At 39.3% G+C, this 144,179-nt stretch overlaps 5 protein-coding genes across 7 annotated transcripts in view; 3 read left to right on the plus strand and 2 right to left on the minus strand.

Moving 5' to 3' along the window:
• Nucleotides 1–5,801, plus strand: part of psme3ip1 (proteasome activator subunit 3 interacting protein 1) — an 11,770-nt gene extending 5,969 nt beyond the window's left edge. Inside the window, exons 5-8 of the mRNA XM_074632085.1 lie at nt 1,705–1,844; nt 3,335–3,420; nt 4,585–4,791; nt 5,359–5,801. Coding sequence (XP_074488186.1) covers nt 1,705–1,844; nt 3,335–3,420; nt 4,585–4,791; nt 5,359–5,363 — 438 coding nt within the window. The 3' untranslated portion in view covers nt 5,364–5,801. The remainder of the gene's footprint in view (nt 1–1,704; nt 1,845–3,334; nt 3,421–4,584; nt 4,792–5,358) is intronic.
• A 5,282-nt stretch (nt 5,802–11,083) lies between these two features.
• On the minus strand, nt 11,084–68,995 carry cpne2 (copine II). The gene is made up of 16 exons (XM_074632086.1): nt 68,710–68,995; nt 63,738–63,938; nt 53,697–53,876; nt 53,261–53,335; nt 52,882–52,953; nt 51,649–51,732; nt 51,350–51,439; nt 50,904–51,002; nt 47,910–47,996; nt 44,879–44,938; nt 33,398–33,531; nt 31,007–31,061; nt 30,470–30,521; nt 25,607–25,740; nt 16,847–17,083; nt 11,084–12,503 (listed from the first exon to the last, which is right to left on the minus strand). The coding sequence occupies exons 2-16, from the start codon at nt 63,912–63,914 to the stop codon at nt 12,396–12,398; spliced, it is 1,644 nt and encodes a 547-aa protein (XP_074488187.1). The 5' UTR covers nt 63,915–63,938; nt 68,710–68,995; the 3' UTR covers nt 11,084–12,395.
• Nucleotides 68,996–71,998: 3,003 nt separating this feature from the next.
• nlrc5 (NLR family, CARD domain containing 5) lies at nt 71,999–116,716 on the minus strand. 3 transcript variants are annotated; one of them, XM_074632088.1, is made up of 55 exons: nt 116,519–116,713; nt 114,904–115,259; nt 112,802–112,888; nt 109,786–109,971; nt 109,351–109,505; nt 107,099–107,230; nt 104,870–105,185; nt 102,600–103,071; nt 101,932–102,094; nt 99,746–99,876; nt 98,092–98,323; nt 97,751–97,992; nt 96,025–96,108; nt 95,735–95,818; nt 95,532–95,615; nt 94,969–95,058; nt 94,668–94,718; nt 94,526–94,555; nt 94,163–94,246; nt 93,664–93,747; nt 93,315–93,404; nt 92,947–93,018; nt 91,892–91,975; nt 90,848–90,931; nt 90,374–90,463; nt 90,064–90,111; nt 89,935–89,964; nt 89,734–89,817; nt 89,560–89,643; nt 89,214–89,303; nt 89,000–89,059; nt 88,180–88,263; nt 87,977–88,060; nt 87,612–87,701; nt 87,386–87,451; nt 86,333–86,416; nt 85,813–85,896; nt 85,413–85,502; nt 84,573–84,632; nt 84,180–84,227; nt 83,578–83,661; nt 83,399–83,482; nt 83,228–83,311; nt 82,986–83,060; nt 81,559–81,642; nt 81,311–81,394; nt 80,518–80,613; nt 80,341–80,424; nt 77,583–77,666; nt 77,188–77,271; nt 76,998–77,081; nt 76,799–76,876; nt 75,116–75,199; nt 74,698–74,781; nt 71,999–73,904 (listed from the first exon to the last, which is right to left on the minus strand). In XM_074632088.1, the coding sequence occupies exons 2-55, from the start codon at nt 115,241–115,243 to the stop codon at nt 73,823–73,825; spliced, it is 5,808 nt and encodes a 1,935-aa protein (XP_074488189.1). In that variant the 5' UTR covers nt 115,244–115,259; nt 116,519–116,713; the 3' UTR covers nt 71,999–73,822. The 3 variants fall into 3 exon arrangements, with proteins under 3 accessions (XP_074488189.1, XP_074488188.1, XP_074488190.1); XM_074632087.1 differs by having other exon boundaries at nt 102,600–103,074; XM_074632089.1 differs by lacking the exons at nt 71,999–73,904; nt 74,698–74,781; nt 75,116–75,199; ... (1 more) ...; nt 76,998–77,081; nt 77,188–77,271 and having other exon boundaries at nt 77,579–77,666; nt 102,600–103,074; nt 116,519–116,716.
• A 4,999-nt stretch (nt 116,717–121,715) lies between these two features.
• On the plus strand, nt 121,716–132,239 carry LOC141765846 (myosin heavy chain, fast skeletal muscle-like). Its single transcript, XM_074632096.1, has 39 exons — nt 121,716–121,937; nt 122,025–122,168; nt 122,265–122,421; nt 122,513–122,540; nt 122,629–122,728; nt 122,834–122,926; nt 123,015–123,078; nt 123,160–123,258; nt 123,351–123,454; nt 123,566–123,704; nt 123,817–123,935; nt 124,216–124,365; nt 124,465–124,635; nt 124,724–125,024; nt 125,158–125,222; nt 125,323–125,410; nt 125,523–125,640; nt 125,725–125,848; nt 126,467–126,603; nt 126,694–126,949; nt 127,034–127,276; nt 127,361–127,537; nt 127,619–127,764; nt 127,855–127,945; nt 128,045–128,434; nt 128,527–128,653; nt 128,743–128,861; nt 128,947–129,143; nt 129,444–129,627; nt 129,735–129,900; nt 130,022–130,146; nt 130,258–130,566; nt 130,660–130,863; nt 130,969–131,094; nt 131,183–131,353; nt 131,441–131,545; nt 131,644–131,739; nt 131,860–131,991; nt 132,204–132,239. The coding sequence occupies exons 1-39, from the start codon at nt 121,731–121,733 to the stop codon at nt 132,222–132,224; spliced, it is 5,793 nt and encodes a 1,930-aa protein (XP_074488197.1). The 5' UTR covers nt 121,716–121,730; the 3' UTR covers nt 132,225–132,239.
• A 4,459-nt stretch (nt 132,240–136,698) lies between these two features.
• LOC141765844 (myosin heavy chain, fast skeletal muscle-like) overlaps nt 136,699–144,179 on the plus strand; it is an 11,146-nt gene continuing 3,665 nt past the window's right edge. Inside the window, exons 1-26 of the mRNA XM_074632094.1 lie at nt 136,699–136,920; nt 137,008–137,151; nt 137,248–137,404; nt 137,496–137,523; nt 137,609–137,708; nt 137,814–137,906; nt 137,995–138,058; nt 138,140–138,238; nt 138,330–138,433; nt 138,545–138,683; nt 138,796–138,914; nt 139,202–139,351; nt 139,451–139,621; nt 139,710–140,010; nt 140,144–140,208; nt 140,289–140,376; nt 140,489–140,606; nt 140,690–140,813; nt 141,993–142,129; nt 142,213–142,468; nt 142,553–142,795; nt 142,880–143,056; nt 143,138–143,283; nt 143,374–143,464; nt 143,564–143,953; nt 144,046–144,172. Of these exons, the coding sequence (XP_074488195.1) occupies nt 136,714–136,920; nt 137,008–137,151; nt 137,248–137,404; nt 137,496–137,523; nt 137,609–137,708; nt 137,814–137,906; nt 137,995–138,058; nt 138,140–138,238; nt 138,330–138,433; nt 138,545–138,683; nt 138,796–138,914; nt 139,202–139,351; nt 139,451–139,621; nt 139,710–140,010; nt 140,144–140,208; nt 140,289–140,376; nt 140,489–140,606; nt 140,690–140,813; nt 141,993–142,129; nt 142,213–142,468; nt 142,553–142,795; nt 142,880–143,056; nt 143,138–143,283; nt 143,374–143,464; nt 143,564–143,953; nt 144,046–144,172 (3,838 nt within the window). The 5' untranslated portion in view covers nt 136,699–136,713. The remainder of the gene's footprint in view (nt 136,921–137,007; nt 137,152–137,247; nt 137,405–137,495; nt 137,524–137,608; nt 137,709–137,813; nt 137,907–137,994; nt 138,059–138,139; nt 138,239–138,329; nt 138,434–138,544; nt 138,684–138,795; nt 138,915–139,201; nt 139,352–139,450; nt 139,622–139,709; nt 140,011–140,143; nt 140,209–140,288; nt 140,377–140,488; nt 140,607–140,689; nt 140,814–141,992; nt 142,130–142,212; nt 142,469–142,552; nt 142,796–142,879; nt 143,057–143,137; nt 143,284–143,373; nt 143,465–143,563; nt 143,954–144,045; nt 144,173–144,179) is intronic.

Consider the following 144,179-nt stretch of genomic DNA (forward strand, 5'->3'; position numbering starts at 1 on the left):
AGGACATTTAACAGTTAAAATATACACTGTGTCTAAATGACAAATCTAGTGTGGCATTTATGTACTGATATTTCTTGTTAATTGATATCTGCAAATAAGCCAATACCGACCAATATATCGGCCTGGCCGATTTATCGGTCTAGCTGTACTAGCTAGCTATGTAGGACGATGGCATCCTGCTCACTAGGGATGCACGATTCCGATACTGGATCGGATATCGGGCCGATACTGACTCAAGTAGCTGGATCGGGTATCGGTGACAATGGGGCCTATCTACTAAATTAAATTCTATGTTTATATACTATATACATTAAACACTGGAATTTTAATTCCTGTTTAAGTTTTGACTAATTTGTTGCTGCATTAAACTGGTTTACACCTGAATTGTAATTCCTGTTAATTTTGAAGATTTTTTTGCAGTTGTTGGTGTACGATTTATTATTTTAATAATAAACAACAATGTAGTCAATTTTATATCTATGTAAACTGTTACATTTTGTTTTACAAAGTTAGAAAAGCGATGTTTAAGTCACGCCTGATGTTGCCTTACACATAAAAGAATGATCCACTTCCGCACAGTGAGGCATACAGCTTATTAATTAATCACTGGTATCAAATCTGTACTCGGTAACGGCCAATACTCAAAGCCCAGGTATCGCTATCGGGACTGAAAAAGTCGGATCGATGCATCCCTACTGCCTACTGAGCTTTGATTGGCTGACAGTTTCTCCAAAACTGGAGAAAGCAGCTATGAGTGGGCACAGTCGCTGAACAAATCTTAGATGTGGGCAGCGGGTCAGAGGTCTGAAACCAGCCTATTTTGTTTGCCAAATATCATCTGCATCATATCGCTGCATTACATAACCTCAAATTTTAGCCCGTGAAAGAAGCTTAAGAATATTGTATGTATTTCGGACAGACCACCTAATTCATAAACAGAAGTCCTGTAATCTGTGCCTTACATCCCAGTGTAAATACTACACCATATGAAATTCCTGCACATTTTAATACAAGTCCAGTAGTTTTGCTTGTTGGTTGTTGGTTGTTGCTCTCTGTGCTTTTCTTCTGTTCCTCTCTGTCACTCTGTCTTTGTCTTTGCGGACAGACAGTTTTCTGACAGACAGGTTTGTCTGCAGATGAAGAAGAGAATGGGTTGTCGTGGAAACTGTATCATAGGCTGGTAACTACGGTGACCATTTAAAGCAGTTGCTGTGAACACAAAGTACACGCACACACACAGATGCAGACCTTAGTTAATGCAGTGAAAACTCACGACTGCTTGTATGTACCTCACGTATACCTAATGCCTGATGTTTCCAATCCATCTGTCCCTTTTGTTTTCCACTTTGTTTGCTTTGTCTTTGTGTGTTTCTCAGTCTATTTTCCTCCATCTCTGCATCTCGACCTGATTCCATGTCTCCTGAGCTCCGTCCATCTCCTGGTCTTCTTTTAGGCTTTATATCTGTGTCACCTCTCTCTGCTTCTCTGCAGGAGTGCTTTTCTTAGCCTCTCAAAACTGTGTCACTTTTTCCAGCACACTGATGGAGAGATGTAATGGCTCCTCCTGAAGGGAGGACAGAACGTAACCTGTTGAATGGACTGCTGCTAAATGGGTGGTGTCTTTCTACTTGCCCCTGAGCCCCACTCTTTGTTCCCCCTCCAAGGCTCCATTATGGTTTATTCACCTTAACTCTGTGTTGTCACAGCGCTGTAGTGAAGCAAGCGTCCACTGAAAGCCGCAGAGAGCCTGAAAAGAAGGTGGCCCCTAAACATTCGGGGGTGGAGCAAAGGACCAGCCATCTGTCTCAGGCCCATTTATTGGCTGGAGCCGTCAAGAGACGCAGGTAGGCACACAGATACACATCCATTACGCCTCCAATAGCTGATTTTGTTTTGACTTTGGGACAGCAAACAAGCAGATGGGCTGGATTGAAATGCATGTTTTCATTTTTAAAAATCATCAAATTTACACCATGTATCATAGTCCGCAACTGTAAAATCTGAAATTACCGTCGGATTTTCAAATTTCCGACGACCTTTGAACAAATCATGTGACGAACACTTCCTTCAGGAAAAATAATATAGCTTAAAATAGTATTTCATCAAAATCACTTTATTGGACACGTCTCATTTAAAATGTCACCAAAAATAAACCGTTTGCACGAACCAGATCCTGTAAAAAACATAAGTCGGCGCTCCTCAGCGCAGCTGGAAAGCCATGAATGACTCGAATAAATAATAATACATAAATAAATAAATACATACATTTAAGAATAAATATAAAATAAATTAAAAATACATGCAAAAATTAATAAAAACATTTAAAAATTAATAAAAATAAATGTAAAATTTAACAGAACAGTAACTAAATAAGAAAATAAAGAAGGGAATTAAAACAGAAATATCAATTTGTTACATTTTATCAATAAAAATAATAGCTGCAATTATTTTTAATTTTTTTATTTAATGACATGTTTATTTATTTATTGAGTCATTTATTTATTTTTGATTTTGGCAGGTTCCATCCTCCATAACGGGCACTTGGAAAAATTTTGTATATATAGATTTAATTTTTTCCAATTTTTTGTTTTTTTAAATAAATTATCAAAGAAATCAAACTTGCTTTTCACTTTTTTATGATTTATGACATTGTAACTGTGTTATAATGCACAAAAGACATTTTTGAGTTCTCTCTACTTATGGCCATGATTGTGCTGTTTCCAATTTCCATAGAGGTGCAGGACTTATATATTGCAGTGAAAAACGAGGCCACAGTGAGTAAAATGTGACTGACTAATAAATGCCCTTTCACTCGTCTTTAGTTCTGTTTTAATCTTCACCGACTCCTGAGGGAAACATATTTCTCTGTAGCTGCTAAATGCTCCACTTACTGTTCGGTAGTCGCTAATTTGGGGTTTGGGAAGGTAGCTTGCTTTATCAGAGCTTTTTTCACAAGAAACTGCTGCCTGTTGCAGCCAAAAACGTCGCTGGTGAGATTGAATTGGGTGATAAAACTTGTAAACTCAAAGTTCACTTACTTAAGTATTCCCGAAGCTTTGAACCATAACCACCCTGGTCCACCTGCTGAAAGCTTGAGGAATAGCTAAGTAAGTGAACCTTGAGCTTACAATTTTTCTCACTTGAATGTGAATGTGTCAAGACTGGACCTCCAAGTTAAGTTGTGCGTTACAAAACCAAAACAATGAGCTGAAAGACGCTAAAACGCTCCGTAGAGCTGAGGGGAACTGCACTCAGTCCTTTGACCCATTGTTGGCATGAAAATCTTGATTAGAGCAGCTATAAATCTTCAAAACCTCTTTGCTCTCTTCCCCAGTTCCTCCCAGTCGTCAGACAGCAGTAAGAAACAGAAGACGGAAATCACAACAACAGCAACGACAGGAAATGGAGACAGACACACAGGTGGGCTGCAGCCTGAGGCCTACAAAGAGGAATGTCTGTTTGAAGTGGACAAAAATTGAGTTGTGCACCTCTTTGGCAATTCCTGGAATTGCTAAATGATAGAACGACAGTATTAGACCAGAAATACACAAACTTGTATACAGCTCACTGCTTGTGATTTAATGATGCAGTGTGCATTTTCCTTCTACATGCAGAGATGAAATTACTTTACTATTATTAATAATTGGACAGAACGACTGACCATTTTTGCAAAGTGGAAGTAGTCTGCCTCATAACAGAAATCTAAGAAACTCGCACGAAGGCCACCCTAAACCTTAAAACTTTAAACCTTTAAAGCAGCATTTATTGACTTTTTTTCTGCCATTTGGGAGCAGCAGAGCAATTTGAAAATACATTAACATATTATTACCTTTATGAAGTTGATATGGCATATTGGTAAACATTTGCCTATATCATGTAGACATGGTGCAACATTAACATTCATTTGGCCAATTTTCTCCTTTTAGCTAATTTTTCCCAACTATCTGGCTTTTCAGTTGCTAAATGCTAGCAAGATAACTTTTTGTGACAAATGATCCGCAGAGCTGAGGGGAACTCCAGAGTCGCATGAACATTCTCTGTGGGATTGTCACTAACAGCGACACCTTTCACATTAGACCAAATTATTTGATCCATTATTAATATAGAAATATTGATTAGTGGAGCCTTAAACTAACAGGTCTACTAGTTTATGTATGTCTCTAATTAGGCTTTTGAAGTCAGTGTAATTGCTCACCAACAGCTGATTTTCTCCCCTTACAACTAATTAATTGCATTCATCTTGTATCTTATGTCTAAACTGTCTGCAAGATGGTTTTGGGAAACCTGGTTATATAGTCAGTTTGTCTTATTTCCAGTGTACTGGCGCTTCTCTACTTATAACCAGCAGGCAAATGTTTTTACAAAAAAAAAAATTGAATTCTTCGGGACAAATTATACAGACTAAAGCATTGAAAATAGCCTATTAACACAGGGAAAACATGTATGCCTCATATTTCATTTTTCTTTGTCTTTGGTTACATAGTTACTCCTCCAAATTTTCATCTCTGACCTTTTTAAAAAGAGTCATATATGGGGAGTCTGCATGTACAAGTTCTGAATCTGACAGTATGTTGTGCTGTTCAGAACAGGAGGATGGAGCGGGAGGAGGAGCAGGGGGAGCTGAAGATCAACAAACAGTCCCCGGCTTGACGGCGAAGACCCCCTCGGCTCCCCTGAGCTCCGGTCAAGGCGTGCTACACCTGCCGTCGGCAGCCGTGTGCGTTGGCGTTTTACCAGGACTCTGGGTTTATTCCGGCAGCAGCGACTCTGACAGCAGCTCGGACAGCGAAGGTAGCGTGGACGCAATTATGTTGCCGTACCCCCGGCACAGCAGGGCGTACAGATAGACACACAACAGCATCCACAATACACACAGGCACACACACACGCACACACAAGTGAAGTAAGTTTGTATGCCTTCAGAATGGCTAGCAAACAGTCAGAAAAGGTATCCTCACCCAGGATATGAACACAGAGACAGATTTAAAGGTCATACACTGATATAGAGGTACACACACACACACACACACACACAAGAGAGCCTGCAGTATACAGGCAGGCCACACAAGTTCATATCACGTTAGAGTCATACACTGGCAACACACACACACACACACACACTGAGCAAACATTTTCAGTATTCCTGTTGTTTTCACAGCTGTGAGTTGAACTGTTGCTCTTTGTCATCAGACAAAGTTCAGCCGAGTAATACAGTATAATCCTAATAAACGGTAACATTAAGAACCAATTTAAACTCTACTCTGAACTAAATCTGTGTATCTATTTGTGGTTTTTGCTATTGTGGCACTCAAACGTGATACCTCCTACCCTTCCTTCCCTCAATCACATCTCACGCAGTTTAAGCCGAGCAACCAATCCCGCACTGCCTACCCCGACGACATCCTGCCCCCCCCCTACACCCAACCCTACTCCCAACCCAAGCCACAGCGACTGCAAGCTGTGCTGTTGACTGAGGGAACAGTGATTGACAGCTGTGGAGCACGGAAGAGACTGCTTTAGACTGAGTCAAATGACTCGCACCTTTTAGCTATCAGCAGCAGAGGAGAGAGAGAGCCGGGGCAGGACACTTCGCTCTCTGTTCGGGTTAAATGCAAAGTCTGAGTGGTTTGACAAATTTATGTTTTTATTTGTGTGATGTAATGTGTTTTCTCATCAGTAGTTTGTTTTAAAGCTGCATTGTGCTGGAAAGATGCTGGACTGTTTGCTGCGGTCTCAAGCGTTGGCGCTTTGTTTTGTTGGTCGAAGTATGAGGTGAAATAAATAAACAGCTTTCCCTTGTACTGTGTGTGTGTGTGTGTGTGTGTGTGTGTGTGTGTGTGTGACAGAGAGGCAAAGAGCTAGTATAAACTAGTGAAACTTCTTTTTTTCTATCAGGGACCAATTATGGATTGGAAATAGTATATACTGCATTAATTCAGCCTTTTTTGGGTTCTAGTACTCACTAGGCACCACTACCTTAGGTCAGTGGTTCTCAACAGTTATTTTTCACCACTCATCACAGGTATGGCGTGTGGACATGCATTATGAATAATTAGTACCAAAGAATGACTCTTCCTTTTCAAGTTGTTTCATTTTCAAGGAACGAAAGCCTGAAGAGGTAAAAGTGTGCAGTATTTCACAAGAAAAAAGCAAAATTTATATAATGGTCATAAAATCTTTATTGCAATCATATTACGGTCCTTCCAATTTAAAATATGGTAATGTATAATTATTATTTTTTTTTTAAATACTTGACTGATTTAGCATTACACTCCTGTTACATTGTCAGACTCATGATTGACAGTTAATTTGATGCAGCAAAACCAGAGACATATATACAAAGACATGCATTCTTCCTTTTCAAAACCAGGCACCTACATTACCCACAATGCAACCCGACAGCCGACATTTCAGGTGTATTATGCCAGTAACCGCTGGCCTCAAGCAGAGATGACCCCCATGGCTACAGAGGTCTGGTCAACACACTTCTCTCTAACTCCACACCTCCAGATTTTTTTCATTTTCAAATTTGTAGTTTTCAGCCCCAATTTCTCAGATTTCATGTATCTTCCACTGGAGTCACATAAGACAATTGTTTTAACAAATGCAGTTGTGTAAAATTGTTAGAGTTCCCTTGCTCCCAAGGTTTAGTGTGTTAGCATGGTCAGAAAAACACAGTACTGGACACATTAAAAAATGTACCTGATGAGGACAGTAAATGAAAGGTCAGAGGATCACCAAAGTTATTACAATTCATCCTGAAAAAAAGACAAAATTAGAATTACCGCCTCACAGCTGTATGCCTCCGCCAACCAATCAAATTGCAGTTTACATCCATGTCTGTCAAAAATGTCATCCTTCATCATTTTATCCTATTAGACTTGTGTAAAATTGTCATAATTTGCATATGAATTCTTGAGCTATTGCCAAAAACATGTTTTGTGAGGTGACCTTTGACCACCAAATTCTAATCAGTTCATCCTTAAGTCCAGGTGGATGTTTGAGCCAGATGTAAAACAATTCCCTCCAGGCGTTCCTGAGATATCGCTTTCATAAGAGTGGGATGGGCGTGAGGTAACAGTGACCTTAACCTTTGAACACACCAATAAAAAAAAAATTCACTCTAGGCATTACTGAGATATCATGTTCACAAAAATGGGACGATTGTACGGATAGACAGATGCACGGACAGGCACACAACCTGAAAACATAATGCCTCTGGCAGTCGCTGTCGCCAGGGCATAGGCAAGAAGTCATAGTATAATATTTCATAAAACAGTCATAGTATACTGCACATAAAAAGTCATAATACAGTATCATAAAAAAGACAGTATAGTATGTCATAAAAAGGAAAAAATCCATATAAAATCTGTATAGTATAAAAAAAACTCAGTATAACATAACAAAAATGGGAAAAAAAATCATAGCAATATGTCATAAATAGTCATAGCATAGTATGTCATAAAAAAAAATAAAAAATCATAGTATAGTGTGTCATAAAAAAGGAAAAGAAAATCAATATAGTATATCATGAAAAGTAAAAAAAACAAAACAAGTTGGTATGTTATGTGAAAAAAAGTCCTATTATAAAGTATAGTCATGGTATAGTATGCCATAAAAAATTCATAGCATGGTATGTCATAAACAATTCTAAAAAGTCATAGTATGCATGTTATAAAAAGTCATAGTACAGTATGTAATAAAAAAGTCATAGTATAGTATGTTGTGAAAAATTAAAAAAAATAATAGTATACATGTTATAAAAAGTCATATTACAATATGTCAAAAAATGCCATAGTATAGTATGTTGAAAAAAGTCATAGTATGGGATGTCGAAAGAAGACATAGTATAGTATGTCATACATTTTTTTTAAAAAGTCATAGTATGCATGTTATAAAAAGTGATAGTATAGTATGTCATAAACAGTCATAGTGTAGTATGTCATAAAAAAAATAAAAAATCCATAGTATAGTGTCAAAAAAAAGTCATAGTATAGTATGCCGAAAAAAAGTTATATTATAGAATGTCGAAAAGTAAAAAAAAAGTTACAGTGTCGTATGTCAAAAAAAGTCGGAGTATAATATGTCGGAAAAAAATAAATAATTAAAAAAGTCATAGTATAGTATGTCGAAAAATGAAAAACTCATGATAAAGTATGTCGAAAAAAAGCCATAGTATAGTATGTCGAAAAATGTCATGAATAAAAGTAATATTATAGCATGTTGAAACATTTTATGAAAAAAAGTCATAGTATTGTATGTCGAAAAAAGTCATAGTATGGTATTTCAAAACGTAAAAAAGTCATAGTATAGTATGTTGAAAAAAGTCATAGTATACTATGTCGAAGAATTAAAAAAAGTGATTGTATAGTATGTCGAAAAATAAAAAAGTCATAGTATAGTATTTCTAAAAAATGTCATAGTATAGTATGTTGAAAAAAAATCATAGTATAGTATGTTGAAAAAAAATGAGGGTCATTGTTGTGAAATAATCCCCTTCAGGGCGATGAGGTGCAGCATCCCCCTGTCAGGGATTCTTTCACAACAATGACCGGCTCGCTGTACATCATCCCTTACATACTCACCCGGCTCCAGTGTTCAACCGGAAGTACTTATAACTTTGGATGCGGAAAAGTCCTTTGACAGGGTTGAGTGGGATTACCTCTTCTCAGCCTTGTCAAAGTTTGGATTTGGTTTCTCCCTGAGAGCATCAACATTATACAGTTGTATTGTTAGAGCAGACTACGAGCATAAAGTCTCGTTAAACGTGGATGATTTATTATTATATATTTCAAACCCCTCCAAGTCTATTCCAGTGATAATGAATACTTTAAGTAGGTTTGGAAGAATATCAGGTTATAAACTTAACATTAATAAAAGTATCCTGTTCCTCTGGGGGATAAGCAATCTCTTAACTGCTTCCCATTCAAAGTCTCAGATCAATTTAAATATTTGGAAGTTAATATTACAAAAGATTTTGCCAGTCTTTATAATCAAAATTGTTTTGAAATTGTTGGAGCCAATGACAAAGGATTATGAAAATAAAAAAAAACGGTCATAGTAATACGTCATAAAAAGTCATAGTACAGACCTGGATGGGTCTGCCAGGTTGTTGGGGGTTAAAAGATCTGAGATGTGGTTCAGAGCCAGACCTACATGGGCCATAAAATGAATGTGTAAAATTGGACTAGATCAAAACTAATTTAGGTAATTGGATTCTGGGATGTGTATTCAGTCCTCATTAAAACCTTGGCAGGAGAATATTTCATCTGAAGCTGAGCTCAGTAACTGATTGAGATAGAAAACCAGGGTGGTAGTCAAGGTGAGATGATATCAATATATACTGAAGTCTGTCAGTGTCATTAAACAACCTAAGCAGTGCAATTTTTGAAATCCTCTTTAGTGGAGAAAATGTCTGTTGCTCAAGGTATGAGAGTGACTCCAAGTCTTTGTAAACAGAGTGATGATGAGACTGGAAGATAATGTTAAATCTTCGGCCAGTAACAAGCATTTCAGTTTGCCTTCGGACAGTTCACTGACATCATTAAACTAGCAGTGTGTTTCTCGGTTTAACCGACAGATGAAGCTCAGTATCACTGGTGTAACTGTGAAAGGAGTTGCTATGACAACAAATAATATAACAAACATACATAAAGAAAATATGAGTTCAGGATTTAAGGCGTACCAAACAAAAGCATTTTAGATGAAAATCTTTCCACAACCACATTTTATTTCAATCTGGCAATTATTACAGTATGTTCAAGGTGGTTTGTGCCAAAGACGGGGCACTAAGAACTCAACAAACTGGCCAACAAGTTGAGGGATGTAAGTATTACGAGGCTGAAATCTGGACTGAATTTTTCTCTTTGAAACTTTTAAGAGTTTCTTTGATGCCACGTTTTGTGTAAGCTGAATTCACTCTGTTCAGTGTGTTCAACTGGTAGCAGCAGGTTGAAATTCATTATCGCAGTCCAAGCAAAAATGACAGTGTGGAGTTAAACGTAGATCTGATTCAACTGAGTTTTGTCACAGCCTTTCATTCTCTTATAACCCTTTATAAGAGGGGGTGGGGGTCATAATTTTAGGAAGGCAAATTTGTTAAATAAGTCAAAATGTGTTTGTGTGTGACTCAAATTTAAGGTTTGGTTCTTCAAAAGACTAACGATACACACAAATATCTACTGCCATTGCAGTGAGCAGGGCTACTCTAGCAACATCTGTGGGCTTATAAAAGTAAATGCTGTTACGATATTTGACAACGTTATATTGTGTTTTTACTCTTTTATCAGAGTTAGACTTTTGCCGTTCAGCAGCAGGACTAGCGTATGCTGTCCTGATGATCATTGTGGCCTGGGTTACAAGACCAACTGCCTGAGACCTACAATAGACCCGGTTTTGTCTTTTTTAGGGAGGTACAGGGGGTCTTTTAGGGGGGAGATAGCAGGTCAACAGTATATGTCACATAGAAGTGGTGTACATCACCTGAAAGCTGGGAACCTGAAGATTAATTTGAGATGCAGTTCAGCACTGTGTGTCAAGTTGTTCTAGTCATAAATCAGAACTAAACATGAATGAATGAATTATTTAAAATGAATGGTAAATTGTATAAGGGTTTAGAACATTATGATAGAAGTGTGTGATGGACATCCCCGTGCTCTATTATGTCTCTTAAGTTGTTCCAGCAATTTTTGGGTTGATACCATTTGTTAAACAGATTTGGTGTTAAGTTTAACAATTTTTTACCACTCAAGAATTGATCAAAATGATTAATAATCCCTCCAAATACCACATTAAGACACCAAGATCTCGAGGAACACCACAGAAAAATCTATGCTTTGATTTTGTATCAACAACTTTTGACATTTGAGGATTTCTGCAAGAATGTCTCAGGGGGTCATGATAAACAAGCTGTGAAGGAATCAGTACTCTGCACTTGCACTTTTTTTTGCATCTGTGTGAGCCACGTCAAAGATAAATTTCCATTGCTCTGCAACAGACAATAAAGTTTTTCTGATTCTCTTTGTGGTTTTGTTGCGTATCTTTGTGGTGTGCTGCTCTTATATCCACAGAGACGAAGAGAACGTGACATTTCCTTCAGTTTATTAACCTGAGACATAGACACAACTTAAAAAAATTAATAGCAACACATTTAGTACAAAGATGCACAGCAATACACATAGTAGTAGTTTAAGTACACAATTCAGCACTGCATAAAAAGTACATTAAAAACATGTCAGAAACATTGGCTTATCAGAACAAGAACAGCGTCATATAAATATACATTCGATATATATGCATATCAGAAACTCCTCCTCTGCTTCCAATCATTAAAACTCTGACGGTAACAGCCTTCTCTGACACACTTCCTTCCCTTTCAACAGCATCTCATTAAATTATTTACAAAATCTGATAAATACATCATTGGAAAAATGACAAACATGCATCTGTGATCATCAGTTTGTAAACAGTGAGTAGATATTGGCAACATGCAGGATGAACTGAAGTCATAAGAAATACAAGGATTTTGCAAAAGCTAGCAAAATGGCCCCATATTTAACAGCCTAATGAGTTCACACAGTATCCCACATCTATCCTGTGTTAGTGCTACAGCTGCCACTACGGCCTCGTCCTCCTCTGATTCTGTCCTCTTGAATCAAATAAGCAGCGGAGCATTAAAACCTGCCTCTCGGACGACTGGGGTGATCAGAACTTCTAAATTACTGTAAATCCTCCCCCCTGACGACGGAGCAGGGGTGAAGAAATAGTGCTCTGTTCAGGTTCAGTTTGTGAGTCTGCCACACGTGAGCACAAAAGCAAACAGCCTCCATCTGATCCGCGACCGGAAAAAGAGCCTTACGACAACAGGAGGGGATTCAACCGCTGATATATTTCAGCTTAGAAGGGACTCTACACCAAGGAGTTGTATGTATCACATGGTATCAATCACAAGACACACACATGCAAAAAGCAAAAAAAATACATCCTGATAAATCAAGATATTTTTAATTTCTCGAAAAAAAAAGAAAGAAAAAAAGGCCAGTGTTTTGCCTGCATATTCATAAATATCCATATAATTTGGAGACACCTGCCATCACTGTAGACATGCAAGGTCCTTTAGACATTATCACCATGGTTCTGTGTGCTGGGAAGCTTTAAGAAACAGATAATATCACTTCTGATTCACACTGGATACTGACCAAACATTCGTTAACCAGTAACAACTTTGCAAATAAAATGGCAAGGATGTCTTCTATGTTTGATTTTTTTTTTTTGTCCACAACTCATTTTGTTCACAGCTGATATACGCACTCTCATTCTGTATTGTTTGCCATTAACGAGAAGAGAGGTTTTGTTGAGCTATTGTACAGCGTTTGGGCTTCTGTGTTTGGGGTGTCTCACTTCGGTGCTGTGTTGGCGGGCGGTAGATTCCGTTGCTTAAAGTACTGGGTGACCTGTTGAGGCAGCTCGGCTAGGACCGACTTGGCGAGGGTCTCCTTGGGTGCCTAAGAGAGAAAACGAGCAAGAGAGCACATTAATTTCTACAGAAACACAGAGTAAAATGAAGGCTGAAAAAAAGGTTAGAGTACTGGTGATTGTGGTCTGTTTTGGCTCTGACTTTTTCAGACTAGCCCTTATATTTACACGTCCAGTGCTTGCTGATGGTTGTGTGACGTCTTCTGTAGTAGTGTTGTTTATAGACATTCTTTTCCGCATATGCTTGTGTACTGTCGGCCCCTTACTGTATATCCAATTAAAGGAATACATAAAGATAGTTTCCACCAACTTGCACAAGTTTTTTAGTCTTTGACAGTCAGGAAGGAGTATGAACTTTACTACTGAGTAGTCAGGTAGTCGGGAGAACAGTCTCCTTCTGGGAGTCAAATCAGCAAACTCTGTTGAATGTTTTAAATCTTATTTAACCTCTTGTATTTAACCTCCTTAAGGGCGCCAGCGCCCTTGGCCGACTTTACTTTTTTTTAAAAGGCTGTAGCAGGGTCGGTTTTAGAGCTAGAGTGAATGTATCATATGAAACTAGAAAACCTAAGGAATCCATTGGTACCAACCACGTCATGTTAGCTTTCTTGGGAAGAACGGTAAATAACTCACAAAACTATGCTAAATTTTGGCAAAGGGAAAACTGGCATGGCAATATTCAATGGGGTCCCTTGACCTCTGACCTCAAGATATGTGAATGAAAAGGGATTCTTTGGGTACCCACGAGTCTCCCCTTTACAGACATGCCCACTTTATGATAAGCCCATACAGTTTGGGGCAAAATGCGGTACAAATGTGTTATTTTTGCCGATTCTAAAAATGGTGTATTTGAATATTTCTGCATACTGGGGTCCCTAAACAGTCTTTGAATTACATAAATTGGGTATCACTGTAAAGCTGAGACTCTAATAGATGCAATGAGCCCGATTGTACTCATCAGTGATGATGTTAGTCCCCATAGTAGCCATTTCAAAAAGTGAGACCATTTCTTGAAACTTGACATCACTGTATAGAAGGACCTGTTGTGACCTCTAGGATAATCACAGCCTCATGAAACTTTACAACTAAAAACTAGAGACCTAGGACATTAAGAGGATGGATGGCTTTCCCAGCTATATTGACAATAAGGGGGTTTCTAAGCAGTTTCAAGAACAGAAGCACTCGTCATCCAATTGCCGAAAAGTTTTTGATACCAAATCACAGCATGGCTTTTTCTATGGTGTTCCTCAAGGTCTTGGTGTCTTAATGTGGTATTCTGGAGGGATTATTGATCATTTTTATCAATTCTTGAGTGGTAAAAAATTGTTAAATTTAGCACCAAATCTGTGTAACAAATGGTATCAACCCAAAAATTGCTGCAACAACTTATGACACATAATAGAGCATGGGAATGGCCATCATACACTTCTATCATAATGTTCTTAGCCCTTATACACGTAAACAATTTATTTTAATGTTTTATTATTATTTTAATTATTTCTGATTTATGACTAGAACAACTTGACACACAGTCCTGAGCTGCATCTCAAATTAATCTTCTGGAAATTAATCTGGATAGGGTTAAACCTATTCATTCTCAGATTTATTTTATTGATCCCACCTAGTAGTGATTTGTGCTAATACATTCTATTAAAACAATAGCTACTAACTTTTGAAGTATCTAATCACCACCAACTTTATAAAGACAATAATTTATAGTAAAAGCGAGCTCATCATTTCAGGTCACTCTCATTATTACGTTTCCTCTCTGTCTCAGCTTCATTTCTCCCTCTTCCTCTCCATTATGTCTGCTGCTGTCTCTCACCCTCCCACCGATAAACTGGAACGAAGCCAACAAACACTGTGTTCCTCCCACTACAGAGGAAGTCAGCTCGCCCACCACAAGCCCACACACACACACACAAACACAAACAAAAAATATACAAAAATGAACAAAAATGAACTAAGTGAATCCTCCGGTGCACAGCATATAAATGTGCACACACACTAATGACTCGTGCTAATCTACAGCACACACGTATGGACACTCACACACATCAAACCTTTTTACATGTGTTGTATGTATGCTCATCAACACACAGGCTCACAGTGTCTCTGTCGGGTCTGAGAAAACCAAGCAGCTCTCCTCATCTAGCAGACCCTGTGTGTGTGTGTGTAGTGTGTGTGAGCAGCTACAATCTGAGTAGCAACAGGCTGCCATTCGGTAACACATTCACAGTCAGACAGCATGACATCGTGCCATTAGGTAAAGTCGCTACCGCAGAACTAAGATGGAGTCAAAGTGACACTGCAAATCACATCGGCAAGTCGAAACATTAGCTGAAGTGGCATCTCAGCAAATGGTGACTGAAAGACGTCAAACTTCACTGAGAACTGTTCGGTTGTCAAACTTTGTGGATGATTCACCAGAAACTCTCTATGTAAAGAGACGATTGTGTATTATATTCTAAATATCCGTGTTTCAACACCGTTCCACTGAGGACACTCAACTGCTGTAAAGTAACAAAGTTTATTTAGTCAAGTATTTTACTACAGTAAAAAAAATGAGGTACTCATACTTGAGTATTTTATCTGATTGTTGTAGCTGTTTTTAGGTATAAAAAATATAATGTGCGAAACTGTCCAATGAGCATACTAAAGCGCTGTTAAAATTAATCTTTAAACATAAACCTGCAATAACAGATTTTTTGGCCACTTGGGGGAAGCAGAAACACGCGGTAAACACAGCGTTGACATATTTTAACATTTTAAGTTGATATGGTGAACGTGTTAATAAACTGTTGCCTATTTACACATCAAGCCGATATGGAGCAACATTAGCATTTATTTGGAGATGTGTTTATTGCCACCTGATGAATTTGTAAATACAATAGCCAATCTTCTTTTAGCTCTGTTTTTGGTCTCTACCAACTCCTGAGGGAAATATCTGGCTCTTTAGCTGCTAAATGTTCACCATCTTGTTGCTAACTTTGTCCGTTTTGTAGTTTTATGCTTGTAAGTACATCGGGTAACACTTTATAATACCATCATTTATAAATGGTAAATTGATAGTTAATTAAACTTAGTTAATAGTTATTTTACTGTTAACAAGCAATGAAATGATAATTAATAATGTTTAATAAGTATTAGTAATGCTATAATTTATGTTATTTTAACAGTTTATTGTTGCACATATTATAACATTTTATATACTATATATTAGGGGTGTAATGATTCATCTACTACATCGATGTATCGATTTATATTCCTACGATCCAGCTACATTGATAGGTACTCGGCAAGTTGTCCTTCACGGGAGACGTATATCGATATAAAATCGATTTGAAATGCAAAAATCGATTGTATCGATACTAAGGATTTGCACCTTGTATTTAAGGCCGACAAACGTCATATGAAAGTGTTTTTTAGCACTTTTATTAGGAAAGAAATATTAAACGTTACTCCGGTTCACTCTCCAGACATGTGCCAGCTTGCCAGCTCTGCCCTCTGCAGCACGAGAACGCATCCATGGCGTGCATGCAACGAACGGAGCACTGGAACAGTAACTAACTATCAAGTTACAATTTATAAGTGATGGTTATTATAAAGCTTTACCGTACATTGTACTGCCAATATTGTGTATTGAAATACTTTCAATTGTGGCACTGATATTTACTTAAGAAAAGGATACAGCAATGATTTCACCTCTGGGATTTCTCAATCAACGTACTATCCTACATGAACACAAAATTGTCCAACAAAGTTATGTGAGTTTTGTTTGTTTCACATCAGAGATTTCTGTCTGTGCTGTTTTGTCTCAGCTCTTCTCACTGGTTTGCAGCAGACGGGACTAGAAAAGAGATCATGCCATTTACTTGCATTTACCAATAACTATTTAGGAACACTTGAATCAGAATCTGGTAACACTTATGTGGTTGTTTGCTTAAGTTGCCAGGCTACTGTCAATCAAATCTGATCAAGTCATCAGTATTTAAATTTATGAAGAAATACTGAACCAAGTTTTAAGGGGTTTTAGCCCCATTCATTTCAATGAAAGAATGGTTACAGAGCACTGATATGCAATTGAAACTTTCAAAGCAATGGAGGTCAGGTCACCCATCAAACTGCAAAAGAACCTGTACCTATACTTTACCGCATATGTGCATGTATATACATAGCACAGTGCCATAAGTCTTAAAACATTTATATTTAAATACAGCATTTGGAAGTCAATGACTTAACCTACTTGACAGCAATCTAAATCCTTAATCGTCTTGTTATAGTAAACATCAACCACAACGTGAAGCAGTTCTATTTCTGTTTTTTTTGAGTGTATGCAAGTTCCCCCTGGTTTTCTGAGACTAATACTCACATTTCGGAAATCCCTGAAAGGAACGAACTGCACAATGTCCCGAACAGCCTCCTCTCCAGTGTTGGACTTTAAAACGCTGGCGTCTCCATCTAAGAACTCCATGGCAACAAAGTCTGCGTTGCCGACACCAATGATGATGATGGACATGGGTAACTTAGACGCCTGTACGATGGCGTCACGCGTCTCGTCCATATCGCTGATGACACCGTCGGTTATAATGAGGAGATTGAAGTACTGCTGCAGAGGGGAAGAGGGATGGTGGAAGGGGAGAAATGAGGGAAAGAAGACACAAAGAGAAATGAGAAATCCTCTTAAACCTGCAGTAGGCAGAAGGTTTTTGGCATCATTGGGCAAAAATTCCTTAATAACCTTTCAGCATATCGTAATTCAAGTGTTCTGAGAGAAAACTAGACTTCTGCACCTCCTCATAGCTGTTTTCAGGCTTTAGAAAATCTAGCCCGTAATGGGAGACTTTGACCAATCACAGGTCATTTCAGAGAGAGAGCGTTCCTATTGGCTGTTCATTCAACGGAGGCAGCTGTCAACCACTCGCAAACTCAGATCAAACGGTCAATCTCTCTACTTGCTCCGGCTGGTGGGCGTTGCTTGGTATTTTCTCACCTGATCTCAACATGGCTGCCGAGTCACAAACTTTCTTATTTTACAGCTAAACAGTACACTACAAGATGTTTCTGAAAACATTTTATGCGAGAAATAGGCATTACAGTAACAGAATATTGATTCATATTTGATCAGCGCCGCCTAGTTTGACCGTTTGATCGAAGTCCACGAGTGATTGACAGCTGCTCAGAGACAGCAGGCTCCAGCTCAGCTCTGATTGGTTGTTTTCCTCCAGTCTGTGAAATCTTGCAGATGCCATTAGGAGCACTGGAGGACACAGAGGCACATGATTTTTTCAGATTACCTGTCTCATGCACTACTGTCACAATATAGTGACCGTTTTATAAAAATAACTTTTTTTATTATATTTGCTCCAATCCTACCTACTGCTGCTTTAATGTGATGTCACTTCTAAATCCTGAATTTTCTAAGATCACTTGAAGAGAAATCTGCATCAAGAATAAAGACTGGGACAATCAGTTACAATCATTATGATTATGCTGTCAATAGTGGTAAGCAGAGAGACGTAGAGTTGTGGAGGCGGAAAAAGGAAGGCTAGGACAAAGGCCAAGACATGGGAGAAACAGAAAAAAAGCAATAAAGGACATTTCAGAGAGTGTTAGGAGTGACAGTGAAGAGGAGACAGGAAATGATACAAGAAGAAGAGAGAGCTGGACGACACTGCACGAGGGAGAGAAAAATAGAAACCAGAATGAAAGCTTTTCTGCATTCCAGCACGTTGGGCTCCATTCATATAACGGAGCACACCATCTGGTCCTGAAAAAAAAAAAATGATGGAAAGAAAAAAAATTAATCGACAGATGAACGAGAGATGAGCAGAGATGAGAAAAGAAAGGATGAACAAATAGTGAATAAGTTGCAGTGAATCAGAAGGGAAAGGGGTCAGGCTTCGGCATGAGACTGAAATAACTTGTAACATGTTGTAATCCATACGTGTTGAAGTTTCTTGTTGGATTTTTTTCTGTAAATCTAACCACAACTTAATGGACAAATCTGAATAAATGAGTGGAATATAATGTATGCATAAAGGGCACACAGAAATTTGTGTCTGTAAAAACTGGAAAACATGTTTCATGGCCAAGTCTGGAGATGGACTGTGCACACAGATGGCACTCATCCTGTCTCTTAGTATTCTTATTTACGAAAAACAAGTGATAAATAAAACACTTTCAGGAGACCATGTCCAGTCTATAAAATATATTTACATAAATGCTAGCATGAGAGAGAGATAAAATGCTATTTTAGGAAGGTACTATCATTATTTTTATTTCAGTCTGACATGAATGAAGAAACTATCCGGTGGGCGGTGCTTGCTTTTGCCTCGACTGTTTTCAACATTTTACAGCTGAACAGTACACTAAAATATGTGTCTGAACACCTGATTTATGAGTAAACTGTACATTGTTCGCACGGCATATTTACCAAAATCATTCAAACATCTACAGAAACTTCTCAAAGTACAGCTGCTGTGGAGGACAACTGTGATCACTGGACATGAAAGATTTTCAGTGAGGTTACATGTTTACAAGCTACTCAGAATCGGCCATTCAGACGTGCAAATACAACAAAGCTGTGAAATATAGTTGTAATGCTTATCATACAGTTTTCTTTACCATCTTACTGCACGTACACACAGAAATAAAAACACACACAGACAGAACAAGGATACAATGTGTGTCTAATGTGGACAGAGACATCAGACAGATGGTAGGAGGAACATCATGATTACACGCCTGTCATTTATTACCGGTATCAAACATGACACACAATGCATCGCTCTCTCTTCTTCAAATCAGGTTTTTACAATAAAGTGATAAAAGGGAAGTGAGTGGTGAAGCAAGAGAGAGAGAGAGAGCTGCAGCAAGTGTGTGAGAAAACAAGGAAGCAGCGGAGCGGAAGAAAGTTTGAGAATATTCCTGTGTCCTCTGTTTCCTGTTTCTTGTTTCCCGGCGGCTGAGTGAGTGTTTGTTAAGCTAACATTAGTGCCAAGCATGTGAAACATATAGTGCTATTGTGTTTTTTGCCAACATGATGCCTGCCGATCACGTTCAGTCTCGTGTGTGTCGGTAGTGCGAGCACAAGCGCGAGCAACAGGACGCTGACTGTCGTTGACTTAACAGACAAGTTTGGGTTTAAAACAAGGCTTTCAACAGACAGAGAGACACACTATTAAAGTTCCCATCCAATTTCAATGTTAATTTTAAACAAATTTCCAGAAAACCAGCAAAATAAAAATGCAGATTAATGCATGTTTCCATCCACTACTGTTATGCAAATGACTATTTATAGCAAATGGTTATTCAGTTAGATTTGTCGGAAAAGGCTCTGCTGTTTGAGAGAGCGCTCAAAAAGCCAGACGTTGTTGAACTTGCTTTGCGGTCGTGGTCTCATATAAGTCAGACGATAGGTGGGCACGCACGCACACACACACACACACACACACACACACACACACACACACACAAATAACATGCATCAGCTCTGCGTACTAGAATGCAAACGGTTATCCTATGATAAGAACAGACAACGTGAAGACACACACTGACTTTAATCGGGACAAAATCACACTTTTATGTTATGTTACACACACACACGCACGCACACACACACACACACACACACACACACACACACACACACACACACACACACACACACACACACAGGGAGGGCTCTGAAGTCTGTCTCTTTAATGTGCTAACAGCAGCGCTCATTAGAGAATCATTATCACACAGACAGACAGGGTCGCTCACACACTGGGACACGCACAAACTGCGCTGGCCTGCAGCCTGTGTGTGTGTGTGAGTGTGTGTGTCACAAACGGGAGTGTGTTCGCACATAGTGACACAGTCTGCAGTCGCAGGTTCTCTCATTATCTGAGGAACAGGAAGACTGAGGCAGAGCAGCAGCCGATTTGTGCAGCCTACCTACCCACCCACTTACCCCAACGCACACACACACTCACACACCAGTCTAACCACTACCCCAGTATGTGGTCCACACACACACACTTCTGCTGCGGCTGTCACATCTCATTGTCTGTCACTCGTTCCTATGTTCCACCCCTGTTTGAACTCACTGTAATATAAAACAAGAAAAGGGCCTGCAATCATTTCCTTACAGAAACAAAAGGATTCTGGCACACAACACACAGACGAGTACAATCCTTTGTGTGTTTTGCTCATGTATTTGTTCTCCACGGGGTGACAGGATACAATTAGGGACAAAAAGCACCGTGGGAGCATAATGATACCCAGCTACTGCACTCTCTTCAGATTTAGGCAGGAGACGTGCACTGGATACATACAAGAAGGGGACATGTACCGCTTGTTGAAAGTTCATAGATCCGAAGCTCCTGCGAGTGTCACACATCTGTACATTATTTTTTTGTGAATGACCCCAGTGGGAACATCATGTTGAGCTTCACAGGTAATGTATCCAGAGTCTTGCTGCCTTACAGACGTCAGCAACATGTGCGAGACCTCTTGTTTGTGCCCAAACTCGTCTTGTTTAAGCTGCAGTGTAGTCACGCAGTCCAAAACATGAAAATAAATTGAAACTGACCGAGCCATGGATGAGGACAAGCTTCATCCAGCTGCACAGCCTGCTATTTATTTAGAGCATTGATTCTTTTTGTTACAGAATGACTACTTCTGTTTCTTTTGCATTGCTAGCTCTGAATTAGAAACATGTACTTGGATATTAGAATAAGTTTGACCCTGAAGTGACCATGCTCCTTTTATTTTATTTATTTTTTTGCGTTTTCCTCAAGTTAAAGGCTTTTAAAAGCACCCTTAAAAATATAAAGAGGGAAAAAACAGGTCTGTGGTCTTCTGACATCTGATCTAATCAGTTTGAACACACCATGGCAATCATCAAGAGTCATAAAATCAGTTTCCTGCAAAATTCAGGAAAATGTAGTGCCTATTTGGTGGCCATTTTGAAAAATGGCTGCCATTGCCCTCAGGGACCAAAGTTACAACGCCCCAATAGCAATATCTTTTCGTAACATATAAACTTACATCTGTGCCAAATGTGTTACTCTTTTCGCAAAATGCACAATTATGAATATGTCAACCTAACTGCCCCACTAAAATAAATAAACTGGCATGACGTGATTGTGCTGCGGCACCAGTGGACCTTACTGGAGTAGGAACCACGGACCTTTGACAATGCTAACCACTGCTGCCTCACAGGGAACAAGTCTGTGGCTCAAAGACAAATACTTCTCTTATTTGGCTCCCCAAGTGACAGATTTAGAAGCTGTGCTAGAGCAGCAGCAGTGATTACACACATTTAGTTGTGGTTTGAATAGTCTCTAAGCAGCAGAGCCAAATATTGCTCATTTGAGACTTCAATGAGACCACTGCATAGGCACAGTAAAGCTGCTGTGCAGAGGGCTCTGGTGTAAAAAAAAAAAAAAAAAAAAAAAAAAAAAAAAAAAGTGGGGTTATCAGGCAATGAATTTGATCCTGGGTTAACATGTGAATCAGTACAGTCCAATGTCACTTTGCCAGGTCAATCAAATATATGAGAGTGCACATTCTTGATAAATTACATAGTAACATGTTGACATAAACATTTATGTTTGATCTTCAAGTGACCTAAAAGTAAGTTCCTATGAGACCTACCGGAATGAGAAATACTACCAAAATAGAAAACCTTCTTGGGTGTGAGACAGAGCCTTAGGCTTGTTCTTAATTTGGATTTTATGTGTTACTGCCTCAGATACATTATCCAATGGCCCACCAGATGGAAGCACATTATTGTCACATCCTGATATTGGTGCACATTATTGTTGTATAGTTTTATTTTGAAACACAAACCTCTCTTGTCATTTCAGTTCCTGTCCCTGTGAGTTTCCCCAGTGTTTAGTTTTTTTGGTATTTGGACCTTTTGCTTCGTCTCCCGTTATTTGGATCACTGTCTACTCCTTACCTGGTATTGTTGCTGCATGGACTGATTACCTGTGTATCACCAACCTGATTCTGAGTAAAGACCTTGTTTTTTGAACTTACCTTGTGTCATGAGTATTTCTGTGCATCTGAGTCTCTGTCACCTCCAGCATTGTTACAGTTGTGCAGTGTTTTTTTTACTAAAACTACACTCAGATCAAACAAGCTGTGCTGTGATTTGCTCTTCTAGGAGAGATGACGACAGATGTGCCACTAATCTTAAATTGCTCCCGGAGGCATAGCCATCGGTGTGTGAATGAGTATTTAGATTAAATCCTGATGGGCAAAGTTGGCACCTTAGTAGCCTCTGCCATCAGTGTATGAATGTGTGTGTGAATGGGTGAATACTGACATGTAGTGTAAAGCGCTTTGAGTGGTCGGAAGACTAGAAAAGCGCTATATAAGTCTAAGTCCATTTACCATTAATCTTATTTGTGACATATAAAGCTGAATAGAGTACACATTTTTTAATCACACCAATGTGAAAGGACCACTGTATAGAGTGCTACAGGAATGACTCCTAAAACCCAGAAATGAGTTAGCATTTTAGCACTTCCGGTTCCCTCGTCTGTTAAGTCAGTGTGTTTTTTTTTAATGGGAATTTAGTTAGATGCCTGAAATAAGGTCTGGCTCTCGTGAATTTTGAAGCTTTTATGTGTCTTAAAAAAGGCGGTTGCTAACAAGTGGCTAAATGAGACTACTAAACGTCATCACGCCTTTACAGCCTTTTTGTGTATACTCGCGCTCATGCGACTGGTGCAGTTCGTTTATAGCCGTTATATGTATAAAACTTTTGCTTTTTACATGTGACGATTCCATTCCCGCTTCAAATATCATAAAAGTCATGTTAATTTGAGGACACGATCTTGCTGAACAAAACGTGTAAGTATCATAAATGTGTGTTTGCCACAGAGCTTATTTTCTGCAATAATCCAAAACCCAATGGAAAAATCCCAGTGGCTTTTTGTTGAGGGAAACCAGGGCGATGCTAACTTCCTGGTTGGCTTACAAAAATACGTCATCCCTGGAGCACTCCATAATGGATGGCTACAAAAGTGAAAGTATATGTGAAAAGTAGCTACAGGTTGCCTTTTAAGAAACCAACAATAAGCACAATATTGGTAGAATCAAACGAGTCTTATTTAGTCATAACTGCCGGTCATCTACAAAGAAGAATAAGAGTCTACAGCCATGCTAGTGGCTCAGTGAGGCTGTATTTAGGCAAAAAAATTGCTTTGAGCTAAATGCTAATATCAGCATGCTAACAGTCTCACAATGACAATGTTAGCATGCTAATGTAGGTATAATATTTAGCATGTTCTCCATCTTAGTTTATCACGTTAACATGCTAACATTTTCATTGCAATCCATCCAGTAGTTGTTGATAGAGTTGGGAAGGTGTCAAAATGTTCAAACTGGTTTGATATTAAGCCACAACAGCGGACCAGACCGGTATACCGAATGTTACCACTACTACTGTAGGTGTCGCACTTGACTCAGCAGCCCCTCCACCAAAACGCGGAGGAGCAGCTTGTCACTAAAATGAGAATAGCTGGTCCACCCTGACAGCCCACCTTAAGTGAACCTGGGCTGGCATTGACGCTAACTTTGAGGCTAACCCCCTTCACTTTAATCAGCAGGTGGAGAGCAAGACACACAGCTGTAGCATTTATTCACCAACAGCCTAAACTGTACACACACACACTGCAATGTTCACAGCTACATCGATCCTAGTTGTTGACATATATGTGATAAAGTGGTGAACAGACCAACCAACATTGCCACAGAGCCACGCCACTAGCATTAAAGAGTCAACTACGTAGAAAATGAGATGGAGGGTGCTTCCCTATCATGCTAATTAGCCCGGAAATGTGTGAAATGCCTGGTCAGTGTCTCAGCTGAAAAGAGGTGTGATATGGAAGAAGATTAGGACAAAAGTTGTCACTCCAGTCTGTCACCCTCCACCCTGGCACTCTGGTCACCATGACAGGACTCAGTGCCAACAGATGCACACACTTGTTTGTCTAGTCAGCCATCAGAGTGGATAAATTAAGAGTACAAACTTACTCGACAGGCACTCACTACTGACTGCTCTGGTGAGTAAGTCATATTATTTAGTGGTATGTGTTTTCTTGGTGTAATTTGCCCTATAGAATGATAATGATAACCAATATAGTTGAATCTTTGCTTGTATGGGAATGCGAGGGATTGACAGTGAAGGATTACAGAGACACAGGACGTCTACAAAGGCAAAGAAGAAGAGAGGGTGGTGTCTCCATGCCTCAGAGGTAAAAATATGAATGGACAGTAGCTCATAGTTCATGGGAAAATATCACTGGACAGAATCCTCAAGGGAAATGCTTAGGGTGCCAGAGAGAATACACGATGGGAATCTCCAAATACTGATTTAAAAAAATGGCACCAGACAGGCAAAAGGTACAACTGAGAACAAAGTAAGTAAGATATCAGAAGATTAAAGAGAGGATGTCAGGGAAAGGACCGAGTAAACGTAGTTGTTTGACAGCACTGAGAAGGGTGGAGAATCTTGTGAGTAGATGAAATGAAAGAGGGAAGTGGAGCATTATACAATCTGTTAGCTGTCAAATCGTTGTTCACCAAAGAGAGGAGCAGTAGTCTTTGAGCAACAAGAGCAGGAAGTATAATATAACTTTGAAAACACAAAGAAGCCAGGAGTTTGAGATACTGTTGTAAAGAATTTGGGGAATCCTATTATTTTTCCACAAATCCGAAGTCAGACAAACTTGTAAATGTCATTTCTTGTACTGTATATTTGTAGGTAACTATGGGTAATATCACAGATGCTACATACCTTTTTCTATGTCTAGAACATGGGCATGTGGACCGTTATGGGCAGGTGTGTCAGAACACCCTCTTCTGTTGACACACCTGCCCATAACGGTCCACAGGTGTGTCGACAGAAGACGGTGTTCTGACAGATTGCGATAAATTGCTGGTTGTGTTTGAGTATGGAATTTTAGTGGTTACTGGTTGTAGTGGAAACTGGAGTGCAACCAGCAAATTTGCAGATGTTTTACTTAGTGTATTGTCCCCTTGTGTCTCATCATTTGTGTTTGCATTATACAGGTTCAACTGAAGAATAATTAAAAGACGAAAAAGGCAGAAAAATAAGTAAGTCACCTACCGCTGCTTTCTCTTGTTGAAGTGCCTGGGCAGCAAAACGTGCTACATGGCTGATGATTGGAGAAAAGTTTGTTGGGCCGTAGAAACGAATGTGAGGGAGACAGGCAGAGTAGGCCTGGGCAATACCCTCCACACCTACATAGAGAGAAAGACAGAAAGACTTTACATTTCAACAAAACTTTATTTTAAAGATGAGTGAGAAAAGTGTCTTTTTTTTACGCCTATCTCCCAACTCAAGTGAGACATTTTCAACTGAGGGTAGTAGCTCAGCAAAATGATTGTTTCTCATCAGCAGGTCTATTTTAGACTCCAATCAGCTTAAACGAACCAGACAATTGAATGTGTGAATGGGTTCATTTGCTGAACATTTGCCTCCTGATTCAGTCACCTGCATGTATTATTATTTTTTTTTAAGGGAACTGGGAAGTCAACACTGCAGTCTAAACACAGTTTCCAGGTTCATGTTTATTTCTTGGTATAAAAGTTGTGTTCTCTTCTTTCACATCTAAATGTAATAAAAATATAGACCTTTTTAAAAACGCTTAAAACCCCGGCAGGCCCGGCCACTATTCTGTATGTCAGAGGTTGTAGCAGGCTCAGTTTTTAAGCTAGAGGGAAGATCCTGATATCAAATGAAACTACAAAAACATAAGGAAGCCATGCCATGTTAGCTTGTTGGGAAGAACGCTAAATAACGCTACGAAGTTTCGCTAAATTTTGGCGAGGAAAAACTGGCATGGCCATTTTCAAAGGGGTCCCTTGACCTCTGACCTCAAGATATGTGAATGAAAATGGGTTCTATGGGTACCCACGAGTCTCCCCTTTACAGACATGCTTTATGATAATCACATGTAATTTTTTGCATGCAATACAAATGTGTTATTTTCCCCTATTCTAAAAATTGTGTATTTTAATATTTCTGCATACTGGGGTCCCTAAACAGCCTTGGAATTACATAAATTGGGTATGACTGGAAAGCTGAGATTCTTGTGGATCCAATGAGCCCAACTGTATTCATGTGTGATGATGTTAATCCCCATTTCATTATAGTGAGACCATTTTTTTAAACTTGACTTTGCTGTATAAAATGACTGTGGTGACCTCTGGGATAATCACAGCCTCATGAAACTTTACAGCCACAAACTAGAGACCTAGAGCATTCAGAGGATGGATGGCTTTCTTAGCTAGATTGACAATAAGGGGGTTTTTGAGCAGTTTCCAGAACAGAAGTGCTCGCCATCCAATCGCCGAAAAATGCAATTCTTGCAGAAATCTCCAGATTTTTTTATACCAAATTACAGCATGGCTTTTTCTATAATGTTCCTCAGGTCTTGGTGTCCTAATGTGGTATTTTGGAGGGATTTTTGATAATTTTGTATCAATTCTCGAGTGGTAATTTTTTTTAACATTTAGCAAATTTAGCACCAAATCTGTGTAACGAATGGTATCAACCCCCAAATTGCAACAAATTATGAGACATAATAGAGCATGGGAATTCCCATCATATACTTCTATTATAATGTGCTAAGCCCTTATACACTTTCACAATTTATTCTAATAATTATTTAATTTATGAATTATTTTTTATTTCTGATTTATGACTAGAACAACTTGACACAGTGCTGAGCTGCATTCAAATTAATCTTGAGGTTCAGATGATGTACACCACTTCTATGTGACAGATACTGCTGACTTGCTATCTCCCCCTAAAGACCCCCTGTAACCCCTTAAAAAAAGGGGTGGAATGGTAAGGAATTAAAACATGCTACACAAATGCTAATCCCTTGTTAGGTATGGTAACATATAAAACTTTGGTTTTATATGGCAGTTATAGCAGTACTGTGACTGCAGTCCTCCAAATCAGGCTTTATTGTTTTGCCTGGAACTTTTCATTTTAGAGTGCACTGGAGGCTGAATTGGCCTTTCCAAGAAAAGATGAGCTGTAATGCTCTCTTACGTAGTTTGTAGAGGAGCAGTTCACCAGCTAACCTTAAAAAGAAAGGGCGTTTGTGGAGGCACATGTTTTAATAATGCCAAGCTGTACATCTATTTCGAAGAAGCACACAGAACTTGATGTTTCCACATGTTCATATTTAACATAACCTCCTGCCTCTGTCAGGCTAAAATATGTGTTGCACAATTTCCCTTCTGGGTCTCACAGTCGGTACTCAAGTCGTTTGCATTTGTCAATTAACACATTTGCACATTTCAAATGCTAATGTTGCGTAAACGAATGCACCATATTAAAAAAAGGTATGCTTACTTTGTGGTTCTTTAAAACAAAAACGCAAGATACTGATGATTTATAAATCTGTTAAAATTGAATTAGATATGATGACGGTAAGGAAATTAGTTAGTTACAGTGTGTATTTAGCCCCTCCCTCTTTTCCAGCGCTCGCAAAGTGTGCCCTGCCGGGAACAAGGATATTTTTGTGCATACAGGATTGACATAGCCTCTTAACCTGCTTATAGCTACCATATTGACCTTGATTGTGAGACAAATTTTTTTTTAAAATTCTGAGCAGGATGCATCAGTAACAGTAAGACAACAAGGTAAGCTGATATATATCTTTTAAATGAAATTGTCTTGGGTGATAGGCCAAAAATTAAACTGCAGCCTATGGGTAGGCCTATTTCTAACATAATTTAAACATCTAAAAGTGAAAAATAGAACCATAGGTTATATTTTGACTGGACTATGTCTCTGTCATTCGTCACCACTGACTGTCTCTGTCATACTTTTAACCCTCTGAAAACAATGGTGGATCATCGAACTGGCATTAACATTACTGTCATTTGAAGGCTGTTTCGGGTTTCAGTCTTTAAGATAGTGGACATCCAGTGGTATCATCGTGAATCTTGAGATTGCGATTAATCTGTTGATACCAAACATGTCATGCTAGTTTACCGGGAAAGGGGCTGAATATCGCTCCAAAGTTGAGCTGTCTTTACCGCGAGGTCCGCGACACCTCAGTGGCAACCGGCACTGTTTTGGCCAGACTGTTTGTGCCCCACGCACAGCCCATGATGCGCTTGTGCCTAGCGGCGACGCTGCCACAAAGTCACAATGGCATTGCAGCCTTATGTCTGAATGTTTATAGAGAAAATGGGACTATATTCTACTGTCCTTTTATTGCAATTTAACTTTCAATCTTGCAAACAGTGGTGGCAACCTTTTTACTGTTGCAACACTAGTGTAGTCATATTTTAATAAGGGCCTGGCAGGATATTTGTAGACAAATAGAACAATGTTTTACATCTTCATAGGGAAAGAAACAGCTTAGTAACTCCTATCTATTAATGCAGCTGTCTGGCAGAAGATGTGGATCCGGGCCACAAAGAAGCCAACAACCTGTAAGCATAGATAAGCGACAGTGTTTTCAGCTTGTGTTATTATAAATGGAGTCGAGTTGTAAACAGAAAACAAGTCAGTATGTTAGTGAGGCATCGAGAGGAGGCAAAGGTTGAGATGGTTGAAAAGTCAAGGATGGAACTAAAGTCAAGTTTGTTTGAAACAATATATCATAAAATGTTGCAATGGGCTTTACTCCCTCAGCCCAAGTTTCTATAAGACAGATAATAGAGTGCTCCAGGGATGATGTATTTTTGTAGGCCAACCAGGAAGTTAGCATCGCCCTGGGTTTCCTTGACAAAAAGTCAATGGGATTGTTCCATTGGGTTTTGGATTATTGCAGAAAATAAGCTCTGTTTCAAACAAACGTTTATGATACTTACACGTTTTGTTCAGCAAGATAATCTTGATAATCAAATGAACACCACTTCTACGATTTTTGATGCGTAAATGCAAACGCCAGAAAATTCACGAGTGGGATATTTACTGACGTATTTTATATCGTAGAACAAAACGCTAAATCTCTAAAGCTTGTAAACCACAGACCTTATTTCAGGCATCTAACTAAAAACCCATTGACTTCCAGACGAGGGAAGTCTAAAGTGCTAAAATGTGAACTCATTTGTGGGTTTTAGGACTCATTCCTGTTGCAATATTACCTTTTTGGTATCTGCATTTACAGTATATTGGCCAATAAGTAAAAAGATACTGCAGTCCAGAAATGCCAAATATATGTTTGAGGTATTTAAGATCAGTGAAAACACTATATATGTACTACATACAGTATATGTACACAACAAACTACAGTTTATTTCAACTGTAAATGTCCAGCGCACTACATCATTTTGGTCATATACGTTTAATAAAATAAAACTTTAATTATTATATATAATAAAACATTTTGGGGATTTTTATAAGATTTTTTTGTCTAAAATATCAACTAGGACTGTCAAAGTTAATGCGATAAGTTGTTAACGCAAATTAGTTTTAACGCCACAAATTTCTTTAACGCATTAATGCAACTTGTGATTTTTAGGTTGTAGCTTGTCAGGAAGGCGGCTAAATAACGCTCCCAAACTAATGCTAAATTTTGGCAAGGAAAATCTGTCATGGCCATTTTCAAAGGGGTCCCTTGACCTCTGACCTCAAGATATGTGAATGAAAATGGGTTCTATGGGTACCCACGAGTCTCCCTTTTACCGACATGCCCACTTTATGATAATCATATGCAGTTTGGGGCAAATCATAGTCAAGTCAGCACACTGACACACTGACAGCTGTTGTTGCCTGTTGGGCTGCAGTTTGCCATGTTATGATTTCAGCATATTTTTTATGCTAAATGCAGTACCTGTGAGGGTTTCTGGATGATATCTATCATTGTTTTGTGTTGTTAATTGATTTCCAATAATAAATATATACATACATTTGCATAAAGCAAGCATATTTGCCCACTCCCATATTGATAAAAGTATTTTACTTGAAAAATCTCCCTTCTACTACACAGTAACTCACCTGAACAGAAGGGGTTAGTGGGGTTGAAGTTGATGGCAAATTCATGTGACACCTGAGGAGACAAGAAACACAGACAACAAACTTGATATCCTTCCTTCACCGCACTGTAAAATATTGTTGAGAAATACTATCCATTTCTCCAACACTTTCTCCCTCCCACCCTTTCTCTCGCTCTCTCTCTCTCTCTCTCTCTGTACCGCTCTCTCTCCTTTGTCCTTTTCATCAGCTCAGTGCCATGGCAACACAGATGGGTTGACAGTTGCGTAATCTTGTGAATATGCATGTATAATGCTTACAGTTTTATCTGTGCGTATGTGTGTGTGTGTGTGTGTGTGTGTGTGTATTTGGGTGTGTAAAATGCACGTATGATATAGGTTAGCTATAACTGTAAGTTTGCATATGACAACCTCCCCTCCTGTCTGTCACACACACACTATACAAACATATATCACACATACAATATCTGTGTCTAGTACACATCCATACACACAAGTACAACAATAATAACAACAACAACACAGACAAACACACACATACCTTCCAGTCTGGTGGGAGTTGGGCTCCAAATCCCAGAGCAGGAAACATTTTGTCGCTGAGGAGGAAACCATGACAACAGATTGGAACGTTAGTTAAACCTTTTTTTTTTTCATCCAAATTCAACAAGCTGGATTTAGACAGCAGAGGAAATCCTGTTACCTTTTCCACAAAGAAACACATTCAAAAACACTTACAGAGAAACTAGTAGAGAGCTGGCAGAAAAATGAAGCAATGTTGTAAAATGGCTTCTCACTAAGAGAAGCACCTTTTTTTCTGAAGGGCAGGATACACAACAAATCTGACGTATTGTCTTTTTTTTTTTTACCTACAGTGATTTTCATCACACTTCAAAGAAACTGATTCATTTTATATTATCCTACAAATGCCATATAAATGAATTTTTGGTCAGTATGTTTTCAGCAGGCTGGTCTCATACACCGTTCGTAGCTATACCTAGAAAAAGTAATGCAAGTGAATTGTATATATCCCACAAAATCAATTTGTGTGTAATTAACGGAATTGTGAACCAGGAAATATAAATAGCAGCGAATGCTGCGTAGGAAGGAGGTCAGGTTGGATGGGTGGGTCAAAAAATACCGGACTTTTTTCTGTCCTTCCGGAGTTATTTTAAGCCAAACTAGAATCGTTTCCTACACCTAACTTAGTAGTTTTGTTGCCTAATCCTAACCAAGTCGATCTTTTCCTAAGCCTAACCAAATAGTTTTGTTGCCTAAACCTAAGGAAGTTATTTCCTGTGAAGACTGAAGTATATTTTGAAAAGACTGTATGCGTGTAACGACCGGAAATTGACATGTGTTGCTGGACATTTGTAGGAAAACGCACAAAAATATAGAATATGTTGGTTTTCAGTGACACAGCTTGGGACTTCACTCTGAAAATCTTAATAACAGTAAAAACAGATGGTTATGTGCAGGAGGAGATTGTTAATTTGTAGTCTCGCGATACCAGACAAGACTGGCTACCAAAGTCTGGGGATTTGTAAATGCAAAGTTGTTGCTAGAACGGCAGCTGGAACAGTTGCTAACAAACCTTTGCTCCTTACATGTACTGGATTCGAAAAAGGCCAATCACAACCGTTTATCTAAATGCTTGGGGACGTATGGGGGTGATACGAAAGGATAACTCGCTGTTAGTGGTCGACTCAGCAGCCGGACACACGGCTCCGGGGGAGAGAGCCGAGAGGGAGCTCCAGAGATTTTTTTTAACTAACAGCAGCAACAATGAGTGAACCATATGTGTGTCTGTTAGCAGAGCAGCTGTAGCAACACTGTTCTGTGCATGTGTTTCTATTACGATACAGCACTCAACTCTTCAGCCTCAATATGAATTGCTGCCCTAAAGACTTTGGATTGTTTTTATAATTGTTCCCACCCAATTTTAGTAAAGAAACCAGGGAGTATGTCTTCAGTCTCTAGTTGAGCGAAGCGTTTTGAGACTGACTTGTGACTCTCCCTCCACCCCCAGCTATATAGTTTAGAGAATATAATACATCCAAGACAAAACTGACAGGAGGGCTGGACTCAGAGATAAAGTCACAATTACAAATCTGTCTGCTACTTCAGCACCACGGATGCAACGATTCATCAATACACAGCACAGTTGGTGTGGTCGTGGCCATAGATTCTAACTTGCACAAACATCAGTCTGATAAAGGATCAATAAGACTAGACTAACATATTAAACTAAACAACTCCTCTGCCCCCTGCACTTTCTCTGCTACTAGGAGATGGAGTGGGGGGATGGCAGGTTAACAAGGGTCATGCATTTTGATCATTTTGCTAGCAAGGGGGATGGCATCCCCACTCAAATCGCTTACTGGTTATGTGTGTTGGCGTGCACCACTGACACGCAGTCTAAAGCTTAGTACAGTGGTTCTTGGGTTTGATAGGATTAGGATGGATATTAGGGAACTGATAAACCAGTTTAATTTTTACTGCAGAGCCCACAGTGACGTACATGGAAATTAAACCATTTCTTTGTCACTGTTAACTTTGCAAAATTCTGTCACTTTGGTGTTTGAAGAGACACGTTTTATCATTGAAGTGAAGTGAAAGGTGCTGAACTCCAAATTCAGAGCATTAACATAGCAGCAAACAACTATTTGCTATGTAAAGATATAGTGGAGTGATGGCGTCCTGTCTAACGGTGTCCTCATGGAAGCAAAGAGCCCATCCTCCGGTTCCCCCACCAGGTTAACACTGTTAGCTCCGTTGTTTGCACTGTTTGTGCTGTTAGCACCGTTACCTGCTAGCTGCCGACATGTTGAGAGTCATGTGGAGGTAATCCCTCAATCATAGATATGCTCTGAATTTGGAATTCAGCACCCTTAAGATAACTGTAGTCCTAACTGATTAAAAAGACGATACTCACGTATCATAGTCCTGTATGATTTGTCCCACAGCTAAAATGGCAGCGAGATACTCGTTGCTGCCCAAAGGGTTAATGTAGTGGAGGGAGGATGGCTCTCGAGGGTTCCCATTAGATGCTGTGAAGTCTATACCGACCTATGGAAACACAGAGAAGTGACAGATTAGAGGTCATCTTAGAAACCTGCAGTGTTTTTACATTAGTGATTTTAATGAGGCCATTTTCAGAGGTGTCCCTTGACCTCTGACCTCAAGATATGTGAATGAAAATGGGTTCTATGATTACCCACGAGTCTCCCCTTTACAGACATGCCCACTTTATGATAATCACATGCAGTTTTGGGCAAGTCATAGTCAAGTCAGCACACTGACACACTGACAGCTGTTGTTGCCTGTTGGGCTGCAGTTTGTCATGTTATGATTTGAGCATTTTTTTAATGCTAAATGCAGTACCTGTGAGGCTTGTTAATTTATTTCCAATAATAAATATATACATACATTTGAATAAAGCAAGCATATTTGCCCACTCCCATGTTGTTAAGAGTATTAAATACTTGACAAATCTCCCTTTAAGGTACATTTTGAATGGTTAAAAAATGTGCGATTAATTTGTGATTAATTGCGATTAACTACGGACAATCATGCGATTAATCACGAATAAATATTTGAATCAACTGACAGCCCTAGTATGAAATAGTACAATATTCACACACATGCTATTTTTAACAAACCGACAGTAGTGTTGTCAAAAATATCTATCGCTACACAGGTACCAGCTGAGCTTTCTGCTCTCTCTTCTCTTCTCTTCTCTCCAACAGCGAGTTGACTCACCCACCCACCCACACACACACACACACACACACACACACACACACACACACACACACACACACACACACACACACACACACACACACACACACACACACACACACTGCTATTTATCTTTTAATAAAAATCGAATTTTATGCCCTCAATGTTGTAAATTGTTCCTGGTGGTTTCTGAAATAATATCGAATATTGATATTTTTCAAAGTATTGTATCGAAGTTAGAAATCCAAGTATCGTGACAACACTAACTGACAGTATTTATTCCTGCCATTCAGTGGCACTATATAACGTGAAGTGAACGTCTGAAGGGAAAAAAAACAGAGTAACCAGAGTTGCTGTTAAGTTTTGATAACAGTGTCTGAGCTGCAACATCTTGTTATCTTGGAGTTAGAGAACAGCGAGGCACCACTCACATACCTTGTTTGAGAGCCAATGGTTTGATTTAGTTGATATTGTGATTCCCTTTTAAACTCCACAATGAAAGTTCTTGCTTTTTTGTATCACAAAATAGTGTCCCATGATATATCATTACAGCCTTTATATCTGACAAACCCTGTGACTGCAATTTTGACCATTAAAAACGGTCCTTTGTCCGCTCAATAATTTTCCTAATTCATCAAACATATTAATAACATTGTAATTTCAAAACTTCAAGGTCACCAGGCAAGGAATTAATACGTTTTACTTCATCCTTGAAAATACAACATTTTTATTGGGGACAGATTAAAAAAAATACTGTAGCGCAGCTGTGTCTAAAAAAAGACAGAATGTCCCTGAAACCACACAGAGGCGTATTTTTTAACACGGATGACCACAGGGTGACACTGCGATGACATACAGTAGGCCTATAAACAAATGTGAACACACAGACGCTTTGAACACATGTACCCAAAGTACAAAGGCACAAACACACACACACACACACACACACACACACACACACACACACACAGTCACACAGCCTAACATAATATAAGATTAAGAGTGACAAGCTTTTCCTCAGGCGGTGAATAACGGTTTGTGTGCTGACAAGAACCCAACCCAGAAACTCCGCCTCCGTCCTATCAGCTTAAAGATAGTCTAAAGCATCTCCTTCTTTCTCTTCTTGTTTGTCGGGTTATAAAACAACAATGTTCTGGTTCAACGACCGAGGAAAGAGAAAATGGAGAAGCAGGAAGAGAGAGCAAAGGTGGTAGATGTGTGAGTACAAGAGAGGAAATTGGTCAAATGAGGCAAAGAATGGGAGGAGAGACAGAGCATAAAGAGCAGCAGGAGTGACGGACACAGAGATGCAGGGTGACAGAAATAGGGTGCTGTTGCGTATTTTGTACAGCATGTGTGATCGTCCTGGAACGAAATATGTGTGAAAAAAAGACCCATACATACAGCATATACTACTCTTGGTTCAGGGTGCCAAGCGAACAAGTAATTTTGCCTGTAATCACAGCTAGTTTCTGGAACTGAAACAGCATAATAGCTTAAAGGGATGCTGAGTATTTTGTCAATTTATCAAACTCTACGGCAAACCGTGGAATTGCAATAACATACTGATAAGTATAGCTTACAGTAGAAATCTCAAAGTCAAACAGAGCTGCAAGGATAGTCGATTACAGTTGTTTTTTCAATTGCTAACACACTGAAATGACACATAAAGCACAATTATGGAAATTGACACTCAGACAGCAAAAACCCCTGCTCAAGTCTCCAAAAACTCTAAACACATTTTCTGCTTTGCACCCAATTTGCAGCTCAATATAGCAACACACTGCACACTGTGCTCTGCATAAAACTCAGGAATCTAACATAAAGTCACTTGTTTTCTATTGGACCACCTGGCCAAACACTTAAGTGCTTGATTGTCCTCATCAATCAGGATATAAGAACTATAAAAAGACCACAGGTGAGTATCTGTTTACAACAGCAATGGAAGCTTGTGAATGCCAATCTCTCATGTGACCTGACAGTCAACACCAGTAAGACCCCAGAAGTCTCCCAGTAGGACTACAAGGGGCAAAGCCTTCTTCAGCACCCGACCCACCTTCTCCTAGAAGACTCCAAACTGTCACAATGTGTCTGAGTTTTCTTCCTTCCCATCTAGATGCTTAGCACCAAACAGTAGCTGCTCCCTCTGAAGCTCTTGCACCAAACCGTGGCTCTTTTTACCCAGAGACAGGTCATGTTGAATGAGACCCAGAATGCATTTTCAGAGTTTCTTTAGTCACCCAGCCAACAGCCTCGAGCAGCACTCCCAGGCCTGGAATTACATTCTTACATTTCTGTCCCATAAATGCACACAGGTGGCAGGCATGTTGAAAATAGTCTATGAAAGGAAATAAAATGTAAGTCCAACCCATTAAGACTCAAGTAAACGGTGGCTCTAAAATGGCCATATATAATATCTCCATTTGAATTACCAAATGAACCACTAAACGTTTTTTTTTTTTGGCAAAGACATTTTTGTCCCAAACCCCTTGATCCATAACAATGAACTCTGGGCATGCCTGCACATGTGCTGGTTTACATGCATGAATGTGTACACTGCTAAGGAGGGAAGGAGAGTATTTTTCATATATTCCTGTTGTTTATATCAGTGATGTCCATTTTACAGCCCTGGTATCTATTTATTTTGTCTTACTATGAACCTGAAAATATGTACGCCCAAACTGACAGTTGATGGCACCCAAAACGATTACGGCATTTTTCCTCCAGTGCCCTCTCCGGTGACAGACATAGTTAGTTTGATGGTTGTGAATTTGATGACAGCGGGAGATGACACCATTCTGTTTCCAACTTATTCCTCGCCCCAAGCTATTAGTAATTGCTAACACACAAGTAGACTAAACACAATATGACAAACACACAGTTTCAACAAGCAAGTGCACCGAATCAAAATGAACAGGGGGCGACAGAGCAGCATCTCATTATTGTATATTTCAGAGCAGCAATGTGGCAGAAAACGTCTGTGACTGAAATAAATTAGGGGGATTCCACTACTGCCAAATTACTGTCAAATAATTGACATACTGACATTCACATTAGAGTTTTCTCAGCTGTGCCTTGTCGAGTATCAGCCAATTCTCACGCCAGGACCTCTCAGACTCATTTGCAGTTACACAGCCACAGATATGGATGGAGGGGAATTTGGATGGATGAGTGTGTTGGAGCCTGTGTGAACGTCTTCTGGAGTTACTCTAAGGTGTTCCCAGTGACAACTAGGAGCTGCTGTCCACCGCCATACTTTTACTGTGGGAAAGTCTATTTATAGTGTAATGACATTTGTTCTTTTGTATTTTGGGGTATTGTGTCCTTCATGACAAGTTTTGTGTGACACATAACAGCCACTACATGTTTTTAAAACAATAAAGTATAGTATAGTTCAGTACAGTATAGCTCCAAGCATACATTGGTGAATGGCTCACAGCAGATGTAGGGATGTGTCATATGCAGTGATATGAGGTATAACAATGATCATTTTGTATTGTGGTTGGATATTTTACAGCCTTCAATGATATATCGTACATTCTCAAAAAGAGGCCTATAGGTACCTTAATTGTATATAGAAACAGGGTGATATTGGATAACAGCCTTTATTCCTAATTAAAATGTATTTGATTCAAAAGTTCAAAGTTCAAAGATCACAATTAACGCGATCAAAACGCCACTAATTTCTTTAACGCATTAACTTGAGATTTTAAGGTTGTAGCCGGCGAAGATACTGGCATGGTGAAAATAAGATATTCCTTTATTAGTCCCACAGTGGGGAATTTTGGCATTTCCTCACATCATGCTGGCATCATATGAAACTAGAAAACCTAAGGAATCCATTGGTACCAACCATGTCATGCTAGCTTGTTGTGAAATAACACTCCAAACTTGCACTATATTTTGGCGAGGAAAAACTAGCATGGCCATTTTCAAAGGGGTCCCTTGACCTCTGACCTCAAGATATGTGAATGAAAATGGGTTCTATGGGTACCCACGAGTCTCCCCTTTACAGACATGCCCACTTTATGATAATCACATGCAGTTTGGGGAAAGTCATAGTCAAGTCAGCACATTGACACACTGACAGCTGTTGTCATGTCATGTTATTTTTTTAAATTATTATTTATGCTAAATGCAGTACCTCTGTCTCTTGCCGTTGACTATCGTACATATTTATTCCGAAATAAGGTCCCATGGGGTCCACCAGAAGGGGTGGGACTTCACCTCTCTATTAGACCCTCCTGTCCTCTAAATACCCGGATCTTTTACCTCCAGTTTGTAATGTAATAGTAACAGAAATTCCATCAGATACTGTCAGGCTTTGGGAATTTAGAAAAACATATCACAATCTAATATTTTGCCAATGTCGTATGGCCCCACTTCACTGGATAAAATGATAAGGCCCTGAGATCTGTTGTGAGAATGACATATGATATCTATATCTAAAGAGTATGTATCTTAACTGATATCTTCTGTCAACAGACTTGCCTGTGCTCTCATTCATGAAACGTTTGTTTTCTCCATGAATCCACAGGGACAGGAGCACTACGCTCAACACAGCTCTGAATGATATCAAACATAAGATATGAATAATAGCGTAATTCTGTTGAAATGAGTCTTTCACAAACAGCCCATCAGCAGTAGCAGGCTGTCTCTTTGTGTTGGAGTGTGTAACACAGAAACGTTGCTCTCTCCTCCAGCTCCCACAGCCCCGAGGAGAGACTTTCCCTTCCTGGAGATTAGGATTAGAGACATACTAAGTCTGATTGAACACCGCAAAACAGCTCTTTCTGCATGTGTGTGTGTGTGTGTGTGCGGGTGTGTTTTTTGTACGCGGCTGCTCCTCACTGTATGTGTGTGGTGTGTGTGTAGAATTTGTGCATATAAGTGGCAGTGTGTACGAGAGGAGAAGATGTCATCGGTGACTGAGCGTCTTCTTGAGATTATGTGTGCTTGTGCATGTCTAAATCAGTCAGTGTGTGTAAGCGGGGAAGGTGCACGTTTGACGATATTGTATATGTGTGCGCACACCTACAGTATAAGTCTCTTGTACAGAGTGCAGAGGTACGTGTGATAAAATGTCTGTGTGAGGAAGATACTGTGTGTGGATTTGTGTGTGTGTGGCGCGTGTGCCAAAGTCATGGTTTGGGAGTTTGCATGCAAATCGGTCGTAGTGTGAAAGCAGGAGTGTGACGAGGACATTATATGTTTGTGCTCACACGTGTGCATGTATGTGTATATAAATGAGTTTGTAAGGAGAGAGGAAGTATCTGTGTTAAGACAGAATTAGGAGGTATGTGTGTGTGTGTGTGTGTGTATCAGTGAAAGAGCTGCAGGTCTGTGACAAAAGGCAAAAGATTAGGAGGGAGCAGCGAGGATTTAAGAGTTCCCATTCCGCCTTAAATTTGCTCATCTCACCACCACTAGAACAGGAAAATGTTCCAATTGCATTGAAATGATGCTCATTACAAACAAGCAAGGTCCTGAGTGAGGAAATTATTAAAAGACTTACATCAGTCTGTCAATAACTCCCAGCACCCATTTGCAAATTCTACAAAATTGTGATATTTCTATTTTAACACAGTATGGTGCCTTTTTGGCAACGTCCCGATTCCCACAGAGCGGTGAAATATGTCCACGGCTGAGAGCTGCGGTCCAACCTTTTACTGAGGCACTTGACCGCTGGCTGATGACAGAGGGAAGTGTTTCTCCAGTGTCATCCAACAGAGAGCAGGCTGGATGTAGAAGCGTCCTAACGTCCGTAAACTTCAAAGCACATCTCTCGAAGTCAAAAACTCCCCACTCTGTTTTTAACTGGTCATCAAGAGCTGACCAGAGGAATTACTGCTACATCAGATATTCAGCAATTAAGTGGGATCAGTTGACATTTGGCTGCAATTAACCATTCGCTAAACCCTGCCTCATTTGGTTACTGTTGCTACGCTTGTCAAGCTTTCCGTTTGCATATGGCAGATATGCAGTTTACAATAATAACAGGGCAGATTAACCACTCAAAATTTCATCAAATCATCAAGTTATGCTAAAACGCTTTGTATATAGAGCAGGTCTAGACCGTACTCTATAATTTAGAGACCCAACAAGAGATCCTCCGTGAGCATGCACTTGATGCGACAGTGGCAAGAAAAACATTTCCTTTAAAGGGTAGAGACTGGGCAGGACCAGGCTCTGGGTGGGCGACCATCTGCCTCGACCAGTTGGGTCGAGAACCCAACTGAGGTCGACAAAAGCAGCTTCTCATTTCTAGCCTGCGACCAACAATTTTGCTGGCTGAAATAGCTTTCTTATTTTATTTTATCAGCTTTAGCTAACTAGCTAACCAAGCTAATGTTAGCTCCAATTGTTTGTTGAAAATACTACTTCGGGTGACTTGTTAATGTTTAGCAGCTTTAACGTTACAGGAGGAAAAGCTTTCAGGATGAGAACTATCTGATGAGTTTGGTAAATGTAATGCTAAACCAGGTCACATTGGCTTGGGTTTGTGGGGTGTAAATGTTACTCTGAACTCTGAGTGCATCCAGAATCGGCTTCCATACAGTGGGGAAACTACACAGTGGATAGTCGTGAACAGGGCTGTTTGTTTTTATTTTACGTAAGCTGTAGCTTTAAGGGGAACTACAACCATTTTCAGAATTCATACATGTTATTCCTATGGTCTAAGATAGTTCAAAAAATATTAGTAAACATGAACAACTCTCCCAAATCCCAAAACTAGAGTGCTAAAACTCAAAATGTGTGATGTCATTGGGTATAAAGTGTGGAACTGCTCCATAGACAATGAATGGGGAGAGATGTTCTAGATGACACTGAGAACGCCGAATGATCTGAGTATATGGGAATGTTTTCTGTTTCACAACTGAGAACACTACAGTAGAATAAAGCTCATTTTGGTATAAAAAAAGAAAACAAACATTCTGTGGGTCCACAAAATCTGTCTCCCATTCATTGTCCATGGAGCAGCTCCAGACTTTATACCCTATGATAAACACAAGTTTGGCGCTCTAGTTTTTGGATTTGGGAGAGAGTCGTTCTTGTTTGCTAATATTTTTTGGACTGTCTTAGACCATAGGAATAACATGTATGAGTTTTGAAAATGGGACCCTTTAATTATTGGCTCCCTGGCCTTGTAACACTCGGATTGCAGCTTGCATTAGAGCAGATAAACACAAGGTTCCATTCATACATTTTTGCTCTGGTGTTTTTGGTTTTGGAACAGCTACAAAAAAAGACACCAACCTCCAAACTTCTTTAAATGCTGCCTATCGCTCTTACTACAACACCATGAACACTGATTCAACATGTGGAGAAATTCAAAGCTTGACTGACCTGCCAGTTGCTAGGCTGTAAACTGACAATCACTGTTTAATTGGTCAAATTGTTTGTTTTTTTGTCACAAATTTGAATAACAAAAAAATAACTTTTAAAATAGTAATTTCAAATAGGAAATAAAAGTTCATTCGTTTTAAATGTTTTGTCTATGCGGAGCTGAATTTTACTCAAATTAAACCTACTTTGGACTCTGAATGCATAATGAGGATAAAATTAATACATTCCTACATACAGAGAAACATACATTATACCATTAATGCCCTTTTTCACGCCGTTGAACATATTTTCCTCAATGACTTATTCGTCATGGTGCAAACATTATGATCAACAGCACAAAGCGTCACTATGGCAACAGCCCTATGCTCTTTGCTTTAAAGCCTCATTTCCAACAATAAGATAAGGTGAAAATAACAGGCTGTCAGTGACGCTTGTCATTGTCTATATTTGCATACGTGTGTTTGCTCCTTAACAATGCCCTGAATTAAGAGAGGATTTAGCTGCTTTCTGCACCCCGGTGTAACAGAACACATCCTCTGACACTGACGGCATGTCTGCAGTCACCTCCGCACAACAACCCTCTTGTACTTGACCAAGACATTGAGCCAGAAAAATAATCCTTACATCACAGCATTATCTTCTATAAGATCAAGAGGTGTAATGTACAAGATATGCAATGGTCTGAAATAATACATGTCCATTCTACATTCAAGGTTGAACTTATTAGTTCAATGTGTTGAATAAATTTAGCAATTAAAGAAAAATATTTAAAATCATTATCGGTCAGTTCAGCAAATAGGGTGCATACCATTTTTTTTTCTCCTACTTTGTTTTTCAATTTACAGTTACAATTTACAGTGGGAATAAAAGTTTTATTACAATTTCACATTGTTACGTTTCACTGACATAATGGTCTAGAGTCAGCGCTCTTCAGTATTATGCAACAGAGCAAAGCTCAAATTATACTTTCTGCACCCACATAGTTATGAGGGGCCACACAGTAATTCACTGTCCGGTAACACTTTATAATAACCATCATTAATAAATGGTAAATTGATAGTTAATTAAACTTGAATTAATAATTATTTTACTGATATCAAACAATGAAATGATAATTAATAATGGTTTACTAATAATTAGTAATGTTATAATTTATGTTATTTTAAAAGCTTTTTGTTATACACATTATAACATTATATATTCTATATTAAGTATTTGTTAATGATTACCAAATGATTTGTAAACCTTTAAAAAACACTTGTAAATGATCCATAAACATAACATTAACAATTTGTTAATGGTTAATAATTGATTTTTAAAGCATCTATAAACAACATTTAGACAGATAGTTAAGACTTTGTCATTGATTAATAATTTGTTTCTGATCCATTTATCTATGTAATGTTTATAGATGTTTTACAAATGATTTCTTAAAGGTTTACAAATCATTTAGTAATTAAAAAATACGTAATATAGTATAACAAATGTTAATGTGTGTAATAACAGTAAACTGTTATTAATACTTTACTAATATAATCAGAATGTAAATGTTATTGTCTCCTATCAGCTATGATACAATATATAATTTATAAACTAATTATCTCATATTACACAAACTATTAATAAAATAACATAAATGATGTCATTACTAATATTTTTTAATAACATTATTAATTATCATTTCATTGTTATCAGTAAAATAACTATTAACTAAAGTTTAATTAATTATCACTTTACCATTTATTATTGATGGTTATTATAAAGTGTTACCTTATGTTCTCCTAAATACACAGAATACATGCCTCAATTTATAATATTAACCGTCTCAAAATGGAATTAAATGAATGGGCTGAAACATGCAAAACAATCTGTACAGTACAGTTCTTTTAAATGATGCCTTGGGATATACTATAATTGCTCCATCGTTAGAGAAATTGCTTTGTACAATCACGTACCAACATAACACCAAAGACGTGTAAATGCAGGACCACATTTAAGCGCGCTTGTTTTTGTGAACATCTCATTTCAAGAGAACCCCACAAAAAAAGAAAAAAATATTAAAATACAAGGAGGTGCACAGGTGTCTAATCCCGGAACACACTTAAAGGAAAATGCCACAAACTCAAGCGTGTAACAAACTACATTATCTGTACCCTGCTGCATCTGGAGTCTGGTTCTAGCTCACAAAGCTGGGAAATTGTTGTAGAGATAGAGAAGAGGAAAAAAAGGGACACTGTGTATGTGCATATGTAGCCTATAGCTGGCATTGTGTGTTCTCTCATGTTGTTGTATGTTTTCGGTTCGGTTTGTCTGTCAGCAGCATTATGGAAAAAGTACAGGATCGATTTTGATGAAACTGGGTGAAAGGTGTAGCATGGGCCAAGGAAGAACTCAAGCGCAACCATATTTTGAAATAATTCTAATAGTTTTGGAAATATATTCACACATATACAGTGGTTGCGCTTGCAGATTTGCATATCAAGGAAGACTGGACTATTGTCCTTGGCCGAGGTCTGCTCTCTCCGAGTGCCCTTCTTGTTGTATATGTGCTGTAAGTGTGCATTTTTCTAAGTGTGCATGTTGTTTCAGAATTTGTGGACATTTGTGTGAGTGAGAGTGTGATACAGTAACAGTGAGACAGTCTGAATAGTCCTGAGATTTATCAGCAGGGCCGTTGTATTTGTTCGGACAAATGCACCGAGGATATTAATATAACAACACAATGTGTGTTTATATGTTGTGTTTGTGTTTGTGTGTGTGTGTGTGTGATTGGCTATTACAAAACAGGCCTCTTTCTCACTCACTCAGTTACACACAAAGGTGTGACATCACCAGGGACACACAGGAGTTTCTCCTAACAAGAGACCAAAATACACTATGACGATTCTCCGTCCCTCTCCCTCCGCCTGGTGAAATACCCATCTCCCTATCGCTTTCTTTACCTCTTTCTCTTTCTATCCCCATATCTTAATCTCACGCTAACTTATTCATCATTTCAAAATAAACATTTCCTGTAATCGCCTGTTTTTCTCCTGTTGCCTTTCTGCCCTCCTGTTTTCACAATTCAAGAGAAGTGCCCACCACATTTCAATGTTTCACAAAATCCCATTACACTTCTCTTCTCTACTCCCCTCATTTTTTCTGTCCCTCACACTTTTCCTCTCTGTATGTAAATGATCGTGATCCAACTGTAACCCCGGGAGATGAAAATAGAAAATCGGAATGTTTTCCATCTGTTTTTCGAGAGCAAGGCATGCGGAAACATGTATCTCATTACCACATCATTGCAGAAGCAGAAAAACAGGCGTGCTGATATTAAACTCACCGTAAACATGAGCTGGCATCCTCCCAGTATGTAATCCAGAAAAGTGTAGTCTCTTGTAATCTAGAGAGACGAGAGTCACATGGCAAAGTAAGAAAACAGTTTAGGAAAATAAATATAACCAGTAAGAGAGGAGGAGAGTATTGATTTATTGAGAAAAGGAAAGTAGGATTGTTAAGCATTGTCTCTGATCAAATAAATTAAATCATTAGACTGTTGTGAATCTCACCAGCATCATACACTGTTAACTCTGCTATAAATAAGAACACAGACTATTGTTATTCTTTTACTTAAAGGGATAGTTACATTATTTTGAAGTGGGGTTGTATGAGGTACTTATCCATAGTCAGTGTATTACCTAAAGCAGATGGCGGTCAGCACGCCCCCAGTTTGGAGAAACAGACTTGAGTACCAGCACTGAGCAAAGCAATGTACTGCTGTGAACGGGGCCAGCAGCAAAACCTATTTTAGCCACCTAAAAAAAAATCAATATCACTTTAGGTGTATGCTATATTTAGAATATTTTCACCAATTTACCTTGCTGTCAGACAGCCTTTCTGATGGGGAACTGAAGCCGTTATCAATGCTCTCTTCAAAGCCACCAGACTCCATTGACAAAAACAGTAATTATACCTTGGAGAACACGGGAGCTTCTGGTCTACCGCTGCCTCGATCGGTTAGTTTGTTTGTGTTATTGTGTGACTTTGGTGAATCCAAACTAACCCTTTAAAACACTTTGAAGAGAGCATTGATAACGGCTTAAGTTCCCCGTCAGAAAGGGCTGTCAGACGGTAAGGTAAAGCCGAGAAAATATTCTACAATGTACACTTAAACTGATAATGATTTTTTTTAGGTGGCAAAAATACATTTTGCTGCCGGCCTTGTCCACAGCAGTACATTGCTTTGCTCCTGTGCAGGTACTTCTGTATGTTTCTCCAAATTGGAGGGCGTGCTGACCGCTATCTACTGTAGGTAATGCATTTACTATGGATAAGTACTTCATATAACCTGATTCAAAAAATCTGAACTATGTCTTTAAGGTACAGTGTCTGACTAATTACTTGTCTACTTATTCTAACACCATGTAGTTAACAACCTAACTAAACAGACACAATATATAAATACATTAACACTTTTCATAAGCACAATTGTTTTCCAATGACAAAACAGCCCATGTTTTCTGATTCAAGGTACCGCCAATGGAGCACCAATTACTATCATGTTTGAACAAAATTTCCACTCCAATTACAATGAATATTTAGCATGGATTTTATTGTCATTAGTCTAATCCCTGCCGGCAGCCAACAAATATAATTACTGTATTAGCCGTTTTGTGCATGTGCTGGATGTGTAAATGTCCGTACAAAGGCTTGTTCATGGTTGTGCGCATGAAAAGAGGAAGAAGGAAAAGAATCAATTATGAAAGCTTGTCATCATATGCACGCAGCTTTAATGTCATTCCAATGGGCATCTAAAGACTCAGTGTTCCAGCTTAATGTGTCCTCTGTGGGGCTCGAAGCTACCGCACTAATTAGTTATTAAGAGGGAGTTATGGACACCCAGTAAGGAGTGTGTCAGCTGATCAAAACCACGATGGTTTAATCAAATGTTCTATTGAGTCGAGGGTAAGATGGGTCATTATGAGGTGACAAGACTTGCAGAGATTTCTTGGACATTCAAGACAGTTATTTTTGTTCCTCCAGCTCTGAATTTTAATGGATTTAACTTGATAGTGGATCTTATTTGAATTTATTCATCATTAATTACACATTAATTACTGTGATACTTCAACTGTGGATTCTGCAGTGGTATAATAATAAAGTTATTCTAAGGCCGATGCAAAAAACTGCACAAGGAGAGATGCAAGGAGATGATGTGGGAAATGTACTTTACACGTGAATCCACAGGTCTAGGTGCCGGGCTAATTATAGCTGTGACAGTGAGAACCCAACAATCAGTCTTATCATGTACACTATCTGCCCCAATACCAGTAGTCATAAATTAGACTAGGAATGCTAATTTAAAAAAAAAAAATTAACCGATAACCGACCCTCGTTAACCAATTTTTATCCGTTGACAGGCAAGATTAGTGCGTCTCATGTAGTGATGCGTCAGCTGCAGTGTATGAGCACAACAGACAACTGAGTCCCCAGTTCACCCGTACAGGAGCGTTACTGTCGCAGCCACGGCGCTGCGTGTAGTGTCGCGGACATGCAGCCACTTTCCCAGTAAAAGTCCGCCACCACCACCGCATCATTTAGTTTAGTTTAGCAGGTTGCCAGCTGTGTGTCTGCCCGGCGTAACGATACTCTGTCTGCCCGGCGTAATGATAGTGAGGGTTCGACAAAACGTGTGTGTGTGTGTGTTTGTGCTACGTTAGCAGCTGAAGCGTTTGCTGGAGGCTTTGTGTTCCCCGTAGTCACACACATAAGGTCTGTCAGTGCAGCGTAACTTTAGTGAGTGTCCGACAGACTGTGTGTGTGTGGCGGCGGTGAGTGTTGGTTAGTCGGTGGCGTTATAGCTGTGAACGTAGCTGTAGCAGACAGTGTGTGTCAAGACCAGAGCCATCTTCGTGTATCTGTAACTCCAGCTCAGACTCTCTTAAAGTGGACCAGCTTTTCTCCTTTGAGTGACAAGCCGCTCCTCTGAGTTTTGCTCAGCTTTTTATTAATTATTAATATTTCTTTTAACCGCTTGGATAGCGTTAATCGGTTAAAATTCGTAATGTCGGTTAACAGTTAAACGGTTAATTATTAACATCCCTAACTTAGACGCAACCAAAGATTAAGATTGTAAAACAAACATGGATGCTGCTGAAAATTACGAGACCAAAGCTCCATCCATCCATCCATCCATCCATCCATCCATCCATCCATCCATCCATCCATCCATCCATCCATCCATCCATCCATCTATCCATCCATCCATCCATCCATCCATCCATCCATCCATCCATCCATCCATCCATCCATCTATCCATCCATCCATCCATCCATCTATCCATCCATCTATCCATCCATCCATCCATCCTCACCTTACATGACTTGACGATGATAAAGCCAGAGTTTTTATAATTCTTCTTCTTCTTCTGTTTCTTGGGGTTGATGCAGTCAAACTCCACCTGAGGAGAGGGAAACACAATTGCAGAGAAAAAGAAAGATGACATGTATCAGTACCAGAAAAGAGGAAATCCAGAAAAAAACTTCAAAATAAGGGAGGAAATGATGAGGGATGGTAGAGGAGAGATGACAGCATAGTTGTAAAGAGTAGCGGTGAGATGGGGGGGGAAATGAACAGACGACTGAGAGGCTGCGACTTGGATCTGCATGTATTCAACACACCGCCTACAGAAACTACAACTTGACAGTCAAACTTGGAGATGTATTATAAGCAAACTATACTATAGTGGTGTAGTTACAGTTTATGGGAAGCTACATGTAAATAGAAAACACATCAACACTTTGTGGACATTTTACGTGACGAACATGAAGATGAAAGAAAAATGACTTTCTTTAATACTGTAAGTCACACAAATACACATTAGACAGCAATGTGTTTGATGAAAAGAGACATTTGAGACATGAACACACACACTCACACTACACAGACTCACATGCCTTGAGTCAGCTGGTGATTCATATGACAGGTAGCTCTAAATGCCTTGTCGTGTTACTAGGGCTCAGCTAAAGGCTGTTTTACATCTCAAAAGCACCTCTCATTTTCTCATCCTTCTTTTCACACCATCTCTTTCTCTCTCTCTCTCTCTCTCGCTCCATCCCCCATCTTGTTATTCTGTGTGTGTGTGTGTGTGTGTGTTTGTGTGTGTGTGTCGCCCCATCATTACCACACATGAAGAGACCCAGTGGGAGAACAAGTCATGAGGCTGCTTTGGCACATGCACACACGCAGTTTCACAAATGAACACACACACACACACATTTTCTCTCACACACACACACACAGATACACACATAAACACACACACACACACACACACACACACACACACAGAGCTACTAATGAATGAACGGTTTTCTGATCCCTGCATCTTTATATCTTTAGCAGGCCAGAAATGCGAAAGTGAAAATAATACATCTCAGTAGTATTTCTAAATAAGCAGCTCAGACTTAAGACCCAACTGGTCCTAAGTGGCCAGAATGTGTGAATGCAGCCATGCAAATCAGTGCATGATTATTCCTGCTTCATTGTTGATACATGCGACTGGATGCATTTAAACTGTAAATTAGCCAGTATGGGGCAAAGTTATTGGGTACAGCTAAAAGATAAAATAAAACTGCTATCCATTGGCTAAAAACAGAGCATGATTCTCGTTTATTTTGTGAAAGATCAGATAAATGCTGTTAAGAGTAGAAAAGAGATGATTTACTTAGATTTTCAAAGGGGTCCCTTGACCTCTGAACTCAAGATATGTGAATGAAAATGGGTTCTATGGGTACCCACAAGTCTCCCCTTTACAGACATGCCCACTTTATGATGATCACATGTAGTTTGTGGGGCAAGTCATAGTCAAGTCAGCACACTGACACACTGACAGCTGTCGTTACCTGTTGGGCTGCAGTTTGCCATGTTATGATTTGAGCATATTTTTTATGCTAAATGCAGCACCTGTGAGGGTTTCTGGACAATAATTGTCATTGTTTTGTGTTAATTGATTTCCAATAATAAAAATATACATACATTTGCATAAAGCAAGCATTTTTGCCCACTCCCATGTTGATAAGAGTATTGAATACTTGACAAATCTCCGTTTAAGGTACATTTTGAACAGATAAAAAATGTGTGATTAATCACAATTGACTATGGACAATCATACGACTAATCGTGATTAAATATTTTAATCGATTGACAGCCCTATAATAAAGATATATGAAGTTACATCTAACATTCATGTAATCCAGTATTTACTGCAATAAAATGTAGCATACAGATATACATACAGATAACTGTCTCTCTGTCCCACCTCTCCAGCCACGTTCCCTATTTCCCACAGCCCCTTTACTGACATTTTCCATCCATCCACCAGATGCCCTCGGACTTTCCTTCCTCATCACCTGACTACCCCTCCCATCTACACACCAGTTGCCACTTCCCTCATCTGCGTTTGGGTCCATTCCAGGTTTCCTGAATTCACCCTTGAATTGACAGATTACAGTAACTTGAACTAACAAACCAGTGGCGGCCGGCCAATAGAGGGCCACGGGGCCTGGCCCCACCCACCTTGAGCCACCAAAAAAAAAAAAATTATAAAATTATTAATTATAAAAATTCTAAAAATTGTCAATATGTGTGTTTTTGACCTATGGAATATACCCGTAATATTTGTAAAATAGGATAACTGCGCCAAATATCTGCTTTCCTCCTTGAACTCTCTGCTAGTGCACCTCTCAGCTGCTCTGCTGCACGTGCACTTTCTGGGGCCAAATGGATTTGGCCCAAGGAAGGCGGGTCTAATAAGCAGTACAGCCAATCACTGATTAAAGATATATGATTACAAGCATGAATGACATACAATTCATCCAATCAGCGCCGTAAAAAAGACTTCCGGGAGGACCAAACTGATTTGGCCCATGGTGTGCGCGCGCACGTTCACGTGTGTCTCTCTCTGTTCTCGTCAGAGCTCATGTCAGTTCTCGCGTGATCTTGTCTTCTCGTCTCTCGCTTCTCTCCACTTCTCTTCTCTCACAGCCCATTTTAACGGCATGACAATGGAACAGCCAAGCACTAGTAGCGCTACTCTTGCAAGACTCAACCCTAACTCTAAAAAAATAAATGATCTGTCGTATGTTATATTAACATACTGAATTGTATGAATAAGATGTCCTTATGTCAGTGTTGGAATAAATGATAAAAATGTAACTGCAAAGTAGTAATGCGTTTTTGATACCTTTTTTTGCATTGAATCGTACTAGGATGTTTGTTGAAATTGATTGGCCCTACCCAAAAAAAAATCCACCAGCCGCCACTGTAACAAACACACTCAATCACACTAATGTCAAATATGTTTTACCTCCACTGAGTTCTGGGCTTCACTCATCTTGGAAGCTGTGGTTTGAAACTCTCCTATGAAGTCGTGGCCTCCATCATTATCATAGTCGTAACACAGGACCTGTCATTTTGTAGAACACATCACATCATGCCATCACCTTTCCCATTTTACAATGGTGAACAGTGTTTACTTCTCTGGTATTGGTTACATTTTATATGAACAATAACACTTTTTGGACTTGGACTCGAACACTTTTCTCATATTGCACTGTTGTCTAGACTTTGTGTTTATAACACAGCATCCAATGACGAAACAACATGATCAAACTTTGATGCATCGCTAGCGAGTGCATGAACATGCTACGTCCTTTCCTTCTTGCAATTGTCAACCTGCACTGCTAACATTTAATAAGGTAGAAATTCCACACCGTAACAGTTTTGTAACAGATGAAACTCTTAACGACTAACCTTGATGTTTCTGTCCACATCTCCATCGCAGAGAGAAATGAGCGGCACAGTAAAGGATTTCCATGATGGATCTAAAGTGTTCTTTATGACCTGAAGTCATAGACACAGAAAGAGGCACATAATCAATGAATTACACAGCAGCAGATATATTATGCAGTTGTAGCCACAGTAGAATTACCTCCACTTGGAGCTGTACACTTACTGTTAAAGTTAGACCTGGTTTAGCTGACAATGACCACTCATGGTTGACAATAATGACAGTTAGACGAAGGTGCTTTTAATCCCCACTCATGACTCACCTCTGTCCTGTGCACCAGCATCCATTTGCCATCTTCTCCCTGTTTGTGAAACTCCAGGTAGGGGTCTGACTTCCCAAAGAAGTCCTGCACAGAACAGAGACAGTTTGTTTTAAAGTCTTTTTGAAGATGATTCCTGTTTTATCTTGATTTCTCCTCTCCTCAGCCAAACTGCAACGCATGATTTGACTCATAGTTTAGGTATAAATACAGTATATAGCTTATAGTAGATTAAAATGCAGTGGCCAAAAATAAAGATAAACATCATATTTCACTGAGAAGACTTTTCTTTTTGTTTAATTAACATATGTATTAAAAGATACTTCTACAATGACTGTGCTTTGTGTTTATCCTGTTGGTTTAACCAGAGGGTGCACAGCAGTCACACATCAGCATTAGTTCAAATCACAATTCAAGCTGTGCTGTTCCTGACCCGCTGTCATTCATTCCTTCACCATACACCCTGTCTGGTTTTCCTTACCAACTATCTGTCGCCATTATTTGGCGGACAAAGGTGAAGGGTGTGAAAACATTTACTGTAACCATCTTTTGGTGTAGGCTTCAGCGTTGCCAGATGTACAATAATTATCGTATTTGTATGATCATTTTGCCCTCTGTACAATGTTTGATCAATAATGCCCATAAGTGCCATAAAGTACGATAATTTGAGCATTTTGTGACGCTTACAATTTGTAGTTCATTTTGATAGTAGGCTATTACAAAAATGTCACACTGATGGACTTATGGGCACATACTGTACACCCTTCCACGCATCATAGCTACGTCAGGTTGCTTTAAAAAAAAAAAAAGAACCGGCCAAAATCAAAAATGATGACACAGGTTAAATAAAAAATAAATGCCAAAATGAATTCATAAATTTAAAAGTAATAAAATAAATACAAAAATAAACAGAATGGTAAATAAATAAACCTATTTGTTACGATAATTTTAAGCCTCTGGTACGATAGTTTAACATTTCCCATTTTGCAACGCTGGTGAGCTTTCCTTGTGTGTCCTAAAGTAGTGTGTGTTTCTCCAATGCACAGTGTGTGTATGCGTGTGTGTGTGTGTGTGTGTGTGTGTGTGTGTGTGTGTGTGTGTGTGTGTGCGTGCATGCGTGCGTGCGTGCGTGCGTGCGTGCGTGCGTGCGTGCGTGCATGCATGCTTCTGTGCGTGTGTGTGCTTGCATTTGCATCCAGAGTATGTGTCTGTATGTGTGTGGGTCTAACTGCCTACCTTCTTATCCAGTTTACGCCCACTCAGGGTCAAAGTGATGATTCTGTTGTCAGACAGCTCCTGAGCTGTTATCTAAAATAACATTACAGCACAACATTAGCTGCAGCAAAAGTACTGCCAACTATTAAAATTCACATCAACATCAGCAGGTACAGCAGCAACAATAACAGTTGTCAATAACACGAACAGCAGCAGCCTCAAAAACATCTTGATCATCACTGTCATCATCAACAATAGCAAACATCCCATTATAGTGAACAACGGCGGCTGCATCCACATGACCAACAACCTTTGATAACACGGTACAGTGTGTCTGAGTGTGTGTCATGAGGAGAGACAGAAATAAAGTTTAAGATACAGAGAGAGTACTGATTCTTACCATAATGGATCCTTTGCCAGCTGGCTTTCCATTGGCTAAGATCAACGGTCTGTGAAGTTTCTTGTTGGACACAATCTAGTGGACAATTTAAGACATACACAGAGGCAATGAATCTATTAAGAGAAAACACAAAACTAAAGAAATATGAACCACTGAACATATTTATTCTAGCTTATCCTACTCCTCAAAAATGTGGAAGTGTGTTCCCAACTTTGAGCAATGAATAGCAGTCTGATCACGAATGAGACTTTGGGCTGGTGTTTAAAATAGCCGGCAATAGCGACCAGAAGTTTAAAGATTAAACCGGAAATGGAACAAATAAAAATTAAAATGGATAGACCACGTAAGGTCAATACATTGTATGGCAACTTATACTCTGTCATCCTATTTAATACAGAACCAACTTTGAACTGAGAAAGGAGAAATCATTCCATACCACCCCCAGTGTACAAATGAATTCTCCCAGGAAGTCATGTTCGTAGAGCTGTGTGGCACACTTGTCTTCATCGAACATGGCAAAGCGAAGCTTCTGGATTTCCTCAAAGTGGTAGTCCACTTGAAACTTCACCCCAAACACTGGATTCAAGTTGTTCACAGCTGTTTCAGTGCGGCTGAGCTAAAAGACAAGAAACAATAAGAAAGACTTTTAAAGTAAAAAAAAAAAGCATTTAAACCATAGACTGTATATAAAGTTGGACGACATGACAGCTACTCAAAAGTGAAGCCAAAACATCTGGATCGCCCCCTGGTGGCTGGCTGTAGTATTGGTCATTAATACCACTACCTGGATGTTAGCGGATGGGATATGGGTCAAACTAAAACGTCAAAGTACACGTCAAATAAAACTTTTCCCTGGGATGGTTTCTGTCACTTTAGGTAGTTCTTATCACGCTGATGTTTGTTCAAGTGTTCATTTTTCTGATAAGTTTGGTTTTAATTAGATATTTGATGCTATAAAAATAGGTTGAGACATCATGATTGACTCGGGAATTGTACAAAGAGAGGAGATGAAACTTTAACTTTCCACAATCGTCACAAGTCTGTGTAATAGATTAGTAATAGTTAGTTGTGTTGTTGTTCTATACATACAGTCTATGATTTAAACACATGCAATTCAAGTGAACTGTGGTTGTACCTGTGCATCCAGTGGAACGGTGAGGTTCACTGAAAAGGCACCAATAAGAGTCTGTTCTTCAGTTTGAACTTTTAACATCAACCCGCCCAGGGACTGTGGATAACAATTAGCCATTTAACTAAATCTGTCAAGTTTAAATCAAATTGTTCATGTTTACATGCACACTAGTACACTGTAAGTCGTATCCTGGCTGTGATCATATTCAAGATATTATGTTTAAATGGAAAACAGAGTTGTATCAATGGAAACCTGGTTATATCATCCCATTATTCTAACATTATGCAGCTTTCTGATTGTGTCAGTGCAGGCTTGTCTCTGACTCCTCCCCACCCAGCATCTCTCTGTACCATACTGTCACTTCTATCCTGAGTTGAGGATGATCCCACTTTAGTGTCTGGCTGCCTGGAGTCTACTGCATTTAACACTCTGCTGGATTTAGCGTCTCCGTCTTATCACCAGTAATGAACTACAAGAGCCACAAGTGATGAAATGTTAAAATGACTGTGCTTAAAGACTCCACTGTGCAATGTAATGTAAAAGCTGGCCAGCACTGCTGAAACAACGTCCAGAACGCATCAGAACTGTATAAAAAAGTGTGAAGAGGTCAAGGTTGAATAAATGCAATATCCCAACGATATTAATACGAAAGAATGAATTCAATATTTGTAGGCACCCCATTATTAGCAGCTGTGTTTTTAATCATTTGTGCGCATAAATTTGTTTTCTTTCTTCAAGAAACCTGGCAGGTGCTCTAGTTCTCCACCAAGGCGTGAAAAACAAGACAAAGAGTTTACCCCCGCTCTGTGAGGCTGTATTTTTTCTTAATATATCCGTGGTACTGTGGTGATTTGAGCTTAATGCTAACGTCAGCATGCTAACATGTTCACGATGAGAGTAAAAATAACATGCTAATTAGCACAAAACAAACTACAACTGAAACTGGTGGGAATGTCATTAGTTTTACATGTATTTGGTCATAAACCAAAGTATTAGAAAAGTTAAAATTTTGACCTGATGCGGGCGCTAGCTGGAAAATCAGAGGATCACCAAATATATTACAATGCATCCTGAGGACAATCCAACAATTGTTGAGAACAGCGCAAAACATGTTGGTCTCTAGCTGCTATATTCCCGAGTTAATTGCTAACTTTGTCTGTCCGGCCATGAGGTGCTGGGCAGGTAATGAAAACAGTTTGGTGAAAGTGCACAATGGTGACATCGACATGGTAAATATACTGTAAAACCAAGCCAAAGAGATAAAAAAAGACCAAAAGACTCAGAATCTTACAGAGTGATTTGATTCAATGTTAAAATAATAATAATAAAAAGATTAATATAGGTTAACGTTTAACCTTCAACTTAATTTGTCCATGTCCTCAACTACTTTTCCCAGGTGGATCCAGCTTTGAGGTATTACAAGTGCTGAATTCTGATGGCCCCAAAAAATAGCCCGGACAGTACACAGACCGATTAGAGTGTGTGGGAGTCTGTAAGAGCACTGTGAGAGTCATGTTATTTGCACTGGGTCCTCTAAACCAGGTGGTTGGATGACTAATAACTCACTGGCCGAGCTACTCTCCAGTCTGACTCACCCTGAACACACTGCATAGTGTGTTTATCCACCATTAGATGAGGTCAGTATACGTCTAGCCTGTCACCACTTCTGAATTTAAGTGAATATAAAAAGCATTTTTGAATGGTCATTGCACTGGTAGACCGGAGTTGCCATGAAATGTCAAAACTGAATTGCATCTGTGCTTCTGCTGATTAACAAGCACTAAACAAAGCACTTTACTTTGTTTGTTGTCATATTCAATTACAGTGTTCGGTGATGTGGCGTTTCAGTGTTTGGAGATGAGTGTTAAAAATTGCCAAGTGCTAAATTTAAGTGAGCTGATTTGAACGAGCTCACACACAGAATAAAAGTGCTACTACTTAGCTACTACTAGTGGTCCTTTTTAGAGGCGTGCCATTAATGATGGTCGGTCGATCCACCACTTTGGTCCAGACCAAAACATCTCAACAACTACTTGATGGGTTGCCATGACATTTTTTGTGGACATTCCTGATCTGCCAAGAGGATGAATCGTACTGACTTTGGTAAACCCCTGACTTCTCTTTTAGTGCCACAATGATGTAGACATTTGTGGTTTAAGTTAAACATTTTGAAAACTATATTATAATATTTCATAATATAAATCCATTATAATTTATTCAGGGGGAGGGAGGGGCATGTCTTTTTATTATTTAAATCTGCATTCATATATTGGTCATTAAACATCTGTTTGTCTTTTAAAATATTCCAATAGTTTGGTTTATGACCAAATACCTGCAAAATAATGACATTCCAATTTGCCTTAGGTGTACTTTGTGTTTTGTGCCAATTATCAAATATTAGTATGCTAACAAGCTAAAGCAAGATGGTGAAAATGGTAAAACAGTACACCTACTAAACAGCTGCATCTCAGTATGGTGAAATCTGTATTTAGCTCAAAGCATCGCTGTGCCTATAAGTACAGCCTCACAGAGCCCAGCATCGTTGTAATCTGCTTTTCCAAGCTCCAAGGCTTTTATACACTCTAACTTTTATTGAAGGCACTTGGGGAATGTAGAATTTCAATTTCCCTGCTTTATTCACCAACTTCCACTTCACGGCCCGTTCAGTGGACACTAGTTCTCTCACACGCGGTACATCAGGAGTTGGTTTTGCTGCTTACAATGTAGCTGCTCTCCTCCCCCTTTCATCTTCTTTGTTCATTCATTCTTTTTTTATTTTCCTCTATTGTGCAGCTCAACTGTTTGCACTGACTCACAGTGGAAAATATACATCACTTTGTCCTGATTAATCTGTCATCAGTCAGCTGAAAATCTCCACTGTTGTTTGACATGAGATTTCGTCAGTGTTTTCACTTTTAGTATACAGTAGTATCAAATAACTGTATAGGCATAAGGTACTTCTATAAAATATACCTTTTACATGTCATTACTTTTAAAAAATATGTTACATTTCTCTGACAAATTATTACTGAAGAACTAAGAGACAGGCTACAGACCTACTTCAGAGGGAAAAGGGTTTTAACTTCAGCCTGGTAACAGTGCTTACAGCACTTATCCATCTGTCTGACGCATGGGAAGAGAGCAAAGGAGTATGACTGCACTTTGTGGCTTAAAAACTGATATTGGTGCGGCATCATGGCAGCCCGGCAGGCTCAAGTGCATGTCTCATATTTGTGTGACTGGATTTGAAGCTGGCTCACCGGACTATGGAAATGAATCAGACCCTTGTGGCACTTCATCCATTTTCTAGCCTCTTTTTTTTCTCCGTACATGTTTACTATCGGATAAAAAGAAAACAAAAAAATAGAAGCCAACAAAACAGGCAACTGAAACAAGCCTTTTCCTCTGAGATACAAATGGTGGAATAATAACAATATGAACAGCTGGATGCAACAATAGCTTACCGCAGGGTTATGATAACAAGAATGTCTTAACACTGTAGTCAAACCTGAAGAATAAATATCACACAACCTTCAATAACATCATGTGCTCTGCCATCTCCTTTATGAGCACACTCTTTCCCATTGTTTGTCGGTAGGGCTTATTCGTTGATTCGCAATTCTTTGGGGTTGGCTGGTGTTGACTGGAAAGTTGTTTGACTGCTCAAAACTATCTGCAAATGTTTAAAGTGAGGTCGAGCATGGATGTGATTGTTATAGTCCTAAAGCTTAATTCACACTTTGTCTGTGTGTAAAAGGACTTTTGTGACTATGGTAAATGTGTGTGTGTGTGTGTGGCTTAGAGCTAAGTGTGTACATCCGTGTGGGAATTTAAAAATTGTTAATAACCAGTATGAATATCATGAGTATGAGTATAGTTTCTGTGTCTAGTGTTTAATAGATGGAGAGACATCAGAGCTGAACAGCTCAATGCTAGGAGGTTGAATCAAAGGGACGAGCCCAAATGGTTTCAAAGACTCACACATCAGAGAACTTGCTGTTAAAAATGAATCACTTGGACAATCAGTATAATTGCAGTTACAGTGTTTCAACAACAGGTGCCTACGACACCTTAACACTAAAACCCGTTGCTTATTCACTAGGGCTCTCCCCTCTTATGCCGGATACACACTACACGAGAATCAAGCCGAGTTTGGTCCCGATTCCCCCCTCCCGACTAGGCTTGTCGCAGTAGTCGGTGTTATCAGTGTTACACGGTGGTCGGGCACACACCGATTACTTTACGTACGAACCGCCCCCACCGACGTTTTGATTTTTTTACAGAAATAAAACCCATTTACTTCATTTTGGCGTATCAGCGCCATGTTATCAATACAAAGTCGGACGATGGATGCTGTAAACTGACCGTGAATGCATCTGCTCCATACAGAGTCTCAGCTCAGAGCAGAAGGTGTCATATTTCACACACACAAGACGAGAGAGAGTTGACAGACAAGATGACGCGAAGCAAAAAGCAAAAGCGCCTATTTGGCAATATTTCAGATTTAAACCCAACACTATAAGGGAACCATAACGTTAATGAGATAATCGCCATGCGGAGGACAGAGCGGTCACAGCCGGTGTGCGCTCATTAAGCTAACTTCCCTTAGAAGCTCCATTTAAATGTGTATGATAAAGCAGAAATATCATTGAAAACATGGTTCAATATCACCAAAACGGATTCCAGCAAATGACATTACAAGGCTACATAAGGCTGCACTAAAGATGTGATTTTGAACCCCACTGAGTTTACCATCCCTACAGTACATGGTACAACATCACATTGAATGTGAGTTCTCACTTGCAGTGTTACAGGCGTATATCTGTGTCTATGACATGTGTTGAGATTAGTTTTACAAGGATTTACAATTGGGAGAGAAAAAAAAAATTGAAGGAATTTAGAAAAAAGCCAAAGCAGTCTGCAAACTGGGTGCCACGTCATTTACATAGCTGAGATCCATATTTCTGTAGGCCTATCATGGTCTTTAAAGCCTCTCTAACACCAGCTTCAGCTGCTATCATAATTCCCCATCATGGTTTCATTCATTCACCACTTTCCCTCAATCTCCTCTTGTTCAATCTCACTTCCTTTTTCTATCTGTCGCTCACTCACGTTGTCATCTCAGTCTCTCTCTCCTCCTTCTCGATCCTCTCTTTCTATCGCTAATTTTCCCCTCCACCCTTTTCTCATCTCCCTCTCTCACACCTCCTCTCTCTCACACTCTTACCCCCTCTCTCTCTCTCTCTCTCTCTTTCCCCCTGTAGGACCCAGCTGCTTCTCACACCTCCATCTCACAAGACAGACGAAGATAGACAGAAAGTGAGAGAGACAGAGAGGGGAAGTCTGGTGACAGAAATGAGAAAGACAATCGGAGAAAGGGGGGGAGAGAGAGAAAACAAAGCTAACAGGAGGGGGGATCAGAGAAAGTGAGAAAGCCGGGATGTGAGAGAAAGAGCAGGCTGCGGATAATATCCGAGAAAAGGTTCGGGTCTCATTTCGCCTCCTCCATCGTTCCCTCACTCCAGGAGCACTAAGCTTTTGTTTCCCTTCCCGTTGCCATAGTAACCGTTGGCAATTTCACATCGGAGCCAGATGCCCTGCTGACCGACAGCTAGCTACAACCCGAGGCACTCGCCTACACACACACACACACACACACACACACACACACACACACACACACACACAGACACAGACACATACAAAAAAGCTAGTTTGCCCTGTTGACCAGCTGTTCGCTACAGAAAGCCTTGAAGCAGCAGCCTACACACACCAAAACTTCATCACCATGTTCCTTTTAATTTTTCTATGAAAATACTGTGTATCATACATTCACACCACATCTTTTTCACAGAATTAAAGCGAAGGGATAAGGCTCCCCAAATAGAAAACACAAAATAGAAAGTGCCTGGACTCAACTCAACTGCTGATTGATGCAGCACCACTGAAAAGCTCTATGTATCAAACCTGTGGTCAAGTGTTGTTTAAATATAATCAATTCTGATTGTAGTTCTGACAGCGCTCATTAATTTAGATTCTTAACTAATCCTGGTTTCGATCTTCTATTCCAGCTTATTCTGTGCAGGGTTGTCAGGGAGCAGAGCCAGTTCCAGCACACATTGGGGCAAAAAGTGGGTTACATCCTTGATAGGTTGTTAGTCCATCACCGGGCTAAAGCGGTAGTCACACCACAAAGTGACATTTGCTCGTCCATCCAAAATAGGTGGGGCCGGAAGCTTGGTGACATAGTGACTACTCAAAGGGTTAGTTGGTGAACTGCCGTAGCTGGTGAGCTAACCATTTACATGAAAGCCAGCTCGGCCGGACTAGCGCTGGTCACTCTCTCAGTCTCTCTCGGAGCGTCTCTCTATTTTCTCTCTAGTTTTCTATGGCCCATGCCATTTCGTTCAATACAAAGTTATTAAATTGGGAAACTAAAGCTCTATAACCTAACCAATATCGGAACTTCCGGTCGGATGACGGATAAGCCTCTAGGGGAAAGGGGCTATATTTTGGGGGTTCCAGTGTAGCCAGCGGATATCCAGGCAAAGACTTCCTCTTCCGTGCGCTGCTCATTGTTTACAGTCCGATTACCAACTTGAGAGGCAATAATGGAGTTGGAGTTGAGAGAGGATGTGTACGACCGACTGTTTCACAAGTAGCCAGTTTATAAGCTAAATTTAAACCAATAAAAAGATAAATCGTCGTTGGACGATAGACGATGGGTTCTGAGATTGCATTTCGGCCAATGCGTTCCGCCTCTTTTGCTCTCCACACGTACTGTTTACCAGCATTCAACTAAAAGCCTCCTCGAACGTGATTGTTCGATACTACTCGGACTACAAATGGAAACCACAACGCTTCCGGTACCGAAATTTTGTGCCGTTGCCTACAGATTCTACATATAAATGCAGAATCTGGTCATAGAGATTACGACCTAACAAGCTTGCTAACTAGTTGTTAGCAAACTTGTTAGAGTAGCTCGATCGCTAACAGGAAAATAAGTTCACACAGTTAATTCAAAAGATGTATTCGTACCATCAACTCCTGTCTAATAACAGCCTGCTAACGGTTCCTAATTTGTGGAAGAGTTTTTACTCCGACAGAGGAGGTTAAATAAAAGTGAATGGTGTAACACAGCTAATAATCTATGATAGCTTCCTCCATTTTGGACTCTAAGGCTCTTTGTCCCCGTCAAGATGGCTTACTATTGGTCAACGGCATGAATATGCTTGCCAAGTTGAACTCTACGTGGAACGATTTCTCAGTTAATTTCACCTCCTCAATCGGATGCACTAATTCATTGGAATGAATTGATTTTGCCGTGAAATTTCATCGCTGGTGTGACCAAGCCTTTAACCTGCATGTCTTTGGACTGAGGCAGCAAACACTTGGAAGAAGTCCAACACAACCAAGCAATAATTTACTTTTGATCATTAACTAAGCCTTGAATTTTGAGGGGGAATTCATTACCTTTCTGGTGGACAATATAATGAACACTTAAAGAGGCTTGAAAGCTATGAACACCCACACAGGTGTTTTCAGTTACTGCAGCTGTAGTTGTCCTGCCCTAACAGGTGCAATAAAGCTAACAGGAGAGACAGGGACATGCCAGTGAAGCACAGACTGTATATGACTGCCCACACAGTCCTGAGAGGAGGTCTAATCAGACAAAATAATCATAACCACGTGTGGCTTTACCATGGGTGTGCAGGGGCTTTAAGTGCACTTTTGATTGCTAGTTCTGGTCCACCGTGTTACTGTAACTGCCAGTTTCCATTCATGTCAACATCCCAGTTATGATTATGACCACACCGCAAAGCCAAAAAAAGCATGGGTGCTTCATATCAGCCAAGGTCCATCATCAAAGGTTCTTAAACTCAAATTTAAGTGATAGAGCTATACTGTCAGTATTGTTACCCCTCACATGAGCAACTCTGCAATCATACAACCATATAGAGTTTTGTGCTGAAGTAAACGTTCAGTCGTCTTAAACATGGGAATCATCCATCCCATATAATGTGAACAATGTTGACAAGAATCTTGTGTGGTTTTCAGCAGTTTACATAAAAATTAGGGCTGTCAAAGTTAACACAATAATAACGTGTTAACGCACATCCGTTTTAACAGCACTAATTTCTTTAACGCATTAACGCAACTTGAGATTTTTAGGTTGTAGTGGGCTTAGTTTTAATGGGCTAAGTGTAAACACTGGCATCATATAAAAGTAAAAAACCTAATGAATCCATTGGTACCAACCATGTCAAACTAGCATGTCGCAAAGGAGGCTAATAATACTCCTAAATTATGCTACATTTTGTCGAGAAAGAAATGGCATGGCCAAATAAATATATACATACATTTGCATAAAGCAGCATATTTACCCACTCCCATGTTGATAAGATTATCAAATACTTGACAACTCTCCCTTTAAGGTACATTTTGAAGAGATAAAAAATGTGCGTTTAATTTGCGATTCATCATGATTAACTATGGACAACCATGCGACTCATCGCAATTAACTATTTTAAAAATAAATAAATAGTGAACAAAATAGCAAGGTTTAACTGTGCAACCTAAAAGACAAATTGTGTACTGAATTTGTGCGTGTTTGTACAAACCATAGACTGTATAGTTTAAAATAAAAGTCTTTTTACTTGTCGGCTGACATATACACTAATACAGATATAGCTGCAATAAGTTAAAATCGGCCCATTATGGAACCTACTCGTGGAACTTTATATCATTAACTTGGCAACCCTAATGGCGTCTGCGCGGTGCCAGACCAACGTTGGAAGAACGCTCATAAATGTTGCAACATCCTACTGGGCTCAGCACGCCGGGGCTCATGCCAGATGGTCAAGACATCATGAGTGTGGATCTGGCTCACAACATATAATGTCGGCAAAGGAACATAGACAACAAACAAAATCCTTTAGTCTTTCTTTGCTAGAGGAGCCAGCATGGTGGACGCGACCTTGAAAGCACTTCTGACACTTTTAACATTTTCCATCCTCCCTTCAATCTTCTTTTTATTTATGCCTCCCTTTTATCCTCTTCTCTCCACCTCCCTGGAGTTGAAGCAAACAGCACGGAGAAGCACCAGAAATGGGTTTGACTCCCTATGATCCGAACACTAATATATTATCTCACTGTTCAGCCTTTTCTCCTCAATCTGCCATTTTCATCCCCCTGCTGATTTATTCTCCATTGTTCCACCTGTTTTGTGAAAACAAAACATGCCTCTTCTTCACTCCTGTACCTTTCTCTAATATATCTCCTCCTCCACATCTCTCTCACCATCTGTCAGTTTTTTCTCTTATCCCATCATCCCTCCATCCTTACCTCCACCCAGTTTCCATCCACCTCATGGAAGAGAACACAGAACGGGTCTGACTTGGAGGCTACATCTCGGTCCAGCAGGCTGGTGGCGGTGACGGACAGCTCCACCCGAGTGACGCAGTGCTGAGGTCCAACACTTCGTGTCTGGCCCTCAGTGGTTGAGCCTAGAGTGTAGGCCATGGTCTGAGGTCACAGTTAATTACCCTGGAGGAAAGAAAACAGAGGAATAAGTAGAATAAACTTTAGTTTCATACATGCTCACACTGGCTGTTTCTTGGCACAGTGGTGCTTTGAGCTACATGCATAAGTATGCAAACATTCTTATGTGTAATTATAGCTTAGTGTGTTACATAGACTGTATAAAGATGGACGACATGATAGCTCCCCAAAAGTGAAGCCAAAACATCTTGATCGCCCCCTGGTGGCTGGCTGCAGTCCCGTCCCCTCCATATTAGCAGATGGGACATGGGCTAAACTAAAAAATCAAAGTACACGTCAGATACATTTTTCCCAAAGATGGTTTCTGTCATTTTAGGTAGTTCTTAACACGCTGATATTTGTTCTAGTGTTAATTTTTTCTGATAAGTTTGGTTTTAATTTCTTATTTGATGCTATTAAAGGGGAATGAGGTGTGATGACTGACAGCTGCTCTGAGTGAAGCAGTCGGGCAGCCGGAGGCTCGGGAATTGTTCGAGAGAGGAGATGTAACTTCAACTTTCCATAACTGTCTCGAGTCTGTGTAATAGAACATGTGTCAGTTTGATCATAAATGTAGTTATAGAGCTATTATGGTTAGTTGTTGTGTCTCTCTAGCCAAACAGCTACTGGGGATGCTATTGTAGCAGCTAGATGGCTTGCGCTAACAAGCTGCGGCTGTGCTCGGTCCGTGATTGGCTAGGGTGGTTGGATGGGACCTTCATACCGCGGCTCCAGCCCCCTGATCACTACTAAGCAGACTTTGGCTCCAAATGACATCAAAATCTCAAGATGGCAGCTCCCGTATCCGGGATATTTTGGCTGCACTTTTGTACAGTGTGAGGAAGTAGAGACGCGTCGTCCATCTGTATACAGTCAATGGTGCGTTACTGCAGCATGCTAATATTTGGTAGCACTAAACAGAAAGTAAAGCAGAAGCTGGTGGGAGTGTTATTAGTTTTGCAGGTATTTGGTCATAAACCATTGGATTAGCTGCATTACTAGCTTTCATTATCAATTAATCAAAAGATTCCTTTTTTTGAACAGTAAAAAATTAAAAATGCCCATCACAACGTCCTAGAGAGCAAGGAGTGACCAACAGCCCAAAACCCCAAAATATTCACTTTAGTAAAGAAAGGCTGAAGAAAAGCAGCAAATCCTCACATTTAAGAACCTGGAACTATCAAATTCAGTATTGTTGCTTGAAAAATGAGTAATCCATTATCAAAATAGTTATGGACATGTAATTGGACATAATATGTCCAATTACATGTCCATAACTATTTTGATTACAAATTTGGCCTTATGATGGCGCTAGATCAAAAGTTAAGGGATCACCAAACTTATTACAAATAGTCCTGAGTTCCTGAGGGGAACTGTCTGTACCGAACCGAACTTGTCAAGACATTTCACTCAAAATATCAAGCTGATAACGCCAGAGGAAAAAATTCGGGGATCCCCAAAGTCAGTTGGACACATCCTCTGGGAACCATGAATGTCTGAACAAATTTTTAATTCCAATCTGTCTAGTAGATGTTGAAATTTGTATAACTGAGAACTTTGACCTGCTAGTGGCACTAAATGAAAAGTCATGGGATCGCCAAAATCAGAAGACTTCATCCTCTGGGGACCATGAATGTCTGTACCAAATGCCATGTCAATCCGTCCTGTGGCTGTTGAGATGTTACAGTCTGGACTGTAATATGGGCGGACCGACCAACAGACATTGCCACTTATATCGCCATGCCGCTAACAAAAAAAACCCACAAAACTAAAACACAGTACAAACACAGAAACATGGTGGCACAGAGCAAGACATGAAATCAAACATTAAAAGCAGTTTATTACCAACATACCATCTCTGCATCTACCAACATACAGGAGTGGATTTGTTTACTAATGTTCAACTAATTTAGGCTTTTAAAAGGCTGAGGAACCCATGAAGCTTAGTAAAGCTGTCGACACATGATCAGCGGTAAAATCACTCTGCGTTGGCAGTGCCATTGTTTTCGTATGGGGAGAGCGGTGTCGCCCAACTAGGTGGAAGCACTACCCTTGGCGTGGCGCCGCCGAGCACTGCGCTCAAAGTTCAAATTATTTCAACTTTGACCTTATTTCCGGCGCTGACCTTTCAAAGCGCAACCAATGAAAACAGCTGCACCTGTTGTTGTTGCCTAGAAACAGTGAATGGCGTTCCTTGCGCTCTTTTTGGGGAGATATTTACCTGCTGCCTCTGCAAGTCTCTGCGCCCTACCTCGCAGTGAGTGAAGAGCAAATCTCTTATCATGTGAAAGAAGCTTCAGACGCCGACCATGTCCTGCAACTTCCTCAATTCGAGTCCAGCCCAGGCCTCTCCTTCTCTCCCTCATTTCCTGTTATCTCTGTACTGTCTATAATTAAGGCTTAAAAAGGCTCAATTTGCTCTGAAAAATTGATTTTAAAAAAGTACCAATTTGTTTGTGTAGATACGATTTTTGTTGATATTTTAACTGTCGTAAAATAAAAAAAGAATTGCCATAATAAACTGCACAAAAATATCACAAAAACTTTAGTAACCTGTGGTCAGACGTTTCTATAATATAATATAAAGAATTATAGCACAATCTCTGTGAATTGAACTGTACTGTAGGTTGTTGTTTACATACACGGTGATGGCTGGTGTCCAGGATAACATGCAGTTACTCGTTAGGGGTCTTACGTAACACTTTACAGGAGCAAGTGTGGGTTATGTGTGTCTTACACCGACAGCCGACAAAATCATAAATTACTGGAAACACCACTGCAGGGAGAAAATAAGATGCTACGGTAGCAACACACTGGGTGTCCGTATCTGTTGCCAGGCAGAGTGTGCATTTCCCTACAGAAATCAGAGATTTACAGAAGTAGATTATCATAAAATAATGTTGCAAAAGTGTTTGAAATGTGTTGAATTTAGAGAACATTTCAATGTTTATTTCTTTCAGAAAAATAACAAAAAAGAAGGGGAAAAGTACAGAAGTAAGTACTTCACTCCTGTGGTTTTACAGCCCTAAAGACTTCAGTTTAATTAGACTAATGGTACTGTTTGGCTAAAAATACCCACGGAGGAAGATTTAAACAGAGCCGTAAACGCACACGCAGAACGTGAGGCCATGCAGGTTGACCCTGGTGTAGGTCATGGCTGCCCTCTGGAAACCCCAACAATAACCAGTATTAAACCTTACGAACACACACACACACAGATCAAAGTCACCGCAGAACCTCCAAAATGGAGAAGCCTCAGGCAAGGAAAAGAAGGCATGAGAGAAAGACACATGTATGTCTTGAAACACTTTTTGAGCATAATAAAAACTATCGTCTGAACATGTTTTTCTCAGTGATAACTTGTGTCATATTTGAAATAATTTCCTAGAGGCTTTAAGGACAGATAAACAGCACAGCACCTTGTGTCCATAAAGGTGTTTTTGTTCTCAGAGCGGCAAGCTAAAAAGGATGCTGTCTGTTGCTAAGATACTAATGTGTCATAACCAGCGTGCTCCTCCCGGTCTGCTCCTGTGATGTCACACTGGTAGTGGTGATGTACTGAGAATACCAGTGTAATGTTTTCATTCATTTACTCAGCCATTCACAGCTGGTGAAAAGCTCGCTTTGACTTGGCTGAAATACTTTTATTCATTCAGTCATGGATGATGAATGGATGAAATAATTAAAGTATTTATTTCCGAGATGAGCTCGTGAAAATTAAAGACACAAAATGTCTGTTTTGCACCTACCGTTAACAGATACTAATTATGATGTTACAGTGCATGAGGGCAGGTGTTACAGCAGGATATCCTGCCTATAATTGTCAGGAGTGATTATCAGAGCTGTTATCTAGGGGAGAAAAACATTGTGTCATGAGGTCTGTGTTATATTTTGTTCTGGCAATTAAAGTATGTTTTTCCATTATGTGTTTTAGTTCAGCTAGAAACACTAACTTTCAAGGCTGCAGTCAGGAAAAAAAACATAATTTTAATGTCTTTCAAGCTGCTGATGCCATAACCTGCTGAACCATCTCCACTTTAACTATTTACTGCAGCTGCAAACAACCTGGACCTGCTATTAAGACCACATTACCTCCCTTTTAGTCATTATACAAGGACCATTTTGCACTTTGTGATAAGGAGGGTGGAGCAGCACTATACTGTATGTTTGAGTGGTATGCATGGACTAATATATAGCAGGATGATGCACACAGACCTGGCAACCTTGTTCAGGTCCCTATTGTACTGACCCTGCTGAAGACACCCAGTCACACCTCACATCCACACCTTTAAGCCACCTCTCTACAAGACAACAGAGCATAAGAAAGAGAGAAGTGTGACTGGCTGACGAGCAAAGCAGCATGGGAGCTGTTTGATACTTGTTATAATAGCAGAGTGAGCTCTGCACACACAGTCATTAAGTCTAATTACCTGTCCTGTAAGTGGCCAATAGAGATGAATGTAAACAGTAATCATTTAGGGATTTGTAAAATTTAAATTAAACATAAAATTAATTTTAAAAAAACAAACAATAAAGCAGCAACTGTCTCCTTCACACACACACACACACACACACACACACACACACACACACACAGAGAGAAGCTCTGTGTGTTTACAAGGTGTTCAGTAAAATGCCACATCCTTCTTCCGTATTTAACCTCTCTAACCACAGCCCCCATCAGCATCCTCCTCACAGCAAACACCAGCTTTAACTGTTAAAACCTCTACAAATTAATATCAGAGGAACAAAATGTGGAAACTGGTGTCACACTCACCCTCAGTAAATCACGTCCAACTTCTTCAGCCGCTTCTCAGTTGACTATTTCTTTTAACTGCTAATAATAAAATCACCCAAAGCTTCTTTTTTTTAATTATTTCTACCAAAGAGTGAAAACTGTCGTTGCCATGTTTTATCCGGAGTATCCTGCAAGGCGCAACAGTGTGTGAAGGTAAATCATCCTCGTATCCAGCTGGACTCTTGTTCTCTTGTTCTCTTTCTGCTCAGAGCCGCTGAAGGACCGAGCTGCGTCAAGCTGACGACCGGAAGCACCAACAGTTACCCTTACAAAATAAAATGATGCAGAGAGCTTCCTTTTCAAGTGTTTAATGTTTTTTTTAAAAAGTACAACCAGACCAGATATGTCTTTTTTTTTGTTTTTGTCTCACAACTCATATATGCATGTTTTTTTAATAAATAAATATGGAAAATCTATTGTTCCCTGGCAACCTCTTGTGGTTGATACAGGTATAACGACCCGAGTTTTCATTATTTTTCATTATTTATTTATGTATTAATTAATATTATTACATTTTAAATATATTTATCTATTTTTGCATTTATTTATTTATTGCATTTATTTTTTATTAAGTTATTTATTTTTTAAATTTATTTCTTAATTATTTTATGTTTATTTTTAAATGTATTTATGCAAAATTTTCCCTTTCGTAACTAATTGTGTGGTTTTTTTAATGATCAGCAGACTCAAAATAAATATGGAAAATCTATTGTTCCCCTGGCAACCTCTTGTGGTTGATACAGGTTCAACACATTGCAGTGGTAGAAGTATTAAGATATTTTACTTAAGTAAAAGTAGTGTAGTATTAACAAACAAACAAATGCAATTATTTATTTATTTATCTTTGTATAATATCCCTTTTTTATTTACTATTTATTTATTTATTAATTAATATTAATATGATTCAATTTTAAATATATTTATTTATTTTTGCATTTATTTTTTATTTAGTTATTTATTTTTGCATTTATTTCTTAATTATTTTATGTTTATTTTTAAATGTATTTATGCAAAATGTTCCCTCTTGCATTTCACCCCTTATTTATTTACATATTTATTTCTGTATTCTTTTCTTTAGTCTTCCTTAGTATTAAGATATTTAGTATTAACATCAAAATGTACACAAACAAATGCAAATACTCGTTATGCAGCAGAATGGTGCCTCTTAGTGTTATATTTTTACATATTGGATTATTATTACGGATGAATTACTGTTCATGTTTGATGCTGGAGCTGGTGTATGGAGGACGGAATCTGCCAAAATCCAAAATAAATGAATCAATAAATAAATGACCCGATAAATGAATAAATAGGTAATTTTAATGTAGCAAAAATAATATAAAAAATAAATCTAGCCATTAATTCATTGATAAAATGTGACATAAATTTCTATTTTCTGTTTTAATTTGTTTCTTTATTTATTTATCTTTGTATAATATCCTTTTTTTATTTACTTTTGTTTGATTTTCCCTTTTTATTTATTTATGTCTTAATTAGTATTAATATCATTACATTTTAAATATATTTATTTTATTTAGTTATTTATTTTTACATTTATTTCTTCATTATTTTATGTTCATTTTTAAATGTATTTATGCAAAATGTTCCCTTTGAATTTCACCCCTTATTTATTTACATATTTATTTATGTATTCTTTTCTTTATACATTTCTGCCTCATTATGCAAATAAGGGGGCTGTCACGGAGGTTCCGTCCTCCATACTTTATCAGTGGTGGAAAAAGTATTAAGATATTTAGAATTAACATCAAAATGTACACAAACAAATGCAAATACTCGTTATGATGCAGAATGGCGCCTCTTAGTGTTAGGCTATATTATTACTGATGGATTACTGTTCATGTTTGATGCTGGTGGAGATGAAGCTACTTTATTTAGCCTACAGTTGAGTAGTTTTATCCGTAACAATGGATTATAAATTGATCACATATGTTGTATTTAAAACCTTAACCTAAAAGTAACTAGCAACTATAGCTGTCAAATAAATGTATGGAATAAAAAGTACAATATTTCACTCTGACATGTAATGGAGCACAAGTACCTAAAATTGTACAGTACTTGAGTAGATGTACTTAGTTACATTCCACCACTGCACGTTACACACAACAAACACAGATTATTCATATGGACATAAGGAAAACATGTGTACAGTGTTAATGCACTATTGTCTAAAGACAATGATGAGGACAACAGTATTAATGTATTGTTATGAAACCTAAGGGTTACTCTGGGTGTTATTAATTAATTCCATAATAACCTTTCAGCATATTGTAATTCAAGTGTTCTGAAAGATAACTAGACTTCTGCTCCTCCTCATGGCTCTGTTTTCAGGCTTTAAAAAATAATTTCAGAGAGAGAGCGTTCCTATTGGCTGTGCTCTGGTCATGTGACCGCAACATGGCATTCCTTCACCAAATTTCACAATGGCGTCACAAACTTTCTCATTTTACAGCTAAACCGTGCACTACAGTATTATTCTGAAAACATTTGAGGTGAGAAATAGGCATTAACGTAACATAATATTGATTTATATTTGATCAGCGCTGCCAGTTTGACTGTTTGGTCGAAGTTCGCGAGTGATTGACAGTCGGCTCTCATAGAAGGCAGCTGGACAGCAGACCTCAGATCAGCTCTACTGCTTGTTTACCTCCGGTCTGTGAAATCTTGCAGATGCCCTTAGGAGGCACATGATTTTTTTCAGGTTACCTGTTTCATGTACTACTGTCAGGATATAGCGACCGTTTTATAAAAATAACTTTTATTAATCATATTTGCTCCAATCTCGCCTACTTCAGTTTTAACACAGGAGAGGAGCAGAAAGTGCACCACATTTGCACCACCGGTCTTAAACCACAAGGGAGTGCCAGATCAACATAAACGAACGAGAGTCCTGTGACTGTGTCTGGCCAAATTTCCTCAATGACAGGCACAGCTGTCATATCAACTGCTCCTGTTGACATTAGTCAGGATTAAATAAGAGTGGGTCATAAAACACACTTGGTGCAAGGCATAGGACGAAAAATACTTACGTACTGAAACTAGGTTATATTGACACGTCAACTTAACTAAAAAAAAAAACAACAGCAAAATATTTAAGAATTAATAATCAACTCTTAGTTATGTAAACATGATTATGAGAGCATTTGGAAATTGGGTTGTGCTTGTACTATGTTAACATATTGTCTTTGAGATAACAGAAAAAAAATGATTAAAACCAAGTTTACTGGCGAGTTGTTAAGAAAGAACACTCAATGTAGTCTTTTTTTAATCAAAATAGCCATCTCAGTGCAAGTCAAACTGAATTAATGTCAAGGGTAGAGGTATTTTGTCAACCTGATCACAAACCTTAAAAAGCCAAAACCACTTTTTAAATATCAACTACAGTACCACATAACATTTTGGTCTGTGCAACTTAAAATCCAGTGTCCTTGTAGAAATCATAATAAAACTGAATGATCTGGAAAAGCTAGACAACAACACATAAAGGAATGGGGAAGGAAATAAGGTGCATTTGTCTCAGAACGAAAGCATCATTACAACATTATCAACACAACAAGAAACTCGAGAGACGACAGTGGTGAGAATGCAATCTGTTATTCTCACAGTGTTTCACACTTGTTCAATCTAATTATTATCATCTATTATTCACTTGTGTAAAAAACTGAAACTGTTTGAATTACAATATAACTAAATAACTTTCCATAACAGCAGAAATAAATACGCAGATTGGATAGAGACCACAACCTAGAATGACTGTAAGAGCAGATAACAGAGAGGGGATCCTCCCTTTCAACTCCTCCTTTACTATGAGTTTATGATTTATTGTGTTTTCACGAATGTGGCCTCTATTATTGTAAACACTTTACAGTGCAAAGTTTCTCAGTATATCAGAGTGTGCATTCATAGTACATTTAAGTTATTAGCTTGAAACTTACTGGAAGCCAAGCAATCCTTTACATCATGACCTCTAGGTTCATGGCGGTGTGGGATAGCAGAAAGAACAGGGATAGTGTGCGCAAAGCTGGCATTAACCACACTGAATGGACGGGGCTGATCCAAAATAATAAGCTTTGTGGGTTGTCCCTCCACCGGCTATCTCAGATAGGGATATTGTTAACCTCATCGCAGTTTTACAGAGCATGGGTTTGGTGTTTTTGTGAGTTTGATTAGAAACAAGTAGTGCTGGGAAAAACTATTAAAATGGCTATATCAATTAAATGATGTGAAATTCCAGAGCTCTAGTTCACTTATTTCTATCATTTTCAGCCCTGTATAATATTCCTATAATATCCCTATTGGGACCTTTAGGTTTACTGACTCACAATTTTATTTTAGTGATTAATTTAGTTGCTGTAAGGACATTCTTGATGCTTATTTTAATCATTTTTAATATTCCCGACGTAGCTTTCTGTATTTCTCTGTGGTCCCCATTGTATTCATACTGGTCCTTTAACATAATGATGTAGCAACACTTTCTGTTACAGTTACTGAACAGTGAGTTTATGGCATTGTTCTGCCAGTTGTCTGTCACACGTGGTGATGCACTGGTTAAAGACTCAGGTCTTATATTCATAACACACATGACAAAAGGGACATTGTGTGACCGTCACGCTGTCAGCTGATTGCGCCAGTTTACCGTCGTGAAACTAGAGGCCAATAAGTTCATAGTCATACATTCAAATTGTCTCAAAAATTGATGTTTGTTTTTTTTCCTTTTCTGTACTTAATCACTACTTTGTACTTCTCTATACAAACTCTAAACATTATAGGCATTTTAGGGAAATGCTAAAAGGGATGAAAGTTCTCCCCTATAGTAGACCACATAGTGGTCTTTTAACCCTTCATACTATTAGAGACACCAGCTGCTGCAGTCATCACATACACAACTGATTAAGGGTTTTTAAACACAAAAGTTACATGGGGATCTTAATCATTTGCTGTAAGATTAACCCTCATGCTTTCCTGATGGTAATACTGCAGGGAAACACATTTGAACACTGTAGCAGTGATTCACCTCTGCAGATTCTCATGAACTGGAATGTTACTTCTCCACCGCCCAACAATGCAGATCACATTAGGTGGATGAAAAATTCAGCCTCCTGTCCCTCAGACTGAGCGTTTGGGCCTCACTGGAGGAGATGTTGTTCCTCCACAGCCTGAAAAGCACAGTGGTGGTGGAACATTTTATATTCTCAGTATTTAAATATATACTGTATATGTTTATGTGTGTGTGTGTATATACAGTATATGTATATGTGTCCCTACATATATATTTATATACACAACATTTTAATGAGGTGTCCCTTGTGGACTGCAATGATTGCTCATCTTGCTTGGATAACCACTTCCTGATCTTAAAATGTAGAGAGCAAGTCCTTGGCGGACACACTCCTATAATATACATTAGGGCTGTCAAAGTTGACGCGATAATAACGCATTAAATTTGTTTTAACACCACTCAGCATTAACGCAACTTGCAATTTTAAGGTTGTAGCAGGCTATGAAACAGAAAACCTCTAAGGAATCCATTGGTACCAACCATGTCATACTAGCTTGTCAGGAAGGAGGCTAGATAACACTCTAAACTTATGCTAAATTTTGGCGAGGAAAAACTGGCATGGCCATTTTCAAAGGGGTCCCTTGACCTCTGACCTCAATATATGTGAATGAAAATGGGTTCTATGGGTACCCACGAGTCTCCCTTTTACAAACATGCCCACTTTATGATAATCCCATGCAGTTTTGGGTTTGGGTTTATATATAAAACAAATATAGCTGATTTGAAACATATAACGGGCATTAACAAGACATAAATTGTAGTGAAAAAAAGCAAAGTAACAGAAGAGGTATTCAGTGTGCTATCAGCAGATAGTGAAGGTGATAAACAAAATCTACAGGTGCCTGTGTGAGCCAAACCTTGCCTGAGAGACACCATGACAGCAAGTTTACCTGATGAGCTGCAGAGCAGGACACGACTGCAGGGCTCTAACCAGGGCCTCCGCTCCAGAGACACTCACAGTGTTTGACTCCAGACTGGGAGAAATAAAAACATACTGAACATACATGCCATTTTATTCCCTTCAAGTGTGAGTGGGTGGGGGACAAGCAAGTCAACTAAAGGAGGAACTAAATTTAAACTAAATCTAAACCCACAGGAGCACATTTTATTGATTGCAGTGAAGACAAAAAATAAACAAAGTAGAAGAAATTTACTTCGATACCCAAACCAACCTAAATGAATAAAGAAATGGTACGGCTATAAGAGGATTGCAGCAAAACTAAATCTTAAACTGAAAACTAAAACTAAAAATAACACCTGAAATCTTACTGAAATAAAACAGTAAATTGTGTGTGTTCACAAACTCACTCTATTCTGGTCAGCTTCTGACAGAGAGGCATAACTCTGGCCAGCTCCTCTGCCACTTTATCACCACAAGTGTTCCATCCCAGACTAGAAACAGAGAAACAACACAGCAGTATAGTATTTAGAAAAACAATCAATCCCTCTCAACATTTAGATCAGGGCTGACAAAACTCACATTTGAAATCAGAATTGATCTTGTTTATGTCCCATATACAGTGCCAAGAAAGTGAAGGCTTTGGAATTACCTACATTTATGCATAATTCATCCATACAATGTGGTCTGATGTGCTTTCAGAGTACTTCAGATGAGGCAAGATGGCAAAATAAGATTTAAAAAGGTGGAAGAGAACCCTTGGGTTACAGTTCAAGACCTGTTTAAATATGTCAAAGTCACTGAGGTGATTTATGTTTCAGCAATAAGGAAGATATAGGGCGACAATGGTGCTCATGGAGGGGCACCATGGAGGAAAGCATGACTCTCCCTTTAAATAAATTGATAACATTGTACATATCAAATTGGCAACCTGAATGTTCTATTATGTCACTGTGAAAACTTGAAACTAAAGACTATATTTTGTTGCAGAAACACCTGACACTTGTTAATAAAGCAAAACAAACGAATAGCCTATCATAACATCATCCTTAAAGTGAAGAATGGAGTAGCGATCTCCATGATTTGTTATCATTTTGCTGCCCCTGGACCTGAACAACTATTACTCACTGAGAAAAACTGCTGTCAGTCATCTGATGCTAAATAGAACTTAGGAGATGTAACACGGAAATGCCCCTAAACACAGTGAAAAATGACTTAGACATAAGAAAAGTAAGGTTTCAGAATGGTCATTCCTGGCTTCAAATCCCTTTAGATTATGTGACATAATAAAATGTACCCAAATTCTTACACGAATATGTAAGATATTACTGACATTCATGTAATATTAAGCCACAACGTCAGCTGTATTAGCCATGTGTTTAATACGTGTTTATTCACATAGAGAGCGGGGAAGTGAGATCGGATCACAAGTGGTCAATCTATACGCATGTGGAGACGCATTCTAATGCCAGGTGTGAACAGGGCCTTATTGTTTCTTGGCACTGTATATGACATGTAGGTAGTTTATAGCTGGTTTTGAGCTCCGTCACACCAGAGAGTGGCGGAGTGAAATGCTGTCACATTGTTGTGATTCTAGGCAGTAATGCTAAGAGATAATGCTAAGTAATGCCATGTAAATACTAGCTACCACTCTGGATCTAAAAACAAAAATGGTTTAAAAGACACAGCTAATGTGTGAAACTGTTGTTGCTAAAACAATAGCCTTCTTTATTTGGCACTGTGCAGTGTAACCGCCCCCTACGAGGCCATCACTGTCAACTCAATTCAATAGGGGTCAATAGTGCAAATGTGTATGTCAACGCGCACCAGTTGAACTCAAGGTAAACACTTGCTGAAATCCTGTTGATTTACTTTGCTGCCTCTGTAGATTACATAAATGCAAGTGGAATGTGTTTGAACATTTTAACTTCAACACAGGATCCCATGTTATTGGATGCCGGTAAACTACACATAACACGCTCATGCATGTTTTGCGAACCTTTAAAGAGATACTGAAGCGGCACCTGTGATATTTGTCTTCATCATTATACAGTATTACTTACAATGTATTATATGATAATTTTTAGTCTTACCCCACATCCTGTATGAGGGGACAGTTGGACAGACTGGCAGCTACAGCACACAGCTCTGAAGTCCCAACAGAGGTCAGACTGCCAGACCATACAAGAACAAGAAACATATTATCACAACTGTGAAGCTAATAATCAACAAATCTAGTCATCCATCAGGGTTGTGATTTCCAAAAACGTAGGAGAAGCTTATGAGTCTTACTGGATCTTGGTGAGGTTCTTCATGAACATTATTGCTTTGGACAGGCTCACCGCCCCTTCATGTCCAATCCTGTTATCTGACATACTAGAAAAGACACACACACGTGCATAAAGGACATAAACCTCAGGACAAGTCTGACAAACGCAATAAATGTCCATAAAAAAATGTAATGTGTGTGTGTGTGACTTACTCCAACAAAGTGATATGTGTCAGTGACGGTAGAACGAGGGCCATCCTGGCAGCAGTGAGATCACCGAGACTGTTGCTAGACAGACTGGAAGAAAACACAACCACATGTTGTCATTCTGTACGGATACAAACATGCAAAAGTATTTAATTTCTATTATTCTCTTTAACTAAAATATACATGATGCAAATAATACAATAATAAGTAATACAGCTAAACAGTTTATATGGATTATTTCCAGGATAGCAAACCTCCAAGTGGAAAAAAAGGAGCCTGGGGCACACTGATTGCGTACAAGCAGAGCAAATGTGGATGAATGTATGACAGAACTTTCACCTCTGACAGGGTGTTTCATTGGTTTTCCAAAAAAGCATTTACATAAAAAAGCATGTCCTTACTTGAGCTCTTCCAGGTGACTACAGCTGTTCAAAGCCTCCAATAGCATGTCTCCTGATTGGTCGCTGATAAGGTTCTTTGATAGGCTGGAAGACGGACACATACAAAACATTAAATGTAAAACAAGTAGTGTCTCTATAAATAGGCAGGAGGCAGAATGCACAGGCAGCTGCCACAGTGTCTTCTCTGATACTACCACTGGGCGGCGCTCGATGTTCCTCAATGTTTATCAGGAGCCATGAAGCAATTTGTAACCATAACACATTATACAGGCAGGGCAAGTTTATTTATATAGTAGATTTCAATGGAAGCAGCTGGTCCCCATAAAGTAGGTCATGACAGTTAATAAAATGGCCGGTATGTTAGGAGGGATATCATGTCGTGTCTCTCGGCCTGCACAATTAATCAAAATTGAATATAAATTGTAACATGGCCTACTAAAATGTTCAAGTCGCAGTATTTGTTAAAGGCAAAGTGTGTGTCAAAATACCATTTTAAATTAAATATTGTGGTGCTGCAGAGATGTCTTGGCTTACAAAATCATATTCTACAGGCTTAAGAAAACATATGTTTGGTACAGATCCCCGCAAAAATCACACAATAATCATTTCGATATGTTTTTCAATGAAAATAAGAATAATGATGTAAAAATAAAAAAATAAAAAACATATTAATAATAATATTATTAATAACTAATATTGCAAATCATATCACAATTGAAATATCAGTCAAAATAATCAAAATTAGATATTTTCTCAAAATCGTGCAGCCCTACTTGTCTCTAGTATAACCGCTGCGTGAATAGTTTACACAAGACACCGAGCAAAGTGTGCTCACGTGATCCAAGAAACTTTTTCAACAACTTAACAACGGCTCTGCAGTCATCAAGAGCCATATAATAATTATCTGCAGGATTATAATATAACAAATGATGTACACACGTGGAAAAAATTGTTGGTACCCTTCCGTTAAAGAAAGAAAAACCCACAATGGTCACTGAAATAACTTGAAACTGACAAAAGTAATAATAAATAAAAATTTACTGAAAATGAACTAATGAAAATCAGATATTGTTTTTGAATTGTGGCTCAAAAGAATCAGTTTAAAAAACAAACTAATGAAACTGGCCTGGACAAAAATGATGGTACCCCTAGAAAAGATGTAAAATAATGTGACCATAGGGACATATTAAACTAAGGTGTGTCCTGTAAATAGCATCACAGGTGTCTTCAAACTTTTAATCAGTCAGTCTGCCTATTTAAAGGGTGAAAAGTAGTCACTGTGCTGTTTGGTATCATGGTGTGTACCACACTGAACATGGACCACAGAAAGCTGAGGAGAGAGTTGTCTCAGGAGATTAGAAAGAACATTATAGACCTTCATGTTAAAGGTAAAGGCTATAAGACCATCTCCAAGCAGCTTGATGTTCCTGTGACTACAGCTGCACATATTATTCAGAAGTTTAAGGTCCATGGGACTGTAGCCAACCTCCCTGGACGTGGCCGCATAGAGGAACATTGATGACAAATTGAAGAGACGGATAATACGAATGGTAACCAAAGAGCCCAGAACAACTTCCAAAGAGATTAGAGGTGAACTCCAAGGTCAAGGTACATCAGTGTCAGATCGCACCATCCGTCGCTGTTTGAGCCAAAGTGGACTTAATGGAAGACGACCCAGGAGGACACCAAATCATAAAAAAGCGAGACTGGAATTTTCCAAAATGCATATTGACAAGCCACAAAGCTTCTGAGAGAATGTCCTTTGGACAGATGAGACAAAACTGGGGCTTTTTGGCAAGTCACATCAGCTCTATGTTCACAGACGAAGAGATGAAGCATCCAAAGAAAAGAACACTGTACCTAATGTGAAACATGGAGGAGGCTAGGTTATGTTATGGGGCTGCTTTGCTGCATCGGGCACAGGGTGTCTTGAATCTGTGCAGGGTGCAATGAAATCTCAAGACTATCAAGGCATTCTGGAGCGAAATGTGCTGCCCAGTGTCAGAAAGCTCGGTCTCAGTTGCAGGTCATGGGTCCTCAAACAGGATAATGACCCAAAACACAGCTAAAAACACCCAAGAATGGCTAAGAACAAAACATTGGACTATTCTGAAGTGGCCTTCTATGAGCCCTGATCTAAATCCTATTGAACATCTGTGGAAGGAGCTGAAACATGCATTCGGAGAAGGCACCCTTCAAACCTGAGACAGCTGGAGCAGTTTGCTCACGAGGAGTGGGCCAAAATACCTGTCGACAGGTGCAGAAGTCTCATTGAGAGTTACAGAAATCGCTTGATTGCAGTGATTGCCTCAAAAGGTTGTGCAACAAATTATTAAGTTAAGGGTACCATCATTTTTGTCCAGGCCAGTTTCATTAGTTTGTTTTCTAAAATTATTCTGTTGAACCACAATTCAAAAGCAATGTCTGATTTTCATTAGTTAATTTTCAGTACATTTTTATTTATTATTACTTTTGTCAGTTTCAAGTTATTTCAGTGACCATTGTGGGTTTTTCTTTCTTTAATGGAAGGGTACCAACAATTTTGTCCACGTCTGTCTGTATGTATGTATATATATATATATATATATATATATATATATTTAATTAGAATAATCTGAACATACACAGTGTCATACAGACAAGACGGGCATTCAAAGGTTTTTGAAACGTGACACTGTTGATAAAAGGCCACAGTACTGTAAGTCCCTATCATGGGGTTAATCTACCCTCTCTTTGACAATATGACCTTCCTGCCTACCTGATCTTCCTGAGCTCCGTCCAGATAGGAAGGAGTCTGATCAGCTGTTCTATTCCTCTATCAGCCATCCTCCAGCCCTCCAACCTGACACAACAAGAGAAAGGACACATCCAACATCACTGATGACAACCTTTCTTTTATGACAGACTTAAATGAGGTGAATGAATGTGTGCTCACTCTATCTCCTCTGTTTGTGTGAGTCCCTCCATAGCAGCTAGAAGCTCTAGCACACTGTTTTCTTCTGATGGTCCCATTGCTGCAATCTTATTCAGCCTGGCACACACACACACACACACACACACAGTGCACAAAGGGTCAAATTTACTGTTCAACCAAGCAATCATCAAATCCTCAGGGTAATTGTTGATTGTTGATATGCACTCGGAAACTCATGCATATCTCTCATGTGAGGAGGATTTATATCCATGTAAGTATGACATGTATTCAAACGCTGTATAAACAGCATCGCCATCTGCAGTCTAAGTTCTGACCTTGCGGCTCATCAATGAGCTACAGTTTACAACTTAGCACTATGACAGAACTGGGAATGGTAAATTTCCCCCAGAGGAAGGGGGGGGATTGTGGGATCACACTTATGTGCGTTCATGTGGAGCCGACGACAAGCTGGTATGACGAGCTGCAGCAACGGTGGCTGCAATGTGAGCAGTTAGAGTAAGCAGCGGCTTTGGCAGTTACTGTGTGAGCAAATCATAAATAGACCAGATTACTGGAGTGGCACTGGATATGTGTGAGTTAAGTGTATCCATATGACCGTCGCACTAGATATAAAGATGTCTACCTGAAATAGCATGCCTGGCTTAGCTCCACTTAATAAATGAAAATACTTACAACTACATAATGACAAGCTATAAACAGGCAGCATTATATTAGATTAGCCATTAAAATTACTTGTAAAGGTCAGTTCTAATGAGACTGCTACAGTAGAGAGCAGGCAGATGGTGTTTCTTACTTGAGGCTGCGTATAGAGTTGATATTCCTTAGTGCCTGTGCCAGGCACACCATGCTCTCCTCATTCAGCTTCAAGGAGTCCAGACTTGGGGGGGGTGCACAGAAACACACATAAATATACACATTAAACACAGAGACGCATACACAGAAAGAGACTTACTTTGAACTTCAAGACCTTATAGAAGCCACTCTATCTGTACTCAGACATGTTTGTACACATATTTATTCATATGCATGTGCGTGTCTTACCAAAGGCCTTCCAGACTGACACACTCTCCTAGCGCTTCGACGAGCCGCAGACCTCCAGCCGCTGACCACTCACAATGAGACAGACTAGAGAAGACAAATCCAATGGTGACACAGGCTGCATTCCAAATCGTATAGTTTGTCATTTTACTTTTAGGGGTGTACTGCAGCTGCCCTTACAAAGTTTGTACTGTTGCATGCAGTATGCATACAACTGGGACTACTTCGCCATAACATTGCGCTTTGAACTTTGACCTTTTGCTCATATATCCGATAACTTTTTAATGTGTTGTGTGTCAATGAGCTGTCATCAGGCTGTGCTCTCTCGGCGGCTCAGTCGATGTGACATATGTTCTGCTGCACAGAGGATCGCGTGTATTGCGAAAGCATGCTGGCTTACATACTGCAAAAATGCGACCAGGTGCAGTAGGACATTATGGTGTTTATGGCGTACCGGATTTGACATACTATATGTATTGGGACCAGGGTTTACGGTACTTTTTTTTTTTTGACGGCCAATACGGCTGTTAATATTCCAGAATGACGGCCATATAGAACAACTACCAGACTTATGTTTTAAATAGCCATATAATAACCTACGTTTTACATAACGTCAATTAAGTTAAATGAAGATGCAGTCTAAAAAAATAAAATAATAGGCTGGTCTGTCCGAATTCTGCGTTTGTCAAATTCAAAATAGAGTTGTGTGGCTCACAGGGATGAAGCTTCATTCATAACGTTGACATATAAATAATTATTAATACCTTACCGAAACATTGTGAGAAAAAATGTATTGTAGAAACATAGATGTAATCATTATTTATATCATCATTATAATGGATCGGTCTGAGCCACTTTGTTTGTTTCGCATTTATACAGTCAGCTGGCTGTGTGTGGGGAACCGCTTTTTTTAGTGCACACACAAAGCAGACAGCCAGTGGACCGGGAGGAGATAGTCACTGAATTTGACAAAAAGTGTCTTGAATTAGAAGCACAGCGAAGCAAAGGCATTTTTGTACAATACAAGTTTATATTTCAGTTGTCTTGGCAACATATTGTACAACATTAGGCTATTTAATATGCTATTAATTAATATGTTTATTTATTTGGCATATTTCCCAACAGACATTTTGGCCGTTGATCATTTAATCTGCCGGACAACTACACTTGATGCTAACATAAACCTTGAATGGGACATTCTCAAGCTTTTTCTGGCATACTAAATAGTATGGTACAGTAGTATGAGTGTTGGAATGCACCCATTATCTAACGTTCATATACTGTATGAGATTGTTGAAAAAAATTAACACAATCCCATGAGTAAGTTCCACATTATAAGCGCTTTATTTCTTTTACATGGTAACGATTGATCAATGAATATAACGCACACTTCTACAGAAATATTATTGTGATGAATGTTAAATGCTCACTTGAGTGATCTTAGGCGGGGCATCATTTTGGTCATAATGCGGGCTGCTGTGTCACCAATCACATGACCTGACAGACTGGGAAAAATTAAGATTTCATTTAAATTCATAAACATAAAAAGAAAATTGTGCTGATTATCCACTTCAACCATGTCATACAGTGCTTGAGTTTTGTTTTTTTTCTTTTTTCAAAATGAAAATGCTCCAGACAAGTCATAAAATGTGCTTGTGTATGTGATGCTCACTTCAGGCGTTGAACGGCTTTAGCCTGCAACAAGGCCTCTGAGAGCTTCTCAACCACAGTCACACAAGCCTCTTTGGAACCAATACTGCAGAAGACAAAAGCAGCTGCTTGTCATGCTGGAACTTTAATACAGACATTAGTGAAAGTGTCAAATGTGAATAAAAGCTCTCACCTGAGAGAAGTGAGATTTGGCAGCGAGGGCAGAACAGAACAGAGAAACTCAGCTCCCTCTATATCCAGGCTGTTGTGGGAAAAACTGTGAATAATAAGAACAATCAGGATCTATTTTGTCTTTGTTTCTTCTCTTGCACACTGCCATGTGCATATTATAGATATATAGAGAGTACTAACTCAAGCTCTGTCAGTAAAGGACACCTCGGGATGATGCTCTTCATAGATGCAAGCTGATACCCCTCGACTGCACAGTCCACGAGGCTTGAGGAGAGAAGAGGAGAGGAGAGGAGGGGAGGGGAGGGGAGGAGGAGAAGAGAGGAGAGGAGAGGAGAGGAGAGGAGAGGAGAGGAGAGGAGAGGAGAGGAGAAGAGAGGAGAGGAGAGGAGAGGAGAGGAGAGGAGAGGAGAGGAGAGGAGAGGAGAGGAGAGGAGAGGAGAGGAGAGGAGAGGAGAGGAGAGATTATTAACGATACAGTTAGGCTCTTTTCTATACCCCAAAACATTTTGGTCTCCAGTGAATTCACAAGCCTTTGAAACAATACATATCTTGTTTTCTGTCAAGTGCAACATCTGCAAGCATTTTGTTTCATAAGACACAATTTACAAAACTACGAACACTGGCTCGATAATGGCCAACTTTATTTATATTTCCGGAAGGCAATTGATTGAGTTGATATTATGCCAGTAGAACAGTGGGACTGTGATGAAGTTGTGCATCACTTCACGGTATTAACTTTGCTATCCAATGTTTAGTGTAGTGCATTTAAAGGACAAAAGTACCCGATTTTTTCTGTGGCCATTGATGGAGTCAGATCTTCAGCGTTATCACTGAAAACACAAGAACACATGAACCAAAAATGCTATATAATATATCCAGAACTTTGCAAGATGTCTCCTACTTCTCTGAATTCTCTGTGTTTGTGCACTGGAGAATTCAAGTTTCCACATCATATGACTGGCTTCATAACTAGTTGTGATTTCATAAAATCCTGCTGCTTTAAACTCAGATTTAAGTTAAGTACACATAAACATTCCCACTTCAAAAGATGGTGTTATGGTGTCAAACTCGGCACATACACCATTCATTCAACATTCAAGTGAAGGAACAAAAAGCTAAACAAATATCCGAGTGGAGGGGGACTTTAATTTAAACATGCAACACAAATATATTACCTGACTGAGGTCAGTTCAGTGGACTTCATCAAAGACAGGTGTAGCGTGGTATGGTGAACCCTGCAAAGTAAATGCAAAAGCTACTTACACATCACAACACACCTATGGTGATGTGGGACATTCTACAGCAAGTTTGAATATGTTTAAATATGTGTTATACCCATAGACTGTATATAAAATGGACGAAGTGACAGCTCCCCAAAAGTGAAGCCAAAACATCTTGATCGCCCCCTGGTGGCTGGCTGCAGTATAGGACATAAATCCTGCCCCCTCTATTAGCGAATGGGACATGGGCCAAACTAATAGTACAGAGTACATACATTTTTCGCAAAGATGGCTTATGTCATTTTAGGTATATTTTACACGCTGATGAATTTTTGATGTTCATTTTTCTGATTAGTTTGTTTTTTAATTAGTTATTTGATGCTATGAAAAGGGGATGGGACATCGGGATTGATAGCTACTCTGAGTGAAGTAGTTGTGCAGCCGGAGGCTCGGGAATTGTACGAGAGAAGAGATGTAACTTTAACTTTCCATAACAGTTACAAGTCTATGTAATAGAACATGTGTCAATTTGATCATAAATGTAGATATAGAGATGTTATGTTTAGTTCAGCTACCGCGGCTCCAGCCCCCCGATCACTACTGCCCAGACTCTGGCTCCAAATGGCGTGAAAATCTCAAGATTGCAGCTCCCGTATTAAGGATATTTTGGCTTCACTTTTGTACATTGGGACGAAGTAGAGACGCGTCGTCCATCTATATATACAGTCTGGATTCATTACAAAGAGTGTACAGTCTGCCAACATGTGTTTACTCTCATGCAGTTGCGTATCTGACCTGATAGTGTGTATGTTGCTGCTGAGATCACAGAGACAGCGACACAACAAACTAACAGCTTCCTCAGATCTGATCCAATCTTCCTCAATACTGACAAGAAAGAGAGACTCTGATACAGCTCAGTATTTCAACAATAGAATTCAGTAGTTCAACACCAGTTCGTTTAACTGTTTGGACAGAAACACAGAGATGTGTTTAGCCAAGATTAAAATACAATATGGATTGCATGCTGAGAAAAAGCAAAGCTAAAAGTTCTCCCCCATCACTGCTTCAAAATTACAGAGGTAAAACTGACACAACTTGCTCTCAGGTTATTAATAAGTCACTAGTGTTGAAGTGGAGGAATCAAGCTATGTCATAATGTTCCCACACAGGCTACATCTACTGTATTCCTTCTTACCTGACACTGAATCCTCTCTGACTGCTGTTTAACTGCTTCACAAAGTCTTCAATCCAATCTGACTGCAGCAAGTTGTTCCTGAACCTGTGGACCAACCACAGAGTAAAAAATTAACACTGAACAACTTTAGACACTTTAATCAGTAGATGTCCTTCAGATAATTTATATTTATATACTCACATTAAAAAAAACATCAATAATGATAAAAAAACAAACATTTCCCCAGTCTGTTGAATCAAAAATAAACCTGTTTATACCTTGTTTGAAATGTTAATTCTTCAGGAGTTAAGGATAGGGTTTTTGAAATGGGTTTCAAAAGACAAATAATTTTTTCATTTAAGCACTTACATTTCTATTTAAAAAAAACACAACGTCTGTTTTCCTAAATAAGATAAAATAAGATAATCCTTTATTAGTCCCACAGCGGGGAAATTCCTCAAAAGTTGAAGTCATAGAGAAGCTTTTCATATGATGATGAGAGTTACAGTATAAAAAGGTCTGAAGATGGAGGTGTACTTACTCCAGTTTGGTCAGACTTGGACAGTCAGACACGATGTCCGCTAATCTGGCCAGATGGTCACGTTCCAAACTACTCTCTCTGACACTGGCACAGAGGCAGAAAAGATAGGAGGGGAGAGAACAAACAAAGAATAACTCAACTCTTTTAAAATATTGCCAAACTGATGAATGCAATGTGCAGTGAAACCTTTAAACTACCTTGTCAGACAAGAAAGAAAGAAAGAAAGAAACCTGATACCTCTGATGTATCTCGTGCTGAAATATCAGGTTCAAACTGTCTAGAAATTTCACAGAAAAATCTGTATAGTTATTTTAAGCCATAGTGATGAGTTCTGTTAAATGGGGTATTAGATAAGGAACACCTCATACATTGTGCTCCACACATTAAAGGGGCACGTTTGGTTAAGGTTAAAGGGATAGTTCGGATTTTTTGAAGTGGGGTTGTATGAGGTACTTATCCATAGTCAGTGTATTACCTACAGTAGATGGTGGTCAGCACACACCCCAGTTTTGAGAAGGAAAGAGGGGCAGCAGCAAAATGTATTTTAGGCACCTAAAAGAAAGGCCCACCTAAAAAAAGTCAGTATCAGTTGAAGTGTACTGTAGTGTGCTGTATTAGGAATATTTTCTGACGGGGAACTGAAGCCACTATCAAAGTAAAATTACTATTTTTGTCAATGGAGTCTGGTGGCTTCGAAGAGAGCATAGATAACAGCTTCAGTTGGAAAGGGCTGTCTGACGGCAAGGTAAAATTATCTAAATATAGCATACACTTAAATTGATTTGGATTTTTTTTAGGTGGCTAAACTACGTTTTGCGGCTGCCGCCTTCCACAGCAGTACATTGCTTTGCTTCCGTGCTGGTACTCCAAACTGGGGATGTGTCGACTGCCATATACTGTAGGTAATACACGGACTATGGATAAGTACCTCATACAACCCCACTTCAAAAAAATCAGAATTATCCCTTTAATTTAAGAATCAAACGGAAAGCCTCTGCATAATGACTGAATGCAAGTTACTTGTACTATTGTAATTTTGGATTCTTGTCCTACCTCAGCGTTTTTACACAACCTTCATATTGTGTAAACCAGATGAGACACCTCTCCTCTGCTCCCAAACTACCAGCAGACATCAGAAAGTTGAGTCCATGGGCAAAGAGACAGACAGGGATGAATACTCTGTTAATTCTTACAGTTTTTCATGCTTACAACAATTTATTTAATTGCTTTCTCTTTTCTTGGCCCTTAGTTCACTCATGTCAACAATGCACAGACTTACCTGACTTCTACAGCAGAGACGTTGTTACAGGTACACAGTGTGCTGGCCACATCCAACAGCCCCAGCTGGGTCAGACCATTGTTGCTCAAACTGTGGATGAAGCCACATTAAAGACCAGAAAAGTGTTATTTGATATTTAACCCAATATCTGTTACCGTCATACTCTAACTACATTCTGTGGATGACATTTGTTGTAGGAATGATTGGAGGAAGAGCACTATGAAGTCATTTGTGAGTGAACGAATTAATAACATTTTCTCCTAGGGGTCTAGGGGGGCTCCATAGTTTTGTTTTTTATACAGCGGGTAAAAATGAATATAGAACTGAAAATGGTAATAATCAATATTTCACAAAATGTATCTTACTTTACACAGCTGGTGATTTTAAGCTTTTGTAGAGAATCCACAACACGCTTCACTCCTTCATCTTCCAGTTGGTTCCTTGATAAACTGCAGTCAAAAAAAAGAATAACTCAGCATCCATTGCAAGCACTGGTACCGGTATGTATGCTCAGTACATGGTTGCTTGCTAATGTATGAGTAAGACTGGGTTTGTGTATGGCACATACTCCAGGTGAGACAGTTGAGGACCCTGCTGTAGGATCTCGAGCAGTCTCTCCAAGTTGTCACCGTTCAGGCTACAATGAGTTAACCTGTGTGCATGCAGTCAGTCAGACAGAGAGACAGAAAGACACTACATCATGGCATTAAGACAGGAAGTCACAGACAGTTATGGCAAAGAGTACAGAAGCAAAGAGACAAAACTCCGGTGCTTTTTTGACAACAGCACTGCTGCTTTTGGACTGAAAACGGCAATGAATCTGTGGCATAAAGAGACATTTTTTTCCCGAGGTAAATCAACTTCCCCGTACGAACACTTAAATAGCCCTCATTTAAATCATTATGTCCTAAAAGTTGTAAAATTCACTAATAGCTGAATCCAGAGTTATTTTCCTCTATATAATTCACGTGCATCATAATCAATTACGTCCAGTTTTTCTTCTGATAATTTCTTCTTTTTGGTGACACTCACACCAAAATATATATATATGTATATATATATACATATATATATATATATATATATATATGTATATATATATATTATTTAAAAAAAATAGGGAGAATGTTCTCTCCTATTGCTGCAGAGTTCCATCTTCAGTTGTGGTAGACAGCACTTTCTACCAGTGCTGGCAGAGTTTTATGATCATTTTATACTGAACCACATACACTGGCAGTCAGACTGAAAGAGAAACTAGAAGAAGCTAGATTGTATATACCGTATGTACAATGAATGTTTGGACAACTGAAAAGCAAACATCCACCACGTGCTTGTAGTTATATCAGCAAACAGTGCACTCAAAAAAATGTCAGTTGTTGATCACAGACCTGCAGCTGGCTTGTTCTGCTTTCACACTGTCAAAATGGATGAAGGATTCAGTCTGAGGCCTGAAAAAGAGTTTGAAGCAGTACTTAACAAAAACATTAGCAGTGACAGATATCAATAAATGACAGAAAAAAATAGAATTATTGTAGTGACATATTTAATATTTAATTACTCCCATTAATTGTAGCCACGACAGAACAGACTGACAAAACGTACCTGAGCTCCACTGATGTGACTCGCTGACTGGCAGTCAAACATCTGACCAACATCAGTGCTCCAGTTGTGGATGTGATGCTGTGGCTGACACTAAAGAAGAAGAGTAAAGGGCTGATTTAAGTTAAATGAGAAGGTGGTAATTGATGATTGAGGAAGCCTAAGAACAAGAATTTCATTGCCAGCTACTGCTCCACTGTTAAGTGTTGTGCTACTGACAATTAATATCCCCAACAGCAATTATTTAAGTTTCACATGATAAAACAAAAACTGGATACAACTACAGAAATCTTTACTCACACACAGACCCATCCACAATACTTAATTCATGCATGTGTGTACGTCTTACTTGAGTCTCTGCAGTGATGTCATCTTCGGCAGGACCTTCAGCAGATTCTCGATAGCCTTGTCTGTCAATGAGCTGTGAGACAAACTGACGCAACATTAAAGTATATTAATGTCTACCAGTGTTCAGTCATAATCATGAAATGATAATGTGTGGATATACAATAATCAGACTTACTCTAACTCCAAATGGGAGCTACACTGGACCAATCGTCTACAGAGTGTGGTTACATTGGCTGGCAGGAGGCTGCTGATGTTTAGCCTACAACATTAAAGAGGATCCTCTTTTAATTTCTTCTTTTTAAGTAATGACTTTATATGGTATTTTAAGAAAGTAAAATGTGTATTTTTTCTCACATTCTTTATCAGTTTACTGTACCTGAACATCTTTAGCTGCTGTTTGTTATCCCTAAAAAAAAAGCAAAGAATTAGTTTAGTAGCTGAAACATGATAAAGGAGACAGTGGTATCCAGATGTGTGGAGGATTTCACAGATGCAGCTTTTCAACCTTTTATCAGGGCAGAACCTCAGGATCACCTGCTCTCCGTCTCCATCACTGTAAAACCAAACAGGACAACATCACATTAACCATCTGCACATTTTAACACCAGTTTACAATTAAAGACCACGTCTCTCATAATAATTCATTTCTATGCAAATTTCTACGGCATATAAACTTGTATTTTGTAAACAGACAAAAATGAGCCGTGAAGCAGCATTTGTCCAGCTGGCAGCTCGCCACATTAGTGAAACAGGTGCTCACTCTGTTGTTGCTCTAATAAAATCATTAAATGCCTAAAATGTACAACAAAGACTACCTGATGTGAATTTGTGTTAAGTTGTCAAGGGAGCACAAAGCACCAGCCAGCATCACCACTCCTTCCATGCCAATCCCATTGTTACTGGCACTGAAAAACACACACAAAAACAATGAGCCAGGGGGAACGACATAATTTAGCTCTAAATAAGCCATTCATATCAAATAATGCCCTAAGGTAAACTCAGTAGCTGCCAGCGCTGACACATTATGTTTGGAACCTGTTTGGTGATAAAATAACAGTCCTGCTTTTGCCAAATAACCAGATTAGATCAGTTCTGGGTAACACAACAGAGTCTCATCTTTCATTTAAAACACATCCTCCTATCTCAATAAAAGTCACTCATTCTTATAAAATGCATATCACGCAACCTTATGTTGGGGGTTTGCTATAAAGAACACCAGTATAGGTTTCTGATATTGTTTTAATTGTTTTGTATGTATCTTTTGTCATCAATTTGTGTGTGCGTCTTACTTTACTTCCTGCAGGTTTCTGAGGCGAGGCAGGACGTCCAACAGTTTAATCAGACCTTTCTTGCCTAAACAGTTACTGGACAGACTGATAGACAAGAAAGTGGGATTAAAATAATGTCAGAGACAAGAAAGAGTACAATATTAATAGCTGCCAAAATAAAAGAAACACTTAAAGGGATAGTTCGGATTTTTATGAAGTGGAGTTGTATGAGATATTTATCCATAGTCAGTGTATTACTACAGAAGATGGTGGTCGGCACGCCCCCAGTTTGGAGAAACAGACAGGAGTACCGGCAAAGGAGTAAAGCAATGTACTGCTGTGGACGGGGGCAGCAGCAAAACGTATTTTGGCAACCTAAAAGAAAGGCCCAGCTAAAAAAATCAATAAAGTATATGCTATATGTAGAATATTTTCACCGCTTCATCTTGCCGTCAGACAGCCCTTTTCAACGGGGAACTGAAGCCGTTGTCTATGCTCTCCAAAGCCCCCAGACTCCATTGACAAAAACAATTAATTCAAAGTAAAGCAGTGAAAATATTCTAAATATAGCATACACTTAAACTGATATTGATTTTAGGTGGGCCCTTTTTCTAGGTGGCTAAAATACGTTTTGTTGCTGCCCCCGTCGACAGCAGTACATTGCTTAGCTTGCATGCTGGTACTTCCTGCCTGTTTTTCCAACCTGGGGGCGTTTCAACTGCCATCTACTGTAGGTAATACACTGACTATGGATAAGTACCTCTTACATACTTACAACCCTCAAAAATATCCCTTAAAGTAAACTGCGGGTGCAGAAAATATAGACAGTGCAAAAGATATAAAAATAACATTGCATTATAATGTGTAGTCACATCTGAATTTACTTATGCAGACACATGATGATTGCTAATGAGGTACATTGGCTAGGTTAAACAAGTCATTATAACCATACTGTATAAACTGATTTCAGCATAGTGTGCATATAGATGATCACTATATCATTACAACTACTAAATGTTATCAGTGATCCTCTTTTAGCATGCAAGTGGTTTTTGATTATCTTACTCCAGCAGAGTGAGATCAGAGGAGGTTCCCAAGCTCCTCCACACTCCATCCAGATGAGTAGATAGCAGACCACAGCAGCTGAGACTGACAGAGGCAACAGTTTCATCATCATCATCATCATCATCATCATCATCATCATCATCATCATCATCATCATCAGCATCATCATCAGCAGCAGCAGTAATACTAATATTCAGTAATATAATATTATGTTCGAGCTTCACTCTGAAGATTGATGTATGCGCAGAGTTTGACACTAAAACACATTCATCTGCTGAAGTGGGAAGCTTTCTCTGTGCTCAGCTTAAATCTGAGCGTAACACCTTTACGTATGAGCAGGAATTTGTGACATCACATCTAGTTTTGGAGCCAATCGTGGTCCAGTATTTGAAACCTCCAGTGCACATACACTGAGAATGGACTATTCGGTGAAATAGATGGCATCTTGTGTTTAATAGTTCAACTTTCAACTAAACTTTCAATGAAAAACAATATGAGAGACAAATTATTATTCCAAGCAGAGTATTGTTATATTCTTTAAACATTAAACTATCTATATCACTGCCATTTCTCTTAACTATAGTTGAATTACAAACAATCTGAATAATCCCGTTGCAACAGGATGTGTCACAACCTGATTCTAGTTCCACATTTTCTATCTGCTATGTGCTTCTAACTGTCCAGTCATTTCAGATCCTGCCACTCCTTCCTGCCTGGCAGTTCCCCCTGCATTCCAGCCATTTCCCATCTTCTGATCTTATATATATATATATAGTCTCATTTAACTTCCTGCATAGCAGCTGTCATCTCTGCCTGCCTGATTCCTGCCGTTATGAATCCCTATCTGCTGTTTAGACTTCTGCCCCTTTGTCCCTTTGTTTGATCCCCTGACTGGTTAGATTTGCCTTACCCTCCTTGCCTGTTTGGTTTTGACTTTTATCTGTTTCTGACCATGAATAAAACTGAACTTTTAACTTAACCTGCCTGAGTTCTGCTTTTGGGTCCAACTCTGAAAATACTGAGCAGTTACACAGTGACAATAATGTAATACATACCAGAGAATTTTTTTCTGAGGTTTTTCTCTCCCTCCAGAAAACACTATGGACATCTGGACAGGACTCTGTAGTCTGAAACAGTTTTTAAAAAACATAGTGGTGACAGCACTATTAAAGAATTAAATTAAGTAATAAGTATTTGTGACTGCTCTCAATGTTTTAAAACAATGCAGAATGAAAATAATGAAAATTGAGGCCAACTAATACAATTTAAATGCTGATTGTTCTACATGGTGATGTGTCTTGCAGAAGAATGGCATGACGGTCCTGTCTGATGTGAGTAACGATATTTATGCATTTATTAGTACAGTATGTTTAAAGATGTGTGCATTTATAGTATCTAATGCACATTACAAGTGTGTCTGTACCTGATATGAAGCTCCACCACAGAAGGACAATTGGATAGCAGAGCAGTCAGAATCATCAAACCCTCCACTGAGGAGCAGATGTCATTCGCACTGAGAAGAAGAGACATCTGAACATCAACAAACTGCTGCGGTTCAACTCTTATGGATGCTGAACACTTTTTTTTTTTTTTTTTTATCCTTAACCACTACAAATTAAATAGCACATTAACTTAATCACTTTTTGGATAGCAAGGTAAAATAGAGTATAGCAATATGGCATTTTAGTAGTCAAAATCAGTCATATTCAGAATACATATAACTTTATGTCACTTTTGTGCTTTGTGATCGGTAGTTAGGTATGAAGTCCTACATGATCTTTTTGGTGACGTTGAACTTTGGCAAAGACTGAGTCAGCGTCCTCAGAGTTCCAACATCCAAAAGGCCTCCAGACATACTAGGATGTACGCACACACAAAACTTCATTAGTATTTGATTTGAATAAATATACTATATGTATTATCAGTGGAATAATGTGTGGTGCTATTATAAATGACAGAATTCCCCCTCTGACTAACAGTGCCAAATTAAAGTGCTAACTGTCTGATGATAACATGCAAAATGTCAGTTGTGGTGAACCCTGCCCTGATGGCAAATAGGCAAGTGATGGCTTACATACAAAATAAACTTATACCAACTACTGCCATGGAATTACTTTTTTAGTTTAAGATGATGTGTTTAGATAAGCCAGGACAGAGGATAAAACAATAAGTCAATAACTGGCTGTTGTTATTATACTCAGTACTGCATTAGTTTGTTTTGGTATGTTGTATCATTGGTTGATTTGAAGAGGTGTGTTTAGGGTTTCTTACTCCAGGACAGACAGGGCGGGGCAGCGTGCCAATGACTTTGCAAGTTTTTGCATATCAGGCTTGCTCCATTTCTGGTTCAACAAGCTGGAGGAACAGATTGTAGCGCAAGGTTAAAACATATCAACAAACATCACAACTGAAAACCATAATTTGAACCAAATTCAAATCGATCGGCACATGAACTAAAATGATTCAATCAGCTGGTGTCCAGCAGAGATTCAGAAGCCATTTCTGGTCAAGATTGTTAAAACAAAAAAAGTCAAGGTACAAGCAACTCAAAGGTAGAAGGAGCAAAGTTCTTAAAGGAAACTGGCAATGTTAGTAAAGATCTGGAAAGTTGTCAACATTTGATAAGAGTGTTACCTGATTGTTGGTTCAGACGTTGTTTTATGGCTGCAGAGGGGAATGCATACATAAGACAGAATTTCAGCATTTGATGAGGATGTTATTCATAGACACACTATGTATGGTCAATTACTGGCTTATATTTCCTCATTAAACTCACCTTTTCAAGTCAGAGTTTTTGGAGAAAGTTACTGTCAATTCCTTTTTCCCACTGCAAAAACAAAACATACTGTTTAGCAGTTGGATAAAAATGATTACTTGCTTACTTACTGCAGAAATGCTGATACTACCAAACAGAGCATGAGGTGTGCAGTCAATAAATTGCAGTCAAATGTTGAGAGCGTGATAGTGAGTGGAAAATGACCCAACACTCACATAGATCTCCTAATAGAGAGTTTGTGTGTGCATGCAAAAATAGCAACTAGTTAGCACAGTGTATGTGTGCATGGGTGTGGTCGTACTCTGCATGAATGTGCTGGATGTTCAAACATGAAGACATTTTCCTGATGAGATAGTCCACTGCTTCCAGAGAGCTGTTGTTTCGACCCAGCCTGCAAGGTGCACAGATACACACACCATAAATATACATACACGCCAGATCAGGCGTTGCGGGAATTCGCACAGGGTTGCGCAGCGGTGTGGGAGAGTCATTAATCCCATTGACTATCATAATAATTAACGTAATTTGTTCCCTCATGGCTGGGTTGTACAGCTCTGGATTGCCGGGTACGTGATTGGCTACCGCAACGTGACGTCGGGTTGCGTTTCTCCAAAAGCTGATTATGTTTAAATTTTTCCATCACAGGCTGCTGCGGGGTTTTTTTTCGCCAACCCCTGCGGCTGCTGCAGTCCCAGCCGCAGCCCAAACGCACTACCCCATTCAAAGTGAACTTGCGTTTTCGCTGCACCGCCGGATCTGGTGTGAATGCAGGCTTATACATGGAATCTGATAAAAAAAAAAACGCAACAATCTTGAGATATTGGGGTTACTGAAAATAGCATCTCATTGGCATTAAGTACTTACATTACCGAGACCAGTCTTGGTTGTTTGGTAAACATGGCAGCTATGTGTTTGATTCCTCCGTCTTTCAGATTGTTGTCACTAAAACTGCAACGCAAAAACAAAAACTTGGTCTTAACTTTAGACTTGCATCCAAAATACTTCACCATCATATTAGGTATCAGGAGTCAGCAACCCTATCATATAGTCAGAGGTAGCAAATGTACTTTATTTCAGTGATGTCTGGACAGTCCTGTAGAGCAGAGGCCAAACTAGCCGCTCCTGTGGCAGTCAGACTGGCAACACAAAACCTTGAGAAGACAAAGACAAAATCAGCCAAGCACTGTTGTAGAGGTGTTAAGGGCTGATTGCTGCTGCTACATTCCTTAAGTCATTTCAAAGGCATTTATGTTTATCTGCGAGTATAGTCTGGAGAAGGTAAACAACATTTAAACTACACCACTCTTGATAAGACTGTTTGGAAAGAAAATAGAGTAGGCAGAAGATGGAATCTTACTCTAGTTTTCTCAGGGTTGTGAATTTTGGCAAAATGGTGGACAACTTCTCGGCAAACTTGTCGTCGTACTTGCGGCCGCGAAAACTGAAGGCACACAAATAATGAAATGAAACATTAGTGAAACAAACCTTCACATTGGATAGGAGGCTGATATGCAAAGACTCCCCAACAATATGTCAAATCTTTTAAGGACACAAAAGAAAATGTCCCAGAAAATGAACAAGAAGATTTTGGTTATGCACTCCTATTTAATTCATACAATAATTACTGATGTTGCTGAGTGTATGTCACCAATTCTATTTGTTGTACAGTTATTGGTTAAGAGTGACCCCTAAAGAGAGCTCCACCCACAGTTTGACAGTATACTTGTCCCGCGCCTGGGTCATATAATATCTCTTGAAACTCTTTCTGGCTGACTGTTTATTGTTTGAGTTTGTGTGTTTGTGTGGGAGTTCATTCTCTTTTTGAGTTGGTCGGATAAAATATCCTTTAAAGGTGTCAGTTGCTCTTGAGTCAAGGCGGCTACTGTATGTCTACCCATTACAGGGAGACTCAGTCAACCACGGGAACACAGCAGGAAACAAAGAGCTCCAGTCGGATTCACAGTATGTGGGACAGGTGGACAATCAGCTGAGGAATGTTGAGGTCAAAGCAGCAGCTCTCTCTTGAGCCACTTTCACTGCCGCTGTCCAACTCTCTTAGGCCCTGTTCAGACCTGGCATTAACATACGTCCTGAGTGATCGGATCACAAGTGGCATGTGTCTAATACCAGGTGTGGACAGATGTACTTAGGCCCTGTTAAAACCTGGGATTAACATGCATCCTGAGTGATCGGATCACAAGTGGACAGCTCTAATTACAGGTGTGAACACACTGAGGCTCCACTCCCACTGCACTGTAGGCTTGTGCGACGGCGTCACACAGCGCCTTGCGAGTGCCCTCTGTAATGAACAAACAGCTCATTCATTCTGATGAGGCGGAGAAAAGAACCCCTCAAGAGAATTTATTCTCGACCGAAAGAAGTTTGTTAAGACTTGAGGTGAAAATGAGGAATTTAACTGTAAAGTCGCTGCGCTTCTGTACCAATAGAAAGACAGGATGGCGAGACCGATAGGTCACTCACTGTCTTAGCCGATGTCAGGGCTAGTAGAAGCGCTGTTGTAAGATATAGCATCTTGAGAGAGATTTGGGCTATCGGCTCAAAAGGAGGATCCCCCCAGAGCGCGCAGCACTATGGTGCTAGAGAATGCACGACAGGTTTCTGTCATTCAGCTGGAATGAGACACGCGTTCCCCGTATCCCTCCAGGAGGTGTGTTTCCTCACCCTCTCCGCGGCTGCTTTGTGCAGACAAGCCGTGGCGCTCTGGAAGAGTGGGCCAAATAGCCCATCGGGGGGTTATGGGACCATCTAGCAGCTCACGTGTTAGGCTGCATCATTGTCTGCCACGCCATTGTGAGGGTCAGGACAGCCGTCATAGCCTTCCCGATGTTCGTGGCTAGCTCCGGAGAAAGAGCCCCGGGCTTAGTGTCCATGGCGGAGACAGCGGAGGACAGCAGCATGATGTTATTTTGTGCAAGGCACAAGGGCGCGGAAGAAATCTTCACGAGTTCTTAGAGATATGATATAGAACTGATGGTCTCCGATGGAGGAGAAAATCTCCCAAGGTGTGTGTGTGTGTGATGATGCCATGATGTCATGTATGTTGTAAGTATTTGTGGACTTACCTGAGGTAGTGAATGTACTGACACCTGGACAGAACATCTAAACACTCCAACTCCATTGCGCATGCTCCAAAGTCTAATCCAATGCCATTATCACCTACTGAGTTAACTACAAAAGCCAGAGCATCAATATCATTAGGTAATAGCCGGATGTTGCGCAGCTCCAGAGTGGGCCTCGTCTCTACAACCTGCTTAGCTAGTTGGTGGTCCTGGCTCTCCTGGACACAGTGGCAAAGATCCAAAATCTGGGAAGATGTAAGAAAGAATGATCAATAAGAAAAGAGCAGAAGTACAAGTTAAATCATACCTCCATTTGTCAGAATTCACTTCAGTTCATATTCTACCTTTGGTCCAGTAAGGGTGTTGCTGTGACAAAAGTTTTGTAGCAGTTTCAGAACGAGGGTTTGTCGTTTTTGGACCCAACTTTGTCCTCCTGTTCCACCAGAGGTCCTGGCTAATTGAACTAAGGCTGCAGTGCAGTGTGGGGAAGCCAGACCACATACAAACAGGTGCAGGGAGTCAGTAAAGACTGTCCTCTGGTCTGACTTGGTCGTCCAGCGAGTTCTCAGAATGAATCTGAGAGAGCAATGGGGAAGAAGATAGAGCAAAGTCAATATTTTATTTGGTTTAAGATTAAGGTACACATCTACATCATCACATGACAATGATATTTTGAGAGACATATTTATTTCTATTTATTTAAGTGCTTTATTACTTTACAGAAGTCAATCAGTGAGTAAATTAACTCAAAACAGAAGGGTTTTGCTGTTTGTAGGATGTTGTAAAAGTTTATGGGCACTTTCACACCGGCAGTTTGGTTCATTTGGTTTTAGTTCTGGTCTGGTTCCTGTTCACACTGGCTTTTGACAAACAAACCAAGAGGAGTAAACATGAAGATATACAGACTGACAGGAAGCTCATTGATTAAACCGTTTTGACGATGGTGATCCTGCATTGTTAGCGCATCGTAAAGACCAATGCGAGGAAATCAAATAACAGTGACTTTAATGCTTCTCATGTGTATATTTATGTTCTCTGGCATAACAAAGAGCTTTCAAAAGAAATAACTGATTATATGCATGATTCACTCAACATGTGTATTTACAAAAAACCCTGATTAAGGTCCTGTGCTGAAAGTATTGATTAAATTAAGTGCAGACTTCAAGTATGTCAGTTAGTCTTGCCGACTTGTCTTTCAGTTGTCTGGTGAAGTAGTAGCAACACACTCTCTTTACCAGAAAATATTAGGCAGAAAGAAAAACAGACTGTCAATATATTTATAATATTGCCATAAACAAGAGGGCTTTTATTAGCGCTTTAGCAGGGGTCGCCCCCGGCTGTGATGCCTGCTGTGTCAGTTCCTCTCTGCTCGCCCCCTGAGCCTCCAGTCCTCTGATTGGACCATCTGCCTTCTGCCTGCATCAGTGAATTCCTGGCCTCCTTTTATGGAGAGGTCATACATCATGGTGTGCTCAACTTACACTGTTAATCCTGTTCCCTGGGTTATTCCTGGTATGTTCCTGGTAGAGTGTTACATTATACAGCAAGCTGAAATTCTATACTACTCTGCACCTTGTGTCCTTATTAAGATAATCCCAAAATACCTCTGGTGTACTCTTAATTGAGGTGAGATTTGGGATATTTAGATTAGATATAAGCATCAAGATTGGTTAATGCTTGAATAGAATTATTGTTCAAATTCTTTATACATAAAATTATTTTTCAAGTTTAGGTTACAGGGTTCTAGTTAAGTGGCAGAGCACACACTGCAACAAGTTGGCATTTACCTGACCACGGGTGGACATGTGTTTTTATCAAATGAAGAAGCGCAAAGCTCGGTGTTGGTATTCAGAACATTTTGAAAATAGGGTCACACAGTACATGAGCCCACGGTTTTGCCTTTAGAAAGGCCAACTGATCGACAACTCCAATCGCCTTGAAAAATGTCACCATGTTCCTTTCCGGTTCCATTTGGCTTATCTGAATTCAATTACCTACCTCTTCTTGAGCTGCGTGTCACTAACATCAACACTGGTCATGACTCTGAGTGCAGCCAAAAACTCCTGTAATGTCAGATGAATGAAGCAGTAGGAGTTGACAAGCATCCCATCCTCACGTCTCAGCTCCACCTAACGGGAAGATATGGACAAACACATTATTTATTATGTCACTAACAAGAATAACAGTCTTCAGCTACAAGATTTAAAAATATCGTATGGTGGTTATTAAAGTGGCAACGTGACAACAGAACTCAAACCTCTAACATGTTTTTATAGTTTGACAGTTTTAGTCACAACTTTAACTGCGCTGATCCTGTTGTATGGAAAATCACTTGCACCATGCCCACAGAGGCGCTGACTATAGTTGCTCGTGCTACAGAAAAGTGCAGATATTCCAACAATGGGGACTTTTGAAAGAAGAGTATTTAGTTAATACATTTTTAACTTTTGTGCATCTCTTAATAAAAGCTATTCTTATGTAATGAGAGGACAAAAATGTTAAAAACTGCCACAAATGATATATTAATATTATTTTCCACTTTCACTGAGTTCAATATTTTAACCAACTTCCGTTGTTATTTTCATTCATTTTCAGAATTTTAACCCTTTAAACGCCAGTTTATTTACATAATGGCACTGTTGTCCTGAAAACAACACAAACAAATTCTGTTAATTTTGCTAAATGCTAGGGAAATTAAAAATGTTCACAGTCTGGGATGTGTCAATGATTAGCAACAACAGTTATTGTGATGCATTGTATCAAACACTGCGGTGCAGGGAAAATAGTGTATTTGCCCTGCTGGGCAAACATGAGAAAATGTCTCAACAGGGTGGCAAATACTAAAAACTACTTTTTTTTTAAGCCAGGGCTCTAGATTGAAAGCATGATATAATATAGGGGTTCTCAAACTTACTCATAGGTCCGCATTTGATTTTTATTCAAGGGCAGAGGTCGATTGGCGATAACAAAATAATATAGCACGAGTAGAGATGGGAATCGTTAGGATTTTATCAATACTAGCCCTACTACTCTTATCAATACTTCTCGGTTTGGTTCTTCATTGATACTCTAATTGGTACTTTTTCATAACTAAATAATCGTTTTTAATATATTGTTTTAAAAATAATAAATTCAGAACAGGATTAGAATGTATTTATATTTTAAATATAACTAAATGTTGTTAGTAGAGCAGCAACAGTAATGTTTATAACAGCAATGTCACTATACAAACGCATAATAATATCTCACTGGAAACAATCTAAAATGTCAATAAAATGAATAATATTCCCAAATTAAGTTTATAAAGAATGAAGAATGAAGTATCAGTTATTCCTCCTCCCTCTGCTGGTGTGGTTCACTGTCTGCAGGTACCGCTGGTAGAGGGAGGAGGGGCGGTTTTGTCTCAGCCAGCAGCTAAGTTTACAAGAATTTGCCAACTTTTAAGATACGTGGCTAACAGTTAAACAGTAATAACAGGCTATTAGCCAAGCTGGCGCGATGTGCTTGTGTAAAGCAGCAGCGGTGGATGAGAGATTGCAGACAGAGCAGATTGAAATATCACTTTCCACTCTTCTTTTAGCTCTGGTGCCCTCGAGGTATGGGCTGGGTCCGGATTGACTTGCTGTTCGGTCCGGATGCCGACCGTGGTCCGGACTTTGAGAAGCCGCGATATAATAGAATGCATGATTCCATTTAGTAATGGCTGTGGGATCAAAAACTGGGGCCAATGGGTACATTATTGTCCTACAGGGTTTAAGTGTCTGTATTCTGGCTACACAGTACATTATAGACCTATTATAGGAGTTAAGGTTGAACTTCCAATATTTGAAAAAAAAAAAAAAAAACTCACACCCTTGCCAAAATGTATGCCATATGCATTAACATACAGACAAAATGATTGAACATTTTGAATGAAGAGGCCAAAAATGTCCCTAGTAAGTGTTCCAAATCCTTTAGTTTTGCGCACTAAGCAAGTCTAATTATGGCCTCCCCCAAAAAAAAACACAGGCACATACTGTAGACATGTAGACCACATGTGCCCCCCCCCCCACACACACCCCCCACACACACACACACATCCTACCTCCTTCCACAACTAACATTGCCTTGTAGTTTCAGAAGAAGCCCTGCATACCCACAGATATGTCAAGAACATTCACACATACTGTACAGCCAAGTCTGACCTGTGACAAGAGCCCTGTCCTGATTGAAAACTCCAAAACATCCTGAGAAATGTCTTCTTCCATGAAGAGGATCTTGCTGTCCTCTAACCCTCTCCAAGCCAGCTGACTCAGCTCACACAGCTCAGATCGATACTGACTCAGAGTGGTCAACGTGCACACAACACTGCACAAAGAGACAGAAAACAAATAACGATATAACAACAAACATTAGCTGCATTGGTACATTATCAAAGATCATGTGAAAGTGAAAACTGGGGGAAATTAACTAAGCCTATCATTAAAATGAAGACATTGCACTTGTGGGTTTCTTAAGAACATTCTCTGGAAACATTTTTATGTTGAGCACAACATATCTGTACTCCTTTGTGCAATCTTTTTGTCATTTTCAAAAGACTTATAAATCTTCCTAGCGTGTTTCCTGGATCACTTCTCCCTTTGTGTAAAAGACTAAAATGTGTATTTGTAAGTGTACAATGTAAGATGCTTTGTACCTATTGACTTTTTTCTAAAAAGAAAATATAAAAAAAAACACAAACATGTATTTAATAGAGAGGGATCAAGCTGTGAATTCACCTTGTCAATCAAATGTATTGAAATGCTATGTTATGTATGGTGTGTCAGTGGTGTGATATGATGTTAATATGTTTAGTGATCTACTCAGCCTTCACCTCTGTGGAAGTCTCGTGGTCTTTGGGTCGTCATTGCTTCCTCTTGTATCAGGGTCACGGCTCAGAAACGCACCAAGAACAGTGAGGTAGACCTGGGTGAGGGTGGAGGGTATTTGGGCTTGTGTGGGAGGTAGCTGGGCTCTACCATTTGTTCTATCTATCGTTATGTCTTCACTCCCTCTTCTTCCTCCTCCTTGATCTCCCCTTTGCACATAATTCCCTCCTATACTGCCCTCTTCTCCTCTTCCTCCTCCTGGAATCTCTACTCCTTTTTCTTCTTTTTTCTTCACTTTTCTCCTTGTTTCACTTCCTCTTTCTACCGGTATCTGTGTCCTTCCTGAGTCTCTCCCTTTCAGTAGTAAATGCTCCAGACAGATGCAGCAGATGTTGCAGAGGGCAGGGAGGGATGACATGGCAAGTAGGTGTCGACTGGAAAGAAGGAGATCTGCTGCCTGCACCCCGAGAGCTCTGTCTGCTGAATGACATTTGCAGTTGAGACATAAATCAGTTTATGGCTAGAGACATTAAAGGGATACCCACATATGTTTTCACTTATTTTGCCTCATCAGACCTCTTCTATGACTTAGTTTTATTGCACCTGTTATGATTCTTATAACGTGAAGTTTATTGGTCTTATGTATTATCCCGCATACTGCAGCTCAGGCTGACTTCAAGCTCGGCAGATGTGCAACTCAATAATTTGAAGTCTCCCTGATGACATCATCAGGGGCTATTTTCTATAGTCCTTTCACATAATGCACTGCAACCTTGAACTTAACTAGACATTACCCGGGGGAGCGGAGAATGCAAATGTCCGATCATTCGGACCGGTCATTAAACAAAAGTCTTACTAGCCATTTCCCAAGTACAAAGTCCATGTAATGCCCGATTGAGCCCATGAGTGAATAAAGTCACTCATTGACCAGAGATTCACAGCGAGCGAGTGGGTGTGTTGATGATGTTTCCATGTGACTGGCACAAAACCGGAAGAATACAAACATCTGAGGGTGAAGAAGAGGGGTCATTTACACAAAGACGCCAATGAAAATATCTAACTGGAGAGACAACATGATTCAGGAACTTCTGTTGGTACGGGCCGCCGCCGAAAATTGTCAGACATATTCAAGGAATGGCAAGAGACGCAGACTACAAATTACAAATCGGCTACATGACTGCTATGTTTTTGCGTCATGTCCTGCCTCCTGCACGCCTCCTGTTGTGTGTGATACATTAGTGAAAGGGCAACTCCGGACCTGATTCTCCAGGCATTGTGCGGAGTTCATATGAGAAAACGGCTTATGTGTCAGCCCTGTGATTGACTAGTGACCTGTCCAAGGTGTTATCCGCTTCTCGTCCAATGTCAGACCCTCTATGGATAAGTGGCTATAGATCCAAGGTTCCCAAACTTTTCAGACCATGTACCACTATGTACCTAACCAAATTTCACAAGTACCACTTCCCACTGCAGGTACAATGTACAATGAAAGTCACCTCACCTATATCCTTTGCAGTTCCTCTGGCCCTCTGACAGTAAATGCCAGATTAACGTAGCTAGCCTGGTAACATCTTTTCATTTGGTAGAAGTGGCGCAAGATGTGGCCCCGTTCGGTGGCTCAGGTGCCGACTCCAACTTTAACTCCTCTTCAGCATTGAGAGGTCTGTTTGACTCTGAACTGTCAGGGCCAGAGTTGTCACCTGCCTCTCGACTGTCTTTTGGACCTTGTAGTCATTTCAAAATTCCACTCATTCTGCTTTAATCAACGACTGAGTCCGAATCCGACTGCATTTAGCTAACGCTTACATTACTCATGCTTTGTCAGACGTCACATCCAAACAAATTTTATTTCTAGAATATTTAAATGATTAACAACAAATGTTTACATCATTGTAATGTGATGTGAAACAAATAACTGTTGTCTGTAATAAAGTTACATTAAATGCCAATTTTTTGGTTTTAAGGTAAGGACTTGGCCCGTTAGAGTGCAATAGTTAGATCCTTTAGCAAGGCTCTTGCGTACCACCAAACCAGAGCTTGTGTACCACCAGTGGTACGTGCACCACAGTTTGGGAATGACTGTTATAGTTAATGGATGATGTGATGGTTGGATGTAAAACTAGCCACTAACCTGCACTCAAAGATATTGCAGTGTATATTAAATCTACATTGATCTACATCTATAAATTAAGCATAGAGATGGATCAATGTAGATTATCTCTATGCAGAAAAACAAATATCACAATGTAAGTATAAAAGGCACACATGTTTTCACCTTTTACTCCAAAGAAGTTGTCCACATACTCCTCGATCTCCTGGCGGTCCCACTCCAGCAGCTGCCCCACTTTATCTGCCATTCCTTCCAAATCGATGACATCGCGTACACGACAGGTGACCACCACAGTACATCCTGGAAGAAGCTGACGATTTAACAGCCCTGAGATGAGGTCTGTAACAGGCAGAGGCTTTTCTGGGTCCAATAGGTCTCCCTGCACCTCTTGTTTGGTGAGTTTGCTGTGAAACTCGTCATAGCCATCCAGCACCCAACAGCTTTGCTCTGGATTGGAAAGGAGGTAATCCACAATGGTTCTCTGCTCAGAGAACAGAATATGTGAGGAATGTAAGAAAAACAACGGAAAAGTATTAGTTCAAGACATACAGTACATTAGTAGCTATTATTTGTTTGTTACAATGTGTGTTGTTCACTAGCCTTTTAAGTTCCTAGAAACTTGAAAAATGGTTTAAAATACAGCCTGAATGGTGGACATGTTGAGTATTTATAATCAACCCTCTAGTCTGTAAAGTCTCTCTACACAAGGCTTCTGACTGTATTACTAATGGGCAACCAATATTATTGATATAAATATTATTGAAGGCACAATAACCAATCGCATGTATTATTTGCTAGATTGATATAAATGTATATACAATACAGAAAATAGCAGGTTTTTTGTTGAAGACCCAGCAACTTCATTGTGTCCCTCTCCCTCCACTTCTGAAACCAAATATGCCCTTGTCTGTAGCGCTCTACTACATAACTCCCGTTATTCAGTGTGAATAACTTTTCTCCTGCTCTCACTTGTTATGGGCCCAATCCCAATGTCCCCCCTGAGGCTTTAAGCCCTGAACTCTCAGGGACTAGACTGACGTCAACTGATAAATGGTTGAGTGTGAGAGGCTGCAAGGGCTTGAAATGGCATAAATATGAATGGGACAGCACTCTGCGGCGACATATCATGTTCCCTTGACGATGCCAATTGTGACAACTAGACTAGAGGTAACTGTCAAAAAATCGATTTACTTGGTTTTGTCAAACCTCATTACGCAAAATGAAAAGAAATGATTGATGAATAAACCAGGTGTGTAATATTACTCTGATTTCATGTGTTTTTTATCTACCATCTTAAATCCTTAATGTTAAAGGGACTGTTTGTAACTTTTTACACGTATAAATCAATCTGGGTCGGTGTCACATTCGCGCTCGCGTGTGGCTACGCTGTTCAGACTCAGACTCCAACACAAACTACACGGAAGCACCAAAACCGCAAAGTTATATCTAGTGAAGCCCGTCTTGCAAAACAGTGTTGGCCGCGGTCGGAGGATGTGGGGAAACCGTAGATTTGGTTTCCAGAGCCGGAGTCTCTGCTGTGCTCTGCTCCTTTGCCTGTCTGCCTTCACTCAGCTCGCTCCACCTCATGTGCATGCCTCCTTAATTATCCATTTTTTTTTTACACCTCCGGGCTTCCCCTGGTAACCGTGGTAACCCTGTGTTTAATGTCACAACGCTATGAATTGTGGGTAATTCCCTCTGGCAAAGTCTGCAGAAATGCGGACTTACGGAGAGTGTTAATGAAGGGCTCAAAATGTCTGCGAGAAAGCCCTCAAGGACTTGATGATTTGACAGTGGGACAGCCCTAAACCCTCAGTGACTTTGCAGGAACGCACCTCAAAGTCTTTGAGTTTGTGAGTGTGGACATTGGGATTGGGCCATTTTCTCCTCTGCTTACGGAACAATACAGTTCTTTCCTTCATAAGAAGTTTTATTCCTTTTGCCAAGGAGGTTATGTTTTCGGTTCGGTTTGTTTGTTTGTCTGTTTGTCAGCAGGTTTACAGAAAAAATGCTGGCCTGATTTTCAATGAAACTTGATGAAAGGGTGTAGCATGGGCCATGGACAAAAAATTACATTCATTCATTAATAAATTCAATTTTGGAGTGGATCTGAATCACGGGGCGGGTACACACATTATTTTTTCACTTAGGGAAACTCTCCAAGTACCCTTCTAGTTTCATTTTGATTTCAAGTGGACATTTTTAGAAATTCATGAATTTTACAAACAGGACCAACTCTTGGCACTACTCAGCTTTATGAATGCAGCGCCTTGTGACCTGCCAATGAACCTGAGAGCAGTCAGTACAGGACTGCTGTAGCTGTTATGCTACAAATTTAACATCAGAAAAGTCCTGATTTATGAAGGCACTGTTCTAGCACTGTTACTTGCATACCTTTTCTTCGTCGCCCCCCTTCAGAGGGAGGTAGTGTCCAAATAGCAGCTCAGACAGGGAGAGAGGGCGGGACAGTTCATTGAGCTGACGAAACTCTAGCAGGACAAACAGGTAAGATGAAGGGATAGGGCCCTTGATCATACGAGAGAGAAGGGGATGGAAAGAGAGGATAAAATAAATACAAAATGAGAGAATGAACCAAGCAGAGAAGGAACAATTTAAGGGAAACTCCACCAATTTTACACATCAAACTCTGTTTACAGTTTATCTTGTGGAGTACTAATGGGTATGTTAAAAAAAAGTTGTATAAAGCCTTTTGTGGCTCCAGAGGGGGCTGCGCAAAACTGATTGGGGCTGACATCTACATGTTTGAAAATTTAAAAAATCTGGGGGTGTGGAGTTAGAAAGGAGTGAATTTACCAGACCTCTGCAGCCCGCTCCTCATCTCTGCATGAGGCGAGCTGCCCAATCAGAGCTGGATTAAATGGGTAGATTACCCTACATGCACATTTTGATATTTGGTAAAAAAAAAAAAAAAATACCTTTAAACTGCCACATTATCAGCGGCACCGAAAATTGTGATTGATGGAGCTACAGAGGGGCTGGATTGTTTATAGCAGGTGCTAATGAATTTTGACGCAACAAATAAACAATACTACGACAGAAAATGAGATTCAATGATCCCGGGCTAATACTGTATGCCATATAATTAAAATGCATGTTACTAAATGTTTAGCGTTATATAACAACGCAACCACAATTCATTCTGTGAATTTAGAATGAACAAATTAGATGCATAAAATACCTTTATGCCAACAAGCACAAACAAGCAATGACAATCAAAATTATAGCTGAAAAATACTGTAGCTGTGAGTAAAAACGACTGCCAACAGTTGAATATGTAATGCAGAGCCATCCTATGTTACAGTGTAAACAAGAACAACTCCTGCTCGCAGCTGCCTGCCAGCTGTAGCTCACAACATACTGCAACAGCTGTTTCTACACGCCTCCCCCTGCTGATTTGGACATATAATCGTTCATAAATTTACAAAATACTTGGCGCTCTGATAGTGCTACATTCTTATGACAGCGCCCTGATTAATGGGCTAAATATATTCTTTGATTTGTATACGATAGTTTATGTTGTTGTTACATGCTGCAAAGTGGAGACACTGGAGAGTAGCAGTAGCTTGCATTATGAAACGTTTGAGGAACAAATAGATTTAGATAAATTGTGGCATCTACCGATTACATATAAGTCCGTCCGTTGCCTTCATATAGCCTGCATATGTTATATTTTTATTCCGCAAACATTTTTAATGTAGCCTACATTTAATAATTTATAATAATGTATATTTTAAAATATTTTCATTATGTAGGCAGTTGATGTTCAATATCGCTCTCTCTGGGCCCCCTAGTGACAAGGAGGCCATAGGCATCTGCCTGGAATGCCGGTACGTAGATCTGGCTCTGCTGAAGTGTTCGGGGGTCACGTTGCGATGTGGGTATTAATATAGGTATCTGTTTGTCATGAGCCTGAGAATGTTGGAAAGAGTGCAATGCTAAATTTGTGGAATACTTATCATAACATCCGTTTTTTTTATCCTGACCCTGATCCAAGACAACAAATATTGAATATCTCTGATCTCAAATTAATAGAGCTTTAGCCTTAGCCTGACGTGAGCTTACATTTAAATGCATAAATTCGGTTAAGTTTGATCAAAACCTATCTCCACAGGGAACCTTTAGATGTGTTTTTTCTTTGATGAAAAGGTTTGGACGGGATTTAAACAGCCTTTAGATGCCATTGACATCACTTGACAGGCAATGTATTGGTCTTCACACCCCTGCACTCCCTCTGGAGCCACAAAAGGATTTATACAACGTTTTTCACACATACTCCCCAAGACCTGTAAACAGACACTGATGTGCTAATTGGTGGAGTTCCCCTTGCTGCAGAACTGGTAGCTGCTAAGTATTTGTTTGTGCTGGCCAGATGTGTTACCTGACTGTTGGATTGCACCAATAAAAACATGCAGATCCTTATAGATTAGAGACGTATGAAACTTTTTAGAACATTTTAGAAAATTTGTAGAAAACCCCTCTATTGTTTCTGAGTAGCTGATTCTTCGCCTTTTCTTAATTTAATCAACCCTGACACCAATCCAACAGAATGACACAGAATATCCCAGATAATCATGAAAATATGTATTTTAAAAAACTATTGAATGATGAGAAAAATGTAAACTTACTAGTCCATGTGCCCACTGCTGTCCTAAACAAGACATCAGCAGGGTTTTTCCTGATCCAGCCTGGCCAACGAGAACTGTCACCTTCCCTGCACATCCCTGGAGGAAGTTCTCCAATGTCACTCTGGACTCCAGAGACCCATAATCCCCATCAGGATCTGAGTTTGGTGACAAAATGTTTAGTTATTGTAGAGCAGACTTTAACTACTGTATGCATGAGTAGGATAGTGTTGTGTCTGCGTAACCCAGCCGCATCATAAGAGACGCATTTCTTTCTAGGTTGAGTGTTTTCTTTTTTTCACCCTTGCAATGTCAGTTTTTTTGCACCTGAATGTACCATATTGAAGTTTATTTTGAAATATTTCAACTTGAATGAAGATTAGATTTCCAAGTAAATTCAGCAGATTCTTGATAGGAGGAAGAGGAAGTCATGCTAACCTGGTGTTTTGCCCCCTTTCTCTGCTGATCCGGGGGTTTGATCAGGTCTGTCCTTGCCTCTGTTTGCCGTTCTTGGGCTGACCCACACATTCTCCAGCTGGACCTCCCTCACCAGGCGCTCACTGAGTCGCTCCCACCTCCTCTGCAATAAATGCATCACTGCAGCAATGTACTGCTCCCAGTGATCTGTGAGTAGAAAACATTATAACACATTATTTGTAGAGGGCAGTTTCTCTGCAGAGAAACAATGAGGGTCTCATTCACCAATATTTTCCTTAGGTCTTCCTTAAATTTGTTTTTGAGAAAGGTCCTAAGAAAAGTCTACGTCAGATTCATTACATGTTCTTAAATCGCAGAATTGTTCGCACCTATGTTCTTATAATGATGAATCCAAAAGGCCTCATAAATTGAAAGCGCATACCAGTTGATCCTAATTAGCATAGGTAAATGCCCCGTCAATCCATGTAAAAGTGAGTGAGACTGCAGAGCCGTGTGCACACACAGAAATTGAAAAGAAAAGTTGAGAGAATTAAATCAAGAATGCCCGAAAAGAAGTTTAAAGAGGGTGGAGCACCGGACTCCAAACGCAAAATAAAATTAGGGTTGTCAAAGTAAACGCGATAATAACGTGTTAACACAAATTGGTTTTAAAGCCACTAATTTCTTTAACTCAATAACGCAACTTGCGATTTTTAGATTGAGTGAAGATACTGGCATCACATGAAACTAGAAAACCTAAGGAATCCATTGGTGTGTAAGTATGGCATACTAGCTTGTCGCTAAGGAGGTAAAACATTGCTGCAAACTTATGCTAAATTTTGGCGAGGAAAAACTTGCATGGCCAATTTCAAAGGGGTCCCTTGACCTTTGACCTCAAGATATGTGAATGAAAATGGGTTCTATGGGCACGCACGACTCTCCCCTTTACAGACATGGCCACTTTATGATAATCACATGCAGTTTGGGGCAAGTCATAGTCAAGTCAGCACACTGACACACTGACAGCTGTTGTTGCCTGTTGGGCTGCAGTTTGCCATGTTATGATTTGAGCATATTTTTTATGCTAAATGCAGTACCTGTGAGGGTTTCTGGACAATATCTGCCATTGTTTTATGTTGGTAAATGATTTCCAATAATAAATATATAGTCATCTCCCTTCTTACATTTTGAACAGATAAAATATTTGTGATTAATTTGTGATTAACCGTAATTAACTATTTTAATCGATTGACAGCCCTAAAAAAATATCTAGTTCATAAGTGGAGGTACTTCTGCAGTAGGATGTGTTCTCTCCTCAGGACACAATCTTCAACATCATGCAGCAGCAGTAAATATGCCATTGCGGAAATAGATCACAGTACTTTGGGCCTATAAATAGCATGATCAATCACTAATTATTGGATGGTTCGCAATTAACATAATTGATGTGAATTGAAGTGTTACTTTAGTGTTTATTTATTTTAAAATACAATAATGCTTTTTAAAATAATAAAAATAAATACTAAAAAATATCATAAATAATAAAAAATATAGTAATCTAAATCCTATAATATTACACAACTAATTGAAGAAAATACAACTAATTATTTTGCACAAACATGTCAGTACTCAAATGTGCTTAAGTGTGCTCTTGAGCATAGATTCTGTTCTTACCTAAGAACAAATCCCAAATAAGAAAGCATCAGTGAACGTCAGAATATTCTTGAAAATTGTGTAAGTGGGTTTTAAGAAGTAATTTCCTCTTAAGAACGGTTGGTGAATGAGGCCCATTCTTCTTGAGGAGGTGCAAAGTTGCAACACACAAATGAACAGCAGCCCTATTATTAATATGCCGCAACCCACAGGGCCAGATGGTTCCTTACTACTTTATATTTAATTAAAGTTTCAACAGACAACTTCCTGTTCATATGTCAACACACAAAGTTATTGTAGAACACTCAACATTCAAAATACAATATTTAAAAAAGTCACAGTACAAGAAAGCAGATTATTTGGTTTGAAAAGGCCTGTGTGTGTCTGCCGAATGAAATGACTCGTGGAATCCAAAATACTCACAAACTACAAAAAACTAAATCAGCTGCTTGGCTTTTGCAGCTCTTGCAGAGGGAGGTGGCTCTTGGTAATTCAAGTAAGCTTTTTTTGGTTTGGCACATTGGAACATGAGAACTGGTGGAGCCTGGTAATATGATACTCAGTAAAAGTGACATAGTTAAGATGCCTAGTTTACTCCCTTAATTAACACACTACTGTGGAATGGAAACATCTCATTCCTTTCGCTTTTTTACTACGACATTTACGATTATGTCTTGATGTTGGTAGCAAGCAAAACTAACTAATAACTCTGTCAAAGAACAGCAAGTGCTTTATGTCTGTATGTTTTAGGTCAGATGTATTATGAGAAGTGGATACAATGTTTTTTTAAGATGGAACCCAGTCGTTCTGATGAGAGTTGCTCACCCAGCGCATACATACACCAATTTTATTTTACTTTTTAACAAAGTCAGACGGCGCTGGCGATGCCACGGAACTACGGTGGCCTTCAGGTAATGTAAAAACTTGAAAGGCTCTCTCTAGAGACAGTGTTTGGTTTGTCCGTTCTGGGCTACTGTAGAAACATGGCAAAGAAACATGGTGAATCCGTGAAGAGGACCTGCTCCCTATGTAGATATGAAGGGCTCATTCTAAGCTAACAAAAACACAACAATTCTTAGTTTCAGGTGACACACTAATGAAAACATCGTTATGAATATTATATTCCATTTCTGCTAATAGATCCCTCGAAATGTTACACAATGTTCCTTTAAAGGACACACTTTGGTTGAGGAAAATGCTTTTTCGCACAGAGATTTTCTTATTATTACAGTACTGCAATTGCCAGTTGGACATAGCAGCACTCTGTATCCAGTTCTCTTAATAAATACATGGATTTTAACCAGTGAATGGTCATTTGTCAGGATAGTTTGTAGCTGCAATGCAACAAGATGGAAGCGCTGTGTGTACTGTATGTATGTTCTACCAATCCGTGGCCGTTTGATGAGCTGCTCTGAAGGCGGCGATGACGACTTCCCATCCGTAACACTGGGACCTGAATGTTCACGAACATCTACAGTGCAGAAAAACAAATACAAACCATACAGTAGATTAAAAAAATACCGGGGAATACTAGAAAATATCCAGAAAGACTAATGCTATCAAGTGCACTGCAACAATTTTGCATTACTCACTTTTAGTGTCTTAATTATCTAGATATGAAAAAAAAAAAAAGAAACAAAGGAAAGGCCGGGGATTCCCAAAGTGAAACAGAAGTCATAAGATTTACTGAAGATATGCTGATTGTTGCACCACAGTTGCCTCTTACTTTCACTTTTCCTCTTACATTTGTCAATAAGGCTATATCTGCTGTGGGGCACTTTACTATAAACAAAATAAAGATAACAAAACAGCAGTAAAGAAATACCTTTCACCTAACAACAGACCATTAGAACAATTCCCTTACATTTTATTTAATATGTGTTATCTTCCAGGTAAGCCACGTTTTATTTTGAGAGCTGCTTTGGGTTTGCTCAATATGCAAATACACAACAGTAGGGATGCACCAATACAGCCACCGGATCGGATATCAGGTTGATACTGATTTGAATAGCTGGATCGGATACCGGTGACAACGGAGCCAATCTATTAAAGTAATTTCTATGTTTATATAGCATATACATTATATACTGGAATTTTAATTCCTGTTTAAGTTTTGACCAATTTGTTGTTGCAAAAGAAGTTAGCGTACATTGGATAGTATATAAAACACCAAATCTATGGAAGACACCTGCAGACTGTATATGTACCTATGCAAGCCAGTGCAGCCAGACACAAACAAAATGTGTAATCCTATCTGCACACATACATACATACACACACACACAAAATCATGCATGTATATTGTCTCCCACTCCCACAGACAGACATTAACAAGCATTAACTAGCTGTATCTCTTAGAGACACTGTGGCTGGAGACTTTATGGCATCAACTGAGCAGTCAAACAGAAAGTCATACTGTTACCCAGGCCAGCACAAAGACCATGAAAGACCATCACAAATTATTCATTATTCCACTCCAAGCGGTAAACAGAACAAAATGCAGAGCATCTATGGCTTTATGGCAAATGACATGTAAATAGGGACCGAAAATAAGAGGAAAACCCCCACCTGCAAAGGTTGCAGGTACTCTATATGATTTTCAGTGCAAGAAACTGAAAACAATTATAATATAATAATTTAATCTACTATGTAATGCAAAAACTAAAACGTTTCGATCATCAAAAATATTGAATGGATGGAATCAAGGGGTGATTCAACACTGATAACAAACACACAAGCCACACGTTTTCCTTTCCAAATAATAATCAAATAAAATCAATTTCACTGACGAACCAACAAAAGTATGTACTTGATCACGCCACATCATATTGCTATGCTCCACAGTGAGAAAATGGACTCTTGACAGTTAAGCCCTGCATATACTGTGTGCCCGATTCAGCAATCAACCGTTTGTGCTTCAGTACCGTGCTGAAGTCACAGTTTAATCAGAGCTCTACAGTTATGAAACAGTAGGTGGTTGGCAAGCTGTGGTAACCACAATGTTTAAAAAAATATACCAAATATCAGATCACCTGATTCAACTCAAATGAGCGACCATCCACAGATAGAGTGTAAATATTTCAAAAGTAAACCGAATAGGCCAATTTGTTCCATTGAAACTGGTTACACATACATTTTATACTGATTAGGCTCTTATTTTCTTTATTGTGGGTAAAGGAGTCAAAATGCAGCACTGGTGAAATACTGCAGGGTTGCATGGTGCTTTCCATGACACACTTCCGTTTCAACCCACAGAGAGAAGTGCAGTTGCAGTTCATGTCCTGTGTCATTTTTGTTAAATTACTCTTTCTACAGATTCAATTTTATTTTATATAATTCCCATCTTGTGTCTTAACATTAACTTTAATGACTTGTTAAAACGACTGCGCATACTGTAGGCCTCTTGACCACCGAAGTATCAGCATGAACCTTCTAGCCCAGGACTAGCCTCGCTTGTTAACATTCATAGCATCATTTTATACTCACTACTTGCATATCCAGCCACTGACATGAGCCTCGACTCCAGGCGCATGGGGATGTTCTCACACAAGAGACACATGCTCTCCAGGAAGTTGCGGCACTCTGCAGCGTTGGCCACCCTGAAGTACTCCAACATGGCTTCGATGTGTTCTGTTTCTGCTGCTGCTGCTGCAGAGGAGCTACCGGGGGCCATGTTGGCGTTCCACCCGGCATCACTGGGCATCATTTGGCACAACTTCATTATGACTGCGGGTGACTGACCGCTAAGGACGTGGAGCAGTTCTGAAGATTCCTGAGCCAAGACGGAGTTCACATTTTCGCCGTCAGGGTCAACCTCCTCATCCATGGTCAGACTCCATCAGCTGAAAAACAAACAAGCAAACATGAACACAAGCACACATATATAAATGCATTCACAATCTTACACCTCAAAGACGGCTCTGACTGAGGAAAAACATGCAACAAAACTAAATATCACCTATTTAAACTAATGGGTATAGCCACCTATATTTTCTTATTGTTCCAATTAGTCAGGGAAATGTAAACATAAATACTTCACACACACTGTTAAGAATTTCCCAGTAAAATAACAGTAAAGAACTGGCAGCAGGGTTGCCTTTATGTTACTGTAAAATTAACATTATTATACTGTCGCTGAAATTTACAGCTTTGTACTGTTAATGAAAAATACTGTTTTTTTTTTTTTATTAATTTCACAGTATTTTACAGTTAATTTACTGTTTAAAGATACATTATATAGCTGTTTTTCACCTTTCTTTTACATTATCTTACTGATTTGTTTTAATGCACTATTTAGGTTGTATTTTAATTTTAATAAACATTATTTTTTTGCCTAGATGAATAGACTTGTTTTTTAAGAATGCATTATAGTTCAGTTAAAAAACAGCCTATGAGCGTAATTTAACAGGTTTTCTTTTGTATTAACAATAAAGCACTGTTTTTAACAATAACAGGTTAATACTGTTGAAATCCTGCTGTAAATTAACAGCAATTGTTTACAGTGCACTTACACCTCAGAGGACTATGAACCTATAATGACAACCAACATCATTATCATCACACTCACAAAGCCATAGTTTGCAAAGTGGATGCATGGGAGTAAACTAGACCATATCATATGCATGCACCTCTCTTCCATTACTTCATAGTTGCTAATTTATTGATGGAACCTCATTAATAGCCTATATTTTGCCTTTTTCCAATGAGTTAATGGACATGCTTTTATTTCATTTATAACAGTCTGAAACGTTTCACACACACGTGCTCTGGTTGGTTTTACATGTATCTCGTTAACTTTCCATTATTACGGGTAATATACTTCACTACTTTTGCTTTGGACGGCCATTAAAGGGGGTTGATGACTTCAGTGTAACTTAATCTAAATGAATCGGACAGAAAGTGTTTGTTTTTTTTACTCCTGATATCCGCTTGCCTGTCCTGAATTAGCCGAGGTCATCTGAGGTAACGAGCAGTGTGTGTAGATAAAGTCTTTTATCTGCAGCCCTGCGGACATACAGCGAATGGGCACTAAGCAGTGGATTTCCTATTAGTTTAAAAGTTATTAGCTAATATACTCGTGATAAATAAAATAAGCACTCACCATGAACTGTTGTCGTAGACTGCATCTCTCTGCAGCCAGGGTGGGTATCTGTTATTATAAAACGAAACCGAAGGCAGCTGTGTAACCAACATAGTTTTGGTTTCGTTTTCACGCTGCAGCCTGCGATTCAAATAATTACAGGATGAATTAAAGGAGACTTCAATTACGAAACCAGTGCTTGAAGTGGGAGATAAAAGTATTTTATTTATTTATTATTATTATTATTATACTTGGGTTATGCATTTTCTAAGACTGTAATATTCCAACTGAAACATTATAGGGTTAAGGTGGTGTGTTTGCTTACTCATAGTGTTAATACTTAAAGTGCTTCCGTGTTATTGTTGCCTATAGTATTGCTATGATATATTATAGGACGTCTACAGCATGGAATCAACACCAGCCAGCCACACGAGCAGGTATGCATGCAGAGCTGAGGTGTGTGAGCTATTCATTCAGGTTTTAGGGGCCATGTCTCAGTCAGGATGCTCCTACATGTTATGCAGCAGGATAGAGAGACACATTCTGAATATCTACAGTGAATAAAAGATACTAGGAGATTTTTTATTTTTTTTAAATTATGCAATTTTACATAATTTTGGACCACTATTGTTACTATAGATAACTAAAAAAAAAGCTTTAAGACAAAACTTGCCATAGTTGAATAATTATTTTATTATTTACACATATCACTTTGTATGCACATTCTTCCGGAAATGTTAGCCCTGTAAAATTATACTCTGTAAATCAAAAGAGCAGATTCATAAAACTTTTAAATAATGTTCCATTAATATATTATAGTTGTTCACAACTAAAAAAAAAAGTTATGACAAACAGTTTATTCGTTATTTTACAAAAGGGATGCGAAGGACGTATTGTATCGATTAATTACAGTTTCTCTCCACATTGTTTACACATTGTTTATATTCATACGGCTTATGAGGGGCAGCGCAAAAAAAACGCTGGTGCTGTGTCATATGATTATGAATCTCTCAGAAAAGCTGATATGGAGAGGACAGAAAAGAGTACGGCAGCTTGTGAGAAGTGCCGGTACGCAAGAAAAAGTCACGGTACACCAAAGTTTCACAAAAGGCACAAAGGCTCAGATGTGATACAGTATGATTCTTACCGTATAATGATGGTTAGGGGGCAGATGGGCCAGTGAGTGACTGAGGGATGTGTGTGAGATACGTCCTGTATCTGAAAGGTTTAATATACAGTACTACAAGTAGCCGATTACATTAATTCATAGCGGCTAGGTGCAAAAAGCCAATGCTGGCAGTCTGCCATGTGCCCTTGCGTTGTTAAGAGCACCATTCCAATCAGGATCCATTGCAGGAAGTAAAGGACACACTTAATCTATGTGTGCTATATGCAGTTTGCGTTTCATCCACCCTTATTAACACATCCTATGATCTGATTTGTTCCACCGCAGAAATGGATCACCACAATTCAAGTCTAGGTCAAACAAGATGCCCCATCTATCTGCTCATCATTACCTCTCTACCCTTGGTGAGCTGCAGTCCCTTTTATCCTCTTTTTTTTAGACACAAATAGATTATACCATGAGAGGTCAAAGTGTTTCTACACTATGCTACAGCATCTCACTTTGGTAACTAGTGAGCAGACTTGTTTTTTACAGAAGCTTCAACAACCTTCTGGTGCCTTAAAAGTCCCACCCCCACCCACGCCACACGACCTATCACCTTGCATCCTTCTCAGTGCTCCAACATAACACCTATCTAATTACATTGAGCTGGCATGTCAGCCTATATAAAACATGTTTTAAAAAGAACATCAACACAGACATTTATGAAAAAAAATGATTTATGAATATGCTCTCAATGCAGGTAGACTGTCGTACAAAATGAGCAGATAATGACAATCTATTTTGCCACACCCTCCCTTAATTGGACACCACTAGGAGTCACCACAGATTTTTAATGAATTAATTAGCTAATTTTGTCAGATGAGACTGGGTTTTATCAAAAATTCACTTCTAGTTTGAATGCAGTCATGATCTCAGTCAAGCAATTCAGAATTCAATCAAGTAATTATCATCTTTGGTGAGCATAAATGAATAGGAAAACAAAAAAGTAGCTTTGAACTTATTTCAAAGTAGCCTAAATAGCATGGCTCTAGCATCTGACCAAGTGAGGTAAACCCCGGAGTGGGAGGGCTTTGCTGTGAGCCATCAATCAGCTGCATGCTCACTGCGACTGCATGCAAACCGTTACCTGAACATGAAATACTGATTTATATTCACACATAGACAATAAGTTAATGTGTTGATTTTTTCAATGCAGCATCTCTGGCTGGCAAAACATTTAGAGGCGTGATGTTTTTTCACTCACACTTGATGTGACATAACTATTTCACTTAATTATTTGTTTTTCTCTCGCCTGACATAGCTCGGGTAGATATCAATACACCAATAAAAGACATTTTGTGACATCCACAGCAAATCTCAAAGCAACGTCATGGCAACATTTTTTTCTTTTAATACTTATGTCTCCTAATATTTAGACCAGTGTTCCGTTTTAGTCAAAACATTCTCTTGCTTAATCAATATACAGTCAACCAATCCAGGGCGAGCTTTGCACCCTCCCACTCTTTGATGACATGCCCACTTCTTTCACCTCAACACAGCAACTTTTAAACTACTCAACTTACATGATGGAGTATGACAGAGGGCCCCTAACAAATGTGGCTCACAGAGACATAGCATGTGTTCCTCATTACATCCCAAGTTGTCTGACAACTGGCTCACTTGGACCACTGAATCAAACTCACTCTATAGACTGAATCTCCTCTAAGAACACATCACAGAGCTTGGAATTTACATTTGAGGAGACAGTTACATTCTTATGAAATCGTGATAGTTTAGAAGACAATATTAAATGTGTAATTTAAACAGATAATTACATCCAATTATTCTTTTTTGCATACTTAGTGATTAAAAAGATGAGTCATATCTCTGTAAGTTTACATGTGCACAATAAATATCACCATAATAGTCTAATCTTCTGAATAATCAGAATAATATTTTTTTATCACATCAAAAGCATGATTCTGATTATTCCGAATAAAAGAAAAGTTGGAGCCCAGTATGCTTCCTTGGGATGCCTGCTATACTAAACGTTTGTGTGTGGGTTGTGTATGAGCAATGTTAGAGTTATTTTTGCCATTAGCTTGGTTAATTAAGAGTAACATCACCGTCAGCTTTCAAATTTCAGATTCATAATATAAATTTCATATAAATTTCATAACATAATCTCAAATTAAAGAATATTCTGTCATCACCAATTATCAATCATCAAACATCTGAAAGGTGTTTATACCTTAAGATGTGAATGAGAACACCACAGCTTTCTGTTGGGTGTAATCATTTTTATTTGAAACCATTGTTCCATCTACTGCTTATAGTATATGTACATACAACTGTATGTGTTTCAAAAGAAGAACTCAAAAATCGCTTACTCAAGTAGGGATTCTTCCAAATTTAGTACCACCAAAATATTTCAAATGCTTCAAGACTCAACTGTCATCACCATATTTGGCACATTAGTCTACTTGAACCTTTGCTTTGTAAGCAAACCAGACCAAATATAAGGGGTCCAAGGACAGCCTCAGACAGTGTGGTGGAAGACCAGTGGAGTGCCTACTTGTGGTGAGGTGGTGTCTGCTGTTATGCATTGTGCCATTTAGATGTATTCCTTATTTTTTTAAATAATTTACAAAATATAGTGTCATGTAAGAGTAAATGTATCTATTAATATTCAATTCACTCTGTGCTTTCCTCTGACACAAGTTGAAATTTATATTTTTCACGTAACTTTACAATATAGTATGTGTAGGCGCAAGTTATATTTTTACAATTTATTTTTGGTTGTTTCCTGCACTGACTAACACATACTGTAATGTTTTCAATAGGTTTGTGGAATACAACATTCTTTTCACAAAGGGGAGGAGTAAGGTATGTACAACTTTTATCATTGATTACGTTTTTTAGCATGTGTATAAGTATTTGTGTGTATAGTCAGTGACCTCAGGTGCATCCAATTTGGACAAAACTCAAATAATGACTGCTGTTAATTGTAAGAACAATTAGTCATGTCAATTTTATTTTTATAACCCAATATCACAAATCACAAATTTGACTCAAGAGGCTTTACAATCTGTACAGCATACGACATAGGACGGATTCCTTAGACCCTCGATTCGGACCCCTTTAACATGGAAAAAATGGAAGAAAATTCAGGAAGAGCGACTGAGGATAGATCTCACTCCCTAAACGAACAGACATGCAATACATGTTGTGTGTACAGAATAGAGAGACATAATTTGCAGAAATTGCAGTATAGACAAACAGTCTGTCGGTCTGAAAGGCTTTAACTAAGCTTAAGGCCACTTGTAATGATACAAAAACATTATTTTGGTGTGGATATATTAAAGCTGAAGTAGGCGAGATTAAAAACGTTTAAAGATTTAAAAGTTATTTTTATGAAACGGTCGCTATATCCTGACAGTAGTACATGAAACAGGTAACCTGAAAAAAATCATGTGCCTCTGTGTCCTCCGGTGCTCCTAACGGCATCTGCAAGATTTCACAGACCGGAGGAAAACCACCAGTAAGAGCTGATCTGAGATCTGCTGTCCATCTAATGTCTATGAGAGCCAGCTGTCAGTCACTCGCGAACTCCGACCAAACGCTCAAACTAGGCAGCGCTGATCAAATATGAATCAATATAATGTTACGTTAATGCCTATTTCTCGCCTCAAATGTTTTTCAGAATCATCTTGTAGTGCACGGTTTAGCTGTAAAATGAGAAAGTTTGTGCCGCAATTGTGAAATCTGGTGAAGGAACGCCAAGTTCCGGTCGCATGACCGGAGCACAGCCAATAGGAACGCTCTCTCTCTGAAATGACCTGTGATTGGCCAAAGTCTCCCTTCACGGGCTAGATTTTCTAAAGCCTGAAAACAGAGCAATGAGGAGGTGCAGAAGTCTAGTTTTCTCTCAGAACACTTGAATTACAATATGCTGAAAGGTTATTATGGAATTGTTGCCCAGTGATGCCAAAAACATACTGCCTACTGCCACTTTAACTATTTAGTACAATACCAGGTACTTAGGTACTGTTCAATGAAATGGACAGAAAAGGTCATTCTAAGATTGCTATTGTTTGACTTGCTACACAGACATAAGCCGCCACCATGAGTACGGACGCCGAGATGGCCCAATACGGCAAAGCCGCCATTTACCTTCGTAAACCAGAGAGGGAGAGAATTGAGGCTCAAAATGCCCCATTTGATGCCAAGAGTGCCTGCTATGTGGCCGATGTCAAGGAGCTGTACTTGAAGGCAACAATCCTCAAGAAAGATGGTGGCAAAGTCACCGTCAAAGTCCTTACCACTGAGGAGGTTGGTATCATAAAGTCAGAGTCATCTAGGTTTTTAATATGAGTTTCTGGGTTTTCAGTTCGCATTGTGACAAATGTTGTGTTACAGGAAAAGACAGTTAAAGAAGATGACGTCTCTCCAATGAACCCTCCAAAGTATGACAAGATTGAGGACATGGCCATGATGACCCATCTCAATGAAGCCTCTGTGCTGTATAACCTCAAAGAGCGTTATGCAGCATGGATGATCTACGTAAGACAATCTGCTTTATGAGAAAAGACAACTATTGAAAATGGCTATACTGGTAGGAAACATAGTTAACGGGTGAATATCTATGATCACTTTCAGACCTACTCTGGGTTGTTCTGTGCCACTGTGAACCCCTACAAGTGGCTCCCAGTGTACGATGCTGAATGTGTATCTGCCTATAGAGGCAAGAAGCGTATGGAGGCTCCACCCCACATCTTCTCTGTCTCTGACAACGCTTATCAGTTCATGGCGACTGGTAAGTCATGACTATAACAATGTAGAATTTGTCACTATGAGGTTTCTGTTGCAGTAAAACATAGTTAATTCCTTTGTTTTGGATTCAACAGATAGGGAGAACCAGTCTGTCTTGATCACGTAAGTTTGTTACATTTACATTTGTTTAATGTGTTTAGCATAGTCAAATATCTTGATCAAATACTTATATATCTGTGTCCATACCTAGTGGAGAGTCTGGTGCTGGAAAGACTGTGAACACCAAGCGTGTCATCCAGTACTTTGCAACAATCTCAGTTGAGGGGGCCAAGAAGAGGGACACTTCAAAGGTATGTTACTGATGATTACAATTCAAGGATCTTTACCTAAGGAATATTTTTTCCAGAGAAAAATAAAGTCATTAACCAAAAATAAATTCTAAACCTGGATTATAGGGGTCACTGGAGGATCAGATTATTGCAGCCAATCCCCTGCTGGAGTCCTATGGTAACGCCAAAACTGTGAGGAATGACAACTCTTCTCGTTTTGTAAGTATGAAATGATTTCTACAAATGAGAGGTCTTGTTAAAGATTGCCCATGTGGAGGGACATTAAACATCCCTTTGTTCCAAACAGGGTAAATTCATCAGAATCCATTTCGGCGCAACTGGCAAACTGGCTAGTGCTGATATTGAGACATGTAAGTAACAATCCTCAAAGTACATACAAATGACTGGAATTGACAATTGACCGGGCTGTGACTTACGAACAATATTTTTAGATCTGCTGGAGAAGTCTAGAGTGACATTCCAGCTTCCTGCTGAGAGGGGCTACCACATCTTCTATCAGATGATGACCGCCCACATACCGGAGCTGATTGGTAAACAGATTGAGAATTTGCACGTTTAACATACTTATAGTTTTCATATGAAAAAAATGTTATGAACATTTTCACCCTTTTTTGATTTCCAGATTTGGCACTCATCACAACCAACCCCTACGACTTCCCAATGTGCAGCATGGGTCAGATCACTGTGGCCAGCATTGATGACAAAGTTGAGCTGGAAGCCACTGATGTGAGTGATCTTCACTTCAAAATATTTAAATATATTCTGCATTAAATGCAACATCAAAAGTGCATTTTCTACAATGATTATGTTTTGTGTGGACACATCTTTTGTACTCAGAATGCTATTGATATCCTGGGCTTCACTAATGAAGAGAAGATGAGCATCTACAAGAATACTGGTGCTATCCTCCACCATGGTAGCATGAAGTTCAAGCAGAAGCAGCGTGAGGAGCAGGCTGAGCCAGACGGCACAGAGGGTGAGTATTTAATGTCAGCTCAAAGTGAATAGCTTGGGAACAACAGTAAAAAAAAGTTTAATCATACTTGTTTCTGTTCATATCATGATGGAAATCACTGAACTATTTTCAGAGGCTGACAAGGTTGCTTACTTGCTGGGTCTGAACTCGGCTGACATGCTGAAGGCTCTGTGCTATCCCAGAGTGAAAGTCGGAAATGAGTATGTCACCAAGGGACAGACTGTACCTCAGGTAAACATAAATTATCAATATCCAATATCCTACTATTTAGTTAGTTCTACTAAAATAAGGTAGTGTAGGATTTATTAGAAACAAAGAAATGCAATGTCAGTGTTCAATTTATTACTATTTTCCATGAGTTTTACACATTGAACGCTAAATGCAGAATAAGTCAAGGACCATCTTAGATGGATTTTTTGTTTCATTTATCTCACAAATTAAAAATACTAGTAATCCATTATTTTACAAAATGATTGACTGACAATCAAATAACATCCTTGTTTTTATTTAGGTGATGAACTCAGTGCCTGCCCTCGCCAAATCTATCTATGAGAGGATGTTCTTGTGGATGGTCGTCCGTATCAACCAGATGTTGGACACTAAACAGGCGAGGCAGTTCTACATCGGTGTCCTGGATATCGCTGGCTTTGAAATCTTTGATGTAAGCTTCATTTCCAACAATTGACCAGCCAATACTTTCCATGACAGAATCATTCTTATTGCCTACAAGAGATTATACTGAGTATTTGTCTCCTCGCAGTTCAACACACTGGAGCAGCTGTGCATCAACTTCACCAATGAGAAACTGCAACAGTTTTTCAACCACACCATGTTTGTCCTGGAGCAAGAGGAGTACAAGAAGGAGGGTATTATCTGGGAGTTCATTGACTTTGGCATGGACTTGGCTGCCTGCATCGAGCTGATTGAAAAGGTAATCACTTCTTTTTGTGATTATATGTAATTGTTCTTAATTTGACGTAATGTAACACTCAATGACACTTGTTCCCACTTTTTTCAAGCCCATGGGTATCTTCTCCATCCTTGAAGAGGAGTGCATGTTCCCCAAGGCCACAGACTCATCCTTCAAGAACAAGCTGTATGACCAGCATCTTGGCAAAAACAGAGCATTTGAGAAGCCAAAGCCCGCCAAAGGCAAGGTTGAGGGCCACTTCTCCCTGGTGCACTATGCTGGTACCGTGGACTACAATATCACTGGCTGGCTGGACAAGAACAAGGATCCACTGAATGAGTCTGTCATTCAGCTGTACCAGAAGTCCTCAGTGAAACTGCTGCCTGTTCTGTATCCTCCTGTCGTTGAAGGTATGATAGTTTCCACAGTAAACTAAAACACATTTTAAGGTTATAGATACTGAATGTTTTCAACAGTAGCATGTGTTCATATAAATTTGATGTGTTGTTCTAAAAAAGCATGTCTACTTAAAATTATCAACAGAGACTTCCAAGAAGGGAGGCAAGAAGAAGGGTGGTTCTATGCAGACTGTGTCTTCACAGTTTAGGGTAAGGTTTAACTTTGCAAATGTATCCTATATATCTCAGTTTACAGTCAAGTTCACAATTGTGGCATTTTATGACAAAAGTCACCATTTTACATCTACAGGAGAACTTGGGCAAGCTGATGACTAACTTGAGGGCCACCCATCCTCACTTTGTGCGCTGCCTGATTCCCAATGAGTCAAAGACTCCAGGTACATAGAGATCATAATCTCGACACTTTGTTGGTATGGTTTACTTAAAATGGGGCCGCTTCAACTGAGACTATTTATTCAAAGAAGTTGTTATGAAATGTCTTTTTTACAGGTCTCATGGAGAACTTCCTGGTTATCCATCAGCTCAGGTGTAACGGTGTGCTGGAGGGTATTAGAATCTGCAGAAAAGGTTTCCCCAGCAGAATCATCTATGCTGACTTCAAACAGAGGTATCAATGGATATTTTAATAACAATTTGATGCAGATTATTGAAATAAAATGCTCACACTGACCATTAATTATCTCATAAAAAGGTACAAGGTACTGAATGCCAGTGTCATCCCTGAGGGACAGTTCATTGACAACAAGAAGGCTTCAGAGAAGCTTCTTGGATCAATTGATGTTCCTCATGACGAGTACAAATTCGGACACACCAAGGTAAGCACCTTGATTGCATTCATATACTTAAGAGTACTTACTAAGGATAGTCAGTCCATTTTTAAGATTGTTAGATGGAAGAGTATCTCAAGAAGTTTTTACCCAATTTAAATGATTGTGATGGGAAATTTGGTCATGGGCCAAGGAAGGAGTAAAGGGATAGAAATAGAGAAATTGCGCCACCATGTGGACATTGTTGGGGCAGTTTACATTTTGCCTTGTACACCAAGTGATCCTTTAAAACTTGACGGCATCCTGTCTAAGGTGATGCTTCAGAATTATAATTAAACTGAATGGCCATTTAAATGACTATAACTTGGTTATCATGAGTCTGACTCACTTAAAATTTGACAAAATTAGCACTACTAAAAGTGCAAACGCAGGACTTAAGTTTCCTTCAAAAAGCACAGATGTCATCAGTCATTTATCAGTGTCTTTCACTGTCTACAGTATTTTGACACATATCCTGATCCTGATGCAATAAAAAAAAAATTCTTAATAATATAAGACATTTAGATGATTGTGTGGAGTAATTGTTCCCTAAATCCTTTCTAATTTAATGTTTAGTACAGTTTATAGTGCAGACACAGAGTAAATTTATATTTTCTCTTTGTTCAGGTGTTCTTCAAGGCCGGTCTGCTGGGTACTCTTGAGGAGATGAGAGATGAAAAACTGGCGTCTCTGGTCACCATGACTCAGGCTTTGTGCCGTGCTTACCTCATGAGAAAGGAGTTTGTGAAAATGACGGCGACCAGGCATGTTGAAAACAGTACATTTTGACTTGCACAGTCATGGGATGAATAATGAATATTACTTTGGCCCTAACAACAACTTCTTTTACACAGGGATGCCGTATATACTATCCAGTACAATGTCCGCTCGTTCATGAATGTGAAACACTGGCCATGGATGAAGGTGTACTACAAGATCAAGCCTCTGCTGAAGACTGCTGAAACTGAGAAGGAGCTGGCAAATATGAAGGAGAACTATGATAAGATGAAAACTGACTTGGCTGCTGCCCTGGCAAAGAAGAAGGAACTGGAGGAGAAGATGGTGTCCCTTCTGCAGGAGAGGAATGATCTGCAGCTGCAAATCGCATCTGTAAGTACACATCAACAGGCAGTTGTGCTTTTCAGCGTTTTTCAATGTTGATGTGGTAACATATATTTTCATTAAATGGACTAGGAAGGAGAGAATCTGTCAGACGCTGAGGAGAGATGTGAGGGACTTATCAAGAGTAAGATCCAGATGGAGGCCAAACTCAAAGAGACAACTGAGAGACTGGAGGATGAAGAGGAAATCAATGCTGAGCTCACTGCCAAGAAGAGAAAGCTGGAGGATGAATGCTCTGAGCTCAAGAAGGATATTGATGACCTGGAGCTTACCTTGGCCAAAGTGGAGAAGGAGAAACATGCCACTGAGAACAAGGTTCGTAAATAATAATCAGTCCATCAGAACAAGTACAATTATAGTGATTACCATTTATTGACAAGTACTTTCTTGCACACTTAGGTGAAGAACCTGACCGAGGAGATGGCCTCTCAGGATGAGAGCGTTGCTAAGCTGACCAAGGAAAAGAAAGCCCTTCAGGAGGCTCATCAGCAGACTCTTGATGACCTGCAGGCTGAGGAAGACAAAGTCAACACTCTGACCAAGGCCAAGACCAAGCTTGAGCAGCAAGTGGATGATGTAAGTTTACAAAGACACTTGGATTGGCAAAGCAAGTTTCTTCTTGAATGTGATAATTAAAAACTCATATTATTTGCACAGCTTGAAGGTTCTCTGGAGCAAGAAAAGAAGCTGCGTATGGACCTTGAGAGAGCCAAGAGGAAGCTTGAGGGTGATCTGAAACTGTCCCAGGAATCCGTCATGGATCTTGAAAATGACAAGCAGCAGTCTGATGAGAAACTTAAAAAGTAATATAGTTTTTTAATTTGTACAACAATCATTCTTTTAAAATTGTGGTCAACTGCATGAACTCTATACTTTATCTATCACTCTCACAGGAAGGACTTTGAAATCAGTCAGTTCCTCAGCAAGATTGAAGATGAGCAGTCAATGGGTGCTCAGCTTCAGAAGAAGATCAAGGAGCTTCAGGTGACATATTGTGTTACACAAAAAATTACTGTATACATTTCCTATTTTGTGTATTAAAAGTGAAAGTTTACTGAAAGACATCACATCTACATTCAACAGGCCCGTATTGAGGAACTGGAGGAGGAGATTGAGGCTGAGCGCGCTGCTCGTGCCAAGGTTGAGAAGCAGAGAGCTGACCTCTCCAGGGAACTTGAGGAGATCAGTGAGAGGCTGGAGGAGGCCGGTGGTGCCACTGCTGCTCAGATTGAGATGAACAAGAAGCGGGAGGCTGAGTTCCAGAAGCTCCGTCGTGACCTTGAGGAATCCACTCTGCAGCATGAAGCCACTGCTGCTGCTCTTCGCAAGAAGCAGGCTGACAGCGTTGCTGAGCTGGGAGAGCAGATTGACAACCTCCAGCGTGTTAAGCAGAAGCTTGAGAAGGAAAAGAGTGAATACAAGATGGAGATTGATGACCTCTCCAGCAACATGGAGGCTGTTGCTAAAGCAAAGGTACACAATGCATTACATGCTATTTTAATACACAAATTAGAATAATAAATAAGGTAATAACTTATCTCATCTCTTTTCTTTTTCCTCATTAGGGAAATCTTGAAAAGATGTGCCGTACTCTTGAGGACCAACTTAGTGAACTGAAGACCAAGAATGATGAAAATGTCCGTCAAATCAATGACACGAGTGCACAGAAAGCACGTCTCCTGACAGAAAATGGTATCTACACGTTATCAATGAATGAAATGTTTTGTAGGTTATTGAGAAACGTAACATAAACTAATGTATTGTGACATCCTCCACACTAGGTGAGTTCGGCCGTCAAATTGAAGAGAAAGAAGCTCTCGTCTCCCAGCTGACCAGAGGCAAACAGGCTTACACACAGCAGATTGAGGAGCTGAAGAGACAGACTGAAGAGGAGGTTAAGGTAAGAAACCACAACTAAGTGTGTATTTGTATTATTTGTTTGGGATGAGGACATTTTGTGAATTCAATAATATTTCTTACACCAGGCCAAGAATGCTCTTGCCCATGGACTGCAATCAGCTCGCCATGACTGTGATCTGCTGAGGGAGCAGTTTGAGGAAGAGCAGGAGGCCAAGGCTGAACTGCAGCGTGGAATGTCCAAGGCCAACAGCGAGGTGGCTCAGTGGAGAACTAAGTATGAAACTGATGCCATCCAGCGCACTGAGGAGCTTGAGGAATCCAAGTGAGTAACATTCAAACAATTAAATGGCCAGTTCAGAAGTGAAGCATTTTAGCATAACTCAACTGACAACTGCATTGTTTTTGTCAATACTTGCATTTAAACAATGGTATCCAATCATTTTAAATGTGTTCAGTGTATTATTTTGGGGCATACATTTTAGAATATAGCATCTTTCATATGTTCATTTAGGTTCTAAAAAAGATGTAATTATTTGTATTTAAGATATGCAAACATATCTGGAATAAGTATTTGTAACTTTAACAATTTGACTGAGAGACAAATCTTACCTTTTCCAAACAGGAAAAAGCTGGCCCAGCGCCTTCAGGAGGCTGAGGAACAGATTGAGGCAGTGAATTCCAAGTGTGCTTCTCTTGAGAAAACCAAACAGAGGCTCCAGAGTGAGGTGGAGGACCTCATGATTGATGTGGAGAGGGCCAATGGTCTGGCTGCCAACCTGGACAAGAAGCAGAGGAACTTTGACAAGGTAGCATTGTTTACTTTGTGTGGCCAGGCCATACAAACAATGACATAGATATATTTATTTGTCTTGATGTTGCTAACCAACTGAACTGTATTAATTATGACATTAAGGTGTTGGCAGAGTGGAAACAGAAGTACGAGGAGGGTCAGGCGGAGCTTGAGGGAGCACAGAAGGAGGCTCGTTCTCTCAGCACTGAGCTGTTCAAGATGAAGAACTCTTATGAGGAAGCTCTGGATCAGCTGGAGACCATGAAGCGTGAAAACAAGAACTTGCAACGTGAGTTTTACATTATGTAACAGTTACATTGTATTCAACACGTGTGGATATGTTAGAATTAAATACTTCTATTTTACATTTTAACATCTTAACAATATAAAACACATGTATCTCTCTGCAGAGGAGATCTCAGATCTGACTGAACAGATTGGCGAGACTGGCAAGAACATCCATGAGCTGGAGAAGTCCAAGAAGCAGGTGGAGACGGAGAAGTCTGAGATCCAGACAGCTCTTGAAGAGGCTGAGGTACATTTTTTTCTGGAGAGATCTTATGAAAAAAAAAAAGTAAATCATGGACAAATGTACAATAAAAGGTTTGAAGGCATAAATGAATATTTCATTCTTTGACATCATCAGGGAACTCTGGAACACGAAGAGTCTAAGATCCTGCGTGTCCAACTGGAGCTCAACCAGATTAAGGGTGAGGTGGACAGGAAGCTGGCAGAGAAAGATGAGGAGATGGAGCAGATCAAGAGGAACAGCCAGAGGGTGACTGACTCCATGCAGAGCAATCTGGATTCTGAGGTCAGGAGCAGGAACGATGCCCTGAGAGTCAAGAAGAAGATGGAGGGAGACCTGAATGAGATGGAGATTCAGCTGAGCCACGCCAATCGCCAGGCAGCTGAGTCCCAGAAGCAGCTGAGGAATGTTCAAGCACAGCTGAAGGTATTGTAAGACATACAGTTGTTGCACAGACTATGGTCAGTGCAGGTACATTTTGGCATTCATGTGAATATTTTCCTGGAATGTTTTCACTAGGATGCACAACTGCATCTTGATGATGCTGTCAGAGCCCAGGAAGACTTCAAGGAACAAGCTGCTATGGTGGATCGCAGGAACGGTCTCATGGTGGCTGAAATTGAGGAACTTAGAGCTGCTCTGGAACAGACAGAGAGAAGCCGCAAGATCGCTGAGCAGGAGCTTGTGGACGCCAGTGAGCGTGTTGGACTTCTGCACTCTCAGGTGAACAAACCTAATCATTTCTTCAATAATTAAAAAATCTAATTAGATTCTAAATAACGTGAGGCACATGATAAATTAAATGACTAAATCTTTTTCAACTTTTAGAACACAAGCCTTCTGAACACCAAGAAGAAGCTTGAGTCTGACCTGGTCCAAGTCCAGGGTGAAGTGGATGACACTGTTCAGGAAGCAAGAAATGCAGAGGAGAAGGCCAAGAAGGCCATCACTGATGTAGGTTTAAATAAAATTTGGTCTTACTTCTACTCCAATGTGTTTTTTCAAGATATTTCTCATTAGTATTTTATGCTGTCTCCTTTAGGCTGCTATGATGGCTGAGGAGCTGAAGAAGGAGCAGGATACTAGCTCTCACCTGGAGAGGATGAAGAAGAACCTAGAGGTCGCTGTTAAGGACCTGCAGCACCGCCTGGATGAGGCTGAGAACCTGGCCATGAAGGGTGGCAAGAAGCAGCTCCAGAAACTTGAGTCTAGGGTAAGAAAGTTATGTTAAGATTTGCACATCTGAAGAATCACATCTAAAAATATGGATACTTACTAATTGTCTTATTGTTTTTCAAAGGTGCGTGAGCTGGAGACAGAGGTTGAGGCTGAGCAGAGACGTGGAGCAGATGCAATCAAGGGTGTCCGCAAATATGAGAGGAGGGTGAAAGAGCTCACCTATCAGGTACAGTCACTTTTAAAGTTAACATGTACAGTACAAATGATCTAATATACTTACCATTACAAATATTTAAACATGCAAATCTATATTCTCTTTTACAGACTGAGGAGGACAAGAAAAATGTTACCAGGCTGCAGGATCTGGTTGACAAGTTGCAGCTCAAAGTGAAGGCCTACAAGAGGCAGTCTGAGGAGGCGGTAAGGAAAACATATTCCTTTTCAACACTGATGACTTGATACTAAGTCATGGTTATTTCATGCACAGTAGACCAATGGATCTTTTTTAACATTTAAACATTTTTCTGTCTTGTATTCCAGGAGGAGCAGGCCAACGTTCATCTGTCCAAGTGCAGGAAGGTCCAGCATGAGCTGGAAGAGGCCGAGGAGCGCGCTGACATTGCAGAGTCACAGGTCAACAAGCTGAGAGCAAAAAGCCGCGACTCTGGCAAGGTAAATATATGTCAGTTTAGTGAAAAATAACAAAAATAGCAATCATCATTCTATGATATATACAGCATATGTCAATATGTTAGAGCAGATTCTTTGCAGTATCATATTCACCTTACAAAGCGTTAAGTTTAAATTCTATAAAATTAACTGATTAAAATTATTGTCACCTAAAGTTTATTCACTCACACAAACCATTTATCTGTTTTTCACAGGGAAAAGAAGCAGCTGAGTAAAGCCCACTGACAGTTTCACCGTGCTCAATCATATAATATGATATAATGTTGAAACAATAAAGGTTAATCTGTTGATCTGAAATTATGTCTGTAATACTTTCATCTTTGTTTCTCGTGAAAGGTAGTTGATGTGAGATTTGAATAACACTTTTTTCTTTGGACTTGAAAATCATGTCAAAAAAAAAAGCTATAACGATAACTAACATTTTTACAGTTGTTAATTATTACAGACTAATTTTGTTTGTAAAACATAAAATAGGCTGTTTTATAACACAATGTTAAAGCCGCTTGAGGTGGGATCACTGTAACACATTACAACGTTTTCAGCCAACCAGTGGCTACAAATATCCTTAACATCTGAGGTGAAGGTGGTATGAGCAGCTAACAAGGAAACAAGGGGAAAAAAACAAATGCGTCAATTAAATCACTTTAATCCTAACCTGGAAAGCAGGCACAAAAATAGATACAAATAATTCCCTAATCCAAGACGAGCTCTCACTTGTGAGCTATCTTTGGAGGCCTCAAGCAAGACTGAGACAGCACAATAAACTCTGGTATCCTAGAACCACAACTTGTATACTCATAATTGGCTCTGACCAGAAAGCAGTGAGCCACATTTGTTCACAAAATCAACACAAGTTGTCACTACATATTAAATCCAACTATATAAATATTGAATAAAATAGGCAGAAGGAAAACTAGTTATATCATATACAATGACAATAACATTTATATAAATCAGGCACGCCACAAAGCCATGCACTGAATGATCTGACTTGATGTCTTTATCACACGGTTAAGGAGCAAATCAAATATGACATTGTGTCAGCTGCTCTATAACTGTTTTGAGGTGTCCTGACTCTCCTCAAACACAGTGTGCACACACACATTTAAACATATATTCAAATATAATTATCGAACGGTTGAAAGTGTGATGTGATTGATTATAGGGTACACTTAATTTTCAAAGTAAATTAAAAATTTCTGAATGTAAATCATTCTTAACAGCCTTTTTTTCAGATTGCAAATTACAAAATCCTGTGACTTTATTCTGTGACAATTTAAATTGGAAATTTTCAGTGTATTTCACACTGCAAGTTCAACACTATTGCCTGTGACATTTAAAAATTGTATTGCTCAACAACTGGAATGAGGTTGACATTCAAAGTGCACTGCATGCCAAAACTGGACTTGAAGCTATGTCTGCAGCTAGTTGAAGTGTTAATAGCTTGACATATGAGTGTGAATAGCACCGGCATATCTCTTACACCTAAACTCAAGTAGTAGTTATATATTTTTTCATTATTTATTTCTTATGAAACTATTGGCATAATGTAAACAGTATTGCTCAACTGATTTCATTTTGAAGCATTTTTCTCAATTTAGTATTTTTTAATCTAACAAATTAAACAATCTGTGAGATGGATTAAAGTTACCTATTTTAAATAGGGATTATCACAAATCAAGGATGTGCCTTTGCCAACAGAAACCTGAAACATAAGATGTATGTACTAGCAACAAGTGTCACTCATGTTAGCAACAGCTGTCAACCTAACCATATTTGGCATGTGTCCCATATTTAACTTCTGCTTTGTAAGCAAAACACATTCAACACAAGGACTCCAATCCAAGTCTGTGAGTGTGGTAAAAGACCTATGAAGCTCATGTTTGTGGTGAAATCATCTACTAAAATGCTTCGGACCAATGTAGTGCAATTATAGTATTGTTATACAATATGATGTGTATTAGAGCAATATGTTTTCTACAATAACTAAAGTTAAGTATGCATAACAAATTTTCACTAATTCCTTACATGATGAAATAGTTTCACGTTAAGTAAATATTGAATTGAGTTCTTATTAAGTACATGTGGATTATTTTAAGTCATTACATTTCAATAGCATTACTATTGCTTTGAAATCAAACTATGGTGTTCCATATACATTATTTTGTAAATCTGTTTCCTGTTACAACTAAATTGCATTAACTAAGGATACTAGTGGAATTATGGAATTAACACACATCACACAAGTACAACCCTCACTATGAGTAGAGTCAGTCAACAGGTGGCATAGATCTAAGTGATCCTCTGAAATAGACAGAGAGAGGTTGTGCAGTTTTTGAGCAGCTGGTGATGCTATTGAGTGCATGCAAACATTCCTTAACTAATTCACAAATCAAATAATATGTTCCCATCGGGCATGTGATGATTCAAGGGAAGTCGCTGCTGAGGACCTGCAGCACTGCCTGGAGGAGGCTGAGAAGTAAAGAGTGACAAGAGCATCCATAAACTAAAAGTGTTTGTTCACATTGACATTTAATGCAATCAATATATCAAACCTAGTTATCACTGAAAACATTAAAACATGTTAATTTAAAACGCCATACCACGAACTGAAGAAAAAATTTACTGGACTGAGGATCTGGTAGTTAGCTCAAGGTGAAGGCCTATAAGAACATGATGAGGGAGCAGTAAGAGCTCCCTTTCATGCTCTTGAGAATTAAATTGAATAGAAAAATACTGTACTATACTCACAAACTTGACATATCTGGAACCGCTGAGTATAGGACAATTATGAGACCTAAAAAATTTAGTGGCATGAAAAGTTGGAGAAATCCTCACCGACAGGTACCAAATTCTTGAAATGAATGAACACAGAAAGAATGCAACTGAAAAGCCCGTTCTGGCTCCAGGGCTGTTTTTAATAACTTGATGGTCTTATAGTAGATGACTGTTTTATGTAATTTCCACCAGATTGTTTCCCCATAGAAACAAATTTGAATTTATGTCAGAGCAATATGACAAACAAAAAAAAGTATGAATACCGTTTTTGCAAAGCACACATAAAATGAGCTGTTTTAAAGCTCCCATCAAGTGGCAAAAGTGACTTTTATTCCTTACACAGTTTAGAGACAAACAATAACTAAAAATCCTGATCTACAGTAACATCACTAACATTTAAAATACTAGTGCTGAAGGAAACTAGTTAACATGCTCCCTATATCCAAACATTTTTTGGTGTCCTGGAATCACAGCCTAGTATCACTGGACTCTCTCACCCTATACCCACCACCTGTAGGCTTAAATGTTGACGTTGAATCATTTAAATCTCACTCATTTGCTTAGGACAATGACAGCTGTAGTCAATTTGGATACATGGCAGCTGCAATGGATTCCAATGGCGACCCTGAGAACCAGAAAAAAACATGTCTAAATATATAAACGCTCACAGTTCTCAATGTCTCAAAGCATTCTTGCAGCAAATTCCACTGCTACATGTGTGGATTATTTTCGATTAGTACATGTTATAGTATTGTCATTTTTTCACACCAATTGTTACTCTTTGCTTTCATTTTCTATTTAGAGTTCAACTATTTTAGTACAACAATTTGGCCCTGGTTGGTCCACTATCATTTAAGAAAAATCTAAAATGATTTCATATAATGGATGACCCTCCTTCAGCTTCTGTGGAGTAGAGCTACAATATAAAAAAATAAATTAATGTGTTGCTCAGGTTTGCACATATAAAATTTGCTATCTAATTTAGGTCGCCTACATTCTGGCTGAAAGAATTACACATCGTCTTCATCTTTATAACGAAGTAAGTTTGGAATCTTCATCTATTATCTACCATACAATTCAAGCTATCACCTCTCAAGAGCAAATCAATCCAAAGTTTTGTAAATCTGTATTGATTAAAATTGAAAGCATATCTGTTCCATCTTCATAACTAAACTAAATGTTAATCACTAGGACATGGTCAGGGGCAAGAAACGACTTTATGTGCATCCCTCCACTTTGTGGGTGTGAAGACTGACCTTTTGGTCTGAAATCCAAAATAAGATATATGTCCTACCACCTGTTACAGTGCATGCCTTTTGTCCACACCACATTTGGCATGTGTCCATATTTAAACTTTGAAGCGTAAGCAAGCCAGGTTCAATAAAAGGAGTCAAACAGGACAGAGCAGTGTGTGGTAGAAGACGCCTGGATTCCAGCTTGTGGTAAGCTTATCTTCTACTTTCTTTAGAGATTTTCAATGTATTTATCATGTGAGGAAATAGATTAAAATATGAATTCATTAACATACTTCTTGAACAAATCTTTATTTTCACACCTTCACCAATAATTGAAAATATATGATATGTCCTCAACAGGATTGTGGAATATATCAGACTTTTGAAAGACAGTGGGTCAGGTATGAACATATTTCAACTATCTTTAATTTGTATATATTATATGTGAAACATTTCATTCAATTGCAAAGTTTCATCAAATTTTGTCAAATCTCAGGTTAGTGTTAATCTTATCACTATCAACTCAGGATGGAAAATACATTTTAAAGAGCTAAGGTGAACTCAATTTGATAGGGATATGTTAATTTGTAATTCTATGGTGTTCTGTCAAATTGCTTGAAGACATTGGTTTGAAAAAAGATAAATAAGATTACTCTTGTTTATAATTACCTCACAGAAGTAAACTGCCACCATGAGTACGGACGCGGAGATGGCCATATATGGCAAAGCTGCCATTTACCTTCGCAAGCCAGAGAAGGAGAGACTTGAGGCTCAAACTACACCATTTGATGCCAAGAGTGCCTGCTATGTGGCCGATGCCAAGGAGCTGTACTTGAAGGCAACAATCCTCAAGAAAGATGGTGGCAAAGTCACCGTCAAAGTCCATGACACTGAGGAGGTTGGTATCATAAAGTCAGAGTCATCTAGGTTTTTAATATGAGTTTCTGGGTTTTCAGTTCGCATTGTGACAAATGTTGTGTTACAGGAAAAGACAGTTAAAGAAGATGACGTCTCTCCAATGAACCCTCCAAAGTATGACAAGATTGAGGACATGGCCATGATGACCCATCTCAATGAAGCCTCTGTGCTGTATAACCTCAAAGAGCGTTATGCAGCATGGATGATCTACGTAAGACAATCTGCTTTATGAGAAAAGACAACTATTGAAAATGGCTATACTAGTAGGAAACATAGTTAACGGGTGAATATCTATGATCACTTTCAGACCTACTCTGGGTTGTTCTGTGCCACTGTGAACCCCTACAAGTGGCTCCCAGTGTATGATGCTGAATGTGTAGCTGCCTATAGAGGCAAGAAGCGTATGGAGGCTCCACCCCACATCTTCTCTGTCTCTGACAATGCTTATCAGTTCATGCTTACTGGTAAGTCATGACTATAACAATGCAGAATTTATCACTATGAGGTTTCTGTTGCAGTAAAACATAGTTAATTCCTTTGTTTTTCATTTAACAGATAGGGAGAACCAGTCTGTCTTGATCACGTAAGTTTGTTACATTTACATTTGTTGACTGTGTTTATGTGCAAATATCTTGATCAAATACTTATATATCTGTGTCCATACCTAGTGGAGAGTCTGGTGCTGGAAAGACTGTGAACACCAAGCGTGTCATCCAGTACTTTGCAACAATCTCAGTTGAGGGGGCCAAGAAGAGGGACACTTCAAAGGTATGTTACTGATGATTACAATTCAAGGATCTTTACCTAAGGAATATTTTTTCCAGAGAAAAATAAAGTCATTAACCAAAAATAAATTCTAAACCTGGATTATAGGGGTCACTGGAGGATCAGATTATTGCAGCCAATCCCCTGCTGGAGTCCTATGGTAACGCCAAAACTGTGAGGAATGACAACTCTTCTCGTTTTGTAAGTATGAAATGATTTCTACAAATGAGAGGTCTTGTTAAAGATTGCCCATGTGGAGGGACATTAAACATCCCTTTGTTCCAAACAGGGTAAATTCATCAGAATCCATTTCGGCGCAACTGGCAAACTGGCTAGTGCTGATATTGAGACATGTAAGTAACAATCCTCAAAGTACATACAAATGACTGGAATTGACAATTGACCGGGCTGTGACTTACGAACAATATTTTTAGATCTGCTGGAGAAGTCTAGAGTGACATTCCAGCTTCCTGCTGAGAGGGGCTACCACATCTTCTATCAGATGATGACCGCCCACATACCGGAGCTGATTGGTAAACAGATTGAGAATTTGCACGTTTAACATACTTATAGTTTTCATATGAAAAAATGTTATGAACATTTTCACCCTTTTTTGATTTCCAGATTTGGCACTCATCACAACCAACCCCTACGACTTCCCAATGTGCAGCATGGGTCAGATCACTGTGGCCAGCATTGATGACAAAGTTGAGCTGGAAGCCACTGATGTGAGTGATCTTCACTTCAAAATATTTAAATATATTCTGCATTAAATGCAACATCAAAAGTGCATTTTCTACAATGATTATGTTTTGTGTGGACACATCTTTTGTACTCAGAATGCTATTGATATCCTGGGCTTCACTAATGAAGAGAAGATGAGCATCTACAAGAATACTGGTGCTGTCCTCCACCATGGTAGCATGAAGTTCAAGCAGAAGCAGCGTGAGGAGCAGGCTGAGCCAGACGGCACAGAGGGTGAGTATTTAATGTCAGCTCAAAGTGAATAGCTTGGGAACAACAGTAAAAAAAAGTTTAATCATACTTGTTTCTGTTCATATCATGATGGAAATCACTGAACTATTTTCAGAGGCTGACAAGATTGCTTACTTGCTGGGTCTGAACTCGGCTGACATGCTGAAGGCTCTGTGCTATCCCAGAGTGAAAGTCGGAAATGAGTATGTCACCAAGGGACAGACTGTAAATCAGGTAAACATAAATTATCAATATCCAATATTCTACTATGTAGTTAGTTCTACTAAAATAATGTAGTGCAGGATTTATTAGAAACAAAGAAATGCAATGTCAGTGTTCAATTTATTACTATTTTCCATGAGTTTTACACATTGAATGCTAAATGCATAATGCATAATAAGTCAAGGACCATCTTAGATGGATTTTTTGTTTCATTTATCTCACAAATTAAAAATACTAGTAATCCATTATTTTACAAAATGATTGACTGACAATCAAATAACATCCTTGTTTTTATTTAGGTGATGAACTCAGTGCCTGCCCTCGCCAAGTCTATCTATGAGAAGATGTTCTTGTGGATGGTCGTCCGTATCAACCAGATGTTGGACACTAAACAGGCGAGGCAGTTCTACATCGGTGTCCTGGATATCGCTGGCTTTGAAATCTTTGATGTAAGCTTCATTTCCAACAATTGACCAGCCAATACTTTTCATGGCAGAATCATTCATATTGCCTACAAGAGATTATACTGAGTATTTGTCTCCTCGCAGTTCAACACACTGGAGCAGCTGTGCATCAACTTCACCAATGAGAAACTGCAACAGTTTTTCAACCACACCATGTTTGTCCTGGAGCAAGAGGAGTACAAGAAGGAGGGTATTATCTGGGAGTTCATTGACTTTGGCATGGACTTGGCTGCCTGCATCGAGCTGATTGAAAAGGTAATCACTTCATTTTGTGATTATATGTAATTGTTCTTAATTTGACGTAATGTATCACTCAATGACACTTGTTCCCACTTTTTTCAAGCCCATGGGTATCTTCTCCATCCTTGAAGAGGAGTGCATGTTCCCCAAGGCCACAGACACATCCTTCAAGAACAAGCTGTATGACCAGCATCTTGGCAAAAACAAAGCATTTGAGAAGCCAAAGCCCGCCAAAGGCAAGGTTGAGGGCCACTTCTCCCTGGTGCACTATGCTGGTACCGTGGACTACAATATCACTGGCTGGCTGGACAAGAACAAGGATCCACTGAATGAGTCTGTCATTCAGCTGTACCAGAAGTCCTCAGTGAAACTGCTGCCTGTTCTGTATCCTCCTGTCGTTGAGGGTATGATAGTTTCCACAGTAAACTAAAACACATTTTAAGGTTATAGATACTGAATGTTTTCAACAGTAGCATGTGTTCATATAAATTTGATGTGTTGTTCTAAAAAAGCATGTCTACTTAAAATTATCAACAGAGACTGGCAAGAAGGGAGGCAAGAAGAAGGGTGGTTCTATGCAGACTGTGTCTTCACAGTTTAGGGTAAGCTTCAACATGGCAAACAAGTTTATACACAAACTCAAAATTGTTACATGTCATGATAAGACTTTTTACATCTACAGGAGAACTTGGGCAAGCTGATGACTAACTTGAGGGCCACCCATCCTCACTTTGTGCGCTGCCTGATTCCCAATGAGTCAAAGACTCCAGGTACATAGAGATCATAATCTCGACACTTTGTTGGTATGGTTTACTTAAAATGGGGCCGCTTCAACTGAGACTATTTATTCAAAGAAGTTGTTATGAAATGTCTTTTTTACAGGTCTCATGGAGAACTTCCTGGTTATCCACCAGCTCAGGTGTAACGGTGTGCTGGAGGGTATTAGAATCTGCAGAAAAGGTTTCCCCAGCAGAATCATCTATGCTGACTTCAAACAGAGGTATCAATGGACATTTTAATAACATTTTGATGCAGATTATTGAAATAAAATGCTCACACTGACCATTAATTATCTCATTAAAGGTACAAGGTACTGAATGCCAGTGTCATCCCTGACGGACAGTTCATTGACAACAAGAAGGCTTCAGAGAAGCTGCTTGGGTCAATTGATGTTCCTCATGATGAGTACAAATTCGGACACACCAAGGTAAGCACTTGATTTCCTTATTTTACTGAAGAATAATTACCAAGGAGGTTAAGTTGTTCAGTCCAGTGTGTTTGATTGTTTTTCGGTTAACCCCTTTGAGACCCACAATAGACCATTTTTTGTCTTTTTTTGGGGGGGTGCGGGGGACAGTGGGTCTTTAGGGGAAGATAGCAGGTCAGCAGTATATGTCACATAGTGGTAAATCATCTGAAAGCTGGGAACCTGAATATAAATTGCAGATGCAGCTCAGCACTGTGTGTCTAGTTGTTTTAGTCATGAATCAGAACTAAACATGAAAATAAATTGTGAAATTTTATCTTAGAAATTTTAGAACTTTGTTATTAGGTGATGTCTGCAAGAATTGCATTTTTTGGCGATTTGATGGCGAGCACTTCTGTTCTGGAAACTGCTCAGAAACCCCCTTATTGTCAATATACCTAGGAAAACCATTAAGACACTGACTGCCCTATGGTCTCTAGTGTCTGGTTTTAAAGTTTCATGAGGCTGTGATTATCCTAGAGGTCACCACAAGTCATTTTAAACAGTAAGGTCAAATTACTAAAAAAAAATGGTCTCACTGTATGAAATGGCTACTATGGGGACTAACATCATCAAACATGAATACAATTGGGCTCATTGGATCCACAAGAGTCTCAGCTTTACATTGATACCCAACTTTATGCAATTCCAAGACTGTTTAGGGACCCCAGTATGCAGAAATATTCAAACACATCATTTTTAGAATAACCGAAAATAACAGATTTATACTGCATTCAACAAACTGCATGGTTTTTGCCCAAAATTGCATAGGATTGTCATAAAGTTAGCATGTCTGTAAAGCTGGTGGGCAGCAGAGTCCTGCCGTGTGTTTGGCAGAGCTAACAGCTCACAGGGCTAATAGAGCTAACAGAGCTTACGGAACTAAACACACAGCAGGACTGAAATTTTCTGTTCAGAGGAAGCATTACACAGTGAACTGCAGTTTAGCTGCAGACAGCCGGTGCAGACAGCTGCAAAATGATAGTGTATCTACATATGAGTGAAAAAGGCTTCCGATATGCTTGCGTACTAAACGAAAAATGATCCTTGTTTGTTTGTTTGTTTGTTTGTTTTACAGGGTGTGAAGTATTCGCTATCAGAGTTCATCCTACATTCATTTTTTAATTTTTGTTTGTTCAGGTGTTCTTCAAGGCCGGTCTGCTGGGTACCCTTGAAGAAATGAGGGATGAAAAACTGTCATCTCTGGTCACCATGACTCAGGCTTTGTGCCGTGGTTACCTCATGAGAAAGGAATATGTGAAGATGACAGAGAGGAGGCATGTTTAAAACAGCTCAATCTGAATGATGATATGAAAGATGACAAGCAACATTGTCCATAACAGCTACTTCTTCTCTGCAGGGAAGCCGTATATACTATCCAGTACAATGTCCGCTCGTTCATGAATGTGAAACACTGGCCATGGATGAAGGTGTACTACAAGATCAAGCCTCTGCTGAAGACTGCTGAAACTGAGAAGGAGCTGGCAAATATGAAGGAGAACTATGATAAGATGAAAACTGACTTGGCTGCTGCCTTGGCCAAGAAGAAGGAACTGGAGGAGAAGATGGTGTCCCTTCTGCAGGAGAAGAATGATCTGCAGCTGCAAGTCGCATCTGTAAGTACACATCAACAGGCAGTTATGCTTTTTCACGTTTTTCAATGTTAATGTGCTAACATCTATTTTCATAAAATGGACTAGGAAGGAGAGAATCTGTCAGACGCTGAGGAGAGATGTGAGGGACTTATCAAGAGTAAGATCCAGATGGAGGCCAAACTCAAAGAGACAACTGAGAGACTGGAAGATGAAGAGGAAATCAATGCTGAGCTCACTGCCAAGAAGAGAAAGCTGGAGGATGAATGCTCTGAGCTCAAGAAGGATATTGATGACCTGGAGCTTACCTTGGCCAAAGTGGAGAAGGAGAAACATGCCACTGAGAACAAGGTTCGCAATTAATAATCAGTCCATCAGATCAAGTACGATTATAGTGATTACCATTCATTGACAAGTACTTTCTTGCACACTTAGGTGAAGAACCTGACCGAGGAGATGGCCTCTCAGGATGAGAGCATTGCTAAGCTGACCAAGGAAAAGAAAGCCCTTCAGGAGGCTCATCAGCAGACTCTTGATGACCTGCAGGCTGAGGAAGACAAAGTCAACACTCTGACCAAGGCCAAGACCAAGCTTGAGCAGCAAGTGGATGATGTAAGTTTACAAAGACACTTGGATTGGCAAAGCAAGTTTCTTCTTGAATGTGATAATTAAAAACTCATATTATTTATACAGCTTGAAGGTTCTCTGGAGCAAGAAAAGAAGCTGCGTATGGACCTTGAGAGAGCCAAGAGGAAGCTTGAGGGTGATCTGAAACTGGCCCAGGAATCCGTCATGGATCTTGAAAATGAAAAGCAGCAGTCTGATGAGAAAATTAAAAAGTAATATAGTTTTTTAATTTGTACAATAACCATTCTTTTAAAATTGTGGTCAACTGCATGAACTCTATACTTTAACTATCACTCTCACAGGAAGGACTTTGAAGTCAGTCAGCTCCTTAGCAAGATTGAAGATGAGCAGTCAATGGGTGCTCAGCTTCAGAAGAAGATCAAGGAGCTTCAGGTGACATATTGTGTTACACAAAAAATTACTGTATACATTTCCTATTTTGTGTATTAAAAGTGAACGTTTACTGAAAGACATCACATCTACATTCAACAGGCTCGTATTGAGGAACTGGAGGAGGAGATTGAGGCTGAGCGCGCTGCTCGTGCCAAGGTTGAGAAGCAGAGAGCTGACCTCTCCAGGGAACTTGAGGAGATCAGTGAGAGGTTGGAGGAGGCCGGTGGTGCCACTGCTGCTCAGATTGAGATGAACAAGAAGCGGGAGGCTGAGTTCCAGAAGCTCCGTCGTGACCTTGAGGAATCCACTCTGCAGCATGAAGCCACTGCTGCTGCTCTTCGCAAGAAGCAGGCTGACAGCGTTGCTGAGCTGGGAGAGCAGATTGACAACCTCCAGCGTGTTAAGCAGAAGCTTGAGAAGGAAAAGAGTGAATACAAGATGGAGATTGATGACCTCTCCAGCAACATGGAGGCTGTTGCTAAAGCAAAGGTACACAATGCATTACATGCTATTTTAATACACAAATTACAATAATAAATAAGTTAATCTCTGATCTCATCTCTTTTTTTTTTCCTCATTAGGGAAATCTTGAAAAGATGTGCCGTACTCTTGAGGACCAACTTAGTGAACTGAAGACCAAGAATGATGAAAATGTCCGTCAAATCAATGATTCCAATGCACAGAAAGCACGTCTCCTGACAGAAAATGGTATCTA

This window comes from Sebastes fasciatus, chromosome 4, assembly GCF_043250625.1.
Source record: "Sebastes fasciatus isolate fSebFas1 chromosome 4, fSebFas1.pri, whole genome shotgun sequence".
Taxonomy (NCBI): domain Eukaryota; kingdom Metazoa; phylum Chordata; class Actinopteri; order Perciformes; family Sebastidae; genus Sebastes; species Sebastes fasciatus.

Excerpts from the sequence above, each read along its gene's own strand:
- cpne2 (XM_074632086.1), bottom strand. The coding sequence starts at position 63,914 with ATGGCCTACACTCTAGGCTCAACCACTGAGGGCCAGACACGAAGTGTT. Across the intron at positions 51,003-51,349 it reads ATGTGGACAGAAACATCAAG|GTCCTGTGTTACGACTATGA; the intron begins GTTAGTCGTTAA and ends ACAAAATGACAG. Across the intron at positions 12,504-16,846 it reads CTTTCAGGGATTTCCGAAAT|GCACCCAAGGAGACCCTCGC; the intron begins GTGAGTATTAGT and ends TTTCTCTCTTAG.
- nlrc5 (XM_074632087.1), bottom strand. The coding sequence starts at position 115,243 with ATGGATGAGGAGGTTGACCCTGACGGCGAAAATGTGAACTCCGTCTTG. Across the intron at positions 102,095-102,599 it reads ACCACGAGACTTCCACAGAG|TGTTGTGTGCACGTTGACCA; the intron begins GTGAAGGCTGAG and ends CTCTTTGTGCAG. Across the intron at positions 93,019-93,314 it reads GTGGTGGAGCTTCATATCAG|ACTACAGAGTCCTGTCCAGA; the intron begins GTACAGACACAC and ends AAACTGTTTCAG.
- LOC141765846 (XM_074632096.1), top strand. The coding sequence starts at position 121,731 with ATGAGTACGGACGCCGAGATGGCCCAATACGGCAAAGCCGCCATTTAC. Across the intron at positions 125,849-126,466 it reads ACAAATTCGGACACACCAAG|GTGTTCTTCAAGGCCGGTCT; the intron begins GTAAGCACCTTG and ends CTCTTTGTTCAG. Across the intron at positions 127,277-127,360 it reads AACATGCCACTGAGAACAAG|GTGAAGAACCTGACCGAGGA; the intron begins GTTCGTAAATAA and ends TTGCACACTTAG.